The following is a 144,179-nucleotide window of genomic DNA, read 5'->3' on the forward strand; positions in this document are numbered from 1 at the left end:
ACGGCATGGATAAACACATGCATTGTGGTGGGTCCCACATGGACGTGGCCCACCATCTATATATATATATATATTAGCATAATATTAGCATAGTATAAATATAATATATTGTGTGTGTGTGTGTGTGTGTGTGTGTGTGTGTGTGTATATATATATATATATATATATATATATATATATCTGAAGGTCTAGCAACGACACTGGATTTGCCTAAAATGTGGTGGGCCACACCATTGATGTATGGAGTCGATTTAACATGATTTGGTAGGGCCCACTTCATTCTAGGGAGAGGAAAGAGAGAGAGAGAGAGAGAGAGAGGAGGGACCCCGCCACTATGGGCCCTCCATTGATACAACACATACATCAAGTGGGTCCCACAACAAGTGGACCCTAAAATTTGAAATTAATGGTGGATCACCCACCTCTAGGCCTTCTCCTTGCTCCCTTATGCTCCTAAGCTCCTTGCCTTCAACTTTGATGGAGGTTGATGGGGTTTTGATGGTGGGGATGAGAGATGAGAGGGTGGGCCACACTTGGAGTTGAGAGAGAGTGTTGGACGTGTGGAATTTCTCATGGGATTTGGATATTTGCTAGAGAATGAGAGAGGAAGATAGAAACAATGGGTGTAAGGATGGATGGAGTGGTGTTGTAAGGATGGGAGATGGATGGGTATGGGTGAGTTTTGAAAATTTGTAAAAGGAGTATGGTTATGTTTGAAAATTATAAAAAGGAGGAATGGTGAGGGGAGAGAGAGGTTTGACTTGTGAGAAAAGGGAGAGAGGCCACTTGTACTTGTTGTTGGGTGAGGTGGCATGGAGGTAAGGTGGTGTACTTGTCTTGATTTGATGTGACATTCCGTAGAGATTCCCTCGAAGTCCGCAATGCGCGACGTTTTCCTCGAAATGAACATGGGCTGACATCTTCTATCCTGGGTATCGGTTCGGTGCACGAGTCACAGCGTTGGAACCGCGGCGACGGCACGATTGCTATGATACAAGTCTCTGGTTGAGCCAACTTCGGTATGCAGGACTCGATTTAGGATCGTGCAAACGTTGAATCACATGAGTCGTTGTGTTGAGCCTTTGGAAAGTGAAGATCGAAGACACAAACGGAGCTGAAGCATCAAGGGGCACGAACAGGTAAATGAGGTACCTTGGTGACCCTAACCATTGACCTAAAACAACCCTATAACCTCTAGATGATCTTGACCTAATAGGAATATAAATTTGATCATCTATTTACCTTAAGAGAACAAGGAAAACATGATAAACAAGGCTAGAAGAGGTGTGAATCTGTTGTATAGAAGTTAGCCCAAAACAACGGATTCCAAACCATGTTCGATGGCATCGAATTGCCATCGAACGGTATTTGATGACATTGAAGACCTGGCTGATGACAGCAATTGAGAGTCTGAGATGTCTAGCAACCAACCGAGATTTTGGCTAGAATTCTCGATGGACCCTTTGATGACATCAAAACTTAAGTTTCAATAGCATCAAAGTCTCATTGATTGAATCGATTTGAGATCCAGAATTATCCAGCAAGGTTTTTGGATTTTTTTTCATGATTCTCTCGATGGCATATAAGCCACTTTGATGACATCGAAACATGATGTTCAATGATATCGAAGGTCGGGTCGATGACATCAAAGATCATCCAGATCTGTTTAGTAAGAAATCATCATTTTTGTTTGAAATTTTTTATGGCATCAGGGAACCCTTCGACAGCATCAACAGAACCATTTTTTGCCCCTTTTTTTTAACGTTGGAGTTCAAACCGTTTATGAATGGCATTCGGTTCTTGGATTTCATGATGGGTTTTTGGAGCAACCAGAGGTAAGGTGATCCTATATGCCTATCCTCCATTCATATGAGTTCCAATCAATCTCCCTTGAGATTTCAAATCTAATGAGGATTCCAACCTTACCATTGGAGATGCGGTTGAACTCATCAATTTCCTAAGTATTGGACTTAAGCATCTTGGTAAATCATTGTCCAGATCTTTTAGGAGACTCATCTAGTTGAATCCCCTAGGATAAACTACTACCCATTAGTTGTAGTAATTCAACCATCTCCTATCACATTGGGCATCTGCTACAAAGTGATTGATTGCGGAGCTACAACATTGGTGAAGTAATGGCAACATGATCAGGGGAGCATTGGGCAGCTGATTAAAGCACGAGAAAGCAGAGATTAAGCAACCTAAGAGGAGCTACAAAAGGGACTCAATCCGACAAGTATCATGTATAGGAGTCTATGTTCGTACTCCTTCATTGTGTAGGTTGGAGTGCAAAAGTTTGTGTTTAAACTCACCTAGGTTCTTTCGTATGACATTGGCTCTTCCGTAGAACCTAAATTTCATGGTTCTTGTGTAGGACCAAGGTTGTTGATTATCTTAAGGAGAAACCAACCAAAGCCCTTTTGTAGGCCTCTGACTGGAGAGTATGTGTTGGGTTCGGGAGTAGGACCATTGCTCTTGTGTAGGGCATAAATCTTAGGTTCGGGAGTAGAACCTTGGCTCTTGTATATAGCGTAAACCTTTAGGTTCTTTATGTAGGACCTTGGCTCTTATGTAGGGCCTAAATTGTCAGGTTCGAAAGTCAGACTCTTGCTCTTGTGTAGGGCATAAAGTTTAGAGTCCATGTATAGGGCTGTAAAGGTTAAAGATTAATCTAATTTAAAACCTTTAATATTGAAATATGATACACTCATGGGTTGAGTGCGTCCGCCAAGAGTGGAGTAGTGTTCACACCTCAAGTACAGGGTTGTGATGTAGTAATAATCTCGATAGGACCGAGGTCGAATCCACAGGGACTGAACCTTGTACGTAATCTGAAAGTAATTAGAACTAAAACTAAATGAAGATGTAAATTAAATTAGGTAAATATAAGAGAATAATTGTGAACTATTTTTCTAAAACTCGTCAAATTCAAAGGTGGAAAACTAAGGTGTCAAGGATCCACTCGTAGAGCTCAAGGAGATTTATGTTTGATTCACGAACACAACTAGAATCAGAGTCTTATCTTCATCCAGTTGGAAGATATTTCATTAAAAACTAATCTGTACATCCTTTGATCCAGTTTTCAAGAGATGAGAGGTATGAGAATTAGAATTGATTCCATCACAAAACCAGGCCCATGAGACAAAGCAAACAACAGAACTTTAACCAATCTACATTCAATCTAAGGAATTTATGAATATTAGGAAGGGTTACGTCATCCAACCATGCCCAGGAGACGATGGTGAACAATAGGGTTCCCAAATTCACAAACCCTATAATGCTAAGAACATACTCAAAGCTATCGCAGATCCATTGTAATTTCAGTCACAACAAACCATTAGAATAAGTAAGTATATCTTATAATCAAACTAGAATCAAAGTTATTTCAAATAAACATGAATCAAAGCCGTAGAAACACACCCATCACACTACAAGCTTCACCTCTTAGCGCTAGCTAAGAGATTTAGCCAGCCATGGATATGATCAAGCAGAATCTCTTAGAAAGGAAAAAACATAAAATAAACTAAAAGGGAAGAAAAACTCAATCAATTGGAGCCGGCCCACGTTCCCCCTCTCTCTCTTCCCTTCACGTCCGATGTCCAAAAGATCTAATAATCCTCTCCACCTTGCCTCCACGGCTGCCCCTCAGGTCCAAGATTTTCTTTTCCATGTCCTTCTCCTCTCTTTTTATAAATAAGGAGGTCGGTGTGCGTAGCAAGAGAGTCAGTGGGAGGCTGTTTACGCAGCAGAGAAATTTCGTGCGTAACTTCTTTAGGCAGCAATAGCAAGCGTTCCGTGCGTAGCGACAGTTTTTTTGAGAAAAAATGGAAATCTGACGCAAGATCCACTCCGTTCAGACTCCTTGGGCTTGTTCGGCCCCACCTTGGGAAGGTTTTGAATGGCCAGGATCATTGAATCGATCCTGGACACGATCGTAAAACGGCCCGGATTGGTTGGGTCTTGGACGCGTGTAAACAGAGCCTGCGCAATTTCTTGCGCTGTGCTGATGGTGGGGCCATGATTGATGTCTTCATGGAAATCTACTCCGTCTACTGAATGCACATCGAAAAACCAGTTGAAAATGTCTGGTTACGGATTGGATTTGGTGTGGCCTACGGATTTTATCATTGCACCATCTATCTTCCATTTGAACCGCCGAAATCAGATCCTCACTGTTTCTTGGAATTTTTCCACCTAGATCTTGGTCAGTGGGCCTGTGGGCTTCTAATGGACGGTCCGGATCAGACCGTTGAGGCAAGATGGTGGCCCACAAGGACCCAACCGCAACATCTGTTCGCTGGCTGTGCGTTGCGAGTGGCAAGAAAAAGAAAGCTATAAAAAAAACTCGGTCAGCGGCTGTTGACAGCTCTGGCTCTTCTGGTGCACAGCGAGTGTGCATGCGCACGCCACTCAAGGTGCGGTCCACTTTGATGTATATGAGAAATTTACATCGTTCATCTTGTTTCCCTTCTAATTTAAGGGGCAAAACCAAAATTGAAGCATATCCAAAGATCAGGAGGGCCCTAGATTAGTATTTTAGGCGATGATCTATCCGTTGGGCCACTTCAATAAGAATCCAATGACTGAAATTCTATGTGTATGGTTAATTTATGGTTCTCAGGCCATATATAAAGTTTTGAGTCGAACGGATGGTAGAAACCCTGTGATCTTGCATTCTGGATGATTTTCATGCCTATTTAACGTGCGTGGCGTGATTTCCTCAGATATCTGGCATGTAAATTCTTTTATCTCGGCCCCGGGGTCCATCCCTTGCCTTGGTGATTTTTAAGTGCTAAATCTAGGTTTTTAGTACTCTTTTAAGTCCAAGCTCTTTAAATTCACCTTGCAACAAAAACACGATTAAAATAAGACTTTAAGCATTATTGTGTACGTAAAATTAAGTAATAATTGGGGTCTAATATGCAATATTTGACCCTCAACAAATAAGCAAGTATCTGAACCATTATACATGTTTGTGTTTGGGAGTGTCATTTACACAATTGTTTAATTATGCCTGTGAGTTTAAATGTTTACATTTTACATGCATGATTAGATGAATGCTTGATGTTTGAAAAGTTGCACACCCCACACACACATGTTCACTATCACTTTATAGACTGGTTGCCTTAATTGCAAATCTTTTGTAGTCTATGTTATTAGACCCTCTATTAGTTTGAAAGCCTTGGAGATATATTGTCTTACTTAGTTTAATTGTTAATTAATTTAAGTTAGGCAATTTGAATTTTAAATAGGTCATAATCACCTACCCTCTAAGATATAGCCTTTATTCTCTAGCTCCGCCATACTTCCACACTTAAACACATAAGTAGTTTATCCGTAATTTCATATGCCATGCTTACATATGGGAGTGAACCAGGAAACTATTAAGAAGCTTAAATTGATGAACATAAAAGGGAGTAGCTAAGAGCTATGTAAGTAATGATGGATTATTTGTAAAAGAACCACACCTATGACTTGGTAAAGCTATCAAGTGACAAGAAAGCACTCAATAATAAGTGGTTATTCATATTGAAGACAAAAGAGAAAAACTTGTAACTAAGGTATAAGGTGTGAAAGGATTTAGGCAAAAGAAATGCATTAACTATGATGAGATTTTTTTACTTGTGGTGAAGATGTTATCTATCCACATTGTATTGGGTTTGGCTGCAAGCATGAATCCAGAGATTGAGCAACTAGATGTTAAAACAACATTCCTACATGGTGATTTAAAAGAATATATATATATATATATATATATATATATATATATATGGAGCAGGTGAAAGATTTTGAAGTCAAAGGCAAAGATCACATGGTTTGCAAGTTGAAGAAGAGCTTATACGAGTTAAAACAAGCCTAAGGCAATGGTACAAAAAGTTTGATTCATTTATAGTGGATCATGGTTATAGGAGAACCTATTTAGATCATTGTGTACTTGCTAAGAAAGTTTCTCATTCTTTTTCTCTATGTTGATGATATGTTGATATTTGGTTAATATATTGACAAAATGAACAGGTTGAAAAGGGAGTTAAGCAAGTCCTTTACCATGAAGACTTATGACCCACAAAATAAATTTTGGTTATGAAGATCTCTTGCGATAAGAAGGTCGCTAAGCTCTGATTACTACGAGAAAGGTACTTTGAAAAAGTGCTTGAAAGGTTCCATATGGATAAGGCAAAACTTGTCATTTCCTCACTTGGAGATTACTTCAAGTTACATAATGAGTAAAGTCCTTCAAGTGAGAAAGAAAAATAAGGAACAAAGAGAATTCCTTACACATAAGCAATAGGAAGTTTGATGTATGCTATAGTATGCACGAGGCTTGACATCGCACATACAGTTAGTGTTGTTAGCATTTTTCTTGCAAATCCCGACAAGAGGTGTACACGAGTCGATCCGAGCTGAGCTTTGCCCATCTCGACTCGACTCGGCTAGCTAGAGTCCTCAGCTTGAGCTCGGCTCGGCTCGGAGGTCGAGCTTGGATTAGCAGCTTAGCTCAGCACGGCTTGGTTTAGTTTGAGTCGAGTTTGAGTTTAGGTGGGGTCTGACCATCCGACTGGACTAGAACCACATGGTCGGTGCTCAGGTGGGGTCCGCTAATCAGATGGATGCTGAAGAATAGTGAGATGAGGAGATGAGTGGAGGAGACTTACCTTTCAGTTGTCAGTCGTTCGGACAGATACTGAAAAATGGAGAGAGATGAGAGGAAGGAGAGTAGTCGTCAATCGGGTGCTGGAGAACGGCGAGAAAGAGAGGAGAGGAAAGTGGTCACCACTCACCGTTTAGGCGCTAAAGAACGGCGAGAGAGAGAGAGAGAGATTAGTGACTGGGTAGATATTATATACCCAGTCAAAAAATCGATCCAAGCCAAACCGAGCCGAACCGGAGTTCGAGCTCAAGACCAAGTCGAGTCAAGTCGAGCTAAGTCCAGCTCAAACTCGACTCAAAATGTTTCGAGCTCAATAAAACTGGCTCGACTCGGCTCGAACATAGTTTCGATCCAAGTCGAGTCAAGCTTTTTTGAGTCAATTCGAGCGAGCTAATGAGTTAACTTGACTCGTGTACACCTCTAATCCCAGCAAAGGGCATTGGAAGTGGATTCTCAAATATCCCAGGGGTTTGTACAAAGTGTGTTCATCTTTGGAAGTGGTAAGCATATGTTAGAAGGGTACACAAATGCATATATGACAGACGACGTTAACTCCATGAAGTCCAAATCGAGGTACATGATTGCTTTTATAGGAGTAGTGTTGTGGCAGTCCAAGTTACACAAATGTGTGGCCTTATCTATTACATAAGTTGAATATATTACAATGACAAAAGCTTGCAATGAAATGTTGTGGATGAAGAGGTTTTTTAAAAAACTTAGCTTGATGTAAGATAATTATATTGTTTATTATGACAGTTGAAGCACAAAAGTCATTTGTGCACCCCGGGCACATGTATGTGTTTTGCGAATGCATAACAAGGTTATGAACATTTAAGTATTCATATGTGCCAGTTTCTATAAATACCCCCTTGCCCTTCTCATTTGGATACTTGTAACACTTAAGAGCTCCCGGAGTAGAAGAAACATGATATCCATGCATTGAGAAGGCCATGGGTGGAGGAATGAGGAGAACAAAAGCAAAGAAGAGTAGAGACAGAGCCTGTTGCGCGATCGCGCAATAGTAGTTCACGTAACCATAGTAGTTCACGCAATCAAACCTATGAATTTCAGCAGAAGACTTTCGGGTTGTGTATAGTGTGAAGCAAGGGTTTCAAACCTGCAGAACTCTCATGTCATTTTGATGGACACTCTACAAGGCTAAAATGCTACTAAAATCACAGTTTCAATTATCATTTAACATTATATCATTAGGTTATGTGCTTTATAATCAAGGGCAATTGTATGAATGTAATAAGAATTCTAATTAATGAAATGACTGATGATGAATGTTCTTTCATTCAAGTTACTTTATTATTTTTAGAATACAAATATTTTAATCTCTAAAACACGTTTCTGATCGAAATAGTGATAATCAAAGTGCCATCCATCTCAGCAAAAATCGAAGTATCTATTCCAAGTTCAAGCACATAGATGTGAGATATCATTGAATATAGGATGCTCTTGAAGAAAAATTACTACAACTTGAGAACATTCATACCGACAAAAATAGATTGGATATAATGACCAGGGTGTTAGAGAAACGCACGAGTTTTATAGAAGAATGACATGTTTGGGTATGATATAACCCTCTTTATGAGTAGAGACGGGAAGATTGCTGGGCCCTCATGTGGAGATGAAACCCGAGCTTAGTGGGTATCTTTTATTGCCACATGTGTGTGGGGGTATTTTAGTTTTTTGGCCAAGCAAGTAGGATAAGAGTATATATTATTATTTTTCTTTATAGAGAGAGTTCTAGCAATATTGGGGTTTTTCTTTCTTGGAGAAAAACAGGAGAAAGATAAGAGAAAATTGGGGTTTTAAAGAAGAAGAAGATTAAGAGTCTTCTACAGCTGAAATATTCACATCCGGGTTCGTGAAGTTCCTTCCACAGTGCTAGTTTCTTTTATTGTCTTCTCTGAGGGTTGTGTTGAGGGTTTTCCACAATCCCTGGTTAGTGAAAAATTCGTTTCTTTAATATTGCTAGTAATCTACCTTTGTGTGAAGTAATTTGAGTATCCAATAGAGGTCTCTTAATAATTGTACTTCTATTATTTTCTGTTATAGTGGATTTGTGTCGGATTAGGTCCCTGGGCTTTTCCTTTCACATTGGAGGGGTTTCCACGTAAAAAACTCGATGTCTCTTGCATCATATATGTTTAATGATTTGCTTGTTTGTGTTATAAGTGATTTTCATCCTTTAAGTGTTTTATATTATTAATCTCATTGATTTGCACATAATAAAGAAATGCGTATGGTTTCCCAACAATCTGGATGTGACCTACTCGACTAGTTAAACCTAACTATTTTTTTTTTTTTTTTGTGGAATGCATTATCAGAGCCACTGAATGGATGGATATATCACCCTCATGTGTCATACGCATGATAACATGTATGCACATACTTTCACCCCTTCACATGCAAACAAATGTGAGAATGGCACCTCATGTGGTCCCAATTGTAAAGATGATATGAATTAAGGGATGCCAACTATGGGCAATACATGCACCCTATCAATCAGCAATGAAAAATCGCTTGGTGCGCATGTTGGGCAAGGACCTATAGTGAAAAGGGTAAAATGGGTATTTTGTGTAGGAAATCTTTAATTGTCATTACGTGGTGAGAATCATTACTTTTCACTGTAGGCCCATGCCCAATACACGCGTTAGTACTTTTTCATTTGCACCGGATAATGTGCATTCTAATCTTATTGGACAAAGTCCGTGTCCAACAATGAGAGGGTTTACTTTTCAACTGGGATGCAGATGAATGTTGATGTGGCAGTTTGTACTAGAGCATGAGCAGTGCACTGATAATAATGTGCTCGCCATGCACCAATCTATATGGGTGGATTTGTTGACCTCAATTAGTTTCTTAAAGATCAGTGGTTCAGAGAAAAATAAAGCAACAAATCATTAAAAGAATCGCCAAACACTAAGGGCCTATTTGGATACCACCCTATAAGTATTTAAAAAAAAAAAAAAAAAAACTTAATGGCAGGAGATAAGTTAATTTTTTAAAATAAAATTAGTTTAGTAAGTGGATTTTTAAAAGTAATCTAGCACTTTAAACTTGTTTGTAGTCATTAACAAATTTTTTTTTAATTGCTTTATAACTTTTAGCTTTTCTACTTTCTATATCTCCCATCATTCTCTCTTGTATCTCTTCACGTAATGGACAATCCATAACAAAGGTGGCCCTATTTGATGGATGACCCACATCAAAGGTGGGGCCCACACAATGAATGGTCTGCATTAAAGGTGGGTCCACATAACGGGCAATGGACATTGAATGTGAGCCCCAAATGATGAATAATTAACATTGATTGTGGGCCCATAAGATGGATGACCCACATTAAGGTGGGCCCCATGTAATGGGTGGACCTATGAATGCACTTGTGCGCGAGACATGATGCGCCCTCACTTCATGGGCTTTTGAGCTTGCTTTGACTAATGCAGTTGGGTAAAGTGTTAACTCATATTTGAAAATAAGTTTTATTTGGAGTTGCCACTAGCCAAAGGTAATTTGGAATATATATTTGGCTAGAAACCCTAAAATCATTTAAGGGTTGGGAAATTGCAAGAGTTCCTTAAGTCAAGCAACCCTAATGGCTGGTTTATATATGTAGATTCTGAGTAAGGGCCTCAAATACACAACAGGGAAGGGGTTATACACCCTTTTTTGCCCGTACTTGCATATGATATCCACTTTATGTGATTTATTAATTTTTAAGAGATTTAGAGGGAACTTCAACAATGTTACATCTAGCCTTTACCAGATTTGAGATCACAGGTAGGCAAAAATAAAACAAAAGACGCATAGCCTTACTTCACAAGGTTTAAGCCCCGAGTAGCAACAAAGGAAATAAGCAACACTTATCCCTATTGCAAATGGTTTAAGACTTTGGGCAAGAAAAAAAAAAGAAGAAGAAGAAGAGAGAATGTAGGCAAGATAATAGGATTAAAATTTTAAAAAGAAAAAAAGAAAAAAAAAAAAAGAAGAAGGTAAATGAGCGTTGCTGACATTCTTGGGATGTGTGGAGTAGGATGCGAAGAAATAAGGGAAACCAAAGATCCTTTTTCCGCAAAAATTATGGTCGGATGTCCTTGATTTCATCCCTACTCCTATCTTCGAGCAAATTCGATGGTAGCCATCTCTTGAGACAGGCAGAGTTTCGACGTAGTCGGTACTTCGTTAAGCGTCGTATGTGCCCTTGAGCACTTAAAACCTTGAGAAACCTCTTTTTGCACCGTTTTCTCTCACTCACAGTCCTTACACATATATCATTGATGACTCTTTTTGCCCTTTGAGGCTCGCTAATGCAATTTATATGGGTCAGATATGCAACCCTTTAAAAGTCGCGTATAGGCTATAAGCTTACTTTTTCCTGTTGCTTAGCCTAACAATTAGATAAAGAGGTCCTATAATTGAGGGGCAATTATTTTTTTATAGACGGCCTTTCAATTATTCTTTATAGATGGCTTTTGAAAGGCCTACTATTAATTTTGCCTCTTTTTTTTCCACATGTCAGTTGCCACGTATAGAGCTGTACAGGAATCGAGTTAGCTCGGTTAGCTCGCTCGACTCGACTAAAAAAAGCTTGAATCGACTCGATTTGAAACTGCATTTGAGTCAAGTCAAGCTGATTTTTTTAGTTCGAAAAAAATTTGAACCAAGTTCAAGCATGCCCGAGCTCGACTCGACTCAGATCGAACCCTAACTTGAATCAAACTCGGATCGAACCAGTTCGGTGACTCGGTTATTTTGATATTGATGTTGCTCACCAAGTGTTTGATGAAACGACTCAACGAAGTGTCGGCTGGTGGCGAGGAAGGTATGTATATGAAACAAATACCCTTGTATTTTGATTTTAATGTTGCCTACTGAGTGTTTGATGAAGTACCTATAAACTACCGCTGTTGTTTTACATATCATGAGAAATTGAAGGTGCACTCATGTATTTGTGAAAATGCTGCACATACTCGATCTTGGCTCGAACTGGCTCAAGTTATTAACCGGACCGAGCTGAGCTGGCCAGTTAGGCTCGAGGACTGAGTCGAGTTTAAGCTGGGGTCAACTAGTGGTCAAGCCGAGTCTAGCTATGCCAAGCTCAATTCGATTTGACTCGTGTACAGCTCTAGCCATGTATAGAGGTTTATAGGACTTTGAGAGTCATGATGTATGACTTTAAATTGCTTTTTGTTGGATTTAGTGCTCATTAATTGGATCCCATAATTGTCTTCGAGAGGTGATGGGGATCCTTTTAACTTTATCTGTTTGGAATTTTTTATTTTTTTATTTTACTGTTGGAATATGACAAATGCGGCTTGATCGACATTATGTATTGTTGAAGTTTTGGGGCATTCTGGATGATTAATTAATATTATGAATGTTTAAAAAGCCACCTACACCTAATCGTTTGAATCTTTGTTGTGAAGTCTAAAAATTATACGTCCCCTGGTTGAATCATAACGACTTACTTCAAATTTTACTCTATCTCCTAGTAGTATTTGCATAAAACTTCGTCGGATTCTCCCCGAAACATAACCTAGAATCAAATCTTCATTATCTAAACGAACCCGGAACATACCATTGGGAAGTGATTTAGTAATTAAACATTTTATCGAGTTGTAGTCCCGCCAATCCAGTTCGGTAATCATTTTTCGAGTCAAGCCAAGGACATTTCCTGTCTAATCCATCTAGATTTTTTAAGGCTTCCTAGATCAGCTGAAGATGACTTTATTGAAGTGGTGTACGCTTCAAGTATGCAAAAGGTCCGGGCGGTTTGATCTAGATCAGATTGGTTGGGCCCCATAATTTGTTGATTTGGTCCATATGTTATTTATGTGATCGGCTAAAAGCATATTCTATTTAGCCTACATGGTTTTTTAATGAGTCTTTATTTTTCTTTAGGAAATTTTTATTGAAATCTGGCTAAAAGCCACCAAATAATTTATTATAATTTTGGATAGAGTGTCCAAAGGTTTTCATCAAAGTTGATTCCTAATGAAAAATAGCCTACATCTATGGCGAGCTCTGCATGATGGATAACCTATATTGAAGGTGGGCCCACATGATGGATGGCTCATCTCAAAGGTGGGCTCCACAAAAATGGGGCAATGGGTGTTAAGTTGGGCCCCATCTGGTGGATGACCCACATCAAGGTTGACCCCACAAAATGGACGGTCCACATCAAAAGTCAGCCCCTAATGATGAATTTACCCACATCCAAAGCAGGCTCACATGATGGATGACCCACATGAAGGTGGGGCCATGTTATGGATGATTCACATCAAAGGAGGGATCCACATGATAGGTGGTGGATATTGAAGGGGGCCCACATGATGGATGACCCATATCAAAATAGGCCCTACATGAGGATATCTGACATCAGGTCTGTCCCTAATGATGAATGCCCAACACTCAAGGCGGGTCTTGCATGATGGATGGTCTACTTCGAAGTTCGGCCGTGCATGATGGATTAAAAGTGGTATTGCATAATTTACGGTCCACATCTAATGTTCAACATGATAGACGGTCATATCCAAGGTGTGCCACTCATGATAGACGGGTCATATCCAAGGTGTGCCACTCATGGTAGCCCACTCAAAAGTTGGCTTTAAACGATGGACAGTGGATATTAAAGATGAACTAAATAAACAAAAATGAGGGATAACTTAGTATTCAAACTAACTTATCATTCAAACCAGCCCCTGCGATCCCCACCTGCAACACGTGCGGCTTTATGCATGGCTACGAGGCCACCGAGTGAGGCCCATCACACCGATAAAATAAATTTAACCATCCATCACGTGAACATCAAAAGGATCACGAAGAATAAAATAACCAAGGATTCAAATTTCACATGTAAAATCTATTGCAAAAAGTTGATTTTATATATATATGTGTCTGTGTGTGTGTGTGTGGGAAAAGGTACTATGCGCTCAACCTCACGATAAGCTCCCGTGAGGTCGAGCTGTGTGGGCCCCACCGTGATGCGTGTCGACCATTAACACCGTGCATTTGATGGGTCCCCTCTAAATTATGGGATATCCCAAAAATCAGCCGTATACGGAACTCAGGTGGGCCATACCATCTAAAATCATGTGAAGACACCGTTAAAACATATAAAAGCACTTGGTGGGGCCCACCTGAAATTTGCATGCGTCTGAAACTTGGTCTGAACCCTCATCCAAGTGGGACACACATAATGGATGGGCTGGATTTGCAAACCACATCTCGGTGGGCCCAAAAAATGATTATGAATGTTTTAATGGTGCACGGCCCCTCCCCACTTCTGTATGTGGTGTGGCCCACACAAGTCACGGATTGACTTGATTTTTGAGACCTAGGCCCACAATGGAATGGTGCATCTGACTGATGGGGTAGATGTTCGAAACACATCACGGTGGGGCCCACACAGCTCGACCTCATGGGACGGTCTTGTGAGGTCGAGCGCATAGTACCTTTTCCCTATATATACACTAAATATATTAAATATTATATTCAAAAAGTGTTTGAAAAACACCTTTTTCATGGTTTTGGGAATAGTACCACATTAGAAAAAGAATGAATTTTTGTGATTTATATGAGGAATGTGGGGTATTATAATACTTACCCACATGGTCCAAAGGAGAATGGAACTTGCGTGTTCCAGTACGTAGCACTGGAACACCCACGAGCGAGCGCTCGGGCTCGGGCTCAGGCTCGGTGCGAGGGCGTGGGCATGTGAGCCAGTGTGGCTGTAGAGGCACTAGTAGCGCACTTTGCACTTCGCGCAGCAGAAACTATAATAGTTGTGCCATTAGTGTAGAGATCAGCTATAACTGCTGCATGGCTAGCCCAACAGCCAGAAAATGGCTAGCTACTGTCTCACAATAGTTACCAGCAGTAGTTATGGCTCATGCACAATAGTCAGAAAATGGTCATAAAACGGCTAGTTTTCCAACAGTTATAAATGACTTAATGGGAGTTATTTCCCTGGACCATAACCCCCCAGCCATTACAACCTATATAAACTGGGTCTGGATGGGTTTCCAAACCATCTCAACACTCTCCAGCAATACCAATACGAATCAAAGCCTCTCCTCTCCTACAGACAAAAAATCATCAATATATCAAATTTGATCAAAACCATTGCTTGAAGAACAGACCAGCGGTGTGGTCTAGAACCGTTCAATTGAACCAATAGTTGAAGAATAGACCAGTCCAGTGGTCTAAATCATAAAACAAAAACTTCTCTTCTCTTTTTCTTTATGGGATTTTCTTTTACTGTTTTTCTGTCAGACTGTGTGTAATAGAGTTCTAATAGCGGGCCTTCGTGTTTGCTGAACGCAAACCCACATCAGGCTCATCGTATCCTAGAAGTTGTTTGCCTGTAACCTATCAGTATACTCAATTCACTTGAGTAGGGGCAAATAACGCTTTAAGGACAGCGTTTCAGACGTGCTTCAGCTTGTCCTTATTTCAGATCGATTTGCATTTTTCAGATTCCATATTTTATAGAAAAAATATATTATTCTGTAAATTTTTTCAACAATCTTAAAGCGTTATTTAGATAGAAGCCGATAGTGTATCATCCATCAAGTTGATGAATCAGGATTTGATTCGTCTTGACCGGTTCGATGGAACCAATTTCACGAGATGACAAGATAAGCTGAAATTTCTTCTGACGGCGCTGAAGATTTACTACATTTTAGATCCTAGTCTTCAGCCATTACCTGACGCAACTGAAGCTGACACACCTGAACAAATAGTTGCTCACACCAAATGAGTTGAAGATAAACTCTTGTGTCGATGACACATTCTGAACGCGCTCTCCGACCGCCTGTACGATATATACCAACAGACGTCATTAGCAAAGGAGATCTGGGCCGCTCTGGAGTTTAAATACAAGGTTGAAGAAGAAGGTACCAACAAATTTCTCATCGCCGGGTATTTTGACTTCAACATGGTAGATAACAAACCGCTGCTGCCCCAAATTCAAGAACTGCAACTAATAGTAAACAAAATCAAAGCCATCAAAACTGATCTTCCTGAATCATTCCAAGTTGGGGCTATAATCACTAAATTGCCACCGATGTGGAAAGACTATAGAAAAAAGTTACTGTATAAGATTGAGGATTATACGCTAGAACAAATCCAGAAACACCTCAGAATTGAGGAAGAATCCCGTAACCGTGATAAAAAGAATGAGAACGGAAATACCTCGTCCAATGTACATATAATAGAGAACACTAATAACAAGAATCTCGAGAAGAACAATTCCTTGAAACCTAATAAAGGGAAATTCATAAAACCACCCAAAAGAAGAACGAAAAGTCAAAGGCCCATGCCATGTCTGTGGGAAAATCGGGTACTATATCCGAGTATGTCGATATCGTAAATCTAAAAAAGAGGCAAGTGCAGTAGAAGAAGGCGATATTATGGCTATGATAATTGAGGTGAATACCATCCAAAGCAAAGTTCCACGTTGGTGGTATGATACTGTCGCTACTGTATATGTATGCTACGACAAATCAGCCTTCAAAACCTATGAGGAATTGACCAATAGTCAAGAAGTTAAAAATGAGTAATGAAGTCCGATCAAAGGTTATCGATAAAGGAACTATTGAACTGATATTCACCTCTAAGAAGAAAGTGATTCTGACTAATGTACTGCACGTTCCAGACATGAGGCAAAACTTAGTTTCTAAGGGTCTTCTAGGTAAACCAGGCATAAGGGTGGTATACGAGTCAGGAAAACTGATTCTGTCAAATAATGAAAATTTTGTTGGAAAGGGATATGCTTGTAACGAGATAGTTAAGTTTTCTCTGAATAAAAGTAGCACTTCTGCGTATATGGTTGAATCCGCTGGACTGTGGCATGATAAACTAGCCCATATAGGGTATAATACCTTGAAGTTCGTGGCTAAGAATGGTTTAATCTCATACACAGATTATAAAACCGATAAATGTAAAGTGTGCATACAATCCAAAATGATGAAAAAATCTTTTCCAAATGTTGAAAGATCATTTCAGGTATTGGATTGTACACAGTGATATCTGTGAGTTAAACGGTATTCTTACTCGTGGAGGTAAACGGTATTTCATAACCTTTATTGATGATTGCTCTAAATATGTATATGTGTACTTATTAAAGAGTAAATATGAAGTATTGAACATATTTAAAATATATAAAGCAGAAGTAGAGAATCAATTAAATAAAAAGATAAAAATTATCTGTAGCAATAGAGGAAGAGAATACTTCTCCAATGAATTCGATAACTTTTGTAAAGAACATGGACTAATACATCAATGTACTGCACTATACACACATCAACAAAACGGAATATCTGAAAGAAAAAATAAAATATTACTAGAAATGGTTAACTCAGTGCTAATAAAAGCAGAGTTGTCACTGAGTCTATGGGGCGAGGCACTGCTTGCAGCGTGTCATATACTAAACAAATTTCTGTCTAAAAATATAAAATATCTTCATATGAGACATAAAAAGGTAGAAAACCTAACCTAGGATATCTTAAAGTGTGAGGATGTCCTATATATTACAGAACTCATGATCTAAAAAGAACTAAGTTAGGACCCATAGCTATTAAATGTGTCTTTGTAGGGTATGCACAGGATAGTAAAGCTTATAAACTTCAAGATATAGAGTCTAATACTATAATAAAATCAAGAGACGCTGAGTTTTTTGAGAACTCATTATCCTTTGAGTCAAAAGATAATGAAGTCCAAACTCCTAATAGAGAATCGGATAGTATAGCTCCACAAGTTGTGAAAACTCCTGTTGAAGCTCGTAGGAGTCAGATGACAGGAATGGAGAAGAGTATGAGAGATGACTACATAAACTCACAACGCATCTTTTTCCATCTTGTAGAAGGAGATAAAGAAAATATTATAAGAAAAATACATATAGTAATGACTATAGAAGATGATCCTAAAACATATAAAGAGATTGTATCCTCTAGAGACTTAACTTTTTGAAAAAGAAGCTATAAACAATGAAATGGAATCTATAATGTCAAATCAAACATGGGAACTAATTAACTTACCTCCAGGTTCTATATCCATAGGTTGTAAGTGGGTATTTAGGAAGAAATATTACACTGATGAGACTATCCAAACATTTAAAACTCGACTAGTAGCTAAGGGTTTTAGACAAAAAGAATAGATAAATTACTCTGACACATACTCTCTTGTAACTAGGACAACATCCATTAGGATATTATATTACGCTAGCTTCCATGCATCATCTTCTCAGCCACCAAATGGATGTAAAGATCGCATTCCTGAATGGTGACCTCAATGAAGAGGTATACATGGAACAACCTGAAGGATTCGTTCTACCAGGAAATGAAAATAAAGTATGTAAGTTAATTAAATCTCTGTATGGATTAATACAAGCACCATAACAATTGCATAAGAAGCTTGATTCCAAAATACTATCTTATGCATAATGTAGCTGATAAATGCATACATTTTAAAGTAGATGGTAGCTGCATGATTATTATTTGTATGTATGTTGATGACATGTTAATAATAAGTAATGAAATAGAATGTATGATTGAAACGAATAGGTTTTTATCTTTCATATTCAAAATGAAAGATCTTGGACAAGTTAATACCATCCTAAGTATCAAAGTAAAAAAATATTGTGGGGGTTATACTTTGTGTCAATCTCATTATATTGAGATGATACTAAACAAGTTTAATCATCTAAATATAAAAGAAGCAAAAACTCCATTTAATCCAAGTATCAAGTTAAAAGAGAATATTGGAAGAACAATTGCACAATAAGAATATGCGAGTGTTATAGGGAATCTTATGTATACTATGTAATGCACTAGATCTGATATCACATATGCCGTGAGTAAACTTAGTAGATTTACTAATAACCCCAGTACTTTGGAATGCAATCAGTAGAGTTATTGGTTACTTAAAAGCAACCAAAGACTTATGATTATTTTATTCAAAAGTTCCTGCCGTATTGGAAGGATATACCGATGCAAGCTGGATATCGAGTGTAGGGGACAACAAGTCTACTACAGGGCGGGTATACACCCTAGGAGGTGTAGCTGTATCTTGGGGATCCAAGAAACAAACTTGCATAACGTACTTGACTATGGAGTCTGAATTCATAGCCCTGGCTGCAACAGGCAAAGAGTCTGAGTGGCTAAGGAATCTTCAATTATAAATCCCTTTCTGTGTATAGCGTATATCGGACGTGTCACTGCATTATGATAGTGAAACCACATTAGCTAGAGCCTATAGCGGTACATATAATGATAAGTCTAGACATATCTGTCTTCGACATGATTATGTCAGACAGTTGATTAGAGATTGAATCATTGTTATTTCGTACGTGAAATCAAGTAATAACTTAAAAGACCCTTTCACTAAACCTCTACCGAGAGAGGTAGTAAAAGTTACATCTACAGGGATTGAGTTGAAACTCTTTAACTAAATTTCCATCAGTGATGGTAATCTAACCTAAAGTAAGAAAATCTATAATTTCAGGTTTAATGGGTAAAAACAAGTTACTGATATGTTGAAAGTTTTTTGAGCACTAAAATTATAAAACTTCATCCATAATAAATAAGTGCTGAGCGTTACGAAAGAGGATTTAGTCTTAGAACTCTTAATGAAATTCAATCTAAAGGACAAGTATCTTATAGTAGTAAAGGCACCGGAAGGATTTCACATATATGAACGTAGAAATGGTGCCGTCTCTCATAAGAGTTAGGAGTTTTTTCTCGGGATCGTTTACGAAATAGGATAAGCACATGACCATTATTTGTACTGAGCAAGATTGTGAGAACTCTAACTAACACATAGTGAATATGTGTGTGGTTTCTCTGACTTTTTTATATAGGAATAATTGGTTCAACGCTACGACTACCAGCCATTTCGACAGAGGTTTGAGATACTTACACTAAGAAAAGATTAAAATCGAAATATATCATTTTTTATACATATAAGCTGATTATTTTCGCAGAAATGTTTAATTGAGAAAAATATATTTTTAAAAATCAAGTGGGGAATTATTGCAAAAAGTTGATTTAAAATATATATATATATATACTAAATATATTAAATATTATATTCAAAAAGTGTTTGAAAAATACTTTTTTCATGGTTTTGGGAATAGTCCCACATTGGAAAAAGAGAATGAATTTTTGTGATTTATATAAGGAGTGTGGAGTATTATAATACTTACCCACATGGTACAAAGGAGAATGAAAATTGCATGTTTCAGTGCGTAGCACTGGAACACCAGTGCGCGCTTTTGCGCTCGAGCTCGGGCTCGGGCACGGTATCGGTCTCGGTCACGGGCTCGATGCAAGGGTGTGGGCATGTGAGGCAGTGTGGCCGTAGAGGTGCTAGTGGCGCACTTTGCACATTGCACGTGCGCATCGTGTCGCGCCCTTCGTGAACCGAAGCGAGACGGATGCGAGTCGCAGTGCGACGAACTGGCTAAGTCGGATAACTGGCTAAAGAGAAGACTAGAGGACTAAATGAGAGTCCTCTAGTATATGTAGAGAGATTAAAGGTCGAGCAGAAGCTCCGCTCCCGAGTTCCAACGCATCACTTGTGCAACATAGGTAATGGTGATTGAATGTTGTCTATATTAGTGCATTAAACATGAATGAGATTATACCAAATCAGTATATTATAATCCAGAGACATTTAAATTTCGCAAGCGGAAGACTGTGATAGATATATAAAACGTATAAACTGTTGTAAGTCTCCAAAGTGTGAACATGTTACCAAGTTAAATATATACATGTATACTTCAAAAATGAACAAATTAAATATACATAGGTGTTCCAAAACTGCAAAACAACAAGTGTAATGACGTCTAATCAGCATCCCTGTAACCCCGTAGATCAGAACATGGTCTACATAGATCCGCCTGATAACTGCATATTGGAGAAACCTTCCTCATCATCATAAAAGTCCGGCTTCACTTCGCAAACATCGCCATTATCTGAAACTAAAATAGGGTCTGGTTGGTGTTTAAAACACCGTCCCGTAACGTGGGAGTGAGTGATCAACTCAGTGGAATAATAAAGCAAAGGTTAACATGTTATCAATTCAGTCAAGCAGTAATGATAACGCAATACAACAATTAGGTCATAAGTACTCTTATTAATGTAAGAGTGATATGAAATAATGATGCATGCCCTCGCTTTACTACTTCCTCTGCGATCTTCATCTCACGGTCGCGGCATGTCAGAGTCACTTCCTCGGTGCTCTACCCAACGCCAAATGGCACAGCAATGTGGTGCATGAGCATGATTACCAAGTTCTTATTAGGCTTTTTCATACAACAGCAAGATTGAGAAACTAAGGTACCTCCCTTATATCAATTCTCAAACAATGATCCATTTTAGGGTCGTCATCTAGTAAATCTCATATGATATTGCGGTTTTAGGTCGCTACAAAAGGCTCGTCACCCATCGGTGTAGGCTTAGTTTATACTCTAGTTACTACGGAAAGACTTGTCGCCTCAACGCAGTCTCAGAGTATGCTTGAGGACACTACAAAGGGCTCGTCACAAATATCAATGTAGGCCGACGGCTCGAATAAAGTGTCTCATACCACCGTATTCACTCACGAGGTGGTGTTGCTCACGGTCACTACGGGAGGCTTGTCACCCCAACATATGCCGACAACTCGACCACGGTGTCCCATAATACCATGTCCGGCTCATGAGTCTTAGCGGATCGAGGTAACAAGGTTAACGGGGTTTCACCGGTGAGTTTGACACCTTAGATTCAAGCGATAACGTCCATACATGGTGAATATACATCGGTTAATCGGGTTACTTGACGAGCTCGACTAGTACGAGCGTACATCGAGATGATCGACGTGAAGTACGTAAGCACTCCGTGTGGCCTAACCATCGTCGACAATCGTGGTGCGACTCGGATTCATCGAACATGTTCGTGTGGCGAAGCTAAGTCAACCACCAAATCAGAACCTATGACCGATTGCCTGGACTATGTAATAGTCCCAAGCACACTCCAAAACAATAGCATTTACATGTAGTAGTTAAGACAACATGTAACAACACATTTCACTTCAGCATTTTTAATGAACACACAGAATACATGTTAACATACATGAGCATTTTCTTCATACATCACATAGTAATAAGATAGATTATATGAAGGAAACTGTAACCCTAAATAAGGGGATTGAGAATCCTATCTCAACGTCCTCATCAGAGACATTACATCAAGCATTTTCTCACCCATGCATTTCATCAAACATTTAGACTAAACATATTACATACACTTAATACGTTAGTTAAAACACATATAGTAGCGAACCCTTTCAGAAAGGAGTTGCCACGAGCGCAACGACCATGCATTAGCAATTAATAATCCTGGGATGCACAAATCATAATTCCACATTCGTTTAAACATTATAACAAATACTTAGACTACACACTTCAACATACATGACGTATGTTGTTCACTACATGTATTATGGCAAATCCTTTCAACAAGGAGTTGTCACATATATACCAATCATATATCCATGACGGATAATCATGGCAAGCACGAATCTAAATTCTATACCCATTCAAACATTTTAACGAACACATGAAATACAATATATTCAACATAGTTCATATATATCGTAAAGCGAATTAGGCATCGCATTTAGCATGTGAAATGACACCCACATTAGTTATAAATCATTAACCGGCATTGAAAGCCTTAAAACCATAACCTAAACGTTTATAGTCCGCATTTTTCGCCGGTATACCCGATTTGGACGTGGTTCGATCACTACGTCACTGTCTACGGCACAACGACTACCTGATTCTGAAAGAGGTTAGCTATTTCGCTTATCACTCTATTTGGATATCTATATCGGTTTAGGGTTAGGATCTCTTACCTAAAAACGGAGTTGAAATCAATGGTGTAGCGACGTGGAAGGTGAATCGAGGCGTGGAGTAACAGAACAGAGACGAAAGCAAACTTCAAGGATCTCCCTTCGTTCTCCACTCTTTTCTCTCCATTTCTTTCTTCTCTCTCCTAGGGTTTGGAGAAATTCGTATGAGAAGAGAGAGAGGGAGTTTAAGGCCCTTATATAGGCCCAGGTCGATGGAAATGGCCCCGGGGCCAAGGTATACTTAAGTTATATCCAAAGAGCGTCCGTTTCGATCTAACGAAGCACTTCTGGAGGCCCTTTTCTGTATGCGGTCGGACTTAAGCTTCCGACATTGGATCTAGGTCAAGCTGAGTTTTGATCCGATCGGATTTACAAATCGACCATGGCGGACCAATTTCGATTCAACGGTCACCGAAACTCAATCGGCCACAAATACATCGACATGTGTTGAAAATTTTTCTTGATCCGAGGGTGTAATTGGGTCGAATTCTGACGGTCTGAATCTTTAGATTTGGCACTGCAAGTGAAACGACTCAATTCACTTAAGTCCCGATTCATTTCATAAAAATATTCACGTTTCTCACACACTTCGCTCTGGCTCAAGTTGTGCGTTTCTAGGTACTATTAGGACTTAATTTTTGAGGTGGTTTTCAAGTCCAATAAGGCGGTCATAATCGTATAGTTTTGGGGTAATCGAACTTTCGACGTGCGGTCAAGGTCCGATACGGAGTTTCATGATGCTCTCGAGAGCAACTGAGTTTTGAGATTGATCCTAAATTTTTAGGTAATGTTGAGTTAGTAATTTTACTAATTTTAAGTCTTATAGTTCGTATAGAAAGTAGTTCAAGCTAAATCCATCGATTGTTTAGTTCAGTACTTAACCAAACTCCGCTCTAATTATGACAGAATACGGTCTTAGGGCAATTCTATGCTCCTTTTTTGGAACTTATAATTATTATATTATTTTAATTATTTTTTAATAGTTTATCATCAAGTTTACTTCATCTCCACCAAATTTCATGAGATTTTGTCTTGTAGAAAAATTCTAAAAATTCCAAAAGTAGCAACTATCCAACGAATGATTTTCGGACAGTTGTCACAACGACCTAATTTTAACTACATTAAATATTTTATTATATTTTTTTACTTATTTTTATATGAAACTAGATTTATTTAGCTTCAATCTGGCTTTTGAATCAACTAAATCGGAGTTATAACAATGGAGATATGACTTTTTGAAGTTAGATGACACGTGAAGAAAAAACGCAGAGGCCGGCGAGGCCTCGCCGATCCGGAGATGCCATCGCCGACCGCTGGACATCGGGGTGATGGCTCGCCGCATGGGCGATGGAATCCCCTCCCGGGGTGCTAAAAAAGTATGGGACCCACCTCGGGTCCTCCCGATTTGCGTCGTTTGGCCCCCCGAGTCTGTTTGATGTGTTTTCGGGTCCCCTTTGCAAACTGGAATGAGTTGTTTGACGTGTAATATATGATTTTGGGGGTAGGAGAAGCTAATCTATCCAAATAACCTATGTATTTAATGAGATTCCAAAAGGTTAAGAGTTAGAAACTTATTTACTATTTATAGAAATTTTTAGTTTAAGTATTATTTTTCATCACCTAAACCTTAGGATTTGTGTCTAATATGAAAGTACTTGGAAAAATTTGAAGAATAAGGTGGTGAAAGGTGAGATTTTTAAAGGAAATGGGTTGAATCTCGAAGGAAAATGGTTAAAAAAGGGACTTTACGCTTTGAGATTGAGTTTTAGAAAGTTAATAAGGTGTTAGGATCGACCCATTGCCTAAGTACGTCTAACTCCAAGTTAGCAAAAATCCGGGGCGTTACAACTTTAGAGTCCCCTTCCAGGCATCAGCTTCCGCCGCCCCCTCTTGAAGGCATGCATTGAGGGCCTCGACCTTAACAGTCTTCACCTTGGGTGCCACCTAATCTTGTTTGCACTAGCCTTGCACAATAGTTAGAAAATGACCATAAACGGCTAGTTTCTCAATAGCTAGAAAATGATTTAATGGGATTTATGTCCCTGGACCATAACCCCCATCCACCATAGCCTATATAAAGAGGGCTAGGATGAGTTTCCAAACCATCTCAACACACTCTAAGAATACCAATACGAATCAAAGCCTCTCCTCTTCTACAGAACAAAATTCAGTAATACAGCAAGGTTGATAAAAACCATTACTTGAAGAACAGACCAGTGGTGTAGTTTAAAACGGTTCAACTGAACCGGTAGCTGAAGAATAGACCAGTGCAGTGGTCTAAATCACAAAACAAAAACTTCTCTTCTTTTTTTCTTCTGGGATCTTTCTTTTACTTTATTTCTGTCAAACTGTGTGTAATAGATTTCTACTAGTGGGCCTTCGTGTTTGCTGAACGCAGACCCACATCAGGCTTGTCGTAGCTTAAAAGCTGTTTGCTTATAACCTAGTAGCATACTCAATTCACTTGAGTAGGGGTAAATAACGCTTTAAGGACAACGTTTCATACATGCTTCAGCCTATCTTTATTTTAGATCGATTTGTATTTTTCGGATTCCATATTTTATAGAAAAAATATTATTCTATAAATTTTTCAACAAAATCAATCCGACTCAGGTCATATGGTCAGCATGAATTTTGGGCCATCACCACTAATAACGGAGCTTAAAATTTTGACGGTCAAAATTACCATGCACACGCGTCACACGTTTCTATACATCCATGCCTTGCACAATGATGATAGTTCCCACGTGGAGCTACCCCTCGATTACACCAGTATTGCACTGTACATTGCATTGCCGTTTCTAGCACGTGCGAATGACGCCCATGTTTTAGCATATCCATATCATCAATACGATGGGCGTGGGCCTCCCACGTGCCAAAAATTCTAACAACAGAACACTCGCCCGTTTTCGGCTTAGTGGGACCGTAGGTGTATTTGATTGTCAACCGTCTATTAGCTGAGCCACGTATTAAAGGGTTAAGACTCCCTTACCTACGAGAAACGGTTCATGGTCCATCCGCAGTTGGCGGGGCATAATATCGATGGCCTGGATCACCGAACCAAAGGGCCGACTTGTCCAAACAGAACTCCCGGACGGCTTTGCACAGTCTCTCTGCCCGAGGATTGTATAATACCTCCTACAACCGACTGGAGAACGCAGAACAGAGGTTTAGGGCCGAAGATCGAAAACGAAAACGATACTCTCATTTGATGCTGCTTGCCTGTGGAGCTCGCTAAAAAGCGCCGGGACGAGCGATTCCCTCTCCAGAATATTCATTTATTCGATTTTTCTTGTCGTTCCACAGTCAGGTCAGCAACCCTTCTGTTAGGGTTTTCGATTTTTCTATAATTTTTTAATTTTCTCTCACATCTTTTCATTTTACAAACGTTTAATCTCAGAATCAAAACGCATGAGCTCCTATTTTTATATTTATTTTATTTTATTTAACGATTGTGGTCTCACGTTTCAGTTTAATTTCTGCGTAAATACTTCTCCGTGTATTAGTTTGCAATTGCAATGCTCAATGGTGCGTTTGGATGCCTGGTATTTAAAGAAATAATGGAATATTGCAATAAGTGGTTCGTCCAAACGCGGTCTAAAGGAAGTGAGAAGATTGAAATGGAACTTGGAAACTTACGTATAGCTTACTTTTAATCTCACATGCGAAAGAAAGGAGGAACTGAAGGGTCACACTCACCATCAATTTCACACTTTGCTGCCACACATGCAGGGTGGATGGCTCTGCGATCCAAACCGTTGATCCAATGGACCTCGCTGTGTATAAGGGGTGCCCTGGAAGTCTCTGAGATTGGATGATCCATGCCCTGGGATATTTGGACTTTCTGCATTGAATGTGGAACGTTGCTGTGCTTTGGCTGTTAACTGTGTATTTGTTAGCCACCAATACAAGGAATAGGAATATTGAATCCTGGCCATCTACGGTGAGATCTCTTCGATCAACGTTTTGGATCACTGGAACATGGGGCCCTCATGCAAGATATCTTGTGTGTCAGCAAATAGTGCATTTGCTGATGAGCAGGACCCTGTAAACCCTTGGGAAAATCCTCACATATTGGAGATCTATAACTCAAGGTCTGTTAGTAGTTGTAGAGATGGCTATTTGCGGGCGCCTAGTATCTCCACTGTACATGCAGAACCTTCATTGAGTGATCGGAACCACTGATGTGGTGCAACACTACACGGATGAGGATAGCCTGAAAATCACTGCAATTAGATGCACCTAGACATCCGATCATGGTGAATTTTACCCATTAGATATTGACCTTTGCTCAGTTTGTTAGAAACTCACCATTTGAACTCCCTATCTTAGCAATGACTAAGATAGCTCAATACTCCATGTTTATTTTATTTTATTTTTTGAAAAGAAAAGGAACATCGTGTTTGGGACATGGCCTGTACTGCTGTATTTGTGGTGATCCACCAGATCAATGACTGCCATTAGCTTAGGTCAGTGCTACTGTCAACTGTATGGTGGAGATGCTGAAGATGGGCGTGCAATCATCTCTTGAGTTGCATGTGAACAATGGTAGTAGGCCTCTAGCAACTCCTTGCTATGAGTTATCACCATAGCAAGAAATTCACTCAAATGGGAATTATATACGAATATAAAAGAAAGGGAACTGTCCTGAATGATTCGGGAGTTCTTTAGCAATTAAAGAATTCAAACAAAAAGAAAAAAAGAAAAAGAAAAGAATTTCATTTGTAGCTTTAGAATTTCACTAAGACTTGCAAGGATTCATGGTTTTATTTCCCCCACTCACGACCCGAAACTACATGATTAATGTCATTCACACACAAACATATATTTAAATTCCTCCAAGTTCCTTCCCCTTCTCCATTTTACTCTCATTATGATGCAGGATGGGGCATGCCGAATCCATGGTGTGGCCTCTTGCAATGAGAAATCCAAATTCGGCAAGCGACTTTAGTATGGTTTGTTGGAAACCTCAAATATTTAGTGATCTATGGATGTCTTGAGCGTCGATTGAACCCAATCTCAACAAGAGCAAGAGAGGGGGAATCTCATTCCTCCCATCCTACTTTCTCTCTCTTTACTTAAAAGAGAAAATCAAATTTCATTTCAAAATTCCAAAAAAACCCTCCTATAATTTCCCAAACATAGCATTTATAGGACAACCCTAACTAACTTTGAACCTTTTTAAAAAAAATAAAAATAAAATGAAACAACTAACCTCGAACTAGTCTTGGTGATTAGTGTACTAATCACAACTAACCTTCGTCTAATTAAAACTAATTCCAACAACCTTACAACTTCCTAACTAAAAACTAATAATGAAAAGGAAATGACTAAAATAAGCCTATGAAGGTTTAAAATTACAAGAAACCCCAAATCCTGCCAAAATAGTGATGATTGTGTGTGGCCCTTTTGATCTCGGCCCGTGAGATAAGTGGGGCCCTTTTAGACTGCGTCAAACTATAAGTTATTGCCTTTTTTTTGTAATCCAAAATTTTTCGCAACAAATGTCTAGCCCATGCATAGGATGCCAATGACCTGTTTCAAAGTTGTGTAACTTTGTGAACTGGCTATGGGAGTATGCAGTGGTGGTCCCTAGGTTCAAGGGCCTGCATAACCTGGTTAGGCGAGTCTATGGGTTTGGGGTTCCAGGATAGAGTTGACAGGTACATTTGGCTCTCTTTCTTCATTTACTCCCAATTCTAGTTTATGACATGTGAAATTGGCTGATGGTACTCCAACTTGTATTGGAGGTAAGGGTACTGTCTTTGTTTTCCCGTCTTTTTATTTATTTATTTAAATCTTCTATTTTGTTTTTTTTTTTCTTATGTTACATCTAATCTATTATCAATTAGTAAGGTAACCAAGGACTTGAATTGTAGTGTGACATTTGTCCTGATCATTATGTTTTCCAGGATTTAAAGATGAATAAGCTGCTTAGTAGCAGACATAGAAAGGATGGTTAATACCTTTTTCGTGTGAATGATTCAAGTGAGTGTCTTAGTGTCCAGAAGGAAGACCTTTATCTCTGGCATTGTAGGTTTGGTCATCTTTCGAATCTTATATTGCAATCTTTATTACTAACATCAATCGAGTCTGGTAATGTTAAAATTTAAAGTGTGAGGATTGTGTTTTAGCCAAACACCGTAAGTCCGTCTATCTGCCTATGGAGAAACATTCTAGTAGAAATTTTTTCTTTGGTTTATTCAGATATTTGGGGTCCGGTTCATGATGTTTTTAATGGATTTAAATATTTTATTTCGTCGTCTATTGATGATGTATCTCGTATGATACAGATTTATTTGATGAAATCTAGAGAAGATGTTAGCTCTATTTTCAAATTGTTTTATAGTTGGGTTAAAAGTCAATTCAATCTAAGTATAAGTACTCTTAGTACAAGTAATGCAAAAGAATATCTTTTCCACATTATGGTATGTTATCTTCCAGATTATGATATCAATTCTCAGACCACATGCACTGCATATAGCCCACAACAAAATGGTGTGGTTGAAAGAAGGAATAGACAACTTTTGAAGTCACTCGGGCTCTTGTTGGAATGTCTGTTCCTGATTATTTATTTATTTATTTATTATCAGATGTTCTTACAGCCTGCCATTTGATCAATCATCTTCTCATTAAAGTTCTTATTGGAAAGTTTCCTATTCGATATTTTCAGACTTCTATCCAATCTCTGACATTTCCCTGCGTTTCTTTGGGTGTGTATATTATGTCTATAACAATGATCCTTCTTAGAAACAAATTGTCAAATAGAGCTATCAAAGGCATTTTCTTGGGATATTCATTTTCACAAAAAGGGATATTAGTGTCTTAATCCTCTTACTAAAACGTGTTAGGTCTCTATGGATGTTAAATTTGTGGAAGATGCTCCCTACTTTTCTGATAGAAACGGGGAGACATTCTCTGGTTCTTCTTGTTCCCGTTCTTGAGTTCGATAAGATAGCGTATATGTCTTCCGCACTTGACAATGCTAGAAATAGGGTGCTGTCAAGCTTTCTTTTTTTCAAAGATAAAGGGATTATATTTTTTTTAAAAAAGACAGGATTACATAGAGAAGGCATCTGTTGAGATAGCAGAAAAGCCGAAAAACCTACAAACCTAAGAATAGAAGGTTATAATCCTTAAGCCCAAAAACATTAACCACCCATTCTATAATCATCTTTTTGGCTCTAGAACATACTGCTTGAGACGAGGATTGTTTATCATTAACACATCTGTCGTTCCTCTCCTCCCAAATAGACCACCGAATAGCAAGGAGAGCCATTCTCCAGATATGATTTCTGTTTTTGCCCAACTTGAAGCCATGCTAGTACGCTAGCATTTTTGAGGAGGAACCCGGGATACATCCATTGATATTGAATTTGCTGAAAAAATCCGACCAAATCTGAGCAATAAACGGGCGGTGGAGCATCAGGTGATTGACCGATTCTTCATCCTTCATGCAACATAAGCACACGTTGACGAGCTGCATGCCTCTCTTTCTCAAATTATCGATAGTAAGGATCCGGTTTTTCCCAACCAGCCAGTCGAAACAAAAAAATTGGGGGGGGGGGGAAGTGCATTTCATAGCTTTGGTTAAGTGGGGCTTGCTGAACTGGGAGGGGGAAGGAGGGGGTAAAATGAATTTACTGAAAACACACTGGATTTATCCTTGCTCTAGATCAGTTTGTTTGAGGTGGCCCGGTCAGGGATCATCTTGGATACGCAGTCGAGCAATTCCACATATTCCGTAGCCTCCCAGTCATGTCGATTTCTATTGCACTTCACTTCCCACACAACTGTACTGTCGGAAACAACATAGCAGCTTGCCACGGGGATCTTCTTATCTGGGGCCAAGTGGTAAATGTTTGGGAATCTAGTTTTGAGGGGCACCTCCCCCACCCACCGATCTTCCCAGAAACGGATAGCTGAACCACTGCCAATCTCAAAGCTGGTGTTATCAATCATAGCTTGCTTGGAACGCAGGATCCCTTTCCAGATGAACGATGCTCTGTACGCTGTCGAGTTTTTGATCCACCAACCGCCTAAGGAAGTACCGTACTTCCCTTTGACGATGTCATTCCATAGCGCTCCATATTCCTCGGTACCCAGTCTCTAAGTCCACTTGCCTAGGAGAGTCTGATTCATAATCTTCAGGTTTTTAATGCTAGCACCCCCCTCTTGGAAATGTTTGCAGACCTCTTTCCAATCAAGGAGATGTAGTTTCTTCTGGTTCTCCTTCCCACACCATAGGAAGTCTCGTTTGAGATTGTCAATGCGTTCCAGAACTGATGACGGGCATCTGAATAGAGACATGAAGTAAATTGGGAGATTAGACAGGGTTGCCTTGATGAGAGTAAGCCGGCCTCCCATCGATAAATACTGACATTTCCACCTAGCTAGATTTTTTTGAAGCTTGTTAATAATTTTATCCCACATAGCTTTTGGAGGAGGGCCGATGGCGAGAGGAAGGCCCACAAATGTAGAAGGGAAGGTTGCAGCTGGGCACCGGAGAGAATCAACATAGCTTGATAGTTCAGCAACCGAAATATTTACTCCAAATTTTTTTGACTTAGCCATATTAATTCTTAGCCCCGAGACAGCTTTAAAGCATCGCAATGTCGTTCGAAGATTGTCGATTAGCACCGGGTCCGCTTTAGAGAGGATGAGCGTGTCATCCGCAAACTGAATGTGGGAGAGAAGAGGAGAAACTCCTGGCATCGCGATCCCTTTGAGGATCCCTGCATTCTGACCACTTAGCAGCATCTGTGATAAGGCCTCTCCCACCAATAGAAAGAGGAGCAAGGATAGAGGGTCCCCTTGGTGGATTCCACGCGTGTTGTTAAAGAATCCCTTCGGGGCACCACTGATAAGGACAGAGAAGTGGGCCGATTCCACACATGCCTTAATCCATCTTCTCCACCTCTCGCCAAATCCCATACGGAGAAGCATATATTGAAGAAGTCCCCAATCCACGTGGTCGTAAGCCTTTTCGGTATCCATCTTCCAAAAGATACTCTTCATCCCGGACTTATGGCACGGATGGAGGCATTCGTTAGCGATTAGGGCACAATCTACAATCTGCCTACTCCTTATAAACGCATTCTGGTACTTCGAGATCAACTTCCCCATCACTTTCGATAGTCTGGAAGACAGAATTTTGGCCAGAATTTTGTATGGGCCCGCAATCAGGCTAATGGGTCTGAAATCGGCAAAGGAACTTGCGCCAACTATCTTGGGGATAAGAGCGATGAATGATGCGCCAAGGCCCTTTGAAATTTTACCTCTACTATGAAACTCATGCAGGAAATCCATGACATCCTGTTTTATGGATTCCCAGAACGTTTGAAAGAATATGATCGGATATCCATCTGGGCCAGGAGACTCTTCTCCCCCCAGCGAATCAATGGCCATTTTGGTCTCTTCCTCTAAAAATGTAGCCTCCAGAATGTCTGCCTCTGATTGTTCAAGAGAATTAAAGATGATGCCATCTAACCGGGGTCTGATCCAATCTTCAGAAGTAAGGAGGGATCTGAAATGAGTGACAGCTAGAGCAGCTCTCTCCTGCTTGTCGTCGATTTGTCTACCATCCACTGTGATAATGAGGATGGCTTTAGCACGGGCGCGCATATTGGCTATGTTGTGAAAGTATCTGGTATTCTTGTCGCCCTTTGAAGTCCATCTGGCCCTCGATTTCAATTTCCAGGATAATTCATCTTCCAAGGCCCTGGCCGATATGGATTGGATGATTTGGATATGCTTGCTCTACACATCTATGGGCATGGAGCCTCCTTCGGCTTCAGAATCAATGCGCTGAAGCTCAGCAAATAGGGCTTTCGATTCTGCCTTCGCTTGTGGAGTTCACCTTCCTTCCACTCTTTGATTTTCTCCTTAAGCAATCTGAGTTTACATAGAAGCCCATGGCCAGCAAATCCATCAGTCTTAAAGGTAGACCGCCACTCCTCAATCTTCTGATTAAAGCCTTTGATTTTGAGCCATGAGGAATTAAACTTAAGTGGTTTAGGACCCCAGTTTTCTTCTTTCGACGAAAGCAAGATCGGGCAGTGGTCCGATGTGGTTCTTGGAAGAGCCTGCTGGGAAAGAGAAGGAAAGGCCTCCACCCAGCCCGTGGAGAGGAGAAATCTGTCCAATCTAGACTGAATTTGAGTCCTACGCCCATTCGACCAAGTGAATATGGCCCTTGACATTGGCAGATCGACCAACTCCTGAGATTGAATCCAATCTGAGAAAGCCTCCATGGCTGAGGATGCCCTTCTTTTCCGATAATGCTTCGCAGCAAAATGGACGACGTCGAAGTCCCCAACAAAGCAGCACAGACCTGAGAAGGATAGTCTGATAGCAGACAGTTCATCCCAAAATGTGGGTCTATTAGAGTCCTCATTAGGACCATAAACAACAGATATTAGACAATAAAAGTTAGAAAACTTATCTTGTAAAATAACAGTCGCCGAGAAGGCTCCTGTAGCTGAGGACAGTAAGTCCCATTTGGAGGACTTCCAAGCGCTAAGAATACCTCCCGAATATCCCGAAGCATCAAGAGTGAGACGCTTAGCGTCCTTGGCTTTCTATAAGGTGGCCAACAGGCCATCAGAAAACAACGGAACTTTGGTTTCCTGGAGGCAAATAACGTCCGGATCTTTCCTCCCTATGGATTCCTTAATCGGACATCTTTTTTAATTGGAACCCACCCCCCTCATGTTCCAGGAAATTATATTCATTGAGGCACAGAGCTCCCCCGGTTACCCTTACGTCCTCTTCTTGCACTGGACGCTGCTAGCAGGCCTGGGCTCGGTTGCAGACCTTGGAGCTCACGATTGCTGATGGATCTGAACACTTGCTTGGTAGGAGTTCTGGATGGTGGGAGAGGTCTTCCCCTATTTTCAATACATTGGAATAGGGCAGTAAAGTCCTCTACTCTGTCACCAAATGATAAGCCCAAGGATCTCCCGACATGGCCAACTGCATATCTGATCCATTTCTTATTTTGGATCGAATCAAAGATCTCCTCTCTGCTTTTACCTTCAGTTGAGATCATATCTAGTCTTCCTGTTGTTGATGAGGGTGGTCTGCACGCATCTGTAAAGGTTCAGCTACTATCACATTGCCAGGTATGTCTTCCTGAAAAATGGTAATGGGGCCCAAATCAGCCCAGTCCTGAGAGCCAGGTACGGAAGTGATTGGGGAAGTGGGGATGGATGAATAGTTTTGGGACTCAGAGAATCTACTTTCTGATTCTTCCCCTCTGGATATATCGTATGGCAGAGGGAAATTGGGTCCGGGCAGGAAGGGTGGGTCGAGGCTGTTGCGGAGAGGCTGGAATATGAAAATGGGGGTGAGGATGTTATTGGGGTTGGGAGGTGGTCGAGGCAGTTTAGTGATGGAAATAGGGTATAAGGTTTCGGGTTCGGGTAAGGTAGAAGGGATGGACGTGTTATGCGTGTAGCGGGTTTGGGACGAGATCGGACCCAGGACTGTAGACCCGATATAGATGAGGGACAACAGTCTCGGGCTTGAAGAACTAGAGGCGACGTAGTGGGATGAGAGGCCCGCCTCGTGATCCCCAGAGGACACACGTCTGGACCCCGATGAAGTAGCGTCTTCGCCATTGAAGCGTCTCGGGGCGTGCTGCTCGATGTGTTGATGTGTTTGAATCTGCACCGTACATGTAACTCCTGCCGAGAGAACGACGAAGGGGCCCATTGCACGAGGCTCTAGTGTAGCATGCGATCCACGTGTCCCACACTCCGATCGTCGTGGTTGCTTCTCACTGAAGGAAGAGATGGTGTCGTCAGGACGCCACGCAGAATCTTCGGCGATCCTGCCACGTGGCCCTTCGATGTGATGGATGCATGTACGGTCTACGATGGCTGCAAACGGGAGGGATGGCAGGCGTCACGAATGATGCTCTGCTGGAGCATGGGAGGCGAACACCTTCTGTCGTCTTCTTCGGTCCCGGAGTCAGAATCGGATAAGCAGGTTCCTTATCCTTCCAAAGGTCACCCCACTTGGGGTAGACGGCTCCTGGCAGCTCGTTTACGACCGATAGATTGATAATCTGATTATCGACCTTCAACTGTAAGTGGGAAGGCAAAGGAAATCCCTCTTCCTTCTTACCCGAGCCCTAACAACACTCACCTCATCACCGGATTTAGTTTTGGAATCCATTTCTAGGAGGAATCCCAAACGGGAGGCTGCCGAAATGAGGAATTCATTGTACCAGCATTCCAGCGGAACCTCCCAAATGAGAACCCATACGTTCTCCATCCCAAAAATGGAATAGTCGTCCCACGACCTAACCTTTTCGACCGGCCCATAAGAGTGCAGGTGGCTCACCATTGTTAGCATCTCAGGGTTGAGACCGTGGCAAACCTTTACCTAGAGCTCATTGTAACCCAATGGCTTGATGATATAGTTGCCTGGATGGAATCCCGAGCAATCTCTAATCCACTCCCAGACCTGCATAAGAGAGGCTCCCTCTTTAGTTTTGATGACCATTGTCTTAGCCAAATCTGCTCTGGCTTGTTCAAAGGGTTCCCGGTGAACAATGATTGTGATGTCCGACTGTTCATCTTTAGCATCCTTGCGTGCTGGTCGATTTGAGACACTGACTTCCACATCCATTGTAGGGGGGGTTAAATGGCTTCTCTTTAGGGGTTGGGTTCCTATGAAGGAGGGCGTCCCTAAATGATATTCCTTTTGATCTCACAAGGTGAGTGCTTATAGGGATATTAGAGGTCTCCTTATGGGATTCTGGACGAGAAGCATTCCTCTTTTGATCTCTGTAGATGGGCTCGAATCTGGCCCGTTGGACTAATAGGGGGGCTCTCGCAAATCGCACACCATGCAACATCTCGACCGCCCTCGCCAACTTCGTTTCCAAGCTCATGCGAACCAAGGCAAAGCCACGGTAAGAGCCATTACTCCGGTCTCTCGGCATTACCACATCCATAACCGCTCCAGCTCGGCCGAAAACCCTCGAAATGTTGATAGGAAGCCATCCCGCTGGATGCCCCCCGACAAATAGGGTGGGAAAGGAGTTCCTTTTTCTTTCCGATGCCGTTGCAGATTTTTTACTATATTTTTTGTTCACAACCAGTTTCCATCCATTGTTTCCGGATGCATCCGAGTCCCCATTGTCTTCGTCGTCGTCAGCTGACGCTGCCGTGCTAGTCGTAGCTCTTCCTTTGCTCGGTTCTCCTTTTCCGGTTGTCGGTCTTGAGTCTACAGTCCTACAATCGTCGTTCCTCCTAGCGCTCCGCATTCTCCTTTTCCGCATTCTAGGGTGCTGTCAAACTTGAGTTCGATAAGATAGTGTACTGATTCTACCAAGTCAAACTTGAAAGTATATGAACAAAGGAATGTTCCTATGCACATTACTTCTCAGGACACCATGAAGCATGCCCCTTCGATTACATGTATTGATAGTCTTCCTATTTGATTGCCTATTTATGATGATCTTTAATTAGAACCTGCCTTACATTTACCTCTTGCTGTCAGAAAAGCAAAAAGACAATGTACCTCTCATCTTATTTAGAAGTTTGTTTTCTATCATTCCTTTTCTCCTCAACATCATTCATTTGTTTTAACTATTGAGTGTTCTTCCTCTACCATTTCTAAAAATCTTAAAGAGTCTCTTATTTCTCTTTTATGGCGTTGAGCTATGGAGGGGAGATGATAGCTTTTGAAAAGAATAATGCATGGTAGATAATTGAGTTACCAGCTGGGAAGAATCATGTAGGTTGCTGTTGGGTGTACGTTCTTAAGTACAATCTTGATGGAAGTATAGGTCGCCATAAAGCAGCCTTATTATTAAAGGTTTTATGCAGATCTTTGGTGAGGATTATTTTGAGACATTTGCAACTTTTGCTAAGGTGAACTCTGTACGGGTGATTGTTTCTCTTAATTTTAATTTGAATTGGCCTTTGCATCAGTTGGATGTTGAGAATGCTTTTTTTGAATGGTGATTTGACCAGGGAGATCTATATGCTTCCTCTCCCTGGATTTGTTTGAAAGGGGGAGGAGAGCAAGGTATGTTGTTTGAAGAAGGCGATACATAGGTTGAAGTGGGCTTCTCAAGCTTGGTTTGAATAGTTGAGTGGGGCCTTGATTAGTGTTGGTTTCACTTGCATCCAATTTGATCACTCTGTGTTTGTTAAGCGGCATGTGAAAGGGATTATTATTGCGAGTGTGTATGTGGATGACATTCTTGTTACATGCGATGGTGTTAATGGCATATTAGAGTTGAAATTATCTTTAAGCAAGGTTTTTAATATCAAAGATTTGGGACCGTTACAATACTTTGTTGGAATTGAAGTCTCTCGGTTCAAGAAGGGAATAGTTGTCTCAATGGAAATGTCATGTTTTGTGGACTTCAATTGGGAATCTTGGTGTCAAACATATTTTCCATTGGAAGTCAATAAGAAGCTCATGGTAGATGATGGGGAACTTCTTGATAATCGTTGTATGTATCAACGCTTGGTTGGAAGATTGATATATTTGATGATTACTCGACCATATTTAACTTATGCAGTGAGTTTGGTTAGTCAGTTCATACATACTCCTCATCCTAGTTATCTTAAAGCTATTCATTGTATCTTGCACTACATCAAATCATCCCCGGGGTGTGGTATCCACCTTAGTCGTCAGCATAATCCCGATATTGAGGGCTATTTTGATGCTGATTGGGCAAGTTTCCCGGATGATTGTGACTCTATGTTGGGCTATTGTAATTTTTTTGGCGGCAATTTAGTCACATGAAAGACTAGTAAGAAGTAGACAATTGTGAGCACGATCCAATGCTGTGGCAGAGTATCATGCTATGGTGAATATAATATGTGAATTTATGTGGTTGAAAAGCTTTGTTTTTTAATTGAGTTTTCCTGTTAAAAACTTGTGCCGATGTATCGTGACAATCAAGCTGCTATTCACATTGCTTCTAATTTTATTTTCATGAGTGCACAAAGCATATTGAATCCGATTGTCACTATATTTGTGAGAATGTTGCTGCAAGTGTTGTTTCCAATCTATTTGTTCCGTCTTCCGAGCAGTTGGTAGATACCTTTACAAAAACTCTTACTATGGAAGCTAGATGATGTATTCTTGGCAAGTTGGGCATGATTGACATGTATGCCGCAGCTTGAGGGGGAGCGTAAATGTATGTGCATGTGGGCATATGACTGGGCCCATAGCTACATACACCTGGGCCTTGTGTATTATGGGCCTCAGTCTTATCCTTTGTCCTATTTTATCTTTATTTTTATGCTTTCCTTATTTGTCCTATATCTTTCTTTAGTTTTCCCCCTAATAAGGGCACAAATATAGTCGTACCATTCTCTTATCGTTATCAATAAAGTAGGGCTAGTCATCGCAGGCTCATGAGCTTCTTTTCTCTCTCAAATTCTCTCCTCTAACAATAAATAATGAAATACAAGTGTGATCCACTTGATCAGTGGATGTGGTGATGGGGACATCTCGTGCACATGCACGCCCCCCTTACGCAGATACGCAGGGTGGAGGGTCTCACCTTCGATATGGATCGATGACGACATCCATGGAGGGCCTCCTAGTTAGAGGTCTGTGTTTTGGTTACTTGGGGTGGACCCGATCATGATGTGGATCCCATCATTTGATCTCAAGATCGTGGTCCACTACCCTAGGTGACCTAGGACTTTGAGTTTTGCTTATTACCGTTATTAAGAATATCATGAACGGTTTAGATTGCATTGATTAGTTGCTATTTTTTATTACTTCGTCTTTAAGTAATAGTATGTGCATATGGCGTGGCTTTTGGGGTATGGTTTTTCTTATAAATAAGCAACCCCTTGTAGGGTTTTTTTTTTTTTCCATTGAAGATGATTAATAAAATTCTGCGTTTTCCTGCTTCTCTAATTCTCTGAGTTGTGGAAACCTAGTTGGGTGCGAAACCCTCCTTATTTAGAAGGGCTAACTACCGTGGTGCAAAGCCACACCCATCCCAAATCGCCCCATTTCTTACCCTCCATATTCCTCATCTCCTACAGCCACCCCCTCATCAAATCCACCCACGTTTGCAGCTAGTATTTCCCCTACAATAGATTTTCAGAATTTGGCCATGCAGGAGGGTTGAAATTTCGGCGAAGCACCGTGTTCAAACCGATCATCCGTTTAGCCTGAAATTTGGAGGGAAGGTGGCCCATCCCTGGCTGATTCCAGATTCGTGGGCCCTACATGTGCGGGCCACTATCCACGCATGTGCGTCAGGCCGGTTTGCTGTCCACACGTGCAGGCTGATCACAGGTTCCCTCTCATCTCTATTTCACTCCTCTTTCGCCTTGTTTCCATAACCCTAACCCTAGATCATCTCAAATCCCCAAGTTCTATTCCACTTTTGAAACGTGAGAATCCCTTGGATTGAGAAATAATCCTTTGCATGTGTGGATGAATCTATTATCCTTTGAGTATTGTTTGGTCTATAATTTTTAATTGATTCAACCCTAACATGTGTAGGCTTGGACCCTCGTAGATTCCCCTTGTTGAATGCTTAACTTTATGTAGGATGTTGAATTATTGTGATTGTTTCTAAATTATTATAATTTAAAGCCTGAAATCTCGCACATCATATCTAATTTTCATGTCCTGCATCATGTCGCTTAATTTTGCACAAGGTTTTCCTCATTCCTCAAGATGGGGTTAACCTAACCTTTGAAAAAAAAAGAAAGAAAAGATGGGGCTAACCTACAGGATGGGTTGGATGCCACACACATGTAACGTTGGAAGTTAGTAGCTGGGTGGAAGGATACGTGTGTTCCAACCAATTGGAATTAAGACCTCTTCTATTTATTAGTTATTATTGCACACTTGTCATTTCCTTTTGTATATCTCAGCTTTTGTGTTGCAGAGTGCAAGTTAAGAGAATGCTGCAGTGATCAATTTAACTGTTTCGTCGGATGCTGATATCTTGAGTCATATAATTGATGCGATTATGTCAAAACATATTTTACTGTGGAGAGTTATTGGACATCATGGGAGAGTTATACTAGGATGTGTAGTCTCCTGAGAAATCCTCGTGTTGCACCCCTCCCTTACTATTCACTAAAAGAAGAAGAAGAAGAAAAGTGGACTTGGAGCAGTTTGATGCTTCTTGGGAGCAAAAATTGCATTCCTTTTGTGTCCTTCATAATATATTTTGGGAGCAAAAGCATTTTTATTAATATTTTTTCATTTGTCTTTTTATTTACCTGTGATTTCATGTTTTGAAGAGATGTTTCCAACTTATGACCAATCAAACTTGTTTGTACCGTGAGATGCACATGTGAAGCTCATAACCCTGGTCGTTGATGTTGTGTTCTGATAATAGGCATCCATATGGTTGTGAAGTTGGAATTTCTTGTAATTCTTGCAATTGTTTGTGCCATACTGCTACACCCAACAATTTCTTGACTATTCAGGACATCTTGGGCATCCCTAACCACCATTGAACTGGAAATTATTACCTCGTTATATATATATATATATATATATATATATATATATATATATAGGATCACATTAATGGATTGTCTTGTTACCTTAGCCTTATCTCATGCTGCATCAGATAAGCCATGTCCTTGCCGGCTCCTGGAGCAACCCCTCAAGCACCGATTTCGGGACCACCTGTCAGTCCTCAAACTCCAGTTACTGGTCCCTCGGCTCCACCTGCAGGCCCCCCAACTCCTGGAGGTCCCAATGACACTACAACGGAGCCATCACAAGAATCTGTTCGAGCAAAATTTGCCACCACTCCAGGCTTTGCAGTCCCTGTGCCTTCCTTCTCTTACGGTGTGATGCCCAAGGCTAACACTGCATCAGGAAGTTCCCAACAATCTCCATCTACTCCAGCTAGTTCTCAGGTTCTTTTATTCTACTCATCTATATAATTTGTTTGTTGATTTCTTCGTCTTGCAATTTTATTTGAATAAAATGATTCTAAAGCTGATTCCAAATAGTTGGGAAGGCCATAATGATGACGATGATGGTTGCTGATTGGAAAAAAAGGTGGCGATAATGATTATTCTCGTGCAGGTGTTAAAGTTAAATCCACCCACTTCTGCAGCAGCTCTTCAACCCCCAGTTCCTGGTCAATCTTCAGCAACTGGACCATCATTTTCATACAATATCGCGTCACAAGCTAATGTTGGTGCTGCAAGCAGTCAGCAGCCGCAGCCTCAATCTAGCACTGTAAGGCTCATGTGCTTTTTCATGGAAGGTCGGATTTCTGATATATCTGTAACTTCAAATATTTCCACTAGAGTTAGTATTCTCCGTAATCTTCATTTCTATTGCATTCCAGGCCACCGCTCCAGGTAACTCACAAGGGGGAAAGCTTACCCCAACAACTGCAGCATCCTTGCAACCTCCAGCACCTGGGCAATCAGGACACGCTAATCAATTTGTTCCTGGAAAATTTCCCCAAAATATGGCAGCTCCATTGCAGCCTCCTTACCCAGTTCCAAGAGGACACCCATCAATTGCAGCAGGCTTTTCTTTTAGCGGGAGCTCACAGTTACCTGCCACAGCTGAAGCTTCACCTAAAACTTCGTCTTCCAACTCTGTATGTTTTTTTACACACTATCCTTTATTCCTAAGTCTGCTTTTCAATGTCCTGTTGAATTGAACTGCAATAATTACATCAATAAGTAATCAGCTTCCTTAGTATTCATGATGAGGAAGTAGCCCTCGGATTGCTAATAAATCTTGTTCCAATGCGACTTACGAGAAATATAAATGCATTTCGGAGCGTACTTTCTTATTATGGATACTTAGGTAATTGCAACTTGATTAGATTCACTTAATTGAACTAGTTATTGCAACTCAATTCGATTGTGCATTCAATATGACAAAATAAATGAATTGATTCTTTGGATGATTGCAGAATACCTCTGCTGCTGTTGCACCTGAAGCTGTCACAGCCCTTCCAACATCATCTAGTACTCAGTCTATTGTATTGCATGCCCATACTTCCTCAAGTTCTTCTATGATTCCCCCTGTACCTCCAAATATGTATCCAACATCATCTATGTGGGTGCAGACTGCTCCTTCATTTCCTGCCCCCCCTGGAATGCCAGGAACTCCTGGAACACCTGGTCCCCCAGGGATGCCTTCATCAGCACCTTTATCATCTGGTAATGCTAATACCGTCCGGCCAGCTATCATGGATTCTTCTGTATCTCTTAGACCAATGCTATCTCCTGCATCATTTCCCCCAAATTCAACTGCACCGACACTTGTGCAAAATGTTCAGCAGCAAATCTATCCACCTTATCCTTCTCTACCTGCTATGACTCCACCCCCTCAGGCACTTTGGTTGCATCCCCCTCAAATGGGTGGTTTGCAGCGCCCCCCATTTGTACCTTATCCTGGTCCCCTTCCTGGCCCCTTTCCAGTGCAAATACGTGGCGTGCCGCTTCCTTCCGTACCTTTACCTGATTCACAACCTCCTGGTGTTTCCCTCATTGGACCTCCTGGAGGAACATCTCCAGCCATTATTGGAGCTGGTCAGACTTCAAGCCGACCACAATCACCTCCACCGGGCATAGGCATGTTTGAGCTGATTTTTCAAGTCAAATTATAATGAGTCCTAATAGATTAGAAGTTTATTATGTTGATTAATCTTAATTGGTGGCGTGCAGACCAGAATAAACAAGCTAATGACCTTACCAACAAGGATGGTGACACTGCAAAGAAAGAAGATGCAGATACATGGACAGCACACAAGACTGAAACAGGAGCTGTATACTACTATAATGCTCTCACGGGAGAATCAACGTACGAAAAGCCTGCCGGTTTCAAGGGAGAGGTGGTTGGGACCTAGACTTATTAATTTTAAGTACCGCTAGCTTCATTGCCAGTGCGAACTATTACTTCTGGAAATGACTGTAGTGAATGGTTTTTCTTGTGTTCTTTGCAGCCAGACAAAGTCACAACTCACTCAACTCCAGTTTCGTCGTATGTGCTCTGTGCTTCTACTGATATCCCTAGAGCTGTTAATTGACCTTCCTTTTCCTGGTTTCATTCCGTAATCTGAAGGGAGAAATTAACCATTGGACTATATTCAATTGGTTCTTTTCTTCATTTCCTATGTTATTATTTTGTTACCAAGTATATTTCTTCTTCATATCTTTAATGTTTACTAAAATTTGTTCCTCGTATTATTTTCAGATCTATGGATGGATACTTTAGAATCTAAAGGTATTAAAATCTGTCGGACTAAAATAGAGTATATGAAATCCAATTTAGCAACATTAAGGGTAGAAACGAGGAATCAGTTAAGACTGCTGACCACAACATACCTAAAAATGCCCATTTTTGATATCACGGGTCAATAATTCACAAGAGCAGAGAGATTGAGAAGGATGTTGCTCCTAGAATTAGAGCTGGGTGGATGCGGTGGAGTGCTTCTGGAATTTTATGTGATCACTAGGCGCCAATCAAGCTGAAGGGGGGATTTTATAAGATAGCTAAAATACCAGTCATGCTGTATGGAATATTTGGCAGTCAATGAACAAATACATTCAACTGTAGCTGAAACAAGGATGTTGAGATGGATGAGTGGCAGGATGAGGAAGGATAGACTCAGTAATGAATGCATTTTCGAGGGAATTTAGGTGTAGCACCTAAATGGTTTGGCCATGTGCAATGGTGATCAAGAACTACATTGGTCAGGAGTGAGTTGGTTCAAGTTGAAGCCTTTAAAATGGCAAGGGGCCAGGTCCAAAAGGACATGGGTGGAGGCAATAAGAAAAAATTTGATGATCTATGTTTTAACTGATGATATGGTCCTTGATAGAGTGGAATGGCGGAATAGGGTTCATGTAGGTGAATCCAATTAGTGGAGATAGGGCTTTGATGATGATGTCAATGATTCCAGGCATTACATGTGGTACTTATGTTTCATTCACATGGATAATCGAATATAAGTTGATGTCCCTTGGGCCTTGGGTCAATTATTTAAGAAGTCACGGATTGCACTTGATACCACCTTGGATGGAGCACACTACTTCCCATTCCTACACAACATCAAAAAAGAAAAAGAAAAAGAAAATCTTTTTATCTGAATAATTTTCGACGGGCACAGCCATGAAGGCTCCCAGCATCTGACATAGATGTGGTGCTTGACATGATAGTTACAAATGTTACAAGCTAGGACATGACTATCCACGTACATGTGCTAAGAATTTGATTCTTGATAAGAAGTCTGTATGCATGAATAGGTACATCAAATTGTAAAATGTTGCCCCCCTGCAAAAGAAGAAGAAGAAGAAGAAGAAGAAGAAGAAGAAGAAGAAGAGTTGACTAGATATACACACTTCTTGGATACATGGGCACATCTGGTATTTTTATTTTTGACGAGTAACTAAATTGTTGATAAGAAGAAAAATTTACAAGAAGTGCATAAATTGCCCTAATCAAAGTTGGTATAAGTACTCTTAGCAAGATAATCTCTTGCATCATCATTGATCTTCGTGCACCCCAACAAGACATATGTTGATGGCTGCCTAGTAACGCGAAGTTATTTTGGAGATTCAAAGCAGGTCTCTATTAACTTTATGAGAAAACAGCAGTAGTGATGATGCCCAAGTCTTTACCTTGTGACATTAACACAATATTGGACAGACGTGTTTGAAGTAGATGACAGCACCATATAAATTTGGATATGATTAGATGTGTGTTGGTTGTCTCTACATCATTATGATCATCATAGCCTTGTTTCAGCAATTCGAGTCACCTTTATGAATCTTTTCTACTGTTCATATTCCAACAGGAAATTTCATTTTATTTTTTGCAAAAGTTTTACGGCCAGCTGCCCATATGCATCAATCCTCCTTTACGTTGGCTTGGGACTGCTGCAAGGTATCCTGTAATGGTAAGGGCCTGTTTGGTTATAGCTGTAATTGCATGCAAAATGGTGGTAAATTAGTAATTATTGGCCAAGGTCGGCTGTTTGCTTTAAAGTCCGAATTGCACCTCAGAAATTGAGCAAAACTCAACCTTTTAACAGTTGGGCCCCACCATGATGCATATGTTATATCTATGTTCACGTACATGCAAGTGCAAAGACAAAAACAGATGAATGGGATGTCACTTCCAAAAGGAGTCTTATATTCGCTAGTGAGCTTTAAAAAAAAAAAAACAGATACAACTGTCAATATCCAATAGGTAATATGATGAGGTAAAGTAGTCTTTAGATGGTTTGGCTGTGTAAAACAGTGATTGAGAACTGCATTGGTTAGGAGTGAAATGGTTCAAGTTGAAGGCTCTAAAAGGGCAAGGGGAAGGCCCAAAAGGACGTGGATGGAGTTTGTATGAAAAGATTTGATGACTTATGGTTTAACTGAGGATGTGGTCCTTATAGAGTTGAATGGCGAAATAGGATTCGTGTGGCTGATCCCAATTGGTTGGGATGAGGCTTAGATGATGATGACCAATCTATCTAGCGTCTATCATATGTATTACTCTCTGTTGTTACAACTCTACCACTGTATTTCAGAATTTATAGAAGCATACAAACTCTATATTAATTCATGGTTATCATTTACAAAAAAAAGCTTCTCATTCAGTACTATGTACTCTTTCATTTTGTGCTTCCATTATAATGCTAATCTCATCATCTTAAATGGATAGCACACGACTAGTAATTCTCTAGTAATTCTTTGCGTACCCTTGGATGTGGAGAAGATCTTTTCTTTTAAAATGTTTCTGTTTTGTAATGTGTCCTAGCAGCTTGAACGTGAGGACACCAGTGTTGATCTTTGCTTTTTACCCACAATAAAGTAAAAGAACATGATAAATTAGCACAACAATAAAACAGCTCTCTTTGGACATTTTCTTGGACTAAGCTTCAACCAATGCCATGTTCGTGGTGTGCATGATTCTTCGTGAATGCATTCTTCAGACATAGGTGATAAAAGCTTTCTGTTCCATACTCCATTGCTTAGTTTCTTTTTCTATATATTCTCCTCCATGAATGGGAAATTGTAATTTTTTTTTTTTTATTTTTTATTTTTTTTTTATTTTTTTTTGTTGTTGTTTAACAGGAAATTGTAGTTACTGTTTCTTTTGGTTGTCATTTCTCTTACTAAGGTGACATATGCTATGACAGAGGGAAACCTTGCATTGTTTTGTTTCTTAATTGTATCTTGTCTTTGCTTGCTCAGGGAGAAGTTAGCTGGTACAGATTGGGTATTAGTCACCACAAATGATGGCAAAAAGTACTATTACAACACCAGGAACAAGGTATCTTCAATTCTGACTTTTCCGTTGCATCTAAGTTACATTAGCCTTATTATTATTATTATTTTTTGAAAGATAACATTAGCCTTATTATTATTATTATTATTTTGAAAGATTACATTAGCATTATTATTATTATTATTATTTTGAAAGATTGCATTAGCCTCGTTATTGTTTCCTTCATTTTACAGAACAGGATCTCTAAAAATTTCACTGCAGATACATGGAGAATAGAATTTCCTTCCATTAATATGCTTTAATCATGCTTCAAAGAAAGCTGTGTTGGATTATCATGAGTGCTTATGCCTACCAAAATTGCTTGCAGGAGTTTTTAAGTTTTAACAGAGGCAAAGCATCAGAGTTTACTATGTTTTTTAAGATTTATGGAGCTTTGGACACAGATTGGCACCTGTGTCAACTCAGATGCAAGCATGTGTCGGTGTCATACATGTGGAGCCATTTAAAATTTGATGTAGTGATGTCTCGTTGGGTAGCTGGGGTAAGGCTATTAGTGCAGATTTGAATATGAAAAGAAGAGGACTCATGGACAGAACTGGGCATCAAACTGTGGGAACACTGGGAATTGGAAGTGGGCCCATTATATTCAATAATGAAGCACTCAATAGCGGAAAATGGAGAACATGGTCCAAGTTTGGATGGCCGAAACTGTTGTTGATGCCATGATGACATCAGCCCAAAGCTGATGCCTCTATTACAGAGGCTCTTGCAGAAGCTGTATTATATAGTTATATTAGTATTTTTTTTCTTCTCTAAAACTCAGTCCAGTTTGCACAACTTAAGACAGCTGCTGGGGAGGCTTTTAGGGTTTTCTTTTGCAAGTTTTTATCACCTCTAAGTGTCAAGTCAGATTAGCTGTGACAACTGTCACACGAAGTAGGATAAAAAAAGGGCTGAATGATGGAATGTTGGGAGTCTTTGTAGCCTATACATTGACTCAAGATATCGTGCTGTTAGAGTCATCCTTGAAAGTAATAGGGCCCGAAGCAATTTCCTTGCTATTTTATAATCTTGGAGCAACACTGCAGCTTTCACAATTGGAATCCATATTCCAATAGGCCTTGAGAACTCGACAATCAAACTACCATTCCAATCGTGGATTATACCTCCCATGTTGGATGGCCCCAGATTACCCCAAGAAATCCCATCAAAATTCACCTTAATGTGACCAAATGGTGGAGCTTTCCAATTGGCCAATGGCCATGATCTTAGGAGCACTTCTCTGCACTGAAGCACCTCTCTCCAGCCTGGCTGTAACATTTGTCAAGTAATTCCACTAAATTCCTTCTGAACATTAGCCAAAGAGAAAATAGAACTAAACATGTTATTGATTATCAGATTCAGAGGCCTTGCTTTACATAGAATATTCTGCTGTCTTGCTCCAACATATGGTTGAAAGCTGCATACAGGATCATTTGCCAAAGAACTTGACCCACAACTCCCCAAAGTTGTTGTCATGCAGGATTAAATAATCTCTTTCACCACAGCTAGAGAAACCCACTTCATGTCAAACTTGCACAGAACAGCCGCCTAGATTAATATGAGACTATTTTATCTCATAAAAAAAGAAGATTATGAGACTATTTATGTAGTTACTTTCCTTATCTAATGTTACCCAATATACATGAATAGCTGATTCTATTATTGTTGTGGGACATGGAATATTCTGGAAAACTTCAATTCTTATAATTAGTTTAAACTCCTCATTCTGTCACTTTTGCATGTCTGCAACATCTGTCATAAACCTGATGAGCAATTTAAAAACCTAGCTACCACCACTAAGTTTTTAGTGGGCATCACTCATATTTAAATTTAAATGGTAATTTTTGATGATCATCTTAGCAACTTGGTCTGCCTTTTAATTTTTGTTGTGGTTTGTTGATGACCTTTGACAGCTTGTGCATGCTTTGTTCCCCTATTCAGGTAAGTAGCTGGCAAGTGCCATTGGAGGTTGCAGAAATGAGAAAGAAACAGGAAAGTGAATCTTTGAAGGCAAATGCAGCTTCAGTACAAAATGCTAGTGCACTCGCAGATAAAGGATACGCTCCTGTTAGTTTGAGCGCTCCTTCTGTTAACACAGGTGGTCGTGATGCCATAGCTCTTAGAACTTCAGGTGGTCCTGTGTCTTCATCTGCTTTGGATTTGATTAAAAAAAAGCTACAGGATGCCGGTGCTCCTGCTGCTTCATCACCTCTTCCGTCTTCATCTGCACCTTCCATGCCAGATTTAAATGGCCCAAAATCAGTTGAGGCCACAACAAAGGGCCAGCAGAGTGAGAATAGCAAAGACAAACTGAAAGATGCTAATGGGGATGGAAACATGTCAGATTCCTCATCAGATTCAGATGATGTGGACAGCGGACCCACTAAGGAGGAGTGTATTATCCAGTTCAAGGTACCTTTGATTGCTTCTTACTTTTTCTATAAGATTCATCCATTAAGTGCACTCAGGCGACCAGCAAGTTGGATGATGTACCTTATTTTCTATATCTATGAAGTTTTACTGTGGCCGGTAAAAAAAATATTGCTTTGAACTGGAATGGCACCCATAAGTTGTTCCAAACTGTGAATATTCCCTAGTTCAAGATAATCTTAGTTTGATAAGAAATTAGATCTGCAAAATTTGACATTTGGCATCAATAATTCATATCTTGTAGGCTTAATAATTTATTATTATTTTACTTGGAATCTAAATATGCATAATGCAATTTTGTTATGTGTTTTCAATTCCGCAGGAGATGCTTAAAGAACGAGGAGTGGCACCATTCTCAAAGTGGGAAAAGGAACTGCCGAAGATATTATTTGACCCCCGTTTTAAGGTTTGTTGAGTCTAAAGGTTATGAATTACTTTGTACGGGAATTTTGGGCCTTTCGTACAACTGGAACTCCATTGAACAGGTTTGTTCGACCCATATGTTATGCCCACTTGAGACGGGATGGATTTCTTGTCTTTATTTTTCTTGTCCTCTGCCGGTTCCATTTTCTAGATGTTACCACCCTCATGCTCTTGTTTGTCATAATCATGAATAATATTGCACCATGAATGTTTAGTGATTATGATATGGTTGTGTTTGTACTTTTGGCCGAAGTTAGCGTGATGGATAGATAAGCTTGCTGACCTACAGTTGTCCTGTCCCAATCACCAAAATCATTTAAATGTTTTGCATGATGCTTGGGATAATTCCTCTGGCATGGCAATTGGGAGTAATTGTATCTGTTCCATTTAGTGTTATATTCTTCTTGTTAATTTTTGAAATATGCTAAGTGCATGCCAATTCTGTCAGTTTGATGAAGCAGACACATACTACGACAAATCCTTGAGAGAGAGAGAGCACGAGAGAGAGGGACACAAAGATACTTGGAGAAGTTTTTGGTGGGGATCCTAGCAAGTGATGATATCTCGGCAAGGAGGTTGAAGAGTGGATTGAGACACATTGGGGAATTTAGAGCTTACCAATAATGTTTGGGGGGCTGAATAAAAGATCCATGTCGATTCAAATGGAGAATGATGGGGAGGTGAAAAAAATGCTGGCCAGAGGAGACTTCTTTTATGATAGTCCATTATATATTGTCGAAAGATCAGATTGTTAGGTGTTAAGAGTAAAAGAGTTAATATGGTAAGCTTATACGATTTTCTTCTTTCATGCTTCGTTTCCCTCATTGATGAGGTTGGTGGGAGGCTGTTTGGGGAGACTAGAGGTCTTTGATGAGAGATTGGTCAAGTTCGTGAATGTGAGGGTTAACATCGACAAAGAGAGGGCCATTAAGAAGGTAATCGAGAGAAGGACACTATGGCCAACTCTCTCAAATGTCTAACCCCTCCAGAATGTTGGCATATTCCCCCGGGGATTGACTTATTGACAACCAACCCAGGGCCATCCTCGAATCTCCTTCCACAATTAGGGGATGCAAGTTGCAAGAAGGAAGGAATATGAGACAGTGTGTAACAACTCGTGCTTCGGCAAAATTCGATGTCCTAACATATGCTAGCCTAGATTAACACAAATGAATCTCTCCCCTGTGGTCTCTAAAGATGCCCTTGAAGCCCATAGGACCTGTATTGCTGAGTGAGCAACGATGAAAATTGTGCTTGAAAGTATTCACTAGAGGGGGGATTCCACAACTCCGAGCGCTTGATTGGGTTCCAACTCAAACTTTGGAAAACCATAACTAGAGGGTTACATCTGGGATATACTTGAAAAAATCGTTGTAAATAAATGACTTGTGATTCCCTCATAAAATGGCCTCTCCTTTGATATCTTCATTGAAACTTTGATGGCCATTTACTGATGAAGATAATTGTTGCAGAGTACGATAGTGGTCCATGCCTTATGTTTTGGATTGTATGCGGGACAACTTGTTCTCCCACACGTGCGATGACTTTATGTCTAAAGGCTATCTCATTACCTCGAGTTCGCCTTTCCCATTGTCGTCTCTGGGTCTTCCTCCGCTGTAGGTAGATGAAGCCTTCTTGAACCCAAGGAGGGGTCCTCTGATGCAGTTGCAGTGGCAGAGGTTTGTGCTTTTATGACCAGTGTTGGGTGCAATTCTCAGGTTGTGGTCAAGATTCCCTCTGATGCTGAAACTGCAGTGGGGAATAGCTATGTGATGGGTGCTTTGGCTTGTGTCAGGGATCTGTTGGATGCTTTGAATGTTACTTCGCTGCAAGTGACTTCTGGGATCAATGAAGATCAATGTCTCATGAACGGCCTTAGAGGTAGCATCGCAAATCTTCATGGAGGGGGTGATGGGGGTCTAGCATTAAGGATGCCATCAACCACGTGTTTGGGGCATTCACTAGATCAAGGATGCCATCAACCACGTTAGTATAATGGTTAGTGTCCTTCAACGATTTTCCGTTCATGGAAGGAAGGGGGGGACGAAAAAGGGGAGGAGCACCAGGGGAACATCCAAGGGGTGCACGGAGCTGGCAGGCCTTAGGGTTTCGCCCACCTCCAATCAAGATGCCATGCCTAAAAGCATATGGAGGGGTAGAGGGGTTAGGGCTATGAAGGTGAACAGATAGATTGGTGGCCTCGCAGGACGGAGCATAAAGATAATTGGAGAAGTGTTTGGTGGGGACTCTAGCAAATGATGATATCTTGGCAAGGAGGCTGAAGAGTGGATTGAGACTCGTTGGGGAATTTAGAGCTTACCAATAATGGTTGGGGGACTAAATAAAAGATCCATGTCAATTCAGATGGAGAATGATGGGGAGGTGAAAACATGTTGGCTGGAGGAGACTTCTTTTATGATAGTCTGTTATATATGTCTAAAGATGAGATTGTTAGGTGTCAAGAGGAGAAGAGTTAATCTAGGTGCGCTTATATGATTTTCTTTCATGCTTCGTTTCCATATTGTTGAAAGAAGCTATGAAGTTCTTAAGTTGGAATTTGAGGGGGTTAGGGTGTAGGTGGAAGCGATTTAAGGTAAGCGATGTTCGTAAGCGGTTTAAGGCCCAACTGATTGTGTTGCAAGAGACCAATTTTCAGTTTGTTGATCAAAAGTTGGTGGATTCTATCCAGAGGAGGAGGGAGCAATGATTGGGTAGCTTTTGATATGGTGGTTTCTGCGGGGGGTATAGCGGTTACATGGGGTTCAAAGCTATGGATTGACGAGAATTGGTGGAGTGGTCATTTCTCTATTTCGGTGGTGTTGTAAGAGGTGCCTTCAGGATTTAAGTGGTCATTCATAGCGGTGTAGGGCCTGAATCAGCCAATGTTGAGGCCACTGTTTTGGGATGAGTTTGACTCGGTCCATGCTAGATGGCAACTGTCGTGGTGCGTTGGGGGAGACTTTAACATTGCCAACTTTCACTTTTGAGAAGCTGAATAGAGATCTCATTACGTGAAGCATGGGGGACTTTTCCGAATGGATGTTTAGAAATGAGCTTGTGAACATCCCAATGGTTGATGTCAAGTTCATGTAGACCACGGTCAAGAGAGGGTTGCAATGTCAAAGCTCAACGGATTTTTGGTGTCATCTTCTTGGGTGGAAAGGTACCCATTGGTGTAGCAAAGGTCTTGTCTTTGATCACTGTTTGGTTTTATTGGAGATATTCGAAAATAATTGGGGCCCTAGACCTTTTAAGTTTGAGTTACTGTGGCTCGAAGTTGAAGGTTTTCACGAGTTAGTGAGGGGATGGTGGTCTTCCTTTGAGGTGGAAGGATTTGTGGGGTTCAAATTCTCTAGAAGCTCAAAATGCTCAAAGAAAAGATCAATGGGTGGAAGAGGGATATTTAGGAAGCCAGAATTAGAAGTGGGTATTATTCTTAGGGATATTCAAATTTTGGACATAAAGGGAGAGGGTAGAGAGCTATTGAAGGAAGAGAAAGCCGAAAGGGCTGAATTATCGATCGATTATAGTAATTGGCTAAAGGAGGTAGAAATCGAATGGAGACAAATGTCTAGAGCTACTTGGCTCAAATCGGGGGTATACCTAGTGCCTGGTCAAATGTTGGTTGAACTACCATCATAGGTAGTGCCACACAATGATATAATTATCATATTGCATAAACATAGTACTGCACTGCTTACACAGACACGATTACGAGCTCCCTACCTATATAAACAAAACCCTACACTCCCTGCCTACCTAGACAGCCCAGAGCTCCCCGTCTCTCGCATGGCACAACACTACGTTGTCTAACTCGTACCTGACATGGCCCTATGCTGCTTGTCACATACCCTTTACTCTCATCTCCATATAGCCCTATGCCAACCTTCGTTCAACCATGCATTTGAGACCCGATACTGGCTAGTCATAAGGGGAAGCTGCGCGAGCGCATCTTTTTACTTATTCAGATGATAGTCCAATTCTCGTATGCTCTCGGGATACCCTGATCTTGCCGTGAAGGCAACATGCATGTCCTTTATTTTGCTACATGGGACAAATGCTAAGGCTAATCATTCCCTTGACACTAAGAATGCCCCTCGGCCAGTGATTTGGACACTTTGAATAGGATGGGTCTCTGGTCAAGGCACATGCATGCATTACTTAATTTTCTTTTATGCTATGCAAGCAGTCTTATTCTCTTGGTCTTCGCCTTAGAATTAAGGATATTTCTACCGAATGTAATTAAGGGCTTGTGCCAGACCACAACTCAGAATGTTTATTTGAACCCATATTAATAAAAGTCTCTTCAAAGCAGCGTGTTTTCTCTCTCATGTGTAACTCAACAACGCTTAATGAATGTCTATAGAAAATGTCTCCAATATCAAAATCATCACCCAAAAAAAAAAAAAATGGTTTTAACACAAAGGTTACGGTTTAAATGCATCTTATGGGAAAACTTATTGCCAAAAACTTGTTTTTATTTTTATTTTTATTTTTAATTAGGGCCCATTTGGATTCGTGGAAAGCATAGGAAAGGTAATAATATTTCTCAGGAAACCTTATTTCTAGGAAACTGTGGAAAGAAAACATTTTTTCTTGTTTGTTTTTTCAACAAGATTTTCCTAAAATTTTAGTTTTTTTTTTTTTCAAATTTATTGTTTGGCTCGAGCCGCTTAAAGGAAGAAGACATTAAGTGGAGGCAACATTCATGAGCCTCTTGGTTAAAGGAGGCGATAAGAATACTAGATTTTTTCATAGCATCACAAAGTGCTCGAGCCAGAGGAAACAAGATAAGCAATATTGTAGTGGTGGAAGAGAGGGCAGATGATAAAGAAAAAAAATTGTTAAGTAGTGGTTGAGTTTTATAAGAGATGTTGTTAACAAAGTGATGGAGAAGCCTAAAGTTGGACATCCTAAATGTTAGTTGCTTGTTGAGTGAAGACGTGGACTTGCTTGAGAAATCGTTTTTTGAAGACGAAGTAAAGGCTGTTGTTAATTCTTTGGGAAGAGACAAAGCCCTAGGGTCGGATGGTTTCCCTTTGGTGTTCTAGGTATTTTGGGAAGGTTCTCAAAGGGTGTGTGTTGAACTTTATGTTAGAGTTTTTCGAGGGGGTGGACGAGGGAGTGTGGTAAATCAATTAAGTTCTTGGTTTTGATCAATGCATCTTTGAAGGTATTCTTTAAAAATTCGAGAGGTGTGAGGCAAGGTGAGTTGCTTTCATCCTTCCTTTTTTTGGTGATGGCCAAAGCTTTGGGCAGGATGCTGGAACGGGGGTAGGAGGTTGGTTTGTTTTGTGGCTTTTGTGTCGACAGAACAAGCCCTCTAGTATCCCATCATCAGTTTGTTGACGATACAATTCTATTGTGTGAAGCCAATGCTACCATGGTAGAGAAGCTAAGAATGATCACAAGGTGCTTTGGAGTCTTATTGGGGCTAAGAGTTAATATTGCCAAGAGAGAGATGTTGGGCATTCAAATGGCTAGGGAGGATGATGAGTGAATGGCGGGTATCTTTGGTTGTGTGGCGGGTTCATTTCCCTCAAGTTATCTTGGGCTACCATTGTGTATTAGGAAGCTGGCTAAACATCTTTGGGATGAAGTAGTGGAAAGGTTCGAAATAAAGTTATCTAGATGGAAGAGCCGATTCCTATCTTTTGGAGTCAAATCCCCCTCATCTAGCTGCTTTGTTAGACTTGTGCTTATATTTCATGTAATTATTTAGATGCTCGAAGTCAGTGTTGGCTAGGTTGGAAAGGTTGCGACGGGAGTTCTTACTGCATGGCTGAGAAGAGAGGAAAAGGTTCCCACTTATTAAGTTTGGGGGAGGTGCATGAGTCTTATGAAGAAAGTGGGCGGGCATTAGATATTTAGGGTCGAGGAATCTCACTCTTCTAGGGAAGTGGTTGTGGAGGTTTACGATGGAGGAGCGTGCATTATGGTGAGAGACAATCACTAGTAAGCATGGAATGCTAGGATGAGGGGTGGTGCACTAGAGATCTTCCCTGTATAGAACCTCGGTTATATGGAAAGGGATCTCTTGTCTGAAATCTAACTTTCTTTTGAGGGAGTCAGTTTTTCCCCTGGTAGCGGGGAGAAAAAATGTTTTTTGAAGGATGTATGGATCGACGAGACGCCTCCACAAGTTGTGTTCCTGAGAATTGCATGTCTTTCAATGGACTGTAATATTAAGATTGCGAGGTGTTTCACTTAGACTAGCAGGTTTGTTACATGGGTCCCTCTGTGTCGCAAGCACCTCTGGGACGAAGAGGTAGAGTTTGTTTTACTTCTAGATTATGTTTAGCATTGTACTCTGGTGTGTGAATAGCAAGATAGGATGATTTGGTGGAAGGATAGATTTAGGAGCTTCTTTGTCCGGTCCTTTTATTTTTTGCTTCAAGCCTAAAGGAGGGATGGCAATATTGCGAATATGAGGCACGTGTGGTTTTGTGGGGCCCCTCCAAAGGTAGTGGTGTTAGCATGGCTAGTTGGTAGGGAAAAGGTCTTGAAGGTAGATAATCTTTAGAAACGATCTATGGTGATTCCCGATGTTTCTCTAAGTGCACAACAGACACTGAATTGGTCAATCACACATTTTTCCATTGTTGGTATATGTATAAATTATGGTGTGGCATTTTTATGAGTTTTAACATCGACTAGACAAGGTCGAATTTAATTGGATGATGTTTATGGCTTTGTATGAAGTGAGCCTCCAGAAGTAGACTCGGGCTCCTTGGAGATTATGCTTGTTGGCTGGTCTTTGGGCTTTATGGGGTGAAAGGAACGAGAGTGATGCTCTATGTTGTGGGGTGGGGTCACTATGTAGACGTTTTTGAAAGATTGTTCTTTTCCTTTTTAGGCTTCTAAATTTTTATGTCGTTTTGTTGCTTTTCTAATAATTTTTTTGCCATTATATCTCTCTAAAAAAAAACAAAATCTTAGGAAAAATTGCTAGGTAATCACTGGCTTGTGTCGGATTAGCATATGTGGCACATGTGGGATGCTTGAGGATGGACAATGAACATGTGGCATACGTGGCATATTTGGGCGCTTGAAGCCATATGATAGCACAATACATGCATTGACACATTTGATAAATGTGTCTGCTTAAAGCTATATGGCAAAACTTGTGCACATTGGCACCTTTGGAACATGTGGTGTATTTGAAGCAATTGAAGATGGACGATGGCACATGTGGCACATTGGTGCATGTGGGGTGCTAGAGAAGATGTATGGTGGTACATGTGGCACATTAGCACATGTGAGGCGCAAGAGAAGTATGGTTGCACATGTGGCACATTAGCACATGTGGGATGCAAGAGAAGATGGATGGCAGTATATGTGGCACATTGGGACATGGTACATAGTGGCACACGTGGGGCATAATGAAAGGCTTATTTGGCACATTGGTAGATGTTATGTGATTGAAGATGAATGGTGGCGGTACATTTGGGTTTAACCATGGATAAATTTGTTTAAATGCTTTTCTTAGGGTTGGAGGTAGGAAAACAAATTTGTTTATTTTCCAACAAAGGTATAAAATGGGAAAAGATGTTTTTCACAAATTCCACAAAGAAAGGCTTGACAAACAATGGAAAGTTAGTTTCATGGGGAAAAAAATGTTTTCTTTCCTTTTCATTTCATGAAACCCAAACAAGACCTTAATGAAACCTACTTTAAAAATGAACTTATAAATTACCTAATAACATGACCTCTCCTCTAATATCTTGATAGAAACCTCGAGGGCCATATACTGATAAAGAGAATTGCTGCCGAGTATGGTAGTAGTAAGCACCAACCTTGTGTACACCCTGATCCATAGCTCAAGTGGTAGACTGAGTGAAAGATACCTCGTTTCAACACTGAGGTCTTGGTATCGATTCCCTAGTGAGGGTGGCTAACAGTGAAGTGTGAACTGACAGTGGGGTGTACTAACAAGCTAACAAAAAAAAAAAAGCACCAACCTTGTCTTGGGTTATGGTAGAAGATTGTTCCAATCAGCAACCCCATTGTCAGAATTGTGTGTGTGTGTGTTTGTATTTGGCGACAGTGATGTGACTTGTTCATTTCTCATCCTATGTTTGTGCATCTGGACTAGATGCTATTATTTCTCACCTTCATTGAAAGCTGCCATCCCTTTATAGAGATTGGAGATGCCTTTTGCATGTATACAATGATTAGTTGATGAGGATGATCATTGCAAGTTGACAGGTTTTGGCACCCACTTTGCATGTCATTTAGGATATTTGTAGCTATTGCTTCTCGTGCTGCATATTTTTTAATGTATTTGTTGTGCATTCATCCCTTTCATTTCATCAAACCTCATTTAAGCCTTTATCCCAACTAATTGGGTCCAGCTACATGAATCTTGTTTCACACTATCAAGGACCATTTCTCAATTAAAAACATAGTCATCAAATCTATTCTACCTCCACCCTTGTCCTTTTGGGCTTGGGCTTTCTCCTCACTCCTAACTGGTGCAATTTTTGGTCTCTAATTTACATGGCAAAATCATCTAACTTTGCCTTCCCCATCATATTGCCTATTGGGGCTACTCCTGAGTTCCCCTGAATGGCAAAATATGTCCTCATCTCATCGGTCATCCATTTCAACATACTCATTTCAGCTACGTTCTATGAAAATGTTGTTCCTTGACCACCAACGTTCTGTCATAAAGCATGGGTGGTCTGACAGCTTTCATACAAAATCTCTTTTAGTTTGATTAGTATTTGGTGATCACATAAGACTCTAGAATTACATCTCCTTTTCATCCACCCAGCTCTAATTCGATGAGCAACACATCCTTCGCAATCTCTTTGTTCTCCCGAAATATGGACCCAAGATACTGAAACTGTCATTTTGGGGCACTTCTTGGCCATCAATCTTAGCTTTATTATATTTACAATTATCAGGACCGCACATATCATGGTGGGACAGGTAATCGATCACAATAATGGATTCTTAATTTCTTTATAAATTTAGTTTTCGGTCAGAGAAAAGAAAAGCTAACAAAACAATATGTGTGGCAATATTACTGATCCCAAATTATCTAAATCATGAGACTGTTTTCATAAAAAAATTTCTTAGGAAGGTAATAGAAACTTTCATTAAAATGAAAAGAGGCGCTGAGGTAGCACTGAATACAAGCCAAAAACAAAAAGCAAAAAAGCAAAAAGCAAATTACAGCTTTTGTAAGCATCTCAGGCTTATTCCCGACTCATTTACAAGAGCTAAAGCTCTACAAACTACTCGCTCCTCCCTGTTACATTCATTATGGAAATATCTACCATTTCTCTCCCCCCAAATCAACCATAAACAAGCCAAAAATGCTAGTCTCTGTAGAACTTTAACTTCCTTTTGGAAAGTCGCGCCATACCAAGCCATTAGAAGATCCCCAATGGCAAACGGCATGGACCACACTAGTTTGAAACTTTTATGGACAACTAACCACAGTCTTCTCTTGAATGGGCAAGTGGATAAAAAGATGGTCAATAGATTTGGTAAAAGACATGCACATTAGGCATATATTTGGGATGATCATTGATCGCTTTTGAAGATTCGATGGTCAATTTTTTTTATTTTTTATTTCCTACCCACTAACCATCCAAAGGCCATTATCTTCAAAGGAACACCATGATACACCCTGTCATCTACTGGTGTGTGGACTTTCCCATTCCATAGAAATTTGGAGTGTGGGGAAATAGAGGAGTTATTTGCTCTCTTTTCTCATGTGTAGGGTTTCATGGTTGACCCTGGGGTGGCTTATACAATTGTTTGGAGCCATGAGAGGTCTAGAGCAGTCTCGTGAAATCTTTCTACGATATCCTCTCCTCCCCTGAGGATCAAGCTTCTACTAGTTGTATGGGTCCGGTGTGGTCTTATGGGTCCTCCTTGAAGATTGCGGCTTTTGCCAAGTTGGCGGGTAGGAATCGCATCTTCACAATTGACAACCTTTAGAAGAGAGGCCGTTTGTATCCTCTATCTCGTTGATGCAGAATCGATTGATCACCTTCTTCTCCACTACTCCCTTGCCTCCATTGTGTGGAATGAAATCCTACCACAGGCGAAAGTTTATTGGGTTGTGCCCTATTCTATTGATGGGCATCTTGGGTCTTGGGACATTAGGGGTGGAGGGAAGCTTGGAAGGAAAAGATGGAAACTTGTTTTACTTGCTGCCCTATGGGGCATCTGGTTAAACGGTTGAAGAGAAAAGGGGTTCTTTGTAAAGTCTTTTAGTTCATCAAGGAGTGGGCTCTTGATTTCCTATGGTTGGGTTTTGAGCTTTGGAGCTCGTGTTTTTTTTATTTTTTGGTAGTTTTTGCTATTCATTTTGCTTCTTTTCTTCTTTTGGATTTTGCCTAATAATATTCCTCGTCTTTCAAAAAAAAAAACCCACACGTGACCAATTTGAGCATTCTTCATTCCCTCTTTTGAAGCATGGAATAGAATGATCGAGCCGATAACTGTCCCGATTTATCTTTAACCCACACCATCTTGTTGTTCTCCTCACTTCAGAGGCAACATAGATGTAAATACTCTAAAAGAGGTGATAAATTTGGCCACTTCATTGTCCTAGAGATTTCAATGACACGACGGAGTCCAAACCACATATCCTCCACAAATAGAGTAGCATCTAGCAACTATTATATTGTGATCCGGCACAAGACGAGCCGTCAATGGAAATCTGATATGTAAGGGTAAATCACACCTTCAAACAGTAGAGGAGAGAAGATTTAAGGGAAAAGAAGAGAGAGAGAGAGAGAGAGAGAGAGAGAGAGAGAGAGAGAGAGAGAGAGAGAGAGAGAGAGAGAGAGAGAGAGAGAGAGAGAGGTTTGGAGAAAAAAGGTGGTTCGCGAGTTACGGCTCCCACACCAACACACAACACTTTATTATACAACTAAAGTTACAATAGGGTACTCCGTAGGAGTACCAAACACCGAACAAGCACCAACAAGAACTAGACATATAAGGAAACATTCTCTACACTCCCCCTTGAGTTGGAGCATAGATATTGATCGTGTCTAACTTGCCACAGATACGGAGAAGAGCATCCCTGCTAAGAGATTTGGTAAGAACATTGGCCAACTGGTCCCCAGAACGAAGGAAAGGATTAGAAATTTCCTTCTCAACAACTTTCTTCCGAATGAAATGATAGTCAATCTCAATGTGTTTTGTGCACTCATGGAACACTAGATTGCTAGCAATATGAATGGCAACCTAGTTGTCACAATGCAAAGGAATAAGAGTCGAAGGAGAATAACCAAGTTCCTGTAAGAGGGTCCGAAGCCAAATAAGTTCACATGTCACACAGGCCATTGCCCGATACTTAGCTTGAACGGAATATCTCGCCATGACAGACTATTTCTTGCTCTTCTAAGTGACAAGGTTGCCACTTATGAACATGCAGTACCCAGACGTAGAACATTGATCATGTGAACTTTCAGCACAATCGGCATTAAAATATCCAAACAGATGAAGATGACCATGCGGTTGAAAAAGTAAACCTTTTCCTGGGGAGGACTTGAGATACTTGAGAATACAATACGCTGCAGTTACATGTGTGGTCCGAGGACAATGCATGAATTGACTTACAACTCCCACAACACGCGAGAGATCTGGCCGAGTAATAGTAAGATAGATGAGTCTGCCAATCAACTGCCTATACATCCCAGGATCAGAGAGGAGCTCATCACCATCAAGATTAATTTTGTAAGTAGGATCCATAGGCGTGGTAATAGGCTTACATCCTAGCATCCCAGTTTCGGAGAGAAGATCAAGAGCATATTTCCTTTGGGAGAGCACAATCCCATATTTAGACCAAGTAACTTTTATGCTGAGAAAATGCCGAAGAGTGCCTAGGTCTTTTATCTCAAATCGAGTCTCAAGAAAAGATTTAAGTTGCACCATCGCCTCAGTGTCATCACTAGACAACACGATGTCATCTTACATAAATAATCAACACCATGATCCTAGTAGGCCGACGACAGATGACGAGGGAGTGATCGGCTTGACTGCGCATAAATCCAAAATCTAGGAGAGCACGACTGAATTTATCGAACCAGGCACGTGGGGACTGCTTGAGACCATAAATGGACTTCTTAAACTGACACACAAGGCGTTTGTTAGAAGCCACAGAGAAGCCTGGGGGTTGATCCATATAAACCTCCTTGGTGAGATCGCCATGCAAGAAGGCATTCTTCACATCGAGATGAAATATGGGCTAAGATAAATTGACTGTCAAGGAGATAACCACATGAACCGAGTTAAGCTTAGCCACATGAGAGAATGTCTCAAAGTAGTCTATGCCATATGTCTGAGTATATCTCTTTGCAACTAGCATGGCCTTATACCGATTGATAGAACCATCAGGAATGTACTTGATGGTATAGACCCACCGACAACCAATTGTTTGTTTGCCGTTAGGTAAGGGAACTAACTCTCAAGTCCCGTTCTTTTCCAATGCCTACATTTCATCCATCATAGCCTTAGTCCAGTCAGGACTGCTCATAGCTTCCTTCAAGTTACATGAAATAATAGTAGAGGATAATGAAGCTGCAAAGGATTGAAATGAAGGTGAAAGACGGTGGTATGAAACAGAATTGCTAATGGGGTGCTTAGTAGATAAGTAGGTAGGCTTACGTAAGGCAAATAAGAGGATCATCATCAGGAGACAAAGAACGCATACCTGAACCACCAACAAAAGCAGATGAGATGATGGGCAGCTGAGCAGTGGAGGATTTAGTCCGTCAATGATACACAAGAATGGGCATTGAAACAGACGGAGTGGGATCATCATCAAGACGAGATGAAAAGGGTTATGGAGATAGATTCCACATGCTCTCCCTGATTTAGAAGAGGACTATGTAAAGATCTCCCTTCATTAGAAAAGCATGGAATGTCTTTAAAGAATGTCACATCGGCGGATACATATCTCTTGTTGGTACGAGGGTCATAACATTTGTACTCCTTTTGTGATATAGAGTAACCTAAGAAGACACATTTTGTGGCCCATGGACTCAACTTGTTATTAGTTCTGTCGAGAATTTGAACAAAGCATATGCATCCAAAAACTTTAGGGGTAAAGGAAAGGGTTTATCGTGTGGATGCAAAATTTCAAATGAAGACTTGTAAGACAATATTCGAGATGGGATTCGATTAATTAGAAATACAGCAGTAAACAAAGCATCATCCCAAAAAATGTTTAGGCATACTCATACCAAGTAAGAGAGCATGGGGTGACTTCAAGAAGATCGTGATTCTTTCACTCAGCTACACTTTGTTGAGAAGTTCGAGGACACGAAGTGCGAGACAAAATTCCATGGTCCTGCAAGAAAGACAGAAAGGCATGCAACAAGTACTTGACCCCATTGTAAAAGTGAAGAACTTTGATATAACATTAAAATTGGGTAATCACCGCATTGTAAATTATTTTAAACTTATTAAACACTTCATGTTTAGACTTTAGAAAATACACCCATATCATTCAAGTACAATCATCAATAAATGTGACAAAATACTTATATCCAAAAAGAGAGACAACAGGCACAAGGCCCCAAACATCGGAGTGGACAAGCTCAAAAGGTCTAGGTTTCCTGTCAAATGAACTAGGAGGAAGGACAATCCCATGATGTTTGCAGAACTCACAAGTCTCACAACATAAGGGTTTAGATACAGAGATTGAAGGAAATAAGAGCTTTAATCTAGACAAGGATGAGTGCCCTAAGCGGCAATGCCATCTAGACACGGACTCCCTATCTAAGGATAAAACACTAGCTTATATGGTAGTTGCATCATTCAGAAAGTAAATGTTGTCACATTCATGGCCCCCACCAATCATCCTCTTCGTCTAAAGGTCCTGAAACACACAATGAGAGGGAAAGAATCTTACTGTACAATTCAAAGATTTCATAAAAGAACTAATAAATAATAGATTAAGAGGAAAACTAGGAATATGTAGAACCGATGACAAATGCAAGGAAGAAGAAAGCTTAATGATACCGGTCCCAGATACAGGGGCTTGGTTTCCATCCACAACCATGACAAAATGTGACTGAGTAGAAGGAAGATACGAATTAAACAGGAGAAGCTTACCAATCACGTGAGAGGAGGCTTTAAAGTCAATGACCCAGGGCGAATGAGAAGAGGACACATGGAGAGCAGTACTTGACCGGGTTACATTGGTTCTGGAAACCTCAGGATTATCATGAGTATGGAATCGCATGAAGGCATCATAGATCTCTCGGGAAACGAGAACAGTATCACCTGAAGGAGACTTCCCTTGAAGTTCTCCAAGTGGAGGTTGCAAGGTTGGATCGATATCAAAAGGTGCACGACTAGCCAACAATGCGCTTGCTTAGGATGGACGACCCACAATGTATTTAACTACGAGATGTATCACGTCCACTTCGACCACGGTAGCCACCACGATCGATAGCATGACCCCAACCTTGGTGACTGTATCCAACATCACGGCCACTCCCGGGTACTCTTGATGTAGGATTGAAAGAAGGCCGGTCACCAATTGCATATGCTGAGTTATCAGATGATACCAAGGTTGATGTAGTGGAGGTAGGAACATGCTGAACCATAGCATAAATCGCAGACAAAGGAGGAAGAGGATCCATCACAATAATCTGCTCATGAACACCTTTAAATTCAAAATCAAGGCCAGGAAGGAACAACATGCTTTGAGTTTCTTCCCGTTGTTTACGAACGAGATCATAATCTTTCTTGCTCTCTAACGAAAGAAGGATGACAGAGATCTAATTCATTCCAGATACCTCAAAGGGTGCAAAGTACTCCATAAAAGATTGAGAATCTTGTTGGAACCTTTCAATGTCTGAAATCAACTTAAAGACCATTGATAAATTCCTTGCTTCTGAATACATGTCACGTAGAGTGTCCCATATCTTTTTGGCTGACGATAAAAACATAACAAAATTACTGACGGGCAGATCCATACTATTAAGTAACCAAGCCATGACTTGGTACTTCTCCTTGGTCCACATTTTGTAATTTCCATATGTAGGGTCTGGAGCATCATCCATTATGTAGGTGTGTCTATCTCTTCTTCCCAAAAATAATTTTTATTACCATTCAACTTGACAATGGTAATCAACAAGGGGTGCAAATCTAAAGGCTCCACACCCGATTCAGAAGATATTTTGTCATCCATATAGTCCACAGACACTAATCTATAAGAAGATGACAATAATGGAAGATAGTAGAAAACAAGGACAGTCACAAGCCAACGCAAGGCAAATTGCCACACAACCGAGGGTCCAAACAATTGGCCACATGTTCAGAAAGGAAGGAAAAACTCAAAAAATATAAAAATAAATAAATAAATAATAATAATAACAGCAGGAAGCATCACCAAAAGATTTGCACAGACCCAACCCATAGCCATAAAGTGAAAGAAGAATATAAAAAGTATACACCAGACCTGCGGTGTATATCGAGGGGCCTCGGGTGCCAAAAATGGTGGAGCCGCACCTCTAAACGAGCCGAAAAACACAAAAATCCTTCCCAAGATTTTTTTTTATAAAAAACTTCCATGGATGTATTAACCAAGAAAAATCGGCCAACCCTAGAGAGAAATCCCCCGAAAAACTCTTATTGATTTGGGAGAGATCACGAAAAATCGATGAATCGGGGGTTTTCCACTCAACTTGAAAAATGGCCCAAAAACATCTTAGATCAACCCCAAAAATCCTGTAAAAATCACCATAAATCTCTAAAATAAAACTCTATCAGATCATGTTTGTCACGATGCAAAACAGTGCATACCGTATGTACACTTGCTGATGTAAGCAGTACAGTTGCTGATGTTAGCAAACCCTTGTAGCTTCAATCACTGAGAGGTCCCGGAGCTCTGATACCAAGTAAAGGAGAGAAGATTTGAGGGAAAAAAGAGAGAGAGAAGGGGGGAGAGAGGTTTGGAGGTAAAGGTGGTTCCTGAGTTAGGGCTCCCATACCACACAACACTTTATTATACAACTAAAGTTACAATAGGGTACTTCGCAGGGGTACCAAACACTGAACAAGCACAAACAAGAAATAGACACAATGAACATTCTCTACATAAACATCTTTCCAAAAGCAAATCTTCTCCCCATTCCCATAGACAAAGCCCATACCTTCCTTGAATTTGGCTTTCACCCCATATATCCCTTTCCACACCGCCGATGCCCTATATAGCGAGGAATCCTTGGTCCACCACCATCCTTTGCAGCACCCATATTTGCTTGCGATAACCTCCCTCCAAAGGGCTCCCCTCTCCATCCCAAAGCGCTGCAGCCATTTTCCTAAAAGAGCCAGGTTCATCACTTAAAATTCTTTAATGCTAGCCCCTCCCTCATCATAAGGCTTGCAAACTTTACCCCCACTCCAAACTATGGAAATTTTATAATCCTTCCGGGTATAGAAGAAAGAAGAACAAGATAACTACCAGGGCCGTAGTTTTTCAATACAAGGACCTGATGTAGGCAATTACTTGAGAAGAAAAGGTTCACATGTTTTCATTAGAAGCCACAAAGCAATTGGGCTCCTTTAATTCAAAGATTATACTGTCTTTAATGCTGGTCATTTCACAATTTGATGTCCTGATCTTTTATTGCTAGTCATTAGTGATGACTATTGATATGCCATTTTTCTTAATATTCATATTTTTGTATTTTTATTCCCTCAGTAGTGTATATTGATGCTTCCAGATTTCTATTTTGTGCATCCTGGAAGTCTCAAGTGGACATGTACTGTTCAAAGGAGTTCCATTGTCATTGCTCCTTATTAGGATTTCCTTTTGATGCAGGCTGTTCCGGGTTATAGTGCTCGTAGAGCCTTATTTGAACACTATGTCCGGACACGAGCTGAAGAGGAGCGCAAGGAAAAACGAGCAGCTCAGAAGGCTGCAATAGAGGGTTTCAAACAGTTGCTAGAGGAAGCTTCAGAGGTTATCTTATGACCTTATTATTTATTACAGTTTTTTTTTTTACCACTTATGATTTTGCTGACAATTTCCTGGTAGAAATGTGGGCTTGGAATTTTGAATAGCTTGGTTTCTTACCAGTTACGACAGTATTAATATCATTCAGCTGTTGCACCCATTAGGATATTGATCACAAAATTGACTATCAAACATTCAAAAGAAAATGGGGCCATGACCCAAGATTTGAGACATTGGATCGCAAGGAGCGGGAGCTTTTGTTAAATGAAAGGTACGTATTTAATAGATAAGCGTTTAATTGTCAAATATAGTACCTTTAAAAGAAAAAAGAAAAAGGTCAAAACAGTTCCGTTGATATAAAGAACCTCAGTTTTCTTTTCTTTTTTCTTTCTTTTTCACCTGGTCATGTTGAAATATATTTGTGGATGTACAAACAGGGTTCTTCCTCTGAAAAAGGCTGCTGAAGAAAAGCTTCGGGCAATACGTACAGCTGCTGTCTCTAGTTTCAAGTCCATGCTTCGAGAGAAAGAAGATATAAATACAACCAGCCGCTGGTCCAGGGTAGGTTCCTTCTTTGTTCAGATCTCAGTTGAAATATAGTTTTTGTGAAAATCTGAAACTTAATTCATAGTTTTATTTCCTTCTTATGGTAGATTTGACCCTTTCATTTAAATAAATAAAAATATACTGTGGAACTCGAAGAGACTGCCATCCACTTTCTGATTTTCACCATATTTTAAATGAGTCCAGTTGTATCATGTGTATTATTCTCATATCTGGTACTCCTGGTAAATCACTTTATTATTGTAGAGGAATTTCCAAAAATAGTAACAATCAATGTGGTTTCTTTGCCTGTGTCATTGATGCTGCTTTCATCCGACTCTGTGTGTGGTCTGTACTGTTCAGACAGTTGATCATCCAAAATAGAAAAAAAATTCTAGTCATGTATTGATACGTGAAAGCAACTCACGAGACTCGTGTAGATTTTTACTTCAGCATGTGAGATCATGTCTTTTATGGACATGATATGTACCCACTTAAAACCTTTTTGCAGTCATCTAGATGGACTCATATGCAGTTACAGATTTCATCTGCTCAACATGTGTTTCCTTCGTATGGCACATGTATCTCTTGGGTTCTAGAGTAGTTAATGGGCTAAGAAGCCCTTTGAATCTGTGATCTAGCTGAAAGGTTACACATTTTTGCTTTTTTGTTTTTAACTTCTATCCAGCGAGTGGCTATTTGTGTTGGGCCTTGTACCATTTTAGTTGTCTTTCTTCAATAAAGCAGTGGTGGTTCTCTCTCCCTTCTTCAATAAAGCAATGCTATCCATCACACACACACACCTCTCAGACCTCAGTTACTGCTCATGTGTTGGGTGTGTTGGACATGATTATGCACACATATTGAAGTATCAGTGTAGCATGGGAGCTATGCCTGTGACTAGGGAAGCCCAAATCAATGCTCAAATTATATTCTTTTGGGGATGAAATAGAAGCTTTTTATCTTCCTGCGCTTGTCACGCACTCAGCTTTGACAAACTAAAACTGCAGGGAGCCATTGCCTGTGTTTCATGTACGCCCCTGAAGTCTGTGAGATCTGATTTCTTGTGCTTGTGCATGTCTTGATCGCTCTTTATTGGCTGTGCATGATAAGTACAGGGAAGACCATACTTCCACAGAGTGGCACATGATTCTCAAGGAGTTAGTGACTTGAGAAGGTGAGATACATCTTAAAGCGAGTGGTTGTTTGGTTCAGTTTGCACAAGTCTCTGCAAGCCACATATTGGAATGCAAATGGCAAGGCTGCTGACTTCTCTTCCCTAGTATTTATCTTACAACTTCTAAAAAAATATCAAATGCTTTTCTATGCATATTCATTACTTATATCAATTTTTTTTTGAGTGTTATGTATTGATATTTTTAATTAAATATCAATGAGGACTAACTATATTGTTTTTTTTTTTCCTTTAAAAAAATAAGAAGGAAAGAAACCACATTGCTTTGGTAAGCACAAGTCATGAAACGGTACTAGGGAGTTTGTTTTGAGGCTAAATATTCTGTTTTCCTGGGATGTGAGGAAAGCTAACTCTATGGCCACTCAACGGCAAAAGATGGTGTGTGTCTGACACCATTTGCTTTTTGTTAGAAATTGTTTCACCCTATTGTCATCTGTTTTCTGCTTCAATAAATTTGGTCGTTGACCACCCCCCCAAAAGGGTTTTAAAGACTCAAGATTTTTTTTTTTTTTAAAAGATGTAAATTGCTAATACTTGCAAATATGGAATTATATCACTAGAAATCCATGAGCCAACATTTGACATACATATTTCTTGTCCATAGGTGCAGAACTTGCTTTGCTCTTAGTTTGATGAGTAGGTAGTACAAATGTAATGAGTTTGTTGGCAACTGAAAAGTTTCAATTTGTGGACTTGTTTCGCAGTTGCCCATCTTTTAGATATTCTCAGGAGAACCCTGAGCCTCTCACTCTGTTTAATAGATCATCTGCATAATCTCTCTCTCTCCCCCTCTCCATTGAATGGATTACAGCAACATACACCATTGGGGTATTAAAGACTTATTTTTGCTCATGTGATATTTATAATCATTCATTTTTCACTCGGCCATTCTCCTTTTCCATTTATTTTTGTGCTTTTAGGTGAAAGATGGTCTGAGGAATGATCCAAGATACAAATCTGTTAAGCATGAAGATAGAGAGGTTTTGTTTAATGAGTATATATCTGAATTGAAAGCTGCGGAAGAGGAAGTGGAGCGAGCTGCAAAAATCAAAAGAGAGGAGCAGGTATGCATAATCTTTCACGGAAATTTATGACATTGAAATTATTTCCCTATGTTGACCATGAATCAATTAGATTGTTGCTGGTCGAACTGTGTATTTATATATGTTTGGTGAGCATTTTTGTGACTTTTTATGAATCGATTACTAGGAGAAATTAAAAGAAAGGGAACGGGAAACACGCAAACGTAAAGAAAGAGAAGAGCAAGAGATGGAGAGAGTGCGGTTGAAAGTTCGCAGAAAGGAAGCAGTTGCTTCGTATCAGGCTTTACTTGTGGAAACAATTAAAGACCCTAAGGTTGTTCCTGGTGCCATGTCTAATTGATTAATTGTGTTCTTGAATTTGGGAGTGATCAATAAGCAGTCATCTGTCTTTAACTCTAATGGCCAGTAGTCACTCTTCTCTTAGCCTTGCATAATGTAGGATACCTTAAAATCATTTGCTTCGGTTTCTATCTAGTCAAGAATTTGAGAAGCTATGAATAGAGTATTGCACCATAGAGTAACTTTCCTAGATAAGTTAGCATGTATTTAGAGTTTCCAACTTCCTAGTGTGCTTCTGATTGTTGAATCCATTTATTTATGCTTGCAGCAATATTGAGTTGTGTTGTCGTTTGTGTAGGCATCTTGGACTGAATCCAAGCCTAAATTGGACAAGGATCCCCAAGGGCGTGCCACAAACCCTGACCTTGATAAAGCCGATACCGAAAAACTATTCCGGGAGCATGTAAAAGTATTATACGAGGTAATTTGCTGCCCTTCTTCTTTGATAATGATAAGCATGCTTCACAAATGGCAACCTGGCTTCTTCTTCTTCTTCTTCTCTCTCTCTCTCTCTCTCTCTCTCTCTCTCTCTCTTTTGTATTTTGGATTGTTTTGAACTCTTTACGAGTTCAATATGTTGTCTTTACTTCCATGATGCATTTATGTTACTAAAAGTAAGTGCGTTGGAATATTAGTCTGTATCAAATGCCATATCTTGAGCTGTCTCAATCCAATTGTTACTAAGATCTCAGGCGATGGTACAGTTAGCGCACTTTCCAAGGGTTGAATGATCATTAGGCTCTCCTTTAGGCCGTCATGTAGTTGAGATTGTGGGTGACTTTATGTCATATCTTTGATTTTAATGAGGAATCTAGGTTTGTGGACATTAGCATGCGTCATTTGATGGTACTAATCTGTTTCTTGTGGAGCTTTCTCATGTTCTTTGAGGCCAATGAGATAGCCAACCTTTTGGAAAAGGGTGCATTGGCCAAGTTTATTTTGACAGTCCATTTGTTTCTTACACTAGGTAGTGTTTAAGAACTTCGCAAGGCAACTAAGGCCGATCCACATCGGATTAGCTCGATTCTTGGGTCAGTAGTTTCCTGCTACAGGTGGTTGTAGAATATTATTTTTGGCATGGAAGAGGGTTGGGTCTTGCTTTCAGGGTTCCTGCTGGAGCTATGGCACTTGTAGGTTTTCCAGTCGGTGGGTTTGTGTTTGGGCGAGATGGTCTCAATCAATCTTGAGACAAAAGCAGGGGTGGAGGGTAAGTGCTACTAGGATTCTCGTAAGGAAGAAGTAGGTGGTGGGGGTACCAAAGTCGATTTTTATGTCGGTAGGGTAGGTGATAGTTCACTTCAAGGTGGAGAGGGAGGTGAGGGGGCAGCTCTCTTGTCTGTGGGGAGAGGTCTAGAAGAGGAGAGAGGTAGTTGCACCTGAAAGATGGAGTGTGCATTATGTGCTCTTACGCAGCATCGGTTAAGAGGGAGATGGCGTGTGAAGCATTCGTTAGTGGGTAGTAGGATGTCAATCCAGTAAAGTATGATGGGTCGACACATGGTAGCCATGATAAGCGAGTTTGTCAATGGTTGTGACTAATTCTTTTGTTGCGCTACACTTGTACTAGCCGTTAGAGCTTTTGGCAGTCATGCGAGGGACGCACGCTGGATTATGGGGGGGGAGGCAATGGCGGCGCCTCTGGCCACGCGTTTGGGTGAGATGAACTGTTACACATTCAGTAACATCAATGACAAAGAGAGCATGACACATGGCAAGGAAGGCAGCGGGTATGGAGCTGAGTCACTGAAGTTGAGATTAAGAAGGTTGCCCTAGACTATATTAGTGATACATGGGGACATAGATTGCGTCCCAACAATGCCAGTGACTTGGCTATTGGACAGTGCTTTGTGGGGCCCACAATGATGTATGTGTTTTTATCCATGTCGTTCATCCATTTGGATCAGTATTTTTAGGGTCTGAACCCAAAAATGAGGCAGATCCAAATGTCAGGTGGACTACACCATAGGAAAACAATGGTGATTGAATGCCCACAATTAAAAACTTCCTAAGGCCCGCTACATTGTTTATTTGCTATCCTACCTGTTGATTAGGTCATGAAGACCTAGATGAAGGGAAAACACAAATATCACCTTGATCCAAAACTTGTGCCCCCTAAGAAGTTTTTAATGGTGGGCGTTCAATAACTACTATTTCTTGTGTTGTGGTCATTGTTCGGAGTATCCTTGTTATTAACGAAATAGCTCTAATATTATTTATATCTCTAGCTCGGCGATATCGATAACATTGGTGGCGATATCAATAACACTAGTAGTATTAGCAATTCCAAGTATCGGCGGTGTATCACAAGTATCGGTTGGCGTAACGGTGCCCTCCGATACCAATACGGATACGGGGGCGTAATGATGATATGTGGGCGTAACGGCCCGTAATGGTGTAAATTTTTTTTTTCCCCAAAAAATATAAAAAATATAGATTAAATCTCGAATATTCTAAGCATTCCAAATATGCATTCATTTATAAATTGGAACATGTTTATGGTGGTGTAACGGTCCACTCTTTGGTGAGAAGTTGTATCGGACTGTCTGATGAATTTATGAACCAGATAACCTGAATTTGACTACAAAATTCATATATTTAATTTTCTAACTATCTACTATCAATGATAGATATATTAGAATGAATGTAATATGAAAATATCTTACATTTAAGTGTTTGCAATTATTTTTGAGCGCCAAAATTCATGCATAAATAGAAAAAATTATATATATATATATATATATATATATATATATATATATATATATATATATATATATATATATAAATATATAAAATGGCACCCCAAATATGTAAAATGCACATTAACATGTTCTACTATGATTAACACATCATATGACATCATTAAAACAACAAAAGAATCATTAAAAAATGATTTTTCGAATTTTCAAAAAAAGGGCCGAAATAAATGCGTAAATAGAAAAAAATATAAAAAAATATAAAATGGCACCCCAAATATGTAAAATGCACATTAACATGTTCTACTATGATTAACACATCATATGGCATCATTAAAACAGCAAAAGAATCATTAAAAAATGATTTTTCGAATTTTCAAAAAAAGGGCCGAAATAAATGCGTAAATAGAAAAAAATAAAAAAAATATATAAAATGGCACTCCAAATCTGTAAAATGCATATTAACATGTTCTAATATGATTAACACATCACATAACATCATTAAAATAACAAAAGAATCATTAAAAAATGTTTTTTCGAATTTTCAAAAAAAGGGCCAAAATAAATGCGTAAATAGAAAAAAAATATATAAAATATATATAAAATGCCACCCCAAATCTGTAAAATACACGTTAACATGTTCCACTATGATTAACACATCATATGGCATCATTAAAATAGCAAAAGAATTATTAAAAAATGATTTTTCGAATTTTCAAAAAAAGGGCCAAAATAAATGCGTAAATAGAAAAAATATTAAAAAAATATAAAATGGCACCCCAAGTCTGTAAAATGCACATTAACATGTTCTACTATGATTAACGCATCAAATGACATGATTAAAACAGCAAAACAACTATTAAAAATTAATTTTTCGAATTTTAAAAAAAGGGGTCAAAATTCATGCGTAAATAGAAAAAAATATAAACAAATTATTAAATGACACCCCAAATCTCTAAAATATACATTAACATGTTCTACTATGATTAACACATCATATGGCATCATTAAAACAGCAAAACATATTAAAAAAGTATAAATGCCTATTTTTGACGAATTTCGAAAAATGGCCCACCGAGCTTTGATTCTAAAAAATCTTTAATATAATGTGTTTTTATCTCAAATACCTAGCCAAAGTTGATCGAAATTAGTAGTAGAAGGAGTGAGAAACAGGTTTGGAAGCAAGAGGTTTAAAAAAAAGAATATCCTTGTTATTAACGAAATAGCTCTAATATTATTTATATCTCTAGCTCGGCGATATCGATAACATTGGTGGCGATATCAATAACACTAGTAGTATTAGCAATTCCAAGTATCGGCGGTGTATCACAAGTATCACCAATGTGTCGATATCGCCAATGTATCATCAATATTTTCGACTATGTAAATTCTAGGTATTGCCTGTGTCACCAATATTTTCGACCGTGTAAATTCCAAGTGTCACTTGTATCACCAATGTATCAGCGATATTTCGATAATATCACCAATATATCAATATCACCAAAATTTTATTTATTAAAAAATTTCCATTTCATTTTTATTTTTATTTTTATTTTTATTTTTAGGTGCATGGTTGTATGCGGTGTTCAAATTATTGATAATAATATCGCAATATTATCATTATCACAACATGAGTGATATTGAGACCACAACCTTTCGTTTCCTTTCCAATTGTTGACGATTTCTTAGTGAAAAGCCGTTTGTTATCGAATTCTCAAATATTGATGAATGTTTGGATGGTTGGATGGATAGATGGGTGGGATTGATGAGATGGTTGGATTGATTTCTTCTGATAACGCATGCTTTTAGGCTCCAATTAAATGGAAACTTATTATCTATGCAATCTTTTTACATTTTTTTAATTCCTAAACATGTAAATATGTGTATTTAGCATCTTCTAGAGTTTCACTAAAAAATTCCATTGTTTTCCCAATGTTTCCCTAGTGTTTCCCATAATTTCCGGTCATCAGTGATATTGATATTGTTTTATCTTCAGCCAGCGAAGCTTGTAGCGATACCACTACTTCAAACACTGGGTGTTGTCCACCTTAGATTTTGATCTGCCTCATTTTTGGGCTCATGCCCTAAAATGAGCATGCAAAATTGATGGATGATGTGGATAAAATACATACATAATGGTAGGGACCCATAGTGCACTAACGGCAATGTCAGTAGGCTATCCGCATTTGATACGTGGCCAATTTGGAGCAATGATGGTGTCAGAAGCTGCAACTGGCAGGAGGTTCGAAACCAATGTTGTGGTCGAGCCTGACAACGAAGGAGATGCTTTTCTCAATGACGGGGCACGCGTCTTTGTGGATAGGGGGATGCAGACACTTGTCCCAAGAGCTTTAAATCTCACACTCGTGCCGGTTGTCCCCCGTGTTAAATTCCCCCCTGCCCCCCAGCAAGGGTATCTTCTTTTATGGGAGCAGTTTGATGTGGCTCACCGTGACATTTACGAGAGATCCACCCCATCCATAGATTTTTCTAGATCATATCTGGACATGGCCCCAAAAATGAGGCAGATCCAAAACTTAAGTGGGCTGCACGATAGGAAAATTTGGTAGGGAAATGCCTACCGTTGAAACCTCCTAATGGTCCACCATGATGCTTATATGCCATCCATACCATTCATAAGGTTATTCCTCCTGGGATGAACTGAAAACATAAAAAATATCAGGCTGATCCAAAACATATGTGCCATCCACGACAGGAAAAGGTGAGATTGAATTATATGCCATCACAGGAGGAAAAAGTGTGTATTGAATGTCCACCATTGAAACACTCTTGGGGCCAACATCCTTGAAGAATCCATAAACAATTCAAAATTCATTTCATCAAATCTGGGAAAATGTGTCAACATCCTTGAATGCTATAATGAAAAAGTGAATTGCCATTCTCTTCCACTATGGTGATGGAATGTTTGGTTGAATAGAGCAAGCCTCCTATCTTTGATGAAGAGGTTGACTCTGGTGTTGGATATAGAAAAAAGTTGAAGAAATATTTAGACATGATATTTATACAGAAGAAAGTATGGTCGGAAGACGTGATGATAATGCTACGATTTTGGAAGATGAAAATTGAGAAGGTTTGGGGTGAATATTTTTTTTCTTCAATGTATGATAAAGAAGACACCACAAGCTTGGTAGCCACTGACTGCACAATTGGAGGTTCGTACGATGCAATTGAAAAAGTAGATGAAAATTTTATCTACATAAAGGAAGCTAGATATTTTATTCAACAATGTGGCAACAAATGGTCTACATCAGTTTGGAGATGCAAGGAAGACAAACCATGTGGAATGGTCAGATTACATCATCAGCTCCCAAAGAAAGAAATGATTGCAATAGGCATTACATTTTGAACTCAAGGATGAGTTCTTTCAAATAAGGGAAAAATGATGGACCCTCAGTCCAATTCAAGATAAGGGTCCAATCCATGAACCAGGCCCGTTATTTCCAACCCAAGTGTGTTCATGTGGAAGGCATTTATGATGCATGGGAAAAGCAAAGAAATTTTGGGACTTTTATGTCTTGGGAATATTTTGCATGGCTTAGAAACTTGTATTTGTTGTAGAAAGATGTTATAAGCATTGGGAACTCATGATTCTTATTAAATGTATTTATAAAGGGTTGGTGTAATTGGTCTCTATGAGGACCCATATTGCAATGAGAAAATTTCCATTATGAGTTCAAACAATTATTATTTTTCCTGTGAGTTTCCAGTAAAAGAAAGTGTGAGTGATTCCCGGTTTATTGGCACCAATTTCTGGTCACAGAAAAAAAAAAAAATCACTTCTGAAATCTCTGTTGCTTGCAGCTTTCTTAGAACTCTTCTGGTTAGTGTATTGTTTTCACAATTTTTCTGGTTATTTCCCATCAAGTTTACTTTCATCCTGCAAATTTTAGGTCATTAGGTTACTGGAAATTTTATTAAAATTCTTGGAATGCTATCTGTCTGAAAACAATGATTTTTGGACAGTTTGTGAATGCCCTAAAATCTGTCCCATTTTAGCTTTTCTCCACCCTCCCCCTTCTTCTTCCCGTTGAAAATATACGTGTTAAGGTTTCTTTTGGCTTTTTGAATCGCCTGAATCAGAGTTGTAATCAAAGAGATGTAGCATTTTGGAGTCAGGGTGTGTAAGCTGTCCATTGCGCGCTTTTGCAACCGCAGTCGGCTGCAGGCTCCATCATGCTGGCAAAGGGAGCTTTCCATAGCTGACTTAACAGCCTCCCAATTACTCGCAAACACAGACTAAGACAACCCTTTAAAATGCTTAATTGCTTTAGCCCACCCCGCTAAAATGATTAACTGCTTTAGCTCACCCCATGATAAGAGCGAAGATTTTATTCATAGTGATGCATACTGGGGAGGACTTACCCTGTAAAATCCTTTTGTTTCCTTTGAGCCATATTAACTGCAGGGTAGCTTGAGTCACCATGCTCTAGAGGCTGCGACCATTGGATCTCCATGCCAATGCTGGCCACCCCTCCATCTTAATTTTATTCCTTTGGATAGGAAAAAGAGAGGAAAAACTGTTGGGTCATGTCCATGTAGCAGATCATCCCATAGCAGATGACGAGTGGCACCTTTGCGCGAATGGCCAGGTTCGGACTTGGGCCAGGCCCTGCATATGTATTCCAAGTTCGCCTCAGGCTGGACTATTTTGGCCTATTATGGGCCCGGCCGTGTTTCTCATATCTTGAAAAATACGTGTTGGGCTTGGACAAAGCTTGGCCCAGCCCTAACCTAACTCGTTGACACCCCTTCCACTCGATGGTGAAATTTAGGAAATCCCCCAAAGGATGGAGAGAAATATGCAATGTAGAATCATCCATTATTTATGATTCAGATAATGGTGTTTTTGCTTCAAAGAGGGGGAAATGGGGCTAAGTTGGTTGTCCAATGAAGATTCTCTCATGGAATGTCAGTGGTCCGGGGTGCAAGGACAAGTGCCTGCAAGTTCGGGATGTTTGTCGAAAGGCGAAGTTTCATCTTATCACCCTTAAGGAAACAGAGTTGTAGTCATTCCATGGCAAGATGCTTGATTCGGTTTGGGGGGTGAAATTTAAGGATTGGGTGGCACTCGATGCAATCGGTTCATCGGGTGGGATTGTTGTTGCTTGGAACAAGGAGACCAGAGTTCTAGAGCATATAAGATTCCTAGGTTAGTTTGTTTTTAGTTTCTATCATTCTTAAGGAAATCTTGTTGGGTTTCTGATGGATGTTCATGTCGGTTTATGGGCCGTGTCAAGCTACTGATAGACATTTGTTGTGGGATAAACTTGATTCTATCGGGGTGAGGTGGTCGACTCTGTGGTGTGTGGGTGGTGACATCATTGTCACGAGATTTTCTTACGAGGGGTCGAACGTTAACAATATTACAAGCAACATGAAGGTTTCTCGGATTGGGTTAATCATAATGATTTGGTGGATCTCCAGATGGAGGGTGCTTCGTTCACGTGGATGAATGGTGAAGATAGTCCATCAATATCTTGGCTTGATGGGTTCTTGGCTTTTGTGGAGTGAGTTGTAAATTTTCCCCTCTCAAAGCAGTTCGGTTTGCCCAGGTTGGCCTCGGCTCATAGGCCAATCCTTATGGAATTTGAGGTAGAGAATTGGGGTTTGAGACCTTTAGGGTCTGTTTGGGAGCATGGATTTGGAACCCCCTAGATTAGAAACCCTTTTGATTTGAAATCCTCCTATTGTGTTTGGCACCCTGGATTTAGAATTAACTTTAATCTAAAAGTAGTTGTGCATGGTATATTTACAGGGGTTTGAACTTAATTACTAAATCAACTTTAATATATCTAATTAGTGAACATATGTGATGTTTGACACAATGGTTGTAATAAGCGCGCTGAAATATATACTTTGCCCGAAAATGATGAAATTCCAAGTCTAGGATGGGCCACAAGCAAAAGCTCATGTTCGAGTGACTAACTAACGATTTTTAATCGTTGATTTGCATGGACAATGTTTGGATGGCGCTAATCATCATATTAAAGTTATTATAGTGATGTAATTGATAATCTAGTTGTTTTGGGATATCATTAGTGGGCCATGTGCCCAATAGATTAATAGTCTAGTGACACACATGTTACATATGCAACTCTTATAAGGATTTTAGATGTAATCCAAGCTTTCACCGTGGATTTCAAACCCCCTCTTTGAGGGGATTTGAAACCCCCTGGATTTGAAACCCCCAGTTACTTTATGGTGCCAAGCAGCCAGGGGATTTGAAATCCCCTCAAATCCCCCCCAAATCCATGGTGCCAAACGACCCCTTATGGTTCGAGTTGTCTTGGTTAGAGGTTGAGGGTTTCTTCAAGCTAGTTCAAGATTGGTGGGCCTCATTCTAAGTGGGAAGGATTTGTTGCCTTTGGCAAAGACAAAAGCTTAGATTATTGAAAGGAAAACTCAAATATTTGGAAGAAGGGGTGTCCTTGGGAGCTAGGAGGTAGAGATTGATCTCATCTTAGCAGAAATCCAGGAGTTGGATGTTAAGGAGGAAGGATGAATGATTTTAGAAGAAGAGAAAGTGAGGTTAAGAGAGTCAAAGAAGAGGAGATTAGAGGAAGCAGAGATCCCCAGTGGTATGGCTAAACAAAGGAAACAAGAACACCAAGTTCCTTCATAATATCGCTAGTGCAAGGGCAGGAAGCAACATGATAGGCAGTATTGTTGTTAACCGCCATAAAGAGCAAATATGTAGCTCCATCGTCCAATTTTATGAGGATTTGCTCATTAGCAAGGGGTGGAAGCGACATCTTCTACATAAATCTAGAGTTCAAAAGTTTATCAAATTCTCAAGGTGCCTCTCTTGAGAGGCCGATTTTGAAAGAGGAGGTGAAATCGGTTGTGGGACAAGGCCTGAGGCCAGATGGTTTTCCAGTGGCTTCTTTTCAAGTATTCTAGAATGATGTCGTTAGTTTTGCTTTGGAGTTCTTTGAGAGAGGCGTCTATCGAGAGAGTTGGGACTTGGGAGCTTCTTTTAATAATTGTTCCCAAAGTCGAAGGAGCGGAGAATTTGAAATAGCTTCTTTTAATAATTGTTCCCAAAATCAAAGGAGCGGAGAATTTGAAATAGTTTAGGTCGATAAGCCTCTTGGGGGGCCCTTATAAGATCCTCGCGAAGGTTCTCACATCCAAATTTCGAGAAGTTCTTGCAAGCATTGTTTCAAAAAATCAATGTGCATTTGTGATTGGAGACAAATTTTGAACATTGCGTTGCTAGCGCATGAATGTATTGATTATAAATACAAGGATGGTGAGTTGGTGTGGTTTGTAAGCTAGATATTGAGAAGACTTATGACCATTTAGATTAGGGGTTTCTTTATTATATATTAGGAAGAATTGGTTGCTGTCAAAAGTGGAGAAGTTGGATTCAGGTATGTGTGAGTTCGGCTTCCTTCTCGGTTTTAGTCAATGGTTCGTTTGAGGATTCTAGACTCCATGAATTAGGTGCTGTTAGGAGCTATTGGTGCGTGGTATTAGATGGGATTGAATGGTCTGAAATTACATTTGGTCCTATGCAAATTCCATCCGTTGTTTGGAAACAACAAGAAGGATTGGATTATTCCCGACATCACATATTCTAGAGCCAATGGTGGATACGGCAAGATTTTTGGCGGATTTCGAAATCCACTACATCTGTGGGTCTCATGTTGATGCATGTGTTTTATCCACGCCATGCATCCATTTGTGCCTTTTACACGTGACATTCAAGTTGCATGTGTCCAGATGACTGGCATTAGTTGTGAATTGTGGTCTGTTGATTATAATTCTATGGTCCACCAAACGCAGGCTTCACTTAATACAATGTATTTTCCAAAGGAAGAATTTGATCCCAAATGTGGGATTGGACTATGAAAATAACATGGTATTTCTAGACATGTAATCATTGTGCAATAATGGTGTTAATTCCATCTAATGCAATTCCATACTGTTGTCCAAACAGGCTAGGGGTTTACTACAGAGGAAGGAAAACTGGAGGGAAGCGATGGCTAGTAGGTATGAGACTTGTTAGGGGGGATGGTGGATTGAAGATTCATCATGACATATAGCTTCTAGTTTGTGGATGGCTATTTTCTCAATAGCCCCATAATTTAAGGAAGGAGTGTCCTTTTCTGTCGGAGATGGAAGTTGTATTTGCTTTTAGGAAGAGTTGTGGTTAGCTGGCTATGCGCTAAAGGAGGCCTTTTCGAGTTTAGCCATGATAGCATTGGAGTGGAATATTCTAGTTGCTTGTTATTCTAGAATCGGCGATGAGGTGGTGTGAGCGCCTCCTTGTCAAAGGGATCTTTGCAATGAGGAAGTTGTTGAGTTCATTAGCCTTTTGGAAAGCCTAAAGCTTGTTAGGCCTAGGGAGTTAAGAGGAATATTCGGTGGTGTGACAGGTTCATAGTCTGGGAAGGTTTTGGTCCAGTTCTTTTACAAACTGCTCACTCTCTCTTCTTTGGGGGACTATCATAGTTATCGGTTCTGGAAATATGGAGCCCCTCCCCCTAAGATGGGCTTTTTGTGTGGTTAGCAGAGAGAGAGAGAAAGTGCTCATTGTAGATAATCTCATCAAGAGATCCTTTGTGCTCCCCAATATGTGTCATGTTTATGAGGGATGCCAGGTTGGTGGATCATTTATTCTTTCACTGCCTGTTTGCGAGGAAGATATGGAGTGCAGTATTTCGAACCTCGATATCTATTGGGTGATGTCGAGTTTGATGCCGAAATTTTTTACAGCGTGGTGCAACAAAGGTGTGGGTAAAGATGGGAAGGTGGTATGGCAGTTGGTGGCTATGGTGCTCTTATGGGCTAATATGGGGTGAGAGGAACAATCTCTGTTTCGAGAATAGATTTGGGTATGTGGGCTTGGTAGTTCGGTAGATCGCTTCTTGGGTGGTCGCAGACTAGCATGGGCCTCCGGATTTAATGATTTTGATGTTTGTGTGCTTATTGCCCTTTGGGTTTGTAATTGCTTTGTTTTCTTTTCCACCTTTCGTTTTGAGGCGGCTTCTAATAAAAGTTGTTACCTTTTAAAAAAAAAAAAAGGTGCACTCGCTCATATGAGAGTAGCAGGGTGTCATGGCCTAGGTGGCAATGGGGCACACATGTGCCAGGTTTGGGCTATTCTTTTCAGTACACAACACACTTGACTTGTAAGTCGACTCCACTGAGATGTTGTTCCACTCCACTCACAAAGATTTTGAGATGCTACACAGTGTGGTCTTCCTGATGGACAGCTCATATGTTTGACGTGGACAATGTGTTGGCTTGTGTCATGGCATGTAGAAGGGTTGGCTATACTGCTTTGTACACTTAGCAAACCTCAATACTAGTAGGGAGGAGTTTAACGATCCTCAACCTGAAAATACATATAACATCCTTGAACCCTTAATTTGTACAAGTGGCTGCGTGGTTTAGTGTTGCAAATCATTGATCTGATGGTGCCTATTGCAGATGAACGATACCTCAAAATGTTTCCATAACAGAGATATCCTCATTGTCAAACTTTTGGTTATGTTACCACTCCATGTGGGCCATGGTTACATGGATCGTGGGTCATCCAGTGCTATGTGATAGGGGAAGGGGTACTTGGTATGCCACTTTCATGGGTCGCTTTGAAATGTTGCAACCCCAGGAACAGGCAGTACAATAGCGCTAGGATCATGTGGGCTGCTCCATTGCATGTTGAGTATATACAATATAGATTCATATATGAACTTATTTTGTTATTTATATATGAAATAATGAGTACAACTATTATGGGTCGTACATGCACGATATATTGTGTTTTAGTGAATGGCATTGCTTACGCATGCACTCGCACACGCTAAACAATGAATGCTTGCAGGTCAACTGATGAGGTGGCCCACATCTGTACATAAACAATGAATGCTTCAAAAAAGTAACTACCAACAATCCATATTTAACATATACATGTCCATCTGACTGTCCTGTTTCTTGGGCAAGGTCATCTCCATGGTGGGTTGAACCTGATGCATGGTTTGGACGTCCCAGATATGTAATTGGAACACATCTGGCTGCGTGAGTATGTTCTTTGGCTAAGCCAAAGTTAAGTTGCTTGTTTATTTAAAATTTTGTGATCTCCCCTTTCTACTTCCCTGAGTCACTGTATTCCAAGTTCTAACCTTCCACCGGACCACCACCCCTATCATCGCCTTGTTTGATATGAATGATGGAAAGTGGTTCTAATCTTGTTGGCAATTGCCTCAGCGATGTGCACGTGACTTCCGCGCCGTGTTATCGGAGGTCATAACTGCAGAGAGAGCTGCCCAAGTGACAGACGATGGAAAGACAGTTCTTACTTCTTGGTCTGAGGCAAAACACCTTCTAAAACCAGACCCAAGGTATTCAAAGATGCCGAGGAAAGAAAGGGAGTCCCTCTGGCGACGATATGCAGAAGAAATGCAGCGAAAGCAAAAATTAGATTCTGATCTCAAGGAAGAGAAATCGAATGCGGAGGTGAGGAACAGAATCTCTTCTGATTCTGCAAGGTCTCCACCTGCAATGAGGAGAACCCATAGCCGAAGATAGCTTCTTAGGTAAGACATCTTTTTCAATTCTAAATTCTATGGTGACATCTTTTTTCTAAATTCTCTGTTGTTCCTTTTTATTAATTAGGGGGCAATTTGTTTCAGAGCCAATATCTACACCCTCTTAGTGCTAAACACGTCCATCCTTTCTACTTCTGGCTATGCAATAGCACAAAACTAAAAGCAGAAAGGATGGGTGTATTTAGCTGTCAAAGTGGGTGCTGTTGGCATTCCCGCTAGTTATTCTCCTTTTCTAGTTCCTATAAATGACAATAAAATTTCTTCCCTCTAGTGAAGAAGCTGCTTGCTGAAAATGTTTCTATTAGGAACTTTGTGAGTAAACTATATTATAAACAAAATCTTATATGAAGACGAGCTCTAATGTGTGTTAGCCATGGGGTTCTAAATTGTGGCAACTCCTCTATGGTGTATGAGGCTAAGTGCACGTGCATCCACGCTGGGTCTGGGTCCCATTGTGGATGAAGTTAGCTCAAAAATATCACTAACCAGACAATCCCAATCATCCAATCGGTGGCCATCAAATAAATAATTGAATGGAAAATTATCAGTAATATGAATGGAATGGGTGAAATGAGATGTTTAAGATCATCTGATCAGTCGCAATGCTCCAACCATAGTACATAATTGAATGGAAAATTATCAGTAATATGAATGGAATGGGTGAAATGAGATGTTTAAGATCATCTGATCAGTCACAATGCTCCAACCGTAGTGGGGCCATGGGTGCCTGATTCCCAACATGGATGTGCTGCCACAATTTATTACTTGTTGCATGTCTAACTCGCGTTAAGGCTATTGTGGATTTCGAATTTTTTTATACTTCATAGTGTTACTTTCATTTTCCATGCCCCTGATTCTGGCGTTAACGTTAAGGATTTTTGTGGGTCCCATCAGCTGGATATGGCATGGCAGCTGACCTGCCCCAACCCTAGTTATGCTAACTCTGTGGAGCCTTGAGTTGGGCCCAGGACTGAGTTTTAGGCTTGATAATTAATTGGGCACAACCTGGATTTGCATCGCTTGGTGCAACCCTACTTAACACTGGTCTGGCCCAGAAAAATTGGGCACGATTTGGGATAGTAGATAGCAGGCCCGGCCAGGCGAATTGGGTCCATAGTTTATGGTTGGACATGGACATGCTCTGGCCCATCGTATTTGCCTCCCTGCTGGCTGCTGAATCGCTCACCCTTGTTTTGCTGCTGCTGCTGCTCTCTCTCATATAAGATGAGTGATTGAGAAACACCCTTTTTTAAAAAACCATTGATGGAATTCTCTTGTTTTGCCTGCTAGGTGAATTGGAGCACGTCTCCTTTCATTAAAGAGGAACATTGCAGAGGCCCTTGCTAGGGTGGGGAAGCATGACTGCTGCCATCAGTTCCAGACAGAAAGCTAGAGAACAGAAAAGCCTACAAGATGAAAGAGATATTTTGCAAATTTTGGTTACAACTGACTGCTAATAGTAGCTGATGTCCCTGATTCTCGCAATGAATGCAACCAATTCTTGTATATCTTCTGTTGCTTGCTGATGCTTACAAAACAGGCCATCAGATCAGTTTCCTTCTACAGAATCCAATCCTCTGTTTCTTCGCTTCTTTCAGGAGAACCCGAACATTTCATGTAAACAGCCTCTTTGAGTTCAAGCTGCTTAGTGTCTGTTCGGAATCATCATCTGAAGATTTTTCGAGCATTCTTGCACTTTGTACACAATATTCAGTCATTATATATCTTGTTTCTACTTCCCTGCTTGAAAGGTTTTCATGGTATCATATGCCTTCCTGCTTCTCTGCTTATAATTATCCAAGTTATATTATCTTGGAAGTTTGAGTTGGAACAACTAGCCCCAAGTTGTTATCCAGACCATTGATCACATGGTTATCCACCTAATGTCTCTTGTTGTCAGAACATGGACCATTACTGTATTATCTTCATGATAGAAAGCCAGTCAACAGTGGGACCCATTAGATAAAAACCCATGGTTATCCACTTGTCCAAACTTATGGCTGGAGGATAAGCTGCTTGGGATCGTATATTCATTATCGTGATAATTTCATTCTGGCGTATTCGGAACTAGATCCATGGCAATTGAAGTAGGGGGAAAAAATACAACCCTTCTCCAGCTTGTAGACCTTATTCTCTTTCCATTATGTGCCATCTTTTTTTATTTCTTTCTTTCTTTAGGGGATTACCAATAAATTAAGTAAAAGGCCCGCAAAAAGCTGAAAAATCTCGAGTCTCTATTTATGTATGCAATTGCTTTCAAGTGTTACTTTTGGATGCTCGGAACACTTTCATCCTTGGCAGACAAAAATGCCTATATGTATGAGTTTTTAAAACTATATTATGTCTTTTGCCCTTTTCATAATACTTTTAAGAGTGATGGTTGAGGCACAAGCACAACTTGTAAACAGGGTAGGAATAGACTCAAAACGATACCGTTTATCATTGGCCCTTGTTGTGATAGGTTATAAGATCAAAAGGGGATTGATTTTTTCCATCTTGCATGGTGGTGGATACTTAATTGGTGGCTGAAGTGCAAGTCAATGGCATATATTCAACCCAAGATGCCCATTAATCGGATGTCAGCACCAGCCAATCTAGGGGGATTTCTGTCAAAGTATGCACATGCCTTCAGCTATTTAGGTCGGACCCCTTTAGCTATTTAGGCGGTCCGACGTTTCAGTAATCCACTATGTATGAACTATACCAAGAATCTCTCGAGGTAGAAGAATCTAAAACTTTTAAAAATATTAACTACAGACACGGGCAAATGAGAGAAACAAGACCAATGGATGATCTGTTCAAAGTTGCGAAATTATTTGTTCATGCTCCAACTGTTTCTCGGCATTTCTGGATTAGTGGGGAAAAAAAAAAACTCACTGGTTGAAAAACTTGTATGGATGGTAGAGTTGCTGCTCATGTATGAGCTCTATCGCGATTAATTTGGATCACTTTTTTATACAAGCACACTCACACCACAGTGGGATTTCACCACAATGGATACCGGAACCCATGACCAGTGTTGAAACTCTTGTGAATCTACCAGTGGGGTTAATTTGGAAGTACAATACAACTCTTCCTATTCTCTTAGGATGGTTGAATACAACGCACACAATAGCATACATGTGAGCTCTATCTGGATTGATTTGGATCCTTTGTATGGTTGGCACTGCTTTAGATTTGCCAAAATGTCTATGATTTGATGGCCAGGATCATCTACTCAGTTTTTTGGGTCATGTGGGGAGATTGTTGAGATAGATGGTCCGGTTACCCACAGTCAAATGCATGGTACCCTTATCATATTAGGACGCATTGGTGCATAGTACCAATCATCAGGTTAAAACCAACCAAGAGGATGGGTGCAAGTCTGCTGATTTCAAATGGACTCTTATATAGAGATGATCGCCAAGATTTCTATGGGCCTCACAAGGTCCTGATGTTGGATGTACGGTTAGGGCTGTTGATTGAACATCCAGGCCACCAATTTGAAGTGTTCCACCATAGATCATGGGATGCCCCAAACACCCTTGAGATGGGAGAATGCTAGTCTTGAATCTGCGGCATTTTCCTGTTGACTCTTAATCTTTATTTATTTTCATTATCAACTGCCTGTTTGTGAAGGGTCAGCATCTTTTGAACTGATGAATTTTTTTGGCAAATCTTCTGATCATTGCTTAGTTTGTTGAAGCTCACATGAGGCCACCTTTCCATGCAAAAATAGTCAGCGAAACTCTGTTTTAATATCCAATAACAGAACCGAGTAGATGGCATGGAAATATAGTGAAGGGTCACTTTGTTATAGACTATTAGAAAGGTTGGTTTTCAAGAAGATTGTATCAACCCATAATTTGATTACATGTCTACAAAATTACTCATGCTATAGATTGTAGCTCTTTTAATTGTAGTTCCATATTTCAGCCTTTTAATCTATACTATATATAACATGAGTAACATTTGCCCAATATTGCCCCTGCAACTAGTCATGCGGAGAGGCGTTAACAAGTAGTTATTGGGAGTGGGTAGCCCTTCTACCTAGGGTATTTTTGTCTTTTCAATTTGATGACAGTAACCCGCTCCCACTTATCTTCCTCTTTGTGTGTAGCCTGTACTTAAGCATGGTAAAATGGGACCATGCAACAAAAGGGTCTATATGGGGCCAACCGTGATGACTATGTAGCATCGATGCCATATATTTATTGCGCCAACTTGCATTAGGACGTCAACCTAAAAACAAGGCAGATCTAAAGTTCGAGTGAGCCACGACATTGGAAAAAGTGGGCATGGGGCATGCCATGTTGATACCCATCTCTCTACCTGTTGCCTATAGTGCGTGCAGCTGCAGCCTTTCCCTCACTCTCTCCACGTGCCTTGTATGTGCCATACACTTAGCATATAATGTATGCACAAATATGGACATATATAGCCATTTTTCAATTTTAGTAGAGACTATTAAAACAAACATTTTCAGTACCTTTTTTGACTCAATGTTTGCCATATGGCGTTCTACTAACTACATGATTGACAGGCCTAGATATATTATGTAGATGTCCATGTTCTCCCAACAATTTTCTCACAACTAAACGCACATTCAAAATATTCCTTCCAAGCAGTAATACTCCCTTTCGTTGGCAAGCACTTCAATCCAGACAACATTTTCCTTCCACCATCTCCAAACTATACCATTCCATCACTAGATGCATATTCAAAATTTTGCTTTCAAGCAAAAATACTACCTTGCATCAGCTAGCATCTCAACATCCAGACGGTATCCCTTCCACCATAAAAAGGGACTATTACCATTGGTCCATTACAACACGATGCAAATTCAAGATCAACATCCAGATGCTTTGCATTAGCTAGCACTTCAACATCCAAAGTTTTCCTACCACCATTTCCAAATTTCCAAACTGTTACCATCACACCACTGCATGCACTTGTACTCTTGCTTCTTCTTCAACATCCAGGCAAAGTTTCCAGTTCCCACCACCTTTCTTTCTTTTCTGGTTTTTTTTTTTTTTTGAAGGGTTTATTGAAAAGAGCTGAGATGGCGCATTACAAGGCAAAAGAAAACTAAAATTACAATCCTTCAAAGACTTGATACAAGAAGCCCATTCTCATTCAAAATACTTTGCCCTAAAAAGCACCTCCTCCCCCTTACTAGAGAAATTATGAAAACATATCCTATTTCTTTCCCATCAAACAGCCACTACATCTAGAAGGAAGTAATGAAGCGATTCCATATCTCTGAAGTAACTTTACAATAAACGAATAGATGGTTGTTTGATTCCACATCTTCCATGCACATCATGCACAAGCTGGGAAGAACCATAGATCTTTTTTAGAGGTTATTGATGGTGAGAACTCTCTTTCTTCCAACTGACCGACCGAAGGCCGCTATGGGGATACCAACACATGAGACATGTGAGTGCACAGCCCCGCACTGTGCATCTCGCGTAAGTAATCATAGAAAGATCAAACTGAAAATCGAACTGATTTGTCTTTTAGCCATATGAGCCATTTTTTTCTCACAAGAACAAGAGAAACTTATCCGACAAGTCGATAACCTCACAAATTTCTCTACTTCCTAGTCAAACATATCTTTGTTACAAGGGACCATACAAGTATACAACGTAACTGGCTACCATATAAACATCGGAAACCAAGGTATCCTTTCCCAAGGAGAGTTGCACTATACTCGAGAATGCATCCTGAAGAGGAGAATCACTGGCCCATATGTGATCCCAAAACCGAATTCTAGCACCATTGGCAAGGGAGAAGGCAATCTTGGCTTTCACCTTCTCCTATAGAGTCGAGATACCCTTCCACACAACAGAATAGAGTCAAGATACCCTTCCACGCAACCGAATTCTAGCAACATTGCCAAGGGAGGAGGCAATCTTGGCTTCAACCTCCTCCTATAGAGTCGAGATACCATTCCACGCAACAGAAGCTCTACACAAGGAGGAATCCCTAATTCGCTATCCCCCTAAGTGGCACCCATACTTCCTCACCACAAGTCTCCTTTCTCCCCAAGCTTCCACAACTATTTTCCTATGAGCACCCGATTCATCACCTCCAACACTCTAATCCCTTCCCCTCTCCCCCTACTGACTGGCACACTTCTTCCCATCTCAACAGATGAAATTTGTTCCTATCTTCCGACCCCTTCCACAAGAAACCCCTCTTCAATTTCCCCAATTTAGCCATAACGGAATTTGGACACCTACAGAAGGGACAAAGTATGGCAGATTCGATAATGCTGACTTGATGTGTGATACGGCCACTGAGAGATAAATAATGGCATTTCCATTTGGCTAGTTTCCTTTCTAACAACTCCACAACTGTATTCCACAAGTGCTTTGCCGGTTTCCCACAACCTTTCTTCTTCAACATCCAGAAAAAGTCTCCCCCCTTCTTCAACATCCAAACAAAGTGTCCTCCTCCCTTTCCTTCTCCACCTCCTTTCCTCTTCTTCTTCTTCTTCTTCTTCAACATCCAAATGAAGTCTCCTCCTCTCCTTTTCTTCTACAAAAAGCTTAGCAAGAGAATTGGTTGCCATTTGCTTCTTAGAGTCTCATTTAGGCACTGTTTTATTTTTATTTTCACTGGAAATGAGTGGTAAATGGGTCATTATTACTTCCACTGAGAGATAAATAATGGCATTTCCATTTGGCTAGTTTCCTTTCTAACAACTCCACAACTGTATTCCACAAGTGCTTTGCCGGTTTCCCACAACCTTTCTTCTTCAACATCCAGAAAAAGTCTCCCCCCTTCTTCAACATCCAAACAAAGTGTCCTCCTCCCTTTCCTTCTCCACCTCCTTTCCTCTTCTTCTTCTTCTTCTTCTTCAACATCCAAATGAAGTCTCCTCCTCTCCTTTTCTTCTACAAAAAGCTTAGCAAGAGAATTGGTTGCCATTTGCTTCTTAGAGTCTCATTTAGGCACTGTTTTATTTTTATTTTCACTGGAAATGAGTGGTAAATGGGTCATTATTACTTCCTACACATATTTTATTTTTGCGAGTATTTCCGTCTCGAAAATTGGTCCAAAAAGGACTAACTTAAATTTGTGGGTCCCAACATGATGTATGTGAGATATCCACGCCGTTACATCTGTTTTACCGGAACATTTTAGGGTATGAGCCCAAAAATGAGGCAAGTGCCACAAGAAACAGTGGTAGTAAAACTTCTATCATTGAAATGTTTTTTCTTCCTAGGGCCCAAAAGACTGTTTATTTGTCATCTAACCTGTTCATAAGGTCACACGGACATGGATAAGGGGAAAACACAAACAACAGTTTGATCCAAAACTTCTAGGGGCCTCAAAAGGTTTTTAACGGTAGGCCTTCAATTCCCACTTCAGTTTAGATCTGCCTCATTATTGGGCTCATGCCCTAAAATCAGCTAGCAAAATGGATGGACGGCGTGGATAAGCCATATACATCACAGTGGACCCCACATGAAATTCACATTCCACCTCAATTTTAGCATTCAAAAAGTAAAACATCAACTCTGCCTTGAGAATGGTGTTGGAATTACGGTGGGAAATAATTAATATCTATTTCCAGGTATTTACAATAGTGAATTAGAAAACAAACAACCCCTTAAAACCGAGGAGAACATCCATGGTTCAAAACAATTCCTACAAGCCCAAAAAGATTGCACTAAAAGAATTTCAAACCAACTCTTAAGAGCCGGTTGGGTTGGTCCGACCAAGAAAGGGCTCATCCTCGGAATCCGAAAAGAAAACAGAGACAGAACGGAAGAACTTTGGTTCAATGACATATCTAATCAGACTTCAAAGGATTTAAAGAGTTGTCACGATAGCAGTAAAAGCAAGACATGTAGGTGGATCGACTCATCAAGTTCCCAAGGAAGAGACCTCCCTGGCTAAGACTGCCTTTACTCGCACGGACCGATCATAACCAAAAGTTGAGGGCAATAGAAGAGGGTCTGGGAGCATGGGGCTGCATAGGATGCTGTCCTCGATCAAACATCATGTTCCCCAGGCTCTATGAAAGGGGAGGTTCCAATGTAAAAACAAAACTGTTATTAAAAGTCTCATCTTGCTACAGCATTGGCATCTCATCAATTTTTTAAACTGATCTTTCTTCCTGTATAGCTCTCCTTGACGTCCACATAACTGTTGCCTCCTTTGAGTCATGGTTGGACCATCCAATTGCCCTCTCACTTATCCATCATTATTTTGCTTAATCTAGTGTTTCTATTTGATATTTGAACCACTATAATTTATCTCTGCTTCCTGGATGCTGTCCAGTTATAGAATAGAATGGCCATTCCTACCAACCATTGTTTCTCTATGAGTAATTGCCGTCTCACCACTGCCCTCGATATGATGGCTACATGAAAAAGAAAAAAAAAATGTGATCCTTTCTCATAAAATGATTGCCAGATTGAGACACTACCAACAATTGTTTCTCTGTAAGTAATTGCCGTCTCACCACTCCCAACGACATGACAGCTAAAATGAAAAAGAGTTCTCTCATTTCTCAAAATAGATTGCTAAACTGAGATACTCAAGTTTAATAGGCTACCAAAACACTCCCATTGATAAGTCCCTCCCCCACCCCCCTCACAGAAAACTCCTATCAATAGTCTCCGGCCCGCCTTCCATAATGATAAACATGTAGGAATATTATAGATAGTAGAAGATTCAACTGACAGACAACAGAATCACGACGACCCCTCCCTCCATAAATTGCAAATATGTAGCAATGTGATGGATTGTAGAAGACTCAACTGACAGACAACTGAAAGCACAACGAAACACAGCAGGATAGAAGCATGAATGAAACTGAGAGGAATGTTACAACAATCAAATACGAGAGCAACAGCAGTTACTTTCCAAAAAAGCAATTTTGAATTTCTGGTACATGAATGGGATACAAGAGAAACAGGCTCACTCTTCCAAAAGTATTTACAAAACAGTTTATTCGTGAAGAGGAAAAAAGCAATCCTGCCTGACAGAAAAACAATTCGAACAAAAAAAAATTTTGAATCAGAGACTGACCTGTCAGCAGCATGAGCAACTTGAACAAACATGCTGAAGCAGCAACATCAAAGCAATCCCTTCTCATGTCAAAAAAGCAGCCTCCAAATAATCATCAATATAAGCAAGGCATGGCCAATGATCAGTTCTGATTCGAACTAACGTTGAAATATCACTTACTTCCATCTGAAAAAGGAGATGGAACCTAGGAGGGAGGAATATTAGAATGAGAAAACAGCCCATGTTTCTATTACGGATGTCAAAACTACTATCGGCATCATCTTCTTCAACTTCGTCCTGAATGTATTTGAGCTGAAGTGGGATGCCACTAGAATATGGTGATGAAGTAGCATCATCACGAGCACAATCAACAGAATCGTCTTTCCAGACGACACCCTCAATAACCCCATCATCTTTTACTATGTCCACAAGTGGCTGACCAATCACACTTACAACAAAGGGCGCCAAATAGCGTTCAACAGACCTAATCAGAGTGTCCAAGGGAACTTCCAGCAGCTTGACCGAGCTAGTGCCACTGATTGCCGCAACACCTTTGCCTCCTTTCAAAGGAAAGGTCTCACGTCCAGTGTTGGCAGAATTACTGCATGCTTCCCACAAAGCATGGAACAGGTCAGAGTAGTACTCGGGGACCAGATCTTCTGTGATGTCAGAAGGGATACTAGCCCTGAGAAACATGTCTTCAATACCTACGGTGATACTCTGAAGTGGACCACTGATGGTTTGTCCATTCTCTGCATTTGCCTCAATTGCAACGCTAACCAGACCTGGCATCGGCTCTCGAGGTTCCAATTCAATCATCACTGGCGCTCTGAAGCCTTCTTCTTGCTCAGACCCATTTTCTATGGGTACAATATCAAGGCAACTTTTTTGGCCTGTATCATAATCATTTCGGGAAGGCTCGCCTAGAAGGAAAGGTATGCGAAATGAAGGAATAGACCCATATGCTGCCGAAGATGAAAAGATGATTACTGTTGCATACAAGGCAGGTAGTTCATCGACTACATCCGAACTTGGAGTGGCAGATGAGTCCACTCCCCAAATGCGATTAAAGGGTTCAGACTCAAATCTCAATGTACAGGGTATTTTTATCTTAAGTCCTGGCACATGTCTGAAATCGGGGATACAAGTAAAGTGCCTCCGCAGTATCCCTAAAATCTCAGCAACCTTTGAATCCATCACACGCAATGGCTCCTGAGGCAGACCGATTCTGTCGGTTTCTGAGAGAATCTGGACATCAGAACTGCCTTCCCCCTCCTTCTCTATGTCTATAGGTGGTCCGCTGTCTCCGATGCCCTCAAAATAGTTGGATTTGTTGTTTTCAATGCCCAAAGTGGGTATTGCCAAGGACCACGACTGTTTGACAAGTAATGGATTTACCCGCTCAAGATGAATGTATGAAGAGATGTCCCTAGATTTCCCAAGATCCTGAGAAGGACGAGGAGACTGAGCCTGGAAGAAAGAGGCCAGATGTGGAGAGGGCGAAACACCAGGAAGTTGATCCCCGAGGTTCAATATGTGCCTAAGCTTCTTTCCAGGAACACAGACAAGCATTCGCAAGTAGATTCTGCAAAAATAACAGTTCAAATGGAATAAAAATAAAACCAATGCAAAACCCACTAATGTAAAAGGCTCGAAGATGGTGTAAACAAGATTAGCATTCGGTGACCATACATTATACTGCGGATCATACCTTGCATTGTCCCGAACCTCCAAATCGGGAAAGCACTGACAGGTGAATGCCAGAAGGCGTGAAAGCAGAAGAAACACTCTGGAACTATGGTGGTGCATCAGCATTGTTCGGCAAATGCCTAAAACCTTACTTCCTTGAGACCATGATTTCAACCATGTGTCGGGACCATGCTTCTCCACAAGAACAACAACAAATGCAGTAAGTAACTCTAACAAACCATGGGGTGGTATGGTTTCATTTTCAGCAATCCTGTCAAAGATCGGGAAGTAGGATGCCAAACAATAGTCTGTAGCAAGCTTTGGAAGCAAACGTTCATCAAAAGTATGGAGCAGGCGCTCACCCAACCAACAATGGGAAGAACAGCTCAACAAACGGTCGATAAAGGCAACAATCACCGGAACCAGCCGACAGAACTCCAATGCCATGTTTACAAACATAGTCTGCACAAGCGGAATCCACTAAGCCTAATTACCAGAGTAAACTCTCATACACAGATGGGAATCGAAATGCCGATTCGAGCAAAGGAAATGCACAATTCTAGCCCTGGGTTACTGGCGCTTCCAGCTGGACCAGCACTATGTGCAGGTGGGGCCATCTTTCAGCAATTCAAACCATTCATCTATTGGGCTTTACTGGATGTGTGATGAGAGGAAAATCTCCTTCACCAGACAATCACAATTATCCAATTGACAGACTTTTCCCCATTGCATTCAATCCATTCAATAAATTGGCCTTTTCCCCATCGCATTCAAACTACTGGATATATTTTCGTTTTTCCATTTACAGGCCATCTACCAGAGGCCTAGAATTGTCCAAGGGAGAGTTTCTCTGAGGCCCACTTGATGAAAAGTCTATATCGCTGAAAGGAGCACCCTGTCTATACAAAACAGTGATCTTTCAAAAAAAAAAAAAAAATCTATACAAAATAGTGGCCCGAAGTAATTGAGTCAGACCATTAAGTACTGCGTCATGCAAACATACCTGTAAAGTGAGAAAGATGGTGGTTTCAATGCCAACCCCAACTGAAGAATCATCTGAGCCAGAATGAGGTGTAGCGCCAGTTAAAAACTTATGGAGCATACGGAATGCCACAATTGTTTCGGTGCTCCATGGTGGCAACCATTTGAATGCTGAAACGCATACCAGCCCATCTTCAAACAGCTTCACCACTGTAACATCCCCACCCCCGTCTCCCCCAGAAACACCTTCAGTTCCCGAACTATCAATACAAACTGCACAGTACGCAAGCAAATCCAACTTCACAGCTTTCAATGCCAGTGGATCAAACACCATTGGGTAAAAGCTTGGAGCCATTGGCACAATTGAGCCCTTCTTCATTGGCCTGAAACCCAACAGCCAATGTAGGGCGAGCAACCGGAAGACCAGATGCTGCTGGACTTCCTTTGACAAGAGCGTCAGGCGCCGAGCAATCTCACTCTCTTCGCCATCAAACGCATCTGACAAACGTGAATACAGCATCAGAACAACATGGCATAGGATAGGGTCATACGAGTAAAGCAGGCCAGAGATGTGCACCTTCAGGAGCGACGCCTGCAGCTCGAGTGTGCCCGCAATCCCCACCAGCATCTGCATAAACTCTAGCATCCCCCAGGGTGTCAGATTCCGTGGGCGCTCAAGTAGGAATGCTGTCACCCTCCTCAGCTCCTTCATATTCAAGCTTGAAAGCTCTCTACTCGTTGCTCCTTCCCCACCAGCAGTAAGAAAATGTGGGACGTTGAATGGAACAAGGGGGACTGAGGTTGTGAGAATCGAGGAGTTCATAGCCGTCGATCTCACGATATTGTGGATCACAGATGTGAGGAGAAGCAGGTAGCTTTGTGATGCATGGGTCCGCTCACCCTGGCATAGATTCCATAAATGGCCAGTGATCTCTGATAGAAGGCAGGGATACGTATTCTCCAGCTCCCGTAGGCATTCGCAGGCAACGGCCCGGGTCTGGCGGTCCACCCCGTGGTTCGGGCGGTTGATGACAGTTAGGAGAAGCTCCGTGAGGCCCTCGAGATGGACAACCGATTTCTCGAGGCTGTCGATCAAGATCATCACGGAGGTGGCGGAGACCATCATCTGCTCTTTGAGGGCGTACGTGACAGAGAGGTTGTCGACGGGGGATTGGACGATGGTACGGACGGCATCGAGAACGCGGTCGAGGGCGTCGGTAGCGGCCGTCGGATCTTCGACGAGGAGATCGGCGTTCTCTTCCACGAAAACAATGAGGTGGAATTTGAGGGGGAGCAAGGTGTCCTTGCGGAGGACGGAGAGGAGAGCGAGCTCGACGAGGGCGGGGCCCGGGGACTGGGAGAGCCAACGTTCGCGGCGGCGCCCGCCCAATTGGAAGTCGTCTATTAGGGTTTCCCATTCTTGGGGGGAGAACTGCTTGCCGATGCTGCTACCTGTTCTGTCCATTTCAAAACCCTATGGTGGGGATTGAAAACCCTAACTTGAGAGCTGCCAGACGGAAGTGGTGGAAATGGTTAGAAGGCGCGTTTGGATGGCCAATCGCGATTTGAAATTGAAAAGCCAGAGAGATTTCATGGAGGGAAGCTGTTGTTCTCCCTTATTTTGAGAGAGAGAGATCTGCAAGCCTTACGCGCAGTAATAAGCGGTAATAACTACTAAGAGAGGGATAGAGCGGAGCTGATCAGCTACAGGTAAGTACCACAACTTGTGGTACAGGGCCATCTTTCCAGCTAACATGCCACATGTGCATGAAATCTATACCATAAAACCGGCCCCACCATGAAGATTATTTTTGAAAAAAAAAAAAGGCATGTCCGCTCATCAGATGCGATATACCGTTTGAATCAGTGGACAACAGACAACCTGACTCAAATACTGGTGTGGTCCGCCTTGTGGACATATTACCCTGATTTCTCATAATAGTAATCTTGGTCGAGAAAACCACCATTTTCATGGTACCGATATCCTACGAAAGTGGTATTTCTAAGGAAAGATTGTACAGTACCACAGATTGCGGTGTCGTTGGCGGAGGCTATCATTTCTCGGGTTGTATTTTGTGGGAAGGTGTGAATGAGCTACGGTATATTCTTCGGCTGGTATTTGAAATACGGACTTGGATCGCGCATTTGGATCAGGTAAGAACGGGCTCCTCGGCCGTGATGTATGTACCTTTTTCGAAAGAGATAAGACGGTAAATGCAGCGCGTGGGCCATAACCTAGCAGTTAAATTAAGAAATTCTAACCGTCTGTACTAATATACATGTGGAGCCCACCCTTCTGCATTAACATACATATGGAGCCCACTTGAAAGTAGTTGGGTCTGTCTTAAAGGGTAGTGGACATTTAACGATGGGGTCCACCTATGAATTGATCTGATTTATGATACGTGGGTGCCATGCGCTTCGGCGCGTGAGGAAGCCACATAGTGTAGTAGATGCAGCGAAGTGGTCTACTGCGATAGTTGTAGAGGACGTGGTAAGGCATCTACCGTGCATTGGACTTGCACCATAAAACCGTCCAAATTCTGCGTCCAATGTGGGTTTAGAATGTCCCATGATGTATGTTCACGTATGTGTGAACGCCGTTGGGCCTTCACTTTCTTAACTTTTTATCCATCTGTAAATTCTAATTGTAGTTTGATTTAAACATAGGAGTTGAGTTATAGATAAAAGTGCGCACCCCTAATTAAGATATAGCTTCCAAATTTATATTTGGATATAACACAAAAGAAGAGGTTAGGCATCCATTTTCTGAATGTGCTATGTAAAGTCTCTATTTTATGGCACTAAATAGTTTTTAAAGAGATTTTAGGAAGGTTTTCATTGAATTAAGCCGTATTAAGCTGGCCTTTATGGTTTCAAGAAGAAAAAATAGGGAAAAGTATAAGCAATAATAAAACAGAGAGCAGCTGAGTCATACTGCGGTAAGTTTCGAGACCTTGGATATATGAAAATAAAGAAAAGTAAAAGCAATAGTAAATTAGAGAATTAAGCCATACTACCTAGTTTCATGTCTCTAAGTAAGTGGAACAAAAAAACAATAAAAAAAATTAGTAAATATATATGTAAAATTTGTTAATCTTCTGAATATGTGTAAAGCGGAATACAACTAGATTTAACAAATGAAAAGGAAAATGAAAAATTGAGCACATTTTTTTTATCAAAAATAATGGTTGAATGTCCTAAATTTTAACTATACCCGTTAACTTTGGTACTTTTCTAACTTTAGCTTTTGACACGACGGAATGGTGTAACAAAGAAAAATACCTCATTGAGGACACAGAGCTGGGCGCGCGTAGTTTTTAAGTGTACGTCGCCGTCAGAACATAGTTCTTCTCGTGCAATGACCAAATTCTCTGACAGCTTCTGACTTCTCTTCTGTCTTCGCCTCTCTCCATGTCATTTCACTCGCAAGGAGCTTCTTAAATAAACGAGAGAACCCTGCCAACCACTAATTACAACGAATCAAAGTGTCATACACATAAGCATAACTTACGAATGAATTGGCCTACCTACTACAACTGATTTTGCACTAAATCGATCGCTCCTAGGCCGGTTCTGCATAAAATTGGTCATTGGCATATTGATCCATCTTCATGGTCCGTTTATAGGTATAAAACCTTTTTTAAATAGGCTATGCGTCCCATGGTTATTCCTGAGACTGTGCTCCTCATTTGGCTTGTCACTTGGACATCTCTATGATGGCTGTCTTCATGGCTTGTCTTATGTTGAAGTTAACGAGCAGTATTTAATCTCACCTAGGTGGGGCCACACCTAGAAATGGTAGTTGCAAGACCATTGTCACCTAAAAATGGTCCCTGCAGCTCTGTTTTACCCCAAAACAATCCCTGCAGGACTATGGGGTGTCTACACTATGATAATTCAAGTATCAAATCCATGTAATTTATTAGAGTAAAATTAGCCATTGGCCATTTGTTTTTAATCATCATTCAATATTTGCATGGGTAAGATTGTATGATTGTGAGCCCACAATTTGAATGGTAGATATCTTTTATTGTTTTTTAATACATCCGAATTGCATTGCATCAACAAGCATTTAAAACATAGCACGCATGGAAAAAGAAATATATATTGAAAGTAGATTATGTCCTTCCCCACTTAGACGTTTGAGGTAAGGGCCCTGTTGGGCCCACCATATGTATGATGTTATCCACACCTTCCATCCATTTTCCAAGTCATTTTAATATGAATGAAATAATGAGGCAGATCTAAGGCTCAATTAGAGCACTAAGTGGATGGAACATTGACCATGAAAAACTTCTCGACTCAAGCTTCTTCTTCTTTTTTTTCTTTTTTCCTTTTGTGTTTTCCTTTCATTTAGGTCCATGTGACCTTATGAAGAGGTTGGATGGCAAGTAAACATCATGGTAGGCCTAAAAGGTTTTAATAGTAGGTGTTGTTTGCACAATTCAATCAAACATGTGGCCATACGAGTAGGGGTGTACACGAGTCGATCCGGGTCGAACTAGGCTCAACCCGGCCTGGCCTGGTCACCAGCCACACCCAGCCCAAACCCAGCCTGGCCCAATCACTGGACCAACATGTGCAGCCCGAACCCGGCCCGGTAAGCAATCGGGCGAGTTCGGGCCAATTTCGGGCCTGCTCCGGAATATCCTAACCACCAATTTTGGGCATTGTTTTTCTCGGTTGAGCATGCTCTAGAACTTGGTTTCTCTTTTTCACCATCCATTTTCATGTCATAATTTGAAAAGTTAGGACTATTATATCAAAGAAAGATTTAAAGAAATACTCCATCTGCAGTGTTTCCCAGCAGACCAATGGTCTGGTTCAGTCAATAATGGATCCCATTGGTACAGACTGAAACCTTAGCACACCATGTGTTGTACACATTACAGGTTCAAGGACATTATAATCTCACTTTTAAGAGAGAACAAGTGCTCATATCCACACATCCCCTGTGGTCTATGCACGTGACATACTTGTAGGCCATCCAAACTTGAAGCGGATTGGGCAGCAAGCGCGACTTGGCTGCAACTCGGGAACTATGTGGGTGCGAACTTGACCGTAGCACCATGCATGCATTGTATATCAATGTTTTCGTGTCATAATTTGAAAAGGATTTAGGATATATATATATATATATATATATATATATATATATATATATATATATGTATATATATATATATATATATATATATATATATATAAATGGGCAAATAAACTCTAATTTGTAAAGACGTCCCGGCCCAAACTCAGTTCCGAGTCGGGCTGAGTCGAGCTTTTTCGGGCTGAGTCGAGCAAGCTAACCGGGCTAGCCCAGTTCGTTTGCAGCCCTACATATGTGTGATCGAGGCCTTGTATTCAAATTTCGTGTGCGATTATGATGTGCGAGCATGTCAAAGTTGTACTCGACCTAATGTTTGATTAAATGAGGGGGACCCCTATATTGAAACAAATGCATAAGACTAGATTTGGAAATCTAACTATCGAGTCAACTACTGATTGTGATTAACGATTAGACGATTTGCGAAAGGGTAGGGTTAGTCCTCTCTAATGGATTCTTTTTCCATTGTGTCTAAGGACTTGTTCTTTCACCAGCAATTGCAATTATATTTTTAAAAAATGAATATAGATGGACAAATAAATAAATAAATAAGGTTAAAATAATATCGATTTTATAAATATTTGAAGTAAGCGCATTACAATCGACATGATGTCAAAGTAAACTAGATTTTTTTAAAAAAAATGAGAGATAAATACATGATCCATCTATAAGAATAAATGATCGAGGCGAATGGTCAATATAATGTGACAAAAAATATGATCGTTCAGGTAAGGACTTGGTTGATCAGGATCCAACAACTCAGGGTTTTGGATATTTAATCTAATCCTAAGGAATTATAGTGGTGATGTTAGATAGTAGCAATCTATGCTAAGTCTAGGCCATGCTATGCTAGGATAAACCTAAAGATAGGCGATAAAAGAAGATAAATGCAAAAGAAGATAGATTGTGTTTGGTGTGGGGCCTCAAGCTCTTTATCGTGTGCTCCTTTTATAGGTTGTCTATGTGACAAAACTCTCATTGGGTTTCCTTGCCAATCTTGAACTCTCCGCATTTACGACATGCATTTCGTATAGGAGGGTCTCTTTGTAAATATAGGACTTTTGACTTTCAGAATTTCATTTCTATGTAGACGGTCTCTTAGACGATATTGCATCTAAAAGTAGCTCAATCAATGAACCTCTACTGTTGATCCTGGACCTCAAATCGATCATGGTCATGCATCTAAATGACCCAATTAAACCTTTTCCCGCAAGACACTGAACTCTTACTTCATTTTTATTGTAAAATTAGTGGGGTCGGATCCGCCATTGAGCTCTCCCATTCTCTTAATTTCGATTGATGCACATACATGGGCCCGATTTGCTCGTATCCACCCTCTCTTGATTTGGGTCTGAGCTGCAATCAAATATTCTCAAATATTAGTCCAATCTTCGGATATTTGAAATCTTTGTGATCACCGCAAACCTCCTGAGCGTCTCTAGGAAGATTTTCCGTTTTAAAAGGATTGTGAGAGACGACCTTACCGAGCATATCATTGCCAGATCCGTGGTATGATTCTTTCTCTTGGTGGGTCTTTATAGACGTGTCAGACACGCTGCCTCATTAATTGGTTATCTGATCATAGTTACGTGGCATCTGGTGGTTTGGTCTCCTGAAGGCATGTGTAAGGTTCTATACCATTGCATTAATAACAAAATGCATGTCCCCGAAGGAAGATCAATCTGAAGATATCTTTAGGTGCAAGTATGATTTTCGTGAGTACTAAATTGTAGTGTCAACATTGATGGGTTTTTCCTCTTCAGAAAGAGGAGAGAACGCGCTCACTTGACCAGTCGAGTTGTGCTCGACTCAAAGTCCAGCGAACAAATTGGTTTGGGACTCTGTGGTGCTCGACCAGTCGAGTGGGCCACACGACCGATCGAGGACCCTGCTCGACCAGTCGAGGTTACGCAGAATCATGTCCGAATTTTGTACGGACTGCGTAAATTTGAGACGGTTTCGCAAGAGGTGTGAAAGGGAGTTGCCTAAACTATAAATATGGGTCCGTATGGCTGTTCTAGGGAATGCAAGAGAGTTTACTAAATCTTTGCAAGGGTTTGCTAAAGGGTTTAAGGGTATCAAAGGTGTGAGAGAGAAAGAGGAAGCTTGTGGAAGGGAGGTTCTGCTCGTAGAGGTGATTTACTGTGCGCTCGACATCTCAGCGCTTCTACGTCCTTGTAATCGGTGATATCTCTCCGTTTTTTTATTCTCTTATTGTTTATCCACTCCTTCATAAGTGAAGAAGGTTTGATCCAAGCGAGGTGTGCTTGTGATCTGTTGTAACGTTATACTTCATAGTGGATTATTGCTCTGGACTAGGTCCTGTGGTTTTTACCTCTTTGTGTGTTTTCCATGTAAAAATCTCTTGTGTCATGTGATTTATGCTTTAATTTATTTCATTACTTTATTATCTCATAATTCTGGTGTATTTGGGAGGCTAGATCCTAAGTTTTTGTGCAACGACTCCTAACAAAGTGGTATTAAAGCCAAGTTTATTGAACAGAGTGAGATTGGTTTTGAATTATGGAAGGTGGCTCATCAAGGATGATCAGTCTCAATGGTTCTAACTAGACCATATGGAAGGCTAAAATGGAGGACTTGTTTTATTATGCTTCAATTCTAGGCATATCAGCGAAGACAAAGGATATGTCAGATGATAATTGGGAGAAATTGGACTGGAAGGCGGTGGGGTTTATTAGACAATGGTTGGATGACTCTGTATTCCATTATGTGTCTATAGAGACTTTAGCCGCTAGCCTATGACTCAAATTGCAAGGGCTGTATGAGAGGAAGACAGCCGGCAATAAGATTTTTCTGATAAAACGACTTGTGAATCTCAACTTCAAAGATGGTGGGTCTGTGGCTGAACACATAAATGAGGTCAGCAATATATTGAACCAGCTCTTTGCTATGAAGATGGTCCTGGACGATGAATTACAGACTTTACTATTGCTTAGCTCATTATCTGATAGTTGGGAGACATTGGTGGTGTCTCTGAGTAACTCCGCGTCAGACGAAAATGTGTCCATCGAACAGGTAACTAGTTGTCTCTTCAATGAGGAGACAATGAGAAAGTCTTGGGGGTCTACTCAGCAAGAGGCCCATGTGACACAAGATCGGGGGAGAGGAAAGAACAGAAAGGGCGAGAAGGTCCAAGATAAATCAAGAAGTAAGTCAAGTACCAGGAAGGATGTTGAATGCTAGAATTGTGGCAAGAAGGGCTACTACAAGCATGATTGTCGTAAGAAGAACGACAAGAAAGGAAAAAGGAAAGGAGAAGGAAGATGAATCAGATTCCACTCAGTCGCTTCACATGGCAACATTGTAGTTATTCTTTCAGCAGATCACGATGTATGTCTCACCGCTGCGAGTTAGGATACTGATTAGGTGATAGACTCGGGAGCTTCGTTTCATGCGACTTCACGCAGAAACTTTTTCACAATCTACAAGTCAGCTGACTCTGGGACTGTGAAGATGAAAAATTCTGGCATATCGAAGATCGTAGGGGTCAGTGATATTTGTGTGAAGACCGATGTGAGCCGCACATTGGTTCTCAGAGATGTGAGGCATATCCCAGACCTTTGCCTCAACCTGATGTCGATGAGAAGGTTGGATAATGATGGATATGAAAGTCGGTTTGCTGGTGGGAGCCGAAAGCTCATCAAGGGTTCGTTGATCGCAGCCAGAGGAAAGAAGTGTTGCACCCTTTACAAGGCAAGTGTTAGTGTGTGCAAGGGTAGGTTGAACGTAGCGAAAGATTCAGCTATTGACATGTGACATAAACATCTAGGCCACATGAGTGAAAAAGGGCTTCAGCTACTATCGAGGAAGCAGCTCCTTATAGACGTGATAGGTATACCTCTTAAAACCTGTCTTGATTGTTTATCAAGGAAACAATATAGAGTTTCATTTGTTAAATCTGCTTCTCATGTTAATAAAATGCATGTATTGGATTTAGTTTATTCTGATATTTGTGGTCATATGAGGACAAAAACCTTGGGTGGGGCATTATATTTTGTCACTTTTATAGATGATGCATCTAAGAGGGTTTGGGTTTATACTTTGAAATCCAAAGATGAGGTCTTTGGTGTGTTTAAATTGTTTCATGCTATGGGAGAGAGAGAGAGAGAGAGAGAGAGAGAGAGAGAGAGGTAGATCATTGAAGTGCATCCTCACTGACAATTGTGATGAATACATCGGTGATTTTCATGAGTATTGCAAGTCCTTGTGTATACGGCATGAACAGACGGTTCCCAAGACCCCCCAGCATAATGGTATAGCTGAGCGAATGAATCGCACAATTGTTGAGAGAATCAGATGCATGTTATCTCATGCGAGGTTACCCAAGACATTCTAGAGAGAAGAAATGCACACGACAGTGTATTTGATAAACAGGTCTCCATCGGCCCTGTTGAATGGAGAAGTACCTAAGAAGGTATGGACTGGATAAGATCCATTGTACAGTCAACTTAGGGTATTTGGATACAGAGCATCCATTCACATACCAAAGGACGAGAGGTCTAAGCTTGATATAAAGATCAGACAATGTGTGTTCTTGGGGTACGGTGATGAAAAGTTCGGCTACAGATTGTGGGATCTGACTAAGAAGAATCTCATCAGGAGTATAAATGTGGTTTTCTTTGAAGACCAATGTATTGAAGACATTTGTAAGGTAGAAAAGACTCAGCCTAGTTCAGGAGAGATAGAGAATATGGATCCAGTTATTCCTTCCGTGGTGCCTGATAACGAGGGAGTACAGGAAGGTGCAGAGGATGAGGGAGTTCCTACAGAAGATAGTCCGGGGGAGTAGCCCCCACTTAATCCACTTGTTAAGCCACAAGTGAGGATGTCATCCAGGGACAAACAACCGTCCAAGAGGTACTCGCCGCATGAGTACATTATGCTTACTGATGGGGAAGAGCCAGAAGATTATTCCAAGGCCCTAGCCAATGAGCATAAGGGGTAGTGGTTAAAAGCTATGCAAAAGGAGATGAAATCCTTGCATAAGAACCACACCTATGATATGGTGAACCGCCTAAGGGCAAGAAAGCTCTGAGCAACAAGTGGGTGTTCAGAAAGAAGATTGAGCAGAAGAATTCACAAACGAGGTTCAAGGCCAGACTTGTGGAGAATTTGGTCAGAGGAAAGGTATAGACTTCGAGGAGTTATTCTCACCAGTGGTGAAGATGACATCCATACGGGTGTTGCTTGGGTGGTGGCTAGCATGAATCTGAAAATAAAATAGTTAGATGTTAAAATTGCATTTCTTCATGGTGACCTGGAAGAAGAGATCTACATGCACCAAACAAAGGGGTTTAAAGTCAAGAGCAAGGATCATATGGTGTGTAGGATGAGGAAGAGCTTATATGGGCTGAAACAAGTTCCAAGGTAATGGTACAAGAAATTCGACTCGTTCATGTTAAAGCATGTGTATGACAGAACGGAGTCGGACTACTGTGTGTTCACGCGCAAGTTTCCAGATAGTGATTTCTTAGTTCTGCTGTTATACGTTGATGACATACTCATCATGGAAAAAGACATCAAGAAGATTGATAAGCTGAAACAATAGTTGGGCAAGTCGTTCGCGATCAAAGACTTGGGCCCAGCTAAGCAGATCCTATGAATGGAGATAATCCGTGACAGAAGTAGCGGGAAGCTTTGACTGTCACAAGAGAGGTATATTGAGAAAGTCCTACATTTGTTCAATATGAATGCGGCGAAGCCGGTCAGTACACCTCTGGATGGTTACTTCAGATTGAGCGACATGCAATGTCCAAAGACGAAGGTAGAGGTGGATGAGATGCAGAAGATACCCTACGTGTTAGCAGTAAGAAGTTTGATGTATGCTATGGTGTGTACATGCCCAGACATAACATATGCGGTTAGTGTTGTCAACCAGTATCTTGTTAATCCTAGTAAAGAACATTGGGCAGTGGTGAAATGGATACTGTGGTATCTAAGAGGCTCATCCAGGTTGAGCCTATGCTATGGTGACGAAAAACCTGTGTTAGAGGGCTACACAGATGCAAATATGGAAGGTGACATAGACTTCAGGAAGTCTACATCAAGGTTCATGTTCATGTTTGTAGGGGGAGCGGTTTCTTGGCAGAGCAAGCTATAGAATGTCGTAGCGTTGTCGACGACAGAGGCCGAGTACGTTGTGGTCATAGAGGTATGTAAATAGATGCTTTAGACGAAGAGGTTCCTACATGAACTTAGCCTGAAGCAGGAGCAGCACGTGGTCTATTGCGATAGTCAACGTGCTATACACTTGAACAAGAATCCAAGTTAACACTCAAAGTTAAAGCATATAGAGATTCGGTATCACTGGATCAGGGATACTTTAGAACAAAAGGTGTTACAGCTTGAGAAGGTCCACACAGATAATAACGGTTCAGACATGATGACCAAGGCATTGCTCAAGGGCAAGTTTGAGGTTCATAGAAACCGGGTGACTCGAAGAAGGTGAATTCCTCCTAAGTCAGAAAGGGAGAGATTTGATGGGTTTTTCTTCCTCAGAAAGAGGAGAGAACGCGCTTGGATCGGTTGAGTGGTGCTCGACTCAAAGTCCAACGAGTAAATTGGTTTGGGACTCCGTGGTGCTCGACCAGTCGAGGGAGGTACTCGACTGGTCGAGTGGGTCACTCGACTGGTTGAGGACCCTGCTCGACTAGTCGAGGTTACACAAATTCATGTCCGGATTTTGTGCAAACTGCGTAAATTTGAGGCGGTTTTGCAAGAGGTGCGAAAGGGAGTTGCCTAAACTATAAATAAGGGTCCTTAGGGCTGTTCTAGAGAATGTAAGAGAGTTTCTTAAAGTTTTGCAAGGGTTTGCTAAATGGTTTAGGGCTATCAAAGGTGATAGAGAGAGAGGGGAAGAGAGAGAGGAAGCTCGTGGAAGGGAGGTTCTGCTCATAGAGATGTGATCTACTATGCACTCGACATCTCAGCACTTTTACGTCATCGTAATCGGTGAGATCTCTCCATTTTCTTTATTCTCTTATTGTTTATTCGCTCCTGTATGAGTGAAGAAGGTTTGATCCAAGCGAGGTGTGCTTGTGATCGGTTGTAACGTTCTACTTCCTAGTGGATTGTTGCTCTGGACTAGGTCCCGTGGCTTTTACCTTATTGAGGGTTTTCCACGTAAAAATCTCTTGTGTCGTGTGGTTTATACTTTGATTTATTTCATTACTTTATTATCCCATAATTATGGTGCATTTGGGAGGCCAGATCCTAAGTTTTTGTGCAACGGCTCCCAACAAACATGTGGCGGCTTTTTACTAGTCCACATTAAGGCATCGAAAATGAGTGTCATTATTGGTGTTGCTTCTATTGATGTGGTCTACATGGGCCTTGGATCTGCGACATTTTTGGGCTCCTATGCTAAAATTATTTGAAAAAAATAAATGGACAACGTGTATAAAAAAAACTCATACAACATGGTGGGCCCCAATAGCCTCCTATTGTACCAAATCTGTTCAGGCCAGGATTGGGCACAATTAGCTTTTGACCTGATTGAGGCTCGTAGAGTATCAAATAACTTCCATTCTCTAAATGGTGGTGACTCATCCATGGGCATGCACATCACTCTTCTAAATCATCTTGATGGATCATCTCCTTATGGATGGAGCGGAGTTGAAAAATTACTATAATTGGATTATCTTAACATGCTAGTTTGGTGTGTAGAATGAATGGTTGAGACATAGTTCATTGGCATACCAAATTCAATGGGAAATATAAATGGTTATTGTATACACATGTCCTAGTGCGTCCACACAGACCAATGAGATGCCACCACATGATGGCACTAGGTGCGAATGACTGACGAAATCTTACTTGTGCATCAGGGATATCTTTCACCGCATATACATATCACTTGCCAAAAGCAAAAACGGCTCAGAGCCATATGAACGTTTGTAGATGAGACGTTGCAACGAAGGACATGTAGACTTCACACGAGCAACACGCATGGTTAATATGCGTGCTCAACAAAGCTTATAAATACCCTTCAAGATATGGAATACATTATGATCCATATATGCTCGACAAAGCCATCGTACACAATCTTAACTAAAATGGAAAACTTTCCATAGACAATTGGTGCTTTCACTATGGGAGTTCACTAAATGATTTTTTTTTCCAAATTAAGGAAATTAAGGAATGTAATGAGGAATCATGTCTTACTGGGATACAAATGGATCCCATAACCTTCGAGGATCTCTGCATCGCCAAGTAAACCCAAGCTGGTGAAGAGACATTGATTCAAAATACCGTCCTCCCAATTTATACAAGGAGCACACAGCGAGGAGATCGAGGGACTAACCAAGCCATCACACACACCCTCTTATAGCGCAACATCGTTTTATCTCAGTTTAGCTTTAGATCCCTCCACTTTTGTCCAACCATGCTACAAAAGTTTAGAGCTTAACATAGTTTAAATCACCGATGTCTAACGTCATCGTTGCAGTATGCCTACGGGTAGTGTAAATACCAATGACGTACCATCATCGGATCTCGATTAACCAAGTCCATACTTAGAAGATCACTCTGGTCACATATTGTTGACCACCCACCTTGATTGTTTGTCCACACAGGTAATTTCATGTATTTATATTTTATTTAATTTCTTTACTTATTCTAAGTTCTCGTTGATTGTATTGATATTTATATTAGATCAATAAAATCGATGATAAGCCTTTATTTTTAATTATTTCAATTTATTAGTACATTATTGAGAAACCTAAGGTCCATGATCTCCGTTGAAATAAGAGTTCTTAACTTAAGGCACATTGGTGGTTGGATAGTCAAGTGAACCTTCATAGGCAAGGCTATCAATGGGCCAAGCCTGGGGTTGGTCTCGGCCCAGATTTAAAACTATTTTAGGTTGGGCTGTCGGGCCATGCATATTTAAAATTTCGATTTTGGTAGCCCTGAACCTGACCCATTGATACTTCTATTCACAGGTCTAATCCTATGACTGATTTGACACATGAGGTCACAAGCGTTCAATCAAACTTGAGTTGAATATGACCCTAACATGCCTGGTACTATCTTAATCACACACATTTGACTATGTAAGGGTTAAGGGTGCACACGGCTCGGTTTGGCCCGGTTCTAGGGTCAAACTGGAACCGAACCGTTCCTAACGGTTTTAGGATTTTTGGAACCGAAATCGGACCGTTAGCACCCTATAACTGAACCAAAACCGGATCGTTAAAATCGATTCGGTTCCGGATCGGTTCCATGGTTATGGGCTTTTTATAATTCAGCCCAATTGAATGGGGAGAGAGAACTTTAGAGAGAGAGAAACAACGAGAGAGGGAGAGAGAGAGGATCGACGAGAGCGAGGAGCAGAGAGAGCGAGAGGACTGGTGAGAGAGAGAGAGGATCGGTTCCAGGTTCGGTTCGGTTCTACATACCCCCGAACTAAGAACCGAACTGATGTAATCGGTTCTTTAATTTTTGGAATCGGAACCGGAACCGCTGCACTCTAGAAATGGACCAAATCGGACCGTTTGGTCGGTTATGGTCCGGTTCCACGGTTCTACCGATTCGATGTGCACCCCTAGTAAGTGTTGTCCATTAACACACGTAGTCTCGTATCTGATTGAATTGCAACAACTACGGTCTTCTAATAAGGTTGTATTGAGAGGTGTGATCCATCCACAATAGGGGCTCTGTTTTGGACAGTTTGGATTCCCGCTCATGTATTCACATCCAATCGGAAAAAAAGTGTCCATATATTAGATGGCTAGAAATTTCCAATCCATGACATATAGTGCATGTTCCATCAACAATTGGACCCATAAGGATAGTGTCTAAATCACCATAAGTGGGCCCCACTCACATACACTACCAAGAACTATATATGAACATGGGAGAACCATCTCTCCACAACACACATGGAAGGGTGACTAATAATTTGTGATTATCACATCTTGATATCCATATTACGTGTTGTAAATGGTTAACCTAAACATGTAAATAAATGTAAAGATCATCCATTCGTCACTACCCTTCGAAAGTAACGATTGAAAATAATCATAAAGAAAGTGAATAAAAAAGTAATGGATGGTTATGATTATCTGATAATCTTTGATAAATTGGCCATCCATACGGGGGCAATAGGTGGAGGATCCCGATGGATAAATTTATGTGGACATGGTGTTGGTCCCTTTGTTTTTTATTGTGTGGGTGTGCCCTAATTGATACAACGGCTTGATCCAAACCAATTAATTTGGACCCCAAGCGCCAAAAGAAGCATATACGTCCAATATGAACGTATTTGACTAGATTATAAGAAGATCAGCTACTTACTCAGCTACTTGTAGAATATGATAATGATTAGGCGATAATTAGATGGTGGGGTTTTTTATTTGAAGATAGGCTACTTAGTGCCTTCTACAAGAAGGTACTTTCAGAATACTAGTGCAAGTTAAACAAAAGGAAAAATCTCATAATCGATCACTGGAAACAACTGCAAGAATGCTTCTCTTGAAAGAACTGTTTAATATTAGATAAAAAATAAATCTAGCATATGAGTATAGGCTTGGATTACAACTAAATATTATAGTAAAAAATTACCACTACTTCATTGCTGTCACTTTTAGGATAAGCTGATATAAAGTAAATTGATAGATTTGATTAATTGTTGTTGGTTGATTTTTTGTTAGGATGATTGTTTTTGTTGTATTCATTTACTATTTATAGAATTATACATTAACTTTTTGTCACGGATTCTTCTTTAGATAATTCTTTTAGTATATTTCTTTTTATGATGATTTCATTTTCGTCGGCCAAAGTTTTGTTGCCCTCAATTGTCTTTTATATATTAAACAATTTGACCATGTTTCCTATCCATCGATCGCAACACTTCATCAACTATCCAATAACATGTAAAACTAGATTTACGCGCCACCTGTCAGCCCGCAAAAAGCACTTCAAATCTTTGAAAATTTATTTATCCACTTCATATTTCTCGTCAAATGCCATGTCCATCCTTTTAACTTTCCCGGAAGTCTTAGATAAGTTACAACACATGAGCCTCCCTAGCAATGGGACCCAAATGAGTAACCCATACAGTTGAGCTTTTGGGACCTGTGAATAAGTATACATCTCCGCAATCACCTGACCCATACAAACCATTACAAGGCTCTGTTTGAAAAACGGAGCCATTTGATACTCAGCCCTCGTACACCGACACTCTGAAATTGTACACGTGGTGCACATTAACTTAGAACTAAATCCAGTAAACTGTGGATAAGTCTCTCCCTGAGATTAAGTCAACAATGCTGACATCTGATTCGTAGACCCTTGCTAGTTGAAAATCTAAAATGGGATGTCAGTATAATCTGGATTGTCTGCATCGCACCACGTATTCCCTTTCTAAGTAATTTCCAAGTGCCGGCGTATCATCCATCACACTCTGCCAGCGTATCAAAATTTTTCTTTCGAAAAAGCCCTAGTCCCCCGTCTTCCCCGCTCTCTCTCTCTCTCTCTCTCTCTCTGCATTCTGCAATGGCAGCAGCACTTCGGAGCAGAAACCCTAAAATCTCCAACCCCCGGTCTCTCTTTTCCACCCTTTCTTCTCCTCTCTCTTCTCCTCTCTCAGAAAAACCCTCCACCCCCTTCCGCTCCTTGAAATCCACCATCCGATCAGAACGCGACCCGGACAAACTCGCCGAGATCTTCCAGAACTCGTCCGACTCCCCACGCTTCCGCCGCGACCGATCCGTCTTCGATCTCACTGTTCGTAAGTTGGCCAGCTCCCGCCGCTCCGATCTCATCGACCGCGTCCTCGGCCATCAGAAATCCTTCGCTGCGGCCCCCGCGTCGAAATCCGAGGGCTTCTGGATACGGATCATGAAGCTATACTCGAATTCCGGAATGGTCGATCAGGCCGTCCGGATGTTCGATCAGATGGAGGAGATCGGGTGCAATCGAACGGACAAATCGCTCTGTGCGCTCCTCAGCACGTTCCTGTGCAACCGCCAGTTTGACCGGCTGCACGAGTCCTTCTCCGAGATTCCAAAGAAATTCGGGATTTCTCCGAGTGTAGTTGCGTACAATCTTGTCCTTCGAGCTTTTGTCGAGGAGAAATCAATCGAATCAGCACGTTCACTGGTTGCGAAGATGGAGAAAGAAAATGGGGTAAAACCTGACATTCTTTCTTATAATATCTTGTTACGTGGATTTCATGATGCCGGGGATGAAATAGGATTTAATGAGATTTTGAAGGAAATCTCATGGAAAGGTCTAAGTCCTAATGTGACTACTTACAATTATAGGATTTTATCTCACTGTAAGAAGAATGAGAGTTTCAAGGCAAAAGAGTTGTTTGACGTGATGATTTCCAAGGGGATCAAACCGAATTTGGCTAGTTATAATGCTGTTATTGATGGGTTATCCAAGGAAGGTGATTTAACATCAGCGAAGAGTCTTTTTGAGAGTATGCGGTCAGGTGGTGTTCTGCCGAATAATGTTACATATGTGACATTGGTTCGGCATTTGGTTGAGAAGGGGGAGTTTGATTCAGCGTTGGAGATGTGTAAGAAGAGTTTGAAAAGGAAGTGGGTTCCACCATTCGAGTCCATGGTGGGGTTGGTCAATGGCCTAGTGAAGATTTCCAAGGTTGATGAAGCAAAGGGGATTGTTGAGAAGATGAAGAAGAAGCTTACTAGCAGTGCGTTGGATTCTTGGATGAAGGTTGAAGGTACTCTTCCTTTGTAGGTTGCAATGAATTGTTTTGAATCAGTGAGTAGGATGCTGGAAGATAGTTATTTTGCCATGCATCTGAAACTATGGAAAGATGAAGATAGTTATTTAGCTATGCATCTGAAACTATGGAAAGATGAACAAAGGGTCGAGTGGATTCAAATACCAGGTGAGGTGACCTGGTTCTCAAGTAGGTCTGTTCTTCATGCTCCATAAGTTGCTTCTGTATACTGCTGAATTAAGAGAAAACAGCTTCAATTGGCGATTAACTAGCTAACCTGTTTGCTTGAACTTGTCTGCCTTATAAGGTGATTGCCATTGTCTTTGTGGGTATGGTAATCATTATGTTTTTCTTCAACTTCTGCACCTTTTTTTTTCTTGTCTGAAGGAAAAGTTTTGACAATGAGTTTTATCACCCATTTTCTTCATATTCACTTTGCTGTATTATTTCGCCTTATCAGAGCAGTTAAGTTAGTGCTGCCTGGCATAGGTTTTTTTTTTTTTTTTTTTTTTTGAAGACACAGGGTGTCCCCACGTCTTTTTTGAAGTGAGACTAATCCCTGCGGATACACGCAATCACCCACAACCACGTGTATCGGGTAAAGCCAAGGAGGGGAATCGAACCCTTACCTATAGGGAGCAAACCTATGGTGAAGACCATTCGCCCAAACCTCGTTGGGTATAGGTGTTCCTTGAGTTAGACCAATCAATTCTCTTGGAGTTGTTGGTTGTACTTTTATTTAGTGCATGATTTGATCACAAAATACTTATTTTCTCCCTATAGTTTTCGGTCTAGTAACCTCTCAAAAAGCAGAAGAAGAAGTCTAGGTGTTTTCCCCTTATGATATGCCATACGTGAACATGAAGCCATCCTGAAAATAAAAAAGAAGAGGAAAAAAATATTGGTGGACATGGGGATTTAACCCCTGACCTCAATGCTCTATGCTCAATGCTATCACTATTTATGCAAAGGCCATCTTCTAATTGTGAATGCCAAAATGATATTGGCCAGACAGGTAAGGAGATTTTTTTATTTTTTATTTTAATAATGAGAATTTTAGAACAGTCTTCCAGTGGCTTCAAAAATCCAGATTGAACTGGATAAACCAAGGAGACAAAAACTCTGAATTTGTCAACGTGACCATTCTCCAGAGGAGCTGGAATAAAATTTATTCTTACACGAACATCATAGATCACGTCAGGAGTATTTTCATGAGTTAGGAGTAAGCATTGGCTCTTTCAGAAAGTTCATTCCCCACTCTCTGTCACGGATAAGGACAATCATAACCTTGTTGATTTCCTTATGAGGTCGGAATTTGTGTGGCCCATAATGAGATTGGCCCGTGGAAGGCCCTGGACATGATGGCTTTCATGCATTTTCCAGAAACAGTAGCATACCATTGAGAAAGATATCTGCAACTTTATCTGAGAATTTTGGTTTATCAGAAGATACCTCTCCCACCAACCATACAAAAAAGAAGAAACCTATCCCAATATGGATTAGTTAATAAGTGGGTCTCCCTTGTCAGGTTATGTCCATCTTCAAGTCACCTTCTCAATTATGACTATTATTATTTTTTGAAATGTAACTGAGATTCTCAATTATTATTAGCAGGAACCCATCTACTCCTTTCAAGCCCAACAGAGGTGTCTGTTATGGAGATCCATTTCCCCCATGCATAGATGCTGTTCCCACTGTCTGAACAGAAGGTGGCCCAAAATTATTTAACTTCTGTCAGAATTTATAGACTTGGACCCCAAAATTCGCACCTATTCTTTGTAGAGGACATTCTTCTGGGCATGAAATTAACAAAAATTTCGCTTACGACCTTCGGGAAATCCCTTGCATCTTTCTGAAGAGAGGCAGGTCAAATTGTCAGTGTGAGCTAGTGTAGATCTACTTCTCCAACAATAACTTGGACAACAATAAACAAATGGCTTGCTTCATATTTAAGATCAACCAAGGAACATGGCTTGTCACATGCCTCAGTGTTCGCTTTGCCCCAAGTGCCCAGTAAAAGAATCCCAAAAGCTGGTTATCTAGGGTTGGAAAGTGAAACTGCTTTCCCAAGAATGCGGATTTACCCTTCTAAAATCAGTCCTATCACTCATCCCAGACCATCTGATGTCGTGTTTCAGTCTAGCATCTTCAACCATTGAAGTTTTCTTTAGAACTATAACGGCAACAAGTCTAAGCACATAGTGAGTTGGAATAAAGTGTGTTGACCGGAGTAACAAGGTGTCGTGGGATGAGATCTTTATGGGAAATGCACAAAGCATTCCTAACCAAGCTGGGTTGAAGGATCCTGAAAAAAAGAGAAACCTCTGTGGATTGAGATCATCTCTCACAAGTACTTCATGGAAAAGCATCATGCAGTGTTTTGAATAGCGTCTATAGCATTAGCAAATAGTGTAAATTCCCTGTAGCGCAAGCTACATGGGTCGTAGCGTATGTAGCGTACATTTAGCATATGTAGTGTATGCTATGTTTTAAAAAAAATATTTTTATAAATGATAATTGTGGAGGCTGTGCGCTGCTCCAGGTCATCAAATTAGTTAAAATTCATTCTCTTCCTGGTCATTATGCTACTCCTGCAATGCAATCTCGTGGCCCATGACTGGAACGTTATCCACAGTGTCCGGAAGCAAGCATGGGATCTGGTGTGCAGGTGCCTGTTACAATATTCACGGTGCCCGGAAATGCAAAGCAGGTGGTGGCCTGGCTTGGCAAAGCTCACAGGCGTTGAGGGATGGGACACATTCAGGAGATGGACCTGTTTCTATATCTTGCTGATTGTGCTTTGTCTGCATTATTTGATGTTTGGGCTCCGGGTTGTTCTCTGTGCTTTTGTAGTGGCAGCCCCTTAGGTGTATGTTCTTGTGCTTTTATAGCGGCAGCCCCTTTACATCTTGTTTCTTTTGTATGTTGAGCTCCTTTTTCTTTTTTCTTTAATAAAATCTTTCATTACCAGAAAAAAAGGGCATTATCTTTACTTCAGCTTCTAAACTGCCCAATTTGCTTATGCTTGGTTTCATTTTCAAAAAAAGCACCATGAAGTGCACTGGCTCTCCTTTTTCCAACCCTTCTGAAAACTTCTAAATAGTGTGTTTGGATGCAATCGATCGAATTGCAATTACCAGTCAGATTTGGAAAGTGACAATATTGTAGTTTTCTTTATTAGCATTCACAGTGAGGATTTGAACTCTAAATTCGAACTCCGTTTACTTTCAAGCTGGACTTGAAAGCAACAGACCTGCAATTTCAGGGCTAATTCCCCATTATTGAATGAGAGAAATATTATTAATGTTTTGGTCATTTCCTCTCAGTTAAACCAAATGTTGAGAATTCAATTCGCCTGTGCATCCAAACACACTCATAGTTAGAATTTAAGGTTTTCTTGTTTCCATTAACACCATTTAAGAAGAGCAGATAGCTTGGAGATTTTGAAGGGCCTGTTTGGACACGACAGTGCCAAAAGGAGGTTTCGGCAAAAGGTGAATTCAAGGGCCCATTTTGACACATACTATGAAAGGCCGTTTGAGGCCTAAACTCCATTTCAATCCAAACGGCAGTTGAACTTGTGCATTTGGAGGCACTCTGCGACCCCACCAATCTGATTGGTTTTTGCTGAGTTCACTGAAAAAACAGGCTTGAAATCTCTTTTTCTGGAAACCCCCCTTCGAGGACGTGAATCCTAAAGGCCCCAGGCCCGTTTTTGGGGCCTACACGATTGGTTTTTGTTTGTGTCAGCATTTTGCGCCTATTTTGTCATGTGGGATTTTGAAATGGAGTTTGCAGAGTGCACCCAAACGCACATTAGAAGCCCTGATTTGACTCCAAAGGGTGTTTACACCTCAAACAGCCCTCTGGAATGGATGTGCGTCCAAACGGTCCCTAGAGAACCCTCCGTCTTCCATAAGCTTCAAAATGCATCCATTCATGAAAGCATACACGATTGCAGGCCTGAAATATTCCAAAACCTCTTTTCGATCAAGAGTCCATTGTGCATTCTCGTTGTAAATGTTGAAGTAATATGTGATCATTCATAGAAAATAAAATGTTCGAATTTAAGCATCTCTCAGATATCTTGTTTCTATCTCTGTAGTCCCTGGGATAATTTTTTTAAAGCTTCTCAAAGAAAAGGAAGACAAATGGATGCACAGGAAGCTGAAACATTGTGCCTTAGAACTGCTTTTTGAAAGTTAGATTGGTTGATATTAACTTATAGATGATTGATCTCCCCAGAATTAGATTGGTTGGAGAATTCTAATATCTGATTTGTGGATAATTGTTCCCAGAAACTGGATGTTTGCTCATTTTCGGCTAACCATCCACAAAATGTCCACCAAATAGATAGCTAATCAAGTTAAGTGTTTGCTTTTTATTTTTAATTTTTAATTTTTAAAATTTTATTTTATGTTTTCATTTTTTGGCCTGTTACTGTGAATTTTGAGCTGTTCTGGATCGTTTAAGATCTATATAATTTTTTTGGATGGCCCACACAGCAGATATCCACTGAGATTTTCACCGGCTATCAAAGAGGAGGGTCTTAGACTGTGTCCACACCTCATCATCTCTCTATTAACACCGAGGATCTCTAAATTGACGGTGGTTCGTGGGACCGACCAGTAGAAGCCTCTGTATTTCGAGGCACGTCCAACTCTCGGGTCCCACCTCTGAAAGAGAAAAATCTTTGATACTCTGGCAGTGCGTGATGGTTGATACGCAGGTGCTGAGAAATTGTACAGGTGGCAAATTAAACTGTACAGATGGTGGGTCTTTAGACATACTACGGGGGGTCTTTTGGCACCCCAGATTGGAGGGGACTGGAGGGGTTTCAAATTCCTTGGCTTTTTGGCAGGATAAAGTAACTGGGGTTTCAAATCTAGGGGGTTACTAATCCCCTCTTTGAGGCGGTTTGCAATCCACAGTGAGAGCTTAGATTACACCTAAAATCATTTCAATAGTTGCATGTGTGTATACACTATCATTCCATTGGGCACGTGACCCACTGATGATGATCAGCACCATCCAAACATTGTCTATGTAAATCAGCACGGTCCAAACATTGTCCATATTAATCAACAATTAAAAATCGTTGGTTAGTCACTCAGACATGATCTTGTGCTTGCAGTCCATCCAAGGCTTAGAATTTCATCATTTTGCCTGGCTTAGAATTTCATCATTTTCAGGCAAAGTATATATTTCAGGGGGCTTATTACAACGATAGTGTCAAAAATTATATATCTCACTAAGTAGGGATATTAAAGTTGATTTAGTAATTAAATTCAAACCCCTATAAATATACCATATATATAGGTATTTTTGAATTAAAGTTGATTCACACTCAATTGCCAATCCAGGGGTTTTCAATCCTAGGGTTCCGAATCTAGGGGTTCCAAATCCACGCTCCTAAAGAGGCCCTAAGTCACAAACTGCACTGATTTTGTTTTTAAATCGGACGATTGGTAAGCATGTAATAGATGGTTTGAAGAAGAAATGGTGAACTGTCCAAATTCAAGCAATTAATGTCCACTAATCAGGCGTTGATATCTTTCAATCAATCAAATTTTGAGACGATAACCTATCTAGAGAGGGTCCCGCACTTTGGACGGTTTTATACTTTATTTGAGTTTATGCATGCAGTGGGTACGATATCCGGCGCATCGGCATAACTCCCTCTAAAACCTGTTCTTCGCTAAGCCCACACGTGTGTACTAGCACACGCCATCAGGTGGGCATATCAAATATCCAAGCCATCCATCAGGTGGACCTAACCGTGTAGGTGATAGTATTCAAAGATGAAGGTGGTCTATTCTGTAGGTGTGCCATGATATTAGAAATGAGTCGACGGGTTAGAAAACTTCTGCTGATTTTTCACAACCGTGCATATGTTCAATTAATTGTGGCCCGCATGACTAGTTTTCCGAACTGATTCTTGGGATTAGAAATCTAAATAGTGGTATCCTTCCGATGGATGGCTTGGATATTACACAAGTTCACCACTCTGACAAAATGTGGTGGCGTGTGCATAGTCAACTTGCACACGCGTGTGTGCTTAAGAAGCCTCCTAAACCCCTAGCAAAAGCCCTGCGGAAAGGAGGGAAAACCTCTCCAGACTCCAAAACCCCTCCGAGAAAACAAAATGACATTTCTACCCTTATCTTCTCGCCATCGCCTTCTCCTCCATTTCCGCCTTTTCTCCACCACTCTCTCTCCTTCATCTCCTCCAATCTCTCTCTCATCTGCAAAATCCAAGCTCCGATCCGTACACGATCCTGATGAAGCCCTCTCCATCTTCTCCTCCATCTCAAACCCCACCAGAATCTCCTCCTGCTACGCCCTCGACCTCACCGTCAAACGCCTTTCCAGGGCCCGACGCTTCTCCGACGTCCAATCCCTCATCGAATCCCAAAAGGCTCATCCAAACCCCCATATCCCGGAGGAACCCTTCATCTCCACCCTCATCCTCTCCTACGGCCGTGCCGGCATGCTTGACCACGCGATCCGGACCTTCGATCAGATGGACGCCCCGCGGTCCGCTGTCTCGTTCAACGCCCTCCTCTCCGCCTGCGCCGCCTCGAAGAACTCCAGCCAGATACCCAAGCTCTTCTCCGAGGTCCCTCAGAAGTACGGAATTGTGCCCGACAAGGTCTCGTACGGGATCTTGATCAGATCTCTCTGCGAATTGGGGTCACCTGCATCCGCGGTCTCAGTTCTGAAGGAGATGGAAGAGAAGAAGATAGAGATCACAACAGTCACGTACACTACGGTTCTGAGCGGATTTTATAAAGAGGGTAAGGTCGAAGAAGCTGAGAGAGTCTGGAACGAAATGCGCGACAGAGGATGCCCGTTGGATGCAGCTGTATATAATGTCAAGATCATGTGGGCCGCTGATCATGGGAAACCTGAGGAAGTGGTGAAATTGATGGATGAGATGGTCTTGTCGGGGCTGAAACCTGATACAATAAGCTACAATTACCTTATGATTTGTCACTGTAAAAACGGTGGGATTGAAGATGCTAAGAAGGTTTACCAGGGTCTGAAGGTGAATAAGTGCTTGCCAAATGTCACGACATTTAAGACGATGGTGCATTATCTCTGTGAGAGTGGGGATTTCGATGAGGCATTGAAGGTTTGTAAGGCAAGCATATGGAGGAAGAAGATCCCAGATTTTGGCACGGTGAAGCGTTTGGTGGAGGGGTTAGTGAAGAATTCGAAATTGAAGAAGGCGAAGGAGCTGATTGGAGAGGTGAAGAAGAGCTTTCCAGACGGTTCTTTGAATGCATGGAAGAAAGTTGAGATTGAATTTGGTTTAAATGGTGAGGAGATGGAATCTGCTCAAACTTCTGCTTAGCAATGGAACGGTCATAGCAGTGCAACGGTTGTTTGGGAACATGATCAGATGGGATTCAAATCAGGCCTGTATTGTGGGATTAGATTTGTGACCGGAGCTGGAATTTGATGCTACAAGTGATACCATCTCTGTTACAAAGAGGTACGGAATCTCTCTCTTTTCTTTTTCTTGTGTGGCATCTTCGTTCATCTTTTCTTTGGACTTGATAGTCAATCATACTGATGTGATTTGATGAAAACAATTCATTCCTTTCGGTTGATGTTTAATACAGCCATGCATGATAATTTCATGGTACAATAGTCCATTAGATAGAACTAAATTCTCTTTCATTCATCAACATGCTTTCCACTCATCAAGAAGAAATGTGTGTGGTTGGAATTGGGGGTATTCGGATCACGTGGAAGGGAATCCCAATCTCCACTTGAAGTGCAAATTTTTTTTTTTTAATTATTTATTATTTATTTATTTATTTATTTATTATTATTATTTTTTTTAAATTTAAAATATTGGAATGCCCTATGGGTATCTCATTGTCCCAACAAATGGAAATCACAAAGTAAAAAAAGAAAACAAAAAACTAGGAATTTTGGATTTCCTCTGGGTGGCACATGATGTTTAGGGCCATTTAACCAAAATGATGTGCCATTTAGGATCATTTAACAAAAATGATTTTTAAATTGATGGCCATATCACTTTGACAAGCAGAACGGATGAGGCCGTTACAGCCCCCGTAATGGCCCATTATGCCTCTTGTAAAGGCCGTAGAGGCCCCGTAATGGACCGTTATAGGGCCAATACAAGTTTTTCAGATTTTTTCCAATAAAAAAGGAGACCGTAACGGTCGTTACGGCCCCCGTAATGGCTGTTACTCCCCTATCGTAAATGTAACGATGGTGGCCGTTATGGCCACCGTTACCATTACGGTGTACCTTGGGTACATGATGGTTAGGATCATTTAACCAAAATGATGTAAAATGATGTGCCATTTAGGATCATTTAATCAAAACGATTTTTAAATCACTATTTAAATTGATGGTCATGTCACCTCGACAATCAGAATGGACGAGGAATTAGCGCTCTTCAAGGAAGGTCGGATCACACCTCATGTAGCATGTGGTTGGAATGCAATCTCAACAATTGATGTGAAGTGTACTTTATTTTGAAGCTTCACATGGAGCATAACTGGGAGATGAGTTCTTTCCAACTAGGGAATTCTGATGCAGGCAATATCCAAGCCAATTTTTTTTTCACCATTGTCACCTTGCACTCCATGCTCAATGGCTTTGATTTGCATGTGATCATGAGCTGGAAATCATCTCTGACCCGAATAGACAGAAGGGCCACCAATTGCAGGTCCCAGGAGCCCCGCTTCAAATCAAGATCTTCCCCAATGATCAGCACAATCAAGAGGTCACAGTGGGACATGTGCACATTTACGTGTGGACCACCTAGGTTGCACATTTATGTCTGGATGTCTAGGTCCCACTGACTTAGATGAATGTTGAAGAAACATCGAGGTGGAGCCCATATATAATATGTGAAGGCCCATGGATGGTGAATGTCTAATTTCTTTTCCATTCAACAGGCATTTTTATAGATTTAAATTGTCCAAGTTCAGAGATTTGATTTGGTTACTTGATCGATGCTAGAGTTTTGATTAAAGGTTTGATTGGATTAGAAGACTGGATTTCTTTTTCTTTTCTTTTTATTTATTTATTATTATTATTATTATTATTTTTTTTTTATAAATTTCTTGGAAGCCAAGTAGAACAATATAAATAGGTATTCTTTAGACTTAACTGAAGATGGTTTTTTATTGATGTGTCCTTTAAGCTTGAGTTAACTTTGTTAATCGGGCATGATGCCAATGGAATACGATTTGTTCCTTGTTTAGTTGCTGACCTTGTGTGTTTGTGATTGCATCTGAATCCTCCTTGAGTTGCTCGTGGTTCTTATATAATTGGTGTTTTTGTCAATCCAGCATTAAGCTACTCAGCGGATCCCGAATCTTATTTTTCCCCTCATGATTCTGATCAACGCTTTGGACGACACTCCGCACAGCACAGCAGACTGTTCTCTATGAATGGGCCTATGTCATGGATTGAGTGAACAAAATATCCAAAATATTGCTGCCAATTAAGAAGTACGATGTTGCACCACCACCACCACCACCACCACCACCATCTAAGTCTCATCCCAACTAATTGGCATTGGCTACACGAATCCTGTTCTGCACACATGGCACTATCTATAATTATAAACAATAATAAATGAAGATGAATTGTAAACTACAAAAATGGAAAGTTACAAGCTAGTTTCTTGCAAAATTAGACGGTGAGATGGACATGGACCCCTAAACAATAGGTTAGGGTTATTAAAGACCACCATGAAGAAATTCTCGTTGAAGGAGCATGTTCCTCTCAGAGAAAATCTTACAAACCTCGGCGATTCAACTCATTGTTCTACAGCTTTTCAAAGAGTGGATTCTCTATCTAGTTTGAAAGCCTAACGGACTTGCCTAGTCCATTGATGGCCTTAATTCTTTTCCCCACTTTCATATTTTAGTCGTCTGGTCAATTTGTAACTCAAAAAATCTGAAAACTCGACTCAATGTTCGGCTGGGTCTGGTCAACTTGAAGACTCAATCGGGTTGCACTTGACTCGACTGGATATTTAATAAATAAAAAGATAATTATTGTTAATACATATTTAAAAGATTTATGTACAGAAACTGTTGGGTTCTGTGTTGCAAGTAGAAATGGTTCTAGATGATGGAAGTCTACAGAAGATCCAAAGCTCAGATATTTTGCTTCAGTCCCATTCAGGGTGTCAAATATACTTAGTCCACTGGTCAGGAGACAGCTGCCATGTCCAGGTTAGACCGCTTTATGGTGTCTCCCTTGTATCTAGATAGGCATTCCCTGGCCTCTAAGAGGGGTCTCCCTAGGCCCATATCTGATCTCTACCGTGTTGCTGGATATTGATGAAGGTAACTGGGGCCCCAAGCCATTATGCTTTGAGCTTGCTTTGCTGGAGGTGGAGGGATTCCATGAGCTTGTTAAGAGCTGGTGGTCTTCCTTCAACATTGAAGGGTATGCGGGCTTCCATTTGTTCTAGAAGATGAAACTCTTGAAGGCAAAGCTTAATGCTTGGAGGAAAGAAGTGCTGGGGAGTTGAGATTAGGAGCTGGGGATCATCCTTCATAACTATCAGGATTTGGAAGTCAATGACGCAGGACAACCCTAATTATGATGCATGCTCATGGACATAATTAAACAGCGGAAATAAAGTAATAAATGATCTAAAATTCTAACAGTAATTATCATAACTGAGAAAATCATAAAGGAAACATGTAATGGAGCGGGCCATCACCACAACCATGGATTATGGAATTTAATTACTACTTAGGTTGGATCCGGCAAGGGATGAGACCTTTCGATCTTGCATGGTTACACCTAATTGATCAACGAAGATCACTAGTCCGAAGAACCAAGAAGTTTCTTGGATTAAGGATTTGAGAATTTGGGGGTTTAGGGTTTAGATCGGTTCTCAAGATTTTGATCGAAGAAGGATTAGCCAAAACTGAAAAATAGAAGGAAGAAAATTATTACCTTGAAGAAGTTGGAGGGGCACAAGAAGAACTTAGAAGAAGAAGATCAAGGGAAGAGAAGAAGCACCATTAGAGAGTAGAGAGGAAGGAGGCAACCAAAGGGTTTGCTTTTCATTAATCAATAGTTAAAATTCGAGTTTAGGGCTTTAGCCCACTTAAATAAGCAAATAAAGACATAAAATTACTAAAATATCTCTGAGAATAAGCAAATAAAGACATTAAATTACTAAAAGACCCATAATTAAGTCAAAAACGCACAAATAACATAAGAACGGGAAAGTTTGGGCGCTCGTCTTCTTTCTCCAATCTTCCTTCACATGTGTCTTCCCGAAGTGGGGTTTTCTATATGTCCAATCACATGTGAAAAGTCTTCGAGCTCCTTAATAGTCGCTTATCCACAAGGACGACACTTGTGGTTGGCGCTTTCTTCGTTGGTACATCTTGAATGCACTTGTGTCTGCATCAATTCCCCTCGGGTGAGAAAAACTCGACTTCGACGAGTTGAAACTTTTGTAACGCTCGAGTAGATCTGGATCAATATCCTGCAATGCGTCGCCTGACAGCCACGTAGATTCAGACGATGGTTTGTTCTTTCACTTGACAAGATACCTTTGGAAACCCTCATCTCTCGTGGGTACTATCTCGTCATCCAAGATTTCCTCAATTGCTTTTTTATGGGTAATGGGTGGAGGAGGGGGTGGAAGGGGTTGGGTAGCAAACTCAGAAAAAGGCCATGAAAGGGATGATGTATCAACAATGGGAGTATGGGCACGGATTAGATCTTCCACATTAAAAGTTGGATTAATGCTCATTTCAGGTGGAAGGTCAACCCGATACGCGTTGGACCCAACCTTTTGTAATATCTTGAATGGTCCAGCACTACGCGCTTGTAATTTCTTTGCAGATCCTTGAAAGAATCGCTCTGGCCTTATTCGCACTATTACATAGTCTCCTTCTTGAAATTCTTGCACTCTACGATGAGAATCAGCTGAAACTTTATAATCATCATTGCTCTTATTTAACCGCTGTCTAATTTGTGTATGCAAATCATGAATATGGTGTGCGAATGTATCGGCTGACTCAGAAGACCTTTGGGTAACAGACATAGGTAAGAGATCTATGAGCATTCTAGGTTTATAACCACTTACAATTTCAAAAGGACTCAACCCTGTAGATCTATTAACTGACCCATCATAAGCAAGTTCAGCAGTTGGTAAAATTAGGTCCCAAGTCTTAACATGTTCACCCACTAGACAACGTAGAAGATTTCCAAGGCTACAGTTTACCACTTCAGTTTGACCATCTGTTTGTGGGTGGTAAGCAATAGAAAATTGCAAACGAGTTCCCATAATGTGTCACAGTGTCTTCCAAAAATAGCTAGTAAATCGAACATCACGATCAGACACTATGGTTTTAGGTAACCCATGGAGACGCACCACACCATCAAAAAAGAGACGAGCAACATGAGACGCGTCTAATGTCTTCGAACATGGGAGGAAATGCGCCGTTTTAGAAAAACGGTCAATAACGACAAAAACGGAATCGTGCTTTTTTATAGTCTTGGGAAGCCCGAGCACGAAGTTCATACTAATGTCCTGCCACGGGGCACCGGCAATGGCGTGTACAACCCGGTATTTTGCTTTCTTTGCTTTGCTAGCTGACATGTTCGACACTGCCCTAAAACTTTGGCTACGTCTCGTTTGAGGCTTGGCCAATAGAAACGATCTTCCACGAGGGCAATGGTCTTATCACGGCCAAAATGGCCAGCTATCCCTCCTGAATGAAGCTCTCAGATGAGGAATTCACGAAGGGACATATGGGGAATACAAAGTCTGTCTCCCTTGAAAAGAAAGCCATCTTTAAGAACATATTCACCCATAATATGCTGGTCAGTAGAGAGTGACGCGTAAGTACCCCCAAAATTAGGACATATGGGGTATTCATCTTTCAGTTGCTCAAATCTGACTACCTTTACACTCAAGGAGTTGAGCAACGCCACTCTCCTACTAAGGGTATCCGCTGGTTTGTTTTCAACCCTGGCCTTGTGTTTCAAAACAAACGAATATTCCTGAAGAAACGCTACTCACTTGGCATGCCTTGGATTGAGTTTCTTCTGAGAATGCAAATATCTCAAAGCCTCATGGTCAGAAAACAAAACGAATGCTTGCGGTAGGAGGTAGTGTCGCCAATGTCTCAGGGATTGCACTACCGCATAAAATTCTTTGTCGTAAGTGAAGTATTTTTGTTTTGCCTCATTCAGTTTCTCACTGAAATAGGCCACTGGGTGTACTTCTTGACTCAACACTCCACCTATACCTACACCAGACGCATTGCACGCTACTACAAAGACTTTAGAAAAGTCAGGTAAACGCATGACAGGATCTTCCACCATCTTGCCCTTAATTTCTTTAAAAGCCTTGATGACATCTTTAGACCACACGAAATCTTCCTTTTTCATGCACTCGGTAATGGGAGCCATGATTGTGCTAAAACCCCTAATGAACCGACGATAAAAAGTTGCTAGGCCGTGAAAACTTCGCACCTCATGAATGTTCCTTGGTTCTGGCCACTCAACTATGGCCCTGACTTTTTCAGGGTCTGCGCGCATCCCTTCAGATGACACTATAAATCCTAAGAACACAACTTGGCTAGACATGAATGCACATTTTGTAAGATTAACGTACAACTTTTCTTTCCTAAGGACATTACAGACCTTCTTTAAATGTTTAAGGTGTGATTCCTTAGTGGTACTATAAATAAGAATATCGTTAAAGTACACCACTAGGAATTTTTCCATGAACGGCCTCAAAGCTTGTGTCACACCCGCATGAAAGTACTGGGTGCGTTAGTCAAGCCGAAGGGTATGACCAACCACTCATACAACCCATCTTTCGTCTGAAATGCCGTCTTTCACTCATCTCTTAGGCGTATACGGATTTGGTGATATCCACTCTTGAGGTCTATCTTAGAGAATATAGTGGACCTGGCCATCATGTCAAGCATATCATCAAGTCTAGGTATAAAGAACCTATACTTGATAGTAATTTTGTTTATGGCACGGCTGTCCACACACATGCGCCACGTGCCGTCTCTCTTTAGTGTCAACAATGCAGGCATGACACACGGGCTCATACTCTCTTGATGAAACCCTTTTGCAGAAGCTCATCAACTTGCTTCTTCAACTCTGCATGCGCTGCAGGGTTCATCCTGTAGTGAGGAAGGTTCGGTAGAGTAGACCCTGGGACAAGATCAGTGGCATGCTGTTTGTCCCTCATAGGTGGTAACTTATTCAGTAAGTCTTCAGGAAATACATCACTGTATTCCTTCAGGACCGAGGTCACCTCATGGGGCAACTCTGATGGAACCTCAGGTGTAATTTCTCTAGCCACAAGGGCATACACCATAGAATCCTCCTTAGCCTCTTTTTCAAACTCTCTTGTGCTGATTATATGTAAAGACTTAGGTTTGAATTTTCCCATTTCTCTAGGCTCACTTGCCTTCTCATCCTTCTTCTTCCCTAGTGTATTCTCAGGTGGCATGGGATTAAGTTTGATCTTTTTACCATTATACATAAAAGTACACGCATTCGAACGCCAAAGATCGTGACATCATTATCGAATAGCCACGGTCTACCTAGGATAACATGTCCCACATCCATAGGTAAAACATCACACCACAGGGACTCTTTGTATGACCCAAACTCGATGGGGACTAGGCATTGCTGGGTGACAGGTAGGGATGTCTTGTTAACCCAAGAAACTTTATACGGGTCTGGATGAGGTGTGGATTTCAGTTTTAAGCGATCTAAGGTGCTAGTGGAAATCACATTATGACAACTTCCACTGTCCCCTATCACCTTACAATTCTTTTCACCACACTTGGCAATAGTGTAGAAGATAGTGCTTCGACGCCGGTCAGCACTACTTCTAGACTGAGCTAACACACGCCTGACTATCGCAAGCGTTGCTTCTCCATCCACTTCTTCATCAGGTAAGTCCTCCTTCAGGGTGATACTCTTCAACTTCATAATCACCCTGGTCATCTCCACCCTCGTGGGACTCTCCTATAACTAAGGCTCTCCCACGGCTCTTCGTAGGACACTGATTAGACATGTGGCCAAGGTTGCCACACTCATAGCACCTTACTTGGCTCATGTTACTAGGACCGGCACCAAGAACCCCTTTGCCCTTGTCCTCCCTAGGCCTAGACGGAATGGTCGCCTGTGCCCTAGGTTAACTACCAATATTAGGTCTAGTTCCTTGGGAATTAGATCTAGCACTGGAGTCTCGGGACTCAAAACGACGAACGACAGGAGCCTTCAGATATTGCTCTAATTCCTGCACGACTTGATATGCTTCATCTAAGTCCGTTAAGAGCCGAGTAATAAGCTCGCGCTGAAGATCCGCACAAAGGCCCGTCTTGAAACGCGAGAGGGTTACTAGAGGGTTTTCTCGGATATCACATCGCATCACATACTCTTCAAATTTAGCGATGTAGTCAGCGGCAGGCATTGACCCTTGGCGTAAGGATTGCCATTGGTCAAGGAGCTTCTGACGGTATGAGAGAGGAAGGTACTTCTCCTTCAACTTCTCTTTCATCTCATACCAATGTGTGATAGGGGCTCTACCAACTCTCTCTATCCTACGCTCGGTGTTGGTCCAGAAGAGCTTGGCTTGACCCACAAGCTTCATCTTAGCAAACAGCATTTGACGGTTTTTCGACATGCCATACTACTCAAAGTAGTGGTCCATGTCAGCAACCCAGTCAAGGAACGCCTTGGGATCCAAGCGCCCATCAAAACTCGGGGCCTCAACTCTCACACTCTTCATCGCACGCTCATCTGGATCATAGCGGTCTTGATGACCACATGTGGCTCGTGCCTCTCGCACCACACCACGACCGTTACCACGATCTCTATCCTTACTACCACCACGTGTGGCAGTGCGTTCTTTCATGATTCCTTCCACTTAGGAGTGCGCATCTTCCCCTACAGTGGGGTTTTCCTTTTGGAACACCTCTAGTTGCTCCACCTTAGTCATGGTAGTGGTAATTTGGTTCTCAAGGCGGGCAAACTCACGCCTTTTACCCGCTTCTAGGGCGGTTATCTTTTGTATCAATTGAGCAAGTTGCTCAGATAACTGTTCGTTATTCATGGTAGGTTGAAGTCCGAAACCTCTACCTCTTCTCGTGGGCATACAATAAAGACTTGAACCAAACTCTACCTAACTAGACTACTAGGTGTTATGACTTTCAAGATGAATGCGATGAATGCAAAACTACTATGAACTGACACAATTAAGTTGAAAAAGGAAACAACTCAAATTTGAAAATTTTCCAGATTAGGAACTTTCTAAAATTGGATAGTTTCTAAAATTGAAAACTTTCTAAACCTGGAACTTTCCTAAGTTAAACCTAAAAATCAAAACCCTAATTTGATAACTCGATCTAGACAAAAACCATGCAAGCTTAGGCTCTGATACCAAATTTGACGCAGGACAACCCTAATTATGATGCATGCTCATGGTCATAATTAAACAGCGGAAATAAAGGAATAAATGATCTAAAATTCTAACAGTAATCATCATAACTGAAAAAATCATAAAGGAAACATGCAATGGAGCGGGCCATCACCACAACCATGGATTATGGAATTCAATTACTACTTAGGTTGGATCCGGCGAGGGATGAGACCTCCCGATCTTGCATGGTTACACCCAATCGATCAACGAAGATCACTAGTCCGAAGAACCAAGAAGTTTCTCGGATTAGGGATTTGAGAATTTGGGGGTTTAGGGTTTAGATCGGTTCTCAAGATTTTGATCGAAGAAGGATTAGCCAAAACTGGAAAATAGAAGGAAGAAAATTATTACCTTGAAGAAGTTAGAGGGGCACAAGAAGAAATTAGAAAAAGAAGATCAAGGGAAGAGAAGAAGCACTATTAGAGAGAAGAGAGGAAGGAGGCAACCAAAGGGTTTGCTTTTCATTAATCAATAGTTAAAATTCGAGTTTAGGGCTTTAACCCACTTAATTAAGCAAATAAAGACATAAAATTACTAAAATACCCCTAGAATAAGCAAATAAAGACATTAAATTACTAAAAGACCCCTAACTAAGTCAAAAACGCGCAAATAACATTAGTACGGGAAAGTTTGGGCGCTCGGTCTTCTTTCTCCAATCTTCCTTCACATGTGTCTTCCCTGAGTGGGGTCTTCTATATGTCCAATCACATGTGAAAGGTCTTCAGCTCCTTAATAGTCGCCTATCTACAAGGACGGCACTTGTGATTGTCGCTTTCTTCGTTGGTACACCTTGAATGCGCTTGTGTCTGCATCAGTCAAGGAGCAAGCTGTTATATTATTGGAAGAGGAAAGGGGTTCTAAAGGACAATCTCTATGTCGAGAATTCTAAAAGGATGAAAGAGGAAGAGATCAAACGGAGGCAAAGATTGAGGGACAATTGGCTCAAGAAGGGAGACATAAATTCTAAGTTTTTTCCATTCCATTGCTTGCACTTGCTCCAAATTCAATAGGATCTCTTCCTTAGGTCGATGGCTGCCAGTTAACAGACAAGAATTCAATCTATGATGCTGCCATCAACTTCTTTTCTCATCTTCTGACGGCTGATCGTTGGAAGCATCCAAGCCCGGACAACCTCCATTTCGACAATATATCCTTTATTAGATTGAGTATGAGCTTGAGAGTCCGGCTTTGGAAGAAATGATTAGAGTCGCGGTGGAAGATCTAGGTAGAGATAAGACTCCAGGGCCAGATGGGCATCCGCTAGCATTCTTTCAAGTCTTTTGGGAGCTGGTCAAGCTTGACATGTTGGGTTTTGTTTGGGAATTCTTTTGCATTGATCGGCTGGTAGTAGAAATGGGCCACACTTTTATCGCCATTATACCCAAAGTTGAGGGAGCCGAACCGTTGAAGGACTTCAAGCCCATTAGCCTCATCAGCAGTCCCTACAAGATCATCTCCAAAATTCTCGCTAGAAGTCTTCAGGCTGCCCTGCCCAAGGTCATCTTTCCCTTGCAAAGCGCTTCTTGGCTGGGAGGTAGATTGATGCAGGACATGAAAATTAAATATGATGTACAAAATTTCAGGCTTTAGATCATAATAATTTAGAAACAATCACAATAATTCCACATCTCATATAAAGTCAAGCATTCAACAAGGGGAATCTCTGAGGGTCTAAGCCTACACATGTTAAGGCTGAATTAATTAAATATTATAGACCAAACAATGCTCAAAGGATAGTACATTCATCCAGTCATGCAAATGATTATTTCCCAATCCAAGGGATTCTCACATTTCAATTCGGGAAAACCCAGGGTTTCAAAAGTGGAATAGAACTTGGGGATTTGAGATGATCTAGGGTTAGGGTTATGGAAATAAAGCGAAAGAGGAGTGAAATAAGGACGAGAGAGAACCTGTGATCAGCCTGCACGTGTGGACAACAAATCGACCCAACGCACGTGCGTGAATGGCGGCCTGCACGTGTGTGGGGCCCACGAATCTGGAATCGGCCAACTAGAGCTTGGTCGGCCAGGTATGGGCCACCTTCCCTCCAAATTTCAGGCCAGACAGATGATCGGTTTGAACATGGTGCTTCGCCGAAGTTTCAACCCTCCTATAGGGCTAGATTCTGAAAATCTGCTGTAGGGGAAAGATTAGTTGCAAACGTGGGTGGATTTGATGAGGGGATGGCTGTAGGAGATGAGGAATATGAAGGGTAGGAGATGGGGACGATTTGAGAGAGGTGTGGCTTCGCACCATGGTAGTTAGCCTTTCGAAGAAGGGAGAGTTTCGCACCCAATTGGATTTCCACAACTCAGAGAATTAGAGAAGCAAGAAAACGCAGAATTTTATTCATAATATTCAATGAGGAAAAACAAATTACAAGGGGTGGCTATTTATAATAAAATCATATACCCCAAAACTCGTGCCATGTGCGCACCCTATTACTTGGAGACGAAGTAATAAAAAATAACAACTAATCAAAACAATCTAAACCGTCCCTGATATTCCTAATAACAATAATAAGCAAAACCCAAAGTACTAGATTATTTAAAATAGTAGGCCACGATCATGAGAACCCATGGTGGGATTCACATGACGATCGCATCCACTCCAATGAACCAAAACGCAGTCCTCTAACTAGGAGGCCCTTCCTGGACGCCGTCATCGATCAAGATCGATGGCGGGGCCCTCCTCCTTGTGTACGTGCGTAGGGGGGTGTGCGTGATGTCCCTATCATAGATTCTGGATGGGGCTTTGGTGGCTCATGAATCCTCGGACTCTTGTCATTATGCTGGCAAGAAGGGCCTTGTGTGCAAGCTCAATCTCGAGAAAGCCTATGATTATGTCGATTGGAAGTTCCTGGATTATATATTGTAGTGGCTAGGGTGTGGTATCAAGTGGAGAAAGTGCATTTAGGTATGCGTATCCTCTGTGAAGTTCTTTATTTTAATTCACAGATCTCCCTTTGACTTTTTTCTTGAGGGGGATTCGTTAAGACGACCCCCTGTCCCCTTTCCCGCTTGTCATTGTTGTTGAGGCAAGTAGGATGCTTCAAAGGGGGTAGGAGGTGGGCCTTTTTGAGGTTTTGAAGTGGATAATGTGGATTTTAGGGTATTCAACTGGCAATTTGCTGATGATACCCTTATTTTTTGTGATGTTGCTGACAAAATGGTGGACGAGCTTCAGAAAATCATCACCTGCTTTGAGGCGATCTTGGGGCTTAGGGTGAACAAACATCTTCAAAAGTGTGATATTCGGGATTCACTTGTTAGAGGAAGAAGTATCTAGAGTGGCTGAAGTTTTTGGATGCCAATCCAGTTCTCTTCCTGCTACATATCTCGACATTCCTCTGTGCGTCAGAAAGCCCCTGTTAAATTATCGCCATGGCAAAGCATACATCTCTCTTGGAGCAAGAATCATGTTTATCAAAGCTACACTCTCTAACATGTCTCTCTACTACATGTCTTTATTCAAGCGTCCGATGTTTGTTCTAGCTAAAATTGAGAAGTTGAGATGTGACATCTTCTAGTAAGGTGCGACCTCGAAAGGCAAAATCCTGTTAGTGCACTGATTTGTGCGCCCTATTTGTCAATCACATGAGTCCATGTGTTATGTAGTTGGTTGAGCCATTGGAAGTTGAAGACCGAATACAAGAGGATGTGGAGCATCAAGAAGTAAAGAACATGTATATGAGATGCCTTGGTCACCCTAACCCTTGACTCAAAACAACCGAAATCTTTAGATGATCTTAATCCTAATAGGTAAACCTTTTATTGATCATCCCTTAGCCGTAAGAGCCTTAATTGAACATGCTTAAGTTGACTTTAGAGGTCCCAACTAACTGGAAAACAAACTGTACAATTTTAGTAACATTCGGTCCCATCGAAATCGGCTAAAACAGGTTAGCGTGCTAAGACATAAATCTAAGGTAACTTGGCTGCAACTGAATGCCACATTCGGTTCGACTGAAGACCATCTTTGGTTCGATTGAAGACCATATTTGGTCTGACTGAAAGTGCTAAAATCTATCCAACGACTTTTCCTGTTTAATTCGGTGCGACCAAAGCTCAATTTGGTGCGATCGAAGACTAGCCATTTTTGCCTGTTTTATGACTGTTGGAACTCATTTCCTTTATATAGAGCATTCGGTCTTTGGGCATTTTGAGAGGTTTTTGGTGCAATAGAAGGCTAGGTGATTCCATATTGATATCCCATATCCTAAACCTCTAATCTCATGAGTTTCAAGTTATCTTCCTTGAGATTTTTACTTTAATGAGGATTCTAACCTCCACCTTGAAGATGATCTTGAACTTCACCTTTTTTTAAAGTTTAGACCTAATCTTATTGACATATCTTTTGTCTAAATACTTTAGAAGACCCTTATAGGTGAATCCCTAGGATTACAATATTTTCATGAGTTGTAGGATATCACCCATCCTTTCTTGCCTTGGTCACTTCATCGACACTTCATATGCATGGAAAACGACCATAAGATTTGAAGCATTGGCAACATATCGGCATCAACGATTGGGGGAGTAATTGAGGAGTTAATTCAAGCACGGGAGAGCTTTGAAGAAGCGACTTAAGCACAACGCATCAAAGGGGCTCAATTTAACAAGTAAGTGTCCTTTAGTGAGTCCATACTCTCTTTCCTTATGTAGGATTGAGGGTAAGAGTTTGTGATTCAAACTCGATAGGTTCTTGTATAAGACCTAGGCTTTTGTGTATGACCGAATTCATCGGACACGGATGTGTTTGCGTTAGTCTTCATGGAGCTTTCAGCAGGAGCAAACGTAGGTCATTGGACTAAGACCGAGGTAGTTGGTTTGCTGATTGAAAATCAACTAAAGTCTCTTGTGGGAGCCTTTGACGGGAGTGTACGCTAGATATGTTCTTGTATATGATCGAGATCCTTGTGTAGGGCTGTAAAGGTTAGATGTGAACTTAATTTAAAATCTCCGATAGTGAAATCCGGTATACTAATGGGTTGAGTGCGTTCGCTAAGAGTAGAGTAGGGAAACTGAACCACTATACATGCTTGTGTTTTGGATTGTCATTTGAGCACTTGTTTAATTATGCTTTTGTGATTAATTGATGAATTGTATGTATGCATGATTAGATGAGTGTGATTTGATAGTTAACACATCCCACACATATTTACACTATCATATTTAGACTAGTTACTTCGCATGTTACATCTTTTGTAGTTTATGTGATTAAACCCTCTATTAGCTTGGAAGCCTTAGAGTTAATTGTCCTACTTAGGTTAATTGAAAATTAGTTTTAGTAAGTAATTATGTGTTTAATAGGTATAAATTTTGGTCCTAATCACCCCTCAGGACATAGCCTTTATTTTATAGCTCTGCCAAGCTTTTGTGTATAGCCCGTGGCTCACTACCACGTGCAATTTCAATTCCATCTGTTATGGTGGAACAAGGTCTGCAAGCTCGTCAAGGAGGGTGGTGCAGGTATTAGAAAGCTAGTGAATTTTAATGCAACCTTAATGGGTAAATGTGTCTGGCGCTTCGGAAAGGAAGAAGATAGCATGTGGAGATCCATTACCGCCAGAAAATACAGGACTGCTGGAATGGAATGGTGGACCAAGCCGTCTTCTCTCTACAGGGCTTCTCATATCTGGAAAGGTATTGCCAAAATCTCCTCCAAGGTTTTCGAAGGCATTGGATTTGCTTTAGGAGATGGAGCTCGCATCAATTTCTGGAATGATATTTGGTTGGGGGATTCTTTGCTTGCATCGGAATTCCTGACCTTGGCTGCCATCGCTTTCTTGCCAAATCTTTCCTTTGAGCAATGCTTTTCTAGGGTGGGCAATTAAGGGATATGGGCCCCTCCGTGTAGGCGTAACCTCACTGATTCGGAGATGTTGGAGTTCCTGCGGCTGTTAGAGCATCTCAAAGGAGTTCTCCCACCCCATGTACGAGACTCTTTGTTTTGGCTTCGTGACAAATCTGGTTGCTTTTTGGTGAAATCACTCTCCTTTAGGATCATTCGGTCATCTCTAGGTGGGAGCAACGCCATCACAGGCCCAATCTGGTATGATGGTGCACCTCTCAAGGTCACTGCGTTTGGATGGTTAGTGGGTAGAAAAAGGATCCTTACAATTGGTAACTTGTGCAAGAGAGGGATGATGATCCCTAATATTTGTTGTCTATGCAAGTCGGACCTCCATTGGTCTTTTGCCTTGGTCATCTGGTTGGCCATTTTGAAGATTTTTGATACCCCGTGGGTTATGCCTAGAGCTATTGAGGACCTGTTTCGGCTGTGGCATGAGGGCATTCCTTGTAAAAAGGCAAAAGCTTCGTGGTGGCTGGCCCTTCTTGCTTGCTGTGGGCAATATGGGTTGAGAGGAACAATCGTACTTTCAGAAACCTGGGCGTTCAGCTGAGGTTGTCTTATAGGGTGGCCCTTGTGTTGAGGAAGTGGGATTCTTAGGGGTTCGGCCCTTTGGGTGCTTTGTTTTGTCTTTCTCTGTGGCTTGCCGCTTGTATTCTTTGGCCTTCTGGCTGTCTTTAATAAATTCCATTATCTTTCAAAAAAAGATTCATGTACAAGGAAAATAAACTGGTAAACTTGAATAATTCCAGTGTTGTTGCTGTACTGCTTGAGATTTGAGAATGTCTCACTCCATGATGGTGGAGATTGCAGGCTCAAATCTCTATCCTCTAATCTCTATCCTCTCCCCTCATTCCGGGGAGATTTCATGCACAGATTTGTGAAATCCATGAATTTCAAATCTCCCATGTTTGTTTTTTGTTGGGGATTCCGTAAATCCGTGGATTTCCTAAATCCACACTTCCGTAAATCCACGGATTTGGGGCAAATCCAAATCCTCCAAAAAACTAAAGAATCGGTTAATCCTTAAAATTAGAGACTTATGAGAGCAAAAAAAGTAATTCCTTTGCAATGAATGCTCTTCCACTACAAATAATGCTTGCTGTATCTATGCATTTGTGGTTTGGTTCCCAAACAATGGATTTGCCAAATTCACGTTCTCATTTCCTCCATCCCAAACGGGGTCTATAAGGAGAGTCTTGTCCTGAGTCAAAGGTCTAGTTCGAAGAGTCTTATTGAGTCGCCAGCGATTCATCCTTAGTACCAAGTTTCTCTTTGAGTCAGCTGAGTTTTGAGTCAAGTCAGTGAGTTTTAGAACTATGAGTCAAAGAAAAGGCTCAGTCTGAGTCAGCACAAGATTGAGTTAGAGGTCTGACTCAACGGGTCTTATTGGTCACGGGCAAGTCGTTCTTATTACTGAGTTTCTCCAAGACAGCTCGAAATCTCACCAAGTTGGCTGAGTTTCAAGTTGAGTCAGCCAGTCTTAGAACTATGGTCAATTAGAATCTCGAAGTGGAGTGGAGATTTCATAGAATGTTTTTTGTGAAATCCATGAATTTCAAATCTCCCATGAGGCGGATCCAAAGGTCAAGTGGACCACATGACTGGAAACAGTGGGGATTGAATGCTTATCTTTGAAAACTTCTTGGGGGCCACAAGTTTTGGATCAAGCTGATATTTGTGTTTTACCTTCATCTAGGTCTGTATGACCTTATGAATAGGTTGGATGACAAATAAACATCACTGTGGCCCTAGGAAGGTTTCGACAGTGGACACCATTATCTAGATTGTTTCCTGTGGAATGGTCTACTAGGGAAGGCCATTATCCAGACTGTTTCCTGTGGTATGGTCTACTTGAGCTTTGGATATTCAGAAAACTGATGTCAATACATCCACACTGTTTCATGTGGTGTGGTCCACTTGCACTTTAGATCTATGGCAATTTTGGGCTCATGCCCTAAAATGAGCTGGTAGAATGGATGGACGATAAAACACAAACATCATGGTGGGGCCCACAGAGCTTCGACACTAGCTAGCTAGCTGGTGTTGGGGTCACGAGCTGACTGGCGATGGCGATAGAGGAATAGAAAACGCGCTGTACGAGTATGTTCCTCTTTCTAACGCGCTGCACGAGTATTCTTCTTTCTAACAATTGACGCGAAACCCCGCTGACGCGTTCAAACCCCTTTTCTTGTCGCGTCTGAGAGAAGCGTGTTGAAAGGTGTTTTTTACGCGTGGGCCCCACCATTTTCATGATCCAGCCTATTCATCTGGTGGGCCCTAAATTATATCTATCTTGCCTAGAAGAAATGTGGAAGTTTGAACCATGCGATTAGCTGATTCTTTTCTCCGTTGAATGTGGACCATTGCTGACAAACCAATCGGACAGGTGAACTTAAATGCTGATGAGCATTGGCTGTGATTTATTAGATGATTATCATAACATCATTGTCCAGTACAACGGTCCTGATTATCAACCAGCAGGCCAAAAACTAGAATATATGGGAAGATTAATGATCTTATAAATGGTTTGGGGAATGACTTGGCCCATTGATTATGACACCTATGGACACCTGAGCTACCCCCACCCTTCCGGAAGCGGGTTGCTTACTGAGTAAACCTTATGGGGCCCACTATGATGTATGTGTCTCATCTACACGGTCCATCTATTTTATCAGTTCATTTTAGACTATGAGTCCAAAACTGAAGCATATCTAAATCTAAAATGGACCACCCCACAGGAAACAGTGTGAATTGAATGCCTACCGATGAAAATTTTCTTGGGGGCCACAGAAGTTTTGGATCAAGTGGATATTTGTGTTTTCTCTTCATCCATGTCTGCGGGAACTTATAAATGGGTTGGATGACAGATAAGCATTAGTGGGCCCCAAAAACTTTTCAACGGTAGGTGTTTAATCCCTACGAAAACATTGGATGTGCCTCATTTGTGGGCTTATAATATTAAAAACCGCTCGGAGCCCCCTTCACATACCTATCCGCGTCGGTCAAAGAAGAAAATTCGCGGAGTCATCCCTGAAACTTTTCAGTAGCTTCGAAGGAAAAATGCCACATCAAACGAAATTCATTGTCAGGCAACTACAAATATATATTTAGAGGGACAAGAATCACAAGCAATACATCCACCAGCCTCATCAGCACTACTACACTTATCTCTCTCTCTCTCTCTCTCTCTCTCTCAACCCTTCTCTCTCATTGCTCTTTGGACGTCTATCTAATCCCACATGGACCCCAAACGAAACCAAAAGGTCCAACTGCCCATCTCATCTGGCCCCGAAAGCAACGAACGTGATCCCGGCTTCCCCTACGTCACCTTCTTCGCTACGTCCTTACTTACCTTCAGCACTGTAGTTGCTGTGATCCGGGCCCACCACGATATATTGGCTGTCTCTTTCATTCTCTCCATCTACGTATCCGTTGTCTCGTTGTTTTTGTGTGTGCACGTTTATGATGGGTTGCCAGAGGGATCGGAGAGAAGGGAGAGGTTGAAGATTCCGATTTGGATTATCTTGACGGTTCTCCAAGTGGTGTTCGCTTATCGGGTTTCAATTATCCTACCGTTGGTTTTGGATTTGTTGGTTTGGATCTTGGTGGGGTCCACTAGCTTAATTGGCTTCTACTTCTTCTTCATCTACCCTATCAGTGCTAGCCATACGAACAAGTCCGGCGTGAACCAGTCTTCACCTGTGGAGGAAGTCTAACAGCTACATTACAGGCCCCTCCAAACCAGTCAAATTGCGTTGTAGCTACTCTTCCTCGTATGTATTTCTATAGGCATTTTAGTCACTGTATTCTTCTTATTCTGGCGTGGAATGAAATGTTTGACTGCAAGAGAACTTCAGAAGAAACTACCTACTTAATATAGAATTTACATTCCAATGCATTTTTCAAAAGGTTTTTCAATCAACTACACTGATATTAACGACAAAGACTTTAGAGGAAGCAAAGGTTTCTGGTGAAGCTTTGTAGACTCAAAAAGTCAATTTTAATCTTAAGCTTCTTCAGTTGATAGTCGTGAGGCATTTTAGTAGGAATGCTAACTACTACGTTAGTGCAGTGGCTTGGAAAGTGAGCACCAAGCAGCTGAAAAATTATAGCACACTAGTAGCAGAAAATTAGAGTACCCAACGGTGGGAGCTACTTATCTACTTTAATCATGAACAAACCCTAACAACCCAGTGCATCAAAATTCAAAAGATACATCATTCATCCGAAATATTATGGTAAAAGTAAAAAAAAATGAATATTCCTTTCTTACAAATTAAGTTTGGAGCTCGGATTTTTGTGAGTCCGTTTGCTAAGTTTGGAGTGTGATAATGGAATATTAGTAATTCTCTACTGTTACAAATCCAATTTGGAGTACAGAAATTTAGTAAGCTTGCTTGCTGAACTCGAAGTGTAACAACATTGCACAAAAAAAAAAAAAAAAATCGAATTTGGAGTTCAGAAATTTAGTAAGCTTGCTTGCTGAACTCGAAGTGTAACAACATTGCACAAAAAAAAAAAAAAAAATCGAATTTGGAGTTCAGAAATTTAGTAAGCTTGCTTGCTGAACTCGAAGTGTAACAACATTGCACAAAAAAAAAAGAAAAAAAGAAAAAAAAAAAAGAAAAAGAAAAAACCCTATCAACACTGGATTTTGGAGTTGGAAAGTAATATTTCTGGTTTTGGGATTTGGAGTGCGACAAATTGGCCATGTGAGCAAAGGGGTTGGTGGCTCCGGTGGGTTCCGTTGTGATGTTTATGGGAAATTTACCATATTCACTAAGGGTGTCACCCCCTTTTAGGCCTAGGTTCTAAAAATTGGCTTCAACTTGGATTCAAGTGGACCACAAGATTGGAAACAATGTACAGGGTAATGCTCGCCCTCCAAATTGTTTCCTTAGGGTGGTTCACCTGAATTAATGATGTGCATGGATTTTGGGTCTCGAGCCTAAATTTTGGTGTGTCATCTAATGGTTACGGTGAATTTCATATAATTACCATGTGGGCCCTATAAGAATCAAGGTGGACATCTCTCCCAATTATTTCTTTTGGTGTGGCCCACCTGAATCATGGGTTAGCCTAATTTTTTGGCCTGAGCCTAATGTAGCATTACAAATCTAATTGTCAGAGTGGATCTCACATACGGATCATAGATGGCCTCGTCAAAATCAAGGAGATGTGTCCCTTGAAATTTCCTTTTTAAATTTTTTTATAAGTTTTAAATATATCAGCGAAAATGCCTATCTTTTTTACGGTTTTGAGAGGGACACCCCTTGATTTTTTGCAGGGCCTACCATGATGTGTACATGAGATCCACTCTAGCAATTAGATGTGTAATGTTACATTAGGCTTAGGGCAAAAAAATAGGCTAACCCATGATTCAGGTGGGCCACACCAAAAGAAATAGTTTGCACACCATCCAATGGTTGGTGGGTCACTTTACGATTGGAAGAGGCATCCTTTATAAGCGATCATTTAATCAAGTCCTTCTTCAATGCACGGATGAAGTAGAAGCAATGAAAATCATGGAAGAAATCTATGATGAAGTATGTGGCCCACACCAAAGGAAATAGTTGGGAGAGATGTCTGGCCTTAGTTCTTATAAGGTCCAGCGTGATGATTATACGAAATTCACCTCAACCATTAGACGACACACAAAATTTAGGCTTAAGGCCCAGAATTCAGGTGCATACTTAATTCAGGTGGGCCAACCCAAGGAAATAGTTTGGAGGGTGGGCATTGCCCTATACATTGTTTTCAATTCCGTGGTCCACTTGAATCACCGATGAAGCTAATTTTTGGGACTTGGACCTAACGAGGGGTAACACACTTAGTGCATCGGGTAGATTTCACATAAACATTACAATGGGGCCCACCAAAGCCGCCAACTCCTCTCCTCACAGGTGCATCGGGGGCGTTAAGAAATATAAATAATTACTTGGATTAATGATGCAACTTATTGAAAAACTTTCTTAAAAAGTACCAAAATGTAAATTCTATATCAATTAAGTAGTTTGCTTGAAAAATTCCCATATACATATATATTACTCAACCCATATAGACTATTGGTCTCCTGTGAGCTAGACCATAAAAATGTTACCTGCGAGCAAATGGGTTGGTAGGATCTGGTGGGCCGTACCATGATGTATTTCTAACTATTAAGTGTGTGACCTGTAATGTCCTGGATTTTGGGGGTCAAGTACATTCTCGCATAGTCCTCGATATTTTGAGAGTTAACTCATATTGTGGAAGCATAGTTTGTGTCGGTTCCCAATATATCGAGAGTTAACTCATTTTGCAGAAGCGTAGTTTATGGCACTGTTAAATGGAATCAAACATAATAGTATAAAAATAAGCCAAAACATGTCACCAGTTAAGTTAAGCAGTGTGCAAGTACTAACATTTCCAAATCCAACCATATAGTCATCCAAATAGAAAAGTAAGAATCCACTCAGCTAGGGACTCATGTACATGCTGACAAAATAACATATTGTTTAATGTTCCATTTTATCTACTTAAAATCGTAAATCGTAGAAAATAGATAACTCGCGGGACTACTATTGTCCCTCCTGCAACTGGAAGTAGGGTACTTCATCCACTGGATTCGTGTATGCTTCCTCCAACATAATCATCTTTACGGCACCTGCATCGCAGACATCTGGGTTGATGTTTTGGAACACCGTCCTGAGAGGGAGTGAGTGATCAACTCAGTATTACCATTCTCCCATATTCCTCAAACTATCAATACAATAAGCACATGCAATGAGAGCCCAACATAGTAAACAATTCTCTAGATTTAGTTGATTAAATGCATGTATGTCATGATATGTGAATGCATGTCTCGGGAATAAACAACGGGAATGTGGCTTGTCACCAAAATCACCCAAAATATCAATAAAGCCGATAATAATGTGGCTTGTCACCAACATAACTCGCAAATACAAATCAAGCTGACAGTAATATAGGTTATCACTATATTACTTGCAAATGAAAATAAAGCCGATAACAATATGACTTATCACCAACATTGTTCGCAAATGCCATGACATGCATGCTTTAGCTAATCCTTTATTAATCGAAGTTCAAAAATCATATTGAGGAGGTTAGAGTATCATAATTATATCAAGAGTCACGCAAGCATAATCATGTGGCTTGTCGCTAGTGTCCCTTAATCCAAATAAGGGTTTGTCATCTGATATCAATTGTGAATCAACAATTCCAAAGGTACGCCATAATGCTTAAAAGTATTTTAATTAATAAGGTAAGGGTCGTCACCCAAGATCAACTAAATAAATAGTAGGCTCGTTACCTCCATTGATACTCATTGGTCAGTATAGGGTACTTATCACCCAGTATAGGCCGACAACTCTTATATAGTGTCACATGCCACCATGCCTGGCTCATGAGTATTTGTATGTAGGATTATATTTCACACTAATGGTTATAAGTGGTAAAAACAAACCAATGGAAATCTTGGTAAACTAGATCTAAAGAGGTGTGTGACAATAATCAATCCATTCCAACTAGTAAATGATCAACTTTGATTGAGACTTATCCTGTGGACCAAGGGAACCTAGGCCAAACAGACATTGGCTACTGTCTGTCGACCGTGTTCTGTCTCGATCGATTGAACAAGTCTGTGATGCCAACTCAAATGTATATAGTCCACTGACCAAACATTTCTCAGAGCTTGATCCAAATCCTTCCAATAGTAAGTTATCAAGTAACAGTTAAAATCACATGTTATTCTAATACAACATCATAATAAGTCAAGTAAAGTCTAAACACAAGTATTTGATCAACAACTTAATCGGGGCTAGACAATTTCTACCCAACACTAACATAGTTGAATTCTAACATTATGATTCTACTCAAATTAGCCAATACATCAAGCAGATGATCAACTTAGTAGCATTCAACTTAAAGAACATGATAATTAAGTAAATCTACTAATCAGTAATATAGACTATTTCAACATAATTTCAACCATCACTAACTCTAGCTATCAAGGATTGCTAGATAGTAATTTGGAAAGAATAATCCTCACCTTAGATTGCAATTTCTCTGATTTGGGTACTTTTAAGATTTGAGATTTGAAAATACCATAATTTTTCTATCTTCAATCCAAACAACTACAAGTAAGATTGGAAAATTTTACAATTCAACCCACATTCATAGAATCTGAAATAGATTGCCTTCAACTCAAGTTTAAGTGGTTGAAATTAGAGGATTAGACAACTCCAATGGTAGAATTTCAGAGACTCTCCACTACTTGTAGCACAAAACCCCTAACTCAAGCTTTCCTTTACTAATCTTAAGTCTCTCTCTCACTAACACTCCCTAACACCCAAATAATTTGCAAAATTCGACTTGGGGGAGGAGCCGGCTAGAAAAGAGTATTTATAACCATTTTTAGGGATTGGGTTGCCCTAAAAATAAGTTAATGGCTTATTAATATAAAGGGTGGCCGATTTTAGATTTTGGGACTCATTTTGTAGTGATTTGACCGATCTAAGCCATGAAATAACTACTCTAGATGTCGATCTATGCAATGTGACACTCGGTTCACATTTTGGTCGCGTTAATCGACGGATACAACTAAGGAATTGATTCAATGGTGATTGATCGTCAATCAGGGTTGCAACTATAAGATTTTTCATAGAATGTTATTTAATGTTGGTGTTTGATATTTGATCGTGATCTGACAGTTTGAAGTCCTCAACACCCGATCAAGGGTTCAAGTGCCCATAGATGGTGAAATCTCACTACGGCATGTGTGCGTGTGTAAAAAAGAAGAAGAAGTCCTCAACATTGAATAATTCCAAAATAGTATGACTATCTTCTTCTATGGGAAAATATCTAGGAAGCATATATTTTCTACTAGGTTTTTACATAGTTTCATGTGCCCACTTGCAGTTCTTAGTTGAACGATCCGGATGAATGTTTTTCTATAGCTTTGTGGTTGGCGACCAACTAACAAGCAGTTTAGAGATTGTTTGGTAAATTCAACTATTTTAAAGGTGATTTGGGAAGTGAGGTTGCTTGTGTATGATGTGTAGGGTCAGGATGACTTATGTTTATGGTTTGGTCATTATGAGATTAGCGGAAGTAACAATTTAGCCATATTTTTTTTCAACCATTTATTCTTAGGTTGTGTAAGGTAATTTGGTCATTTTGGGTTAGGCACATAGGGTAGTCATAATTTAAACCATTAGTTGTGTTGGTTTTAGATGGATGTTCGTTAAGCTTTAGTTCTTTTGATTAATCTACAGTAGGTCTGATAGATCTTGGCCTTAGATTGATAGATCACACGGTTAGGCACAAGCTTTTAGGTGATCAAGTTGGTTTGTTAGGGTATTATGAGCATCTAATTGAGTTTGTACAGTTCTTTAGAGGCAACACCCATGTATTTATTAGGATTGAGTACCGTGAAATATGCAGGGTATTATAGACCCAATTTTAGACTCATGTATCAACAACTAACGCAATTTGTGATTTATGTGGGTCATACCAAGGGGAATAGTTAAGAGGGGAACACTCAACCTTGATTTTTTATGAGCCCACTGTAATGTATTCGTGAAATCAGCATTATTGGGGAAATGGACCTAGAGATTTGCCTCGGAAAATGATGCCTTGTGGACTTCCATAGTTAAGGGTAAATATGGGGTGTCCCAGGGAGGTTGGTGGCCTAAAGACTCTTCCTTCTACAAGGCCTCCCACATTTGGAGGGGTATTCTCAAAGCAAAAGATCCTATGAGTACCAATAGTAGCTATGTATTGGGAAATGGTGCTTTCATTAGGTTCTGGGAAGATATTTGGTGTGGGGAAAAACCTCTCAAGTCTTTATTTCCTCAAATATACCGGCTTGCTCCTAACATAAATATATTCATCAACAGGTGTTGCTTTTCCACGCCCGATCACTCTGTTTGGGACATTAGATGTACTAGAAATCTAAATCAAAGAGAAGCTGACGAATATACAGAGCTCTAGAACTGTATTTCCGAATTAAAGATTATCAGTTCTTAGCCTGACGGTATTGTGTGGCCGTTGGATAAAACGGCTTCCTTACCTGTCAAATCTCTCTACGCAGCAATCTACCCAACGGCGTAGTCCCGGAGCTACGTCACCTCATTCATTTGGAAGTATCAGGCTCCTCCTAAGTACATTTGCTTCGGGTGGTTGGTGAGCCGAAATAGAATCCTCTCTATAGATAATTTGACAAAGAGAGGCATGCAGCTAGTTAACATTTGTTTATGTTGTATGCACTAGGCAGAATCTGTGAATCATTTACTGGTTCATTGCCCTTTCATCTCCTCTATTCTTATCGACTTCTGTCAGTA

General features: G+C 40.7%; 4 protein-coding genes across 15 annotated transcripts; 3 read left to right on the forward strand and 1 right to left on the reverse strand.

Moving 5' to 3' along the window:
- The first annotated feature begins 25,701 nt into the window (after positions 1–25,701).
- Positions 25,702–83,741, forward strand: LOC131236868 (pre-mRNA-processing protein 40C). 7 transcript variants are annotated; one of them, XR_009166929.1, is made up of 18 exons: positions 25,702–25,862; positions 40,140–40,434; positions 40,607–40,762; positions 40,875–41,135; positions 41,457–42,120; positions 42,214–42,383; positions 42,492–42,529; positions 45,739–45,817; positions 47,756–48,226; positions 48,567–48,650; positions 65,475–65,615; positions 65,774–65,880; positions 66,047–66,170; positions 68,268–68,411; positions 68,557–68,703; positions 69,028–69,150; positions 81,398–81,476; positions 81,662–81,801. XR_009166929.1 is itself a non-coding variant. In XM_058234372.1 (18 exons), the coding sequence occupies exons 2-17, from the start codon at positions 40,147–40,149 to the stop codon at positions 81,980–81,982; spliced, it is 3,318 nt and encodes a 1,105-aa protein (XP_058090355.1). In that variant the 5' UTR covers positions 25,702–25,862; positions 40,140–40,146; the 3' UTR covers positions 81,983–81,990; positions 83,293–83,741. The 7 variants fall into 7 exon arrangements, 5 of the variants coding, with proteins under 5 accessions (XP_058090355.1, XP_058090357.1, XP_058090358.1 ...); XR_009166930.1 differs by having other exon boundaries at positions 81,398–81,472; positions 81,662–81,789; XM_058234372.1 differs by lacking the exon at positions 81,398–81,476 and adding an exon at positions 83,293–83,741 and having other exon boundaries at positions 81,662–81,990.
- A 5,770-nt stretch (positions 83,742–89,511) lies between these two features.
- Positions 89,512–95,339, reverse strand: LOC131236870 (uncharacterized). Of its 3 annotated transcripts, none has more exons than XR_009166931.1 (4): positions 93,701–95,338; positions 92,720–93,159; positions 91,030–92,593; positions 89,512–90,358 (listed from the first exon to the last, which is right to left on the reverse strand). XR_009166931.1 is itself a non-coding variant. In XM_058234377.1 (3 exons), exons 1-3 carry the CDS (start codon positions 95,141–95,143, stop codon positions 91,093–91,095), a joined length of 3,384 nt encoding a protein of 1,127 aa, XP_058090360.1. In that variant the 5' UTR covers positions 95,144–95,339; the 3' UTR covers positions 90,840–91,092. The 3 variants fall into 3 exon arrangements, 1 of the variants encoding a protein (XP_058090360.1); XR_009166932.1 differs by lacking the exon at positions 89,512–90,358 and adding an exon at positions 90,372–90,769 and having other exon boundaries at positions 93,701–95,339; XM_058234377.1 differs by lacking the exon at positions 89,512–90,358 and having other exon boundaries at positions 90,840–92,593; positions 93,701–95,339.
- Positions 95,340–110,302: 14,963 nt separating this feature from the next.
- LOC131224740 (small ribosomal subunit protein mS86 (rPPR1)-like) lies at positions 110,303–111,514 on the forward strand. The gene has a single exon (XM_058220065.1). It carries the CDS (start codon positions 110,303–110,305, stop codon positions 111,512–111,514), a length of 1,212 nt encoding a protein of 403 aa, XP_058076048.1.
- Positions 111,515–117,472: 5,958 nt separating this feature from the next.
- LOC131236871 (small ribosomal subunit protein mL103 (rPPR7)-like) lies at positions 117,473–120,547 on the forward strand. 4 transcript variants are annotated; one of them, XM_058234378.1, is made up of 2 exons: positions 117,473–118,998; positions 120,193–120,547. In XM_058234378.1, the coding sequence occupies exon 1, from the start codon at positions 117,646–117,648 to the stop codon at positions 118,855–118,857; it is 1,212 nt and encodes a 403-aa protein (XP_058090361.1). In that variant the 5' UTR covers positions 117,473–117,645; the 3' UTR covers positions 118,858–118,998; positions 120,193–120,547. The 4 variants fall into 4 exon arrangements, with proteins under 4 accessions (XP_058090361.1, XP_058090363.1, XP_058090362.1 ...); XM_058234380.1 differs by having other exon boundaries at positions 120,196–120,547; XM_058234379.1 differs by having other exon boundaries at positions 120,211–120,547.
- Positions 120,548–144,179: the final 23,632 nt, after the last annotated feature.

Source organism: Magnolia sinica, chromosome 2 (assembly GCF_029962835.1).
Source record: "Magnolia sinica isolate HGM2019 chromosome 2, MsV1, whole genome shotgun sequence".
Lineage (NCBI taxonomy): Eukaryota > Viridiplantae > Streptophyta > Magnoliopsida > Magnoliales > Magnoliaceae > Magnolia > Magnolia sinica.

Excerpts from the sequence above, each read along its gene's own strand:
- LOC131236871 (XM_058234378.1), top strand. The coding sequence starts at position 117,646 with ATGACATTTCTACCCTTATCTTCTCGCCATCGCCTTCTCCTCCATTTC.
- LOC131224740 (XM_058220065.1), top strand. The coding sequence starts at position 110,303 with ATGGCAGCAGCACTTCGGAGCAGAAACCCTAAAATCTCCAACCCCCGG.
- LOC131236870 (XM_058234377.1), bottom strand. The coding sequence starts at position 95,143 with ATGGACAGAACAGGTAGCAGCATCGGCAAGCAGTTCTCCCCCCAAGAA. Across the intron at positions 93,160-93,700 it reads CCATCTTTCTCACTTTACAG|ACTATGTTTGTAAACATGGC; the intron begins GTATGTTTGCAT and ends CCGCTTGTGCAG. Across the intron at positions 92,594-92,719 it reads GAGGTTCGGGACAATGCAAG|AATCTACTTGCGAATGCTTG; the intron begins GTATGATCCGCA and ends TTATTTTTGCAG.
- LOC131236868 (XM_058234372.1), top strand. The coding sequence starts at position 40,147 with ATGTCCTTGCCGGCTCCTGGAGCAACCCCTCAAGCACCGATTTCGGGA. Across the intron at positions 40,763-40,874 it reads CGCAGCCTCAATCTAGCACT|GCCACCGCTCCAGGTAACTC; the intron begins GTAAGGCTCATG and ends ATTGCATTCCAG. Across the intron at positions 41,136-41,456 it reads AAACTTCGTCTTCCAACTCT|AATACCTCTGCTGCTGTTGC; the intron begins GTATGTTTTTTT and ends GGATGATTGCAG.